This window comes from Peromyscus californicus, unplaced genomic scaffold, assembly GCF_007827085.1.
Source record: "Peromyscus californicus insignis strain IS unplaced genomic scaffold, ASM782708v3 Scaffold_7__1_contigs__length_154581171, whole genome shotgun sequence".
NCBI lineage: Eukaryota > Metazoa > Chordata > Mammalia > Rodentia > Cricetidae > Peromyscus > Peromyscus californicus.
This window is the reverse complement of record NW_026294595.1, coordinates 103,068,933-103,213,111: the sequence shown is the minus strand read 5'-3', so window position 1 is coordinate 103,213,111 and position 144,179 is coordinate 103,068,933. Positions and strand designations below refer to the sequence as shown.

Below are 144,179 nucleotides of genomic sequence, written 5' to 3'. Positions count from 1 at the left end.
GTCATTCTAGGTTGGCGACGCTGTTTGGGGAGGCTTAGAGTGGTGTAGCCTTGCTGGAGGAAGTATGCCACTGGGGGTGGGTTTTGAGAGTAAAATGGTTCACCTCCTTCTAGTACGCTTTCTCTGCTTTGTGTTTGTGGGTCAAGATGTAAGCTCTTGGCACCTTGCTCCAGCCTGTGTCTGCCTGCCCCCTTCACCCCTGTGTCTGCCTGCCCCCTTCACCATGCCACGATGAACTCTAAACCTCTGGAACCATAAACCAAAATAACTCTTCTATAACTTGCCTTGGCCATGTAACTTTATTGCAGAAACAGAAAAATAACTAATATAATCCCCTTGGCCAGATAATACTTAAAGTACATTTTGTAATCAGAAGCTGGCCAGCTATTCCCTCCTCCAAAAAAAAAAATCACAAAAGATAGAAAATTGGAAATACAGAGGGTTAGAACGGTTACTTGGGGAAGCCCAAGAGGTCCACGTAAGAAAGGATGAAGAGCCGGGCAGTGGTGGCGCACGCCTTTAATCCCAGCACTCGGGAGGCAGAGCCAGGCGGATCTCTGTGAGTTCGAGGCCAGCCTGGGCTACCAAGTGAGTTCCAGGAAAAGGCGCAAAGCTACACAGAGAAACCCTGTCTCGAAAAACCAAAAAAAAAAAAAAAACAAAAACAAAAAAGAAAGGATGAAGAAACACAAAAGCAGAAGGCTAAATTTATGCTCGCAACTGTAGGAGAACACGTTCTGGGAAAGAACGAATCTCAATTCCACAGGCCCAAGATCTTTCCACCAGGTCACCCAGAAAAGGACAAGCGAAAACAAGCCCATAAACAGGGGGGTGACAGAGCTACAGGTGTGGAACGGCAGGTCATTTCAAAAGGGGATTCCTTGAATGGAAAGAGGAAGAAGAGCTGTAAAGAGACTTTCTTTACTGCTTTCAAAGAGGAACAGGGATTCAGGGCTCTTTTCTACTGATGGGACCTACCAAGAGCCTCTAGTGAACCTAAAGAAATCAGAGATATAATTATATCTAATTATAATTGTTTGTAATTGGAAATGACTGTGGTGGTATTGTCTTCCCCAAAATATTGTGTACCTTAATAAACTTATCTGGGGTCAGAGAACAGAAAAGCCACAAGATACTTAGGCTAGAAAATGTTAGCACACGCCTTTAATCCTAGCATTCCAGAGACAGAAATCCCTCTGGATCTCTGTGAGTTCAAGGACGCATTGGAAACAACCAGGCATGGTGACTCATGCCTTTAATCCCAGAAAGCAGCCTTTAATCCCAGAAAGCAGCCTTTAATCCCAGGGAGTGGTGGTAGAAAGCAGAAAGGTTTATAAGGCGTGAGGACCAGAAACTAGAAGCATTTGGCTGGTTAAGCTTTCAGGCTTCTAGCAGCACAGTTCAGCTGAGACCCATTCTGGATGAGGACTTAGAGGCCTCCAGTCTGAGGAGACAAGACCAGCTGAGGATCCGGCAAGGTGAGATAGCTGTGGCTTGTTCTATCTCTCTGACCTTCCAGTGTTCACCCCATTACCTGGCTCAGGTTTGATTTTATTAATAAGACTCTTTAACAATCATGCTACAAATGACCTCTTGGTTAACTCTGGTACAAACAGGTCTTCTCTTTGTATACAACCCTCTGGACACAAATTATCTCCAGAGCGACTACTCATCTCAAGATTCAAAGAAGAACCCAGCCCTCATTTTTAAGAAGCCAAATGGTGAGTCCAGGAAAAAATGACTAGAAGAGCTCCCTATGTGTACCCAAGGCTGGGATTAACCCAATAGGGTGAAGCTTCGTGCCCAGGCTAGGCTAAGAGGCAGAGCCAAGTCTCCCTAAACCTCTTCACTTCACAGGTGAAAAGGACGTTTTCTCAAGATTTGAGATAAGAAGGGAAATAGAATAGGCCTAAAGTGCCCTCCAATCCATATCACTCTAAAAAACTCAAGAGACACAGTAAGGACAAGTCAGTATTCCATCTCCTTCAAAGGGAGGTCAGGACTAAAATCTGTCATTGAAGGACTGATAAAAGCTGGTAGCATTGAGCCCTGTATGTTCCCTTGTGACACCCCAATCTTGCTAATTAAAAGGCTGATGGATCCTATCTTAGTTACTTTTCCATTGCTGTAACAAAATACCATGATCAAAGAATGCATTTAACTGGGCTTAGGGTTTCAGGGGGTTAGAGTCCATGACGGTGGAGTAGAAGAACAGCTGAGAGCTCACATCTGGATCCACAGCCATTAGGCAAAGAAAGTGCACTAGGAATGGCAGGAGTCTTTTGAAAACTCAAAGTCCACCCCCAGTGTCACACCTCCTCCAACAAGGCCACACCTCTTAATCCTTCCCAAACAGTTCCACCAACTAGGAACCAATAAGCCTATGGGGGCCATTCTCATTCAAACCATCACAGAGCCTATAGGTTGGTCCAAGACCTTGTAGGACAGTAAATCCAACGGTGCAGAGCAGACACCTATAGTACTCAACCCTACATTCTCATCACAAGATTCTACATCACCATGGCAGGTTCAGTGTTGCAGACCTACAAGATACATTGGGGGCCTTGTCCCCCAGCCAAGAACAGTGAAGATCTTGTTGCCTTAGACTGGGAAGATCCTCAGACAGGTAGAAAGAACTATCATAGGTAGAAAGGTCTCCCCCAGGGACTTACCGACTCCCTCAGTCTATTTGGACAAATTCTGGAACAACCTTTCTGGTTTGGTGTGATTACTAACCTAATGAGGTGATGCACCTGGTTTGGTGTGATTACTAACCGAATGAGGCGATGCACCCTTTTGCAGAAGTAAAAGCTGCCCTGTGTGTTCTTTGTTCTGCAGGGGTGGTGTCCTTGAGCCCCACATTTTATTTCCAACACTTTGAAGCCTCTGTATTCATCTTTGCCTCTTTGGTGGTACTGGGGCTCAGAAAACAGTATTCCAAAGTATGTGGCTTTGGGCTTGAAGCTGAGAGGACTTGAAGAGGAGATACTATCAAGAAGGCGTCTTTATCTAACTAAAGAGATCTACAATCAGAGGACACACCTTCCCCATTCTCTTCATTGACTTTCATCAACCAAAGAGTGAAATCATTTCATAGGAAAGGGCACGGAATCAGACCTCTTAACTAGAGCCCAGAGGAAGTTTGTTCCAGGCCATTCATTGTCTGTTCTCCCCATTCACTTATTCATTTATTCATTTATTCTCTCCCCTAAAAACCTGAAAACCCTGCCGCCTTTTCTCTCTCCAAGAGGATAGGTACACATCACTCATATGCATACTCATCAGGCCTGTGTTTATGAATATGGATATATACATATATATTTTTGAGACAGGGTCTCATGTAGCCCAGGCTAGCCTCAAACTCTCTACATAGCCTAGGATGATCTTGAACTTTTGATTCTCCTGTCTCCATTTTCTTGAGTGCTGGAATTATGTCAGGTTTTATGTGGTGCCTGGGATTGAATCTGGGGCCTCATGCATCCTAGGCAAGCACTTTATCATCTGAGCCACTGTAGAGACCCCCAGAGGTTTCCTAGTGAGAACTTACTCAGGGTCCGAGAATCTGAGCTTGCTTTACCCAGCAGGACTGCATAAGGGGATGATTCAACTACGGGTGTGGTTACCAGGTGTTTGGAAGGGTCTACACTTGGCTGTTCAGTGTGCTTTGATCTAACAAGGGGGAGGTCTTTTGCCTCGCCCCTTGGCATGTTATAAAAAGCCTTTTTGAATAAACAGAAAAGGCTATTGGGTATTGACCCAGGTTCTCCCGAAGCTATCCTGTGTTTCTGTCTGTCTCCTCTTCGCTATCTTTCTATCTAATATTTTCTGACCCCTCTCTCCTCCTCATACGAACCCCTGAAAAGGTGGGAGCTGGTCTCCCATAAGCCGTGTCCCCAGCCACTCATATACTCTTTTGGTTGCTAATATATCTGTTGGCAGTTTGTTTTAGTGGACCCAGTCACCTGATCTTTAGGGGAAAGACTGAACTTCCTGACAATGGGCAAAGACTCTGCAGCTCTATTTATTGAGCACCATGAGACTGAGGGGCCAGGGGTTTTGACCAAGGAACTACTTTGTTCCTTTTAGATGTATGTATGTCCCTTTCTCAGAAGACAAAACTCAAAAGTGGAAGAAACAGGTATTACCTTTCTTTTATGTAATTTATTCCTTAACATCAAGCTCTTCTAGTTGAAAGGTACCACAAGTTTGTTATAAAATTTTTCACATATGTTGAAGCAATCTCACATAAAACAGAAACTACTTAGCAATTCCAATCCTGCAAGATAACCTCTTACTACAGTATGGGGCCATTCTAGCTTCCAGGTTTAGATGAGCCAGGCTGTTGTAATGGAACAAGCTGCTAGGTGAGTTGGGGAAGACCCCCATCTCTGGGACCACTCCTAAGTCAGCACTCTGCCTGTACTTTCTCCATTCTCCAGATGGCCTAGAAGACAACTGATCTCCATGTGTGACTGCCCAGAAGTGGCCTGAATGAGTTGACTGCCAGCACCTACTTAGATAACCTCTTGACATCAAGACTTCCTCTGATAGTCCAGTCGGAGAGAGTAAGGCACTTGCCCACAAAGCAGAGCAGCAGGACACACACATACACACACACACACACACACACACACACACACACACACACACACACACACACACTGCAGCCTTAGCTGAGTTGCTGTGCACTGCTTCCTCCCAGGGAAAATGGGGATGGCAAAACTGGTGTCCCCAGGGCGGCCATTAGGAACAAAGGAATTACATATTACCATGTGTGGCTCACAGTAAACAGTGAATGTTAGCGATTATTTCTATTACTTTCTCCTTTTATGATGAGCTATTAAAACCCTGCTGTTGTCTAACGCTTGAGAAGTCCTGACTTTCAAGGGTCGGTACCGCGAGCCAGGCCTCTCTTTGTGGCTGGTGAGACGTGGACTGTACTACTTTGGGGTGCAGCAGTGGTGCCGTCCACATGTGTAAACGGTGCCCTATCGTTGAGCAATGCACAGCCCTCAGTATGGATAAAGGGAGTGGGCTTGCAAAACAGAAACAGCCTGAGATTCTGGACCCAAGGGTCAAGATAACAGTACAACACATTTTTGTTTTCTTTTTGGACAGGGACTCATGTAACTCAGGCTGGCCTCAAATTTGACTTGTTGCTGAGGATGACCCCGAACTTCTGACCCTCCCGAGTGCTAGGATTACAGGTGTGGGCACCACACTCAGTTTATGTGGTGCTGTAGAATCTGGCACGCTAGGCAAGCACTCAACCAACCAAATCCAATCCCCAGCCTTCAAAATGCGCCGTAAGCTGCCAGTTTTCCACTCCCCCGGCTATTTTGGCATCCTATAGAATGCCCCTTTGTGCCCTCTTTAATTTGCTACAGAAGTAGAATCCTGTCAGAATTATTTCTGGTGGCCTGAGGGTGGGAGGATGAGATCAGACAAAAAGAATGGGTTCCATAACCAGCCTTTAAAACTGTCATTAACATGTCCCTGTCAACTTCAAGAAAACAGAGGCAAACGTGGGCCTGTTGGATGACTTCTGTTTTGAAGATAACTGTTGAAAAATGAATGCTCAGTTGAGAGCTATAGTAAAAACTGACCTCAGCGACTTCATGTGAATTTAGTCCTCCCTATACGGCACATGTAGAAAGGGGTCTGCCTCTGGCTATGACTTGGGTGAATGCATATGCAGTCACACCCTACCTGCTTCTTCCAAAGGTGTTCTGTTGTGTGGACTGGATAAGCAGGCCATAGGAAATGGGACTTTTCATCTGCAGTACATGCTACTAAGCAGCCTTGGGTACATGGCCTCTGGCTAGCTCAGTTCCAAGATTGGCTGCCCAGCCCCTCCCCTCCAGCAGTCACAGTGGCTGAACAGTCCCACCTAGTCCCAGCATTAGCTAGGGGAGCCCCTCTGCCAGTGCCTTTGTGTTTCCAATCACCACTTAGCCCTTGATTAGAATCCAAATGATGGCTTCCTAAAGTCAGAGATTTTGTCAACCATCATCTTTCCCGAGTGCTCGATTCAGGGACAGACCTGTGGGATAGGATGAGCCATAGTTAATGGTCCCATTGCTAAACTGGTTAGGTATGACATCCACTTTCCATGTGGGTTTGCTTTTTTTTCTGAACACGTTTGCTGCGGCTTCTTCAGAGGCCATAGGTGGCATCCTCAGAGTCCTGCATGATGTGTGATCTAGAGCTGATACACCGTGAACATCTAAGGAACATGGGCGTGAGATTGCACAGCATTCTAAAGAGTGGCCAGGGAAGAGAGGCAGGCCAGGCATCAACACTGCCTTGGCTGTGGGGACAGCAATGGGACTGTTGCCATGCCTCTGGAAGAAGCTTCTGACACCCACACAGCTGCAATGGCTTAGACACTCGGACCTTGTGAAGATTGACTTGGAGTTGTGATACAGCAAACAATCTACATTCTGTATGATAAACTAATGCAACTCACAATGAAGACCAAGAACATTTGGTGAGAACAATGTGCGAGGCCTGGTGGGCAGTAATGCCCAATGGTTAGTCAGCAGTTCTGTACTCAGAGAGCTGAAAATCACCTAGTCTGCCACTGCCTTGACATTCAGGATGGACTCTGACCGCTCTGAAGCCCAGAGGAAAAGAGGACCATGGAGGCAAGAGTTGGGAAGCACTCTCCGTCTACTGCCCGAGATGATAGTCACGGATTTTCTTCTGAACTCTGTCCTGGTGGCCCTCTGAAGTAGCAATTTCTGATGTGTTGGGGAGACAAGCTCTAAGAATAGTCATTGAGATCCACTAGGGACAGCGCACAGGGGATGGCCACACCATGGCCAAGTACCTGACAGTCATGAATCACAGGGAAAGCATGCTTTGGGCTCTTGGTTCTCAGGGATCTTCATCTCTCCAGGGCTGGCCTCTACAAGACGTTCCTAACAGGAACGTCATTTTGATTGTCTTGAAGCATGGTGACCATAGTCTAAGGTGGAAAAAGGAAGCTGATATTGAAGGCCCCAGGACAGTGGGTAGGGGGGCAGCCAGCATACTTCCTGGATCTGAAGTCCCTCCAGGTTGTGGGCTGAGCAGGACAACAGCCCTGTAGGGTAGAGGGTTCTGGTGAGTCACCATCAATCTGGTTCACGACCCAGGCAACCCTGGGGTCTGGGAAAGGCACTCCTGGGCCAGATAGTGGAGTAACTGCTTGAAGTACAGGCTGCTCCTTCTACTCTTTCTCAGCTGCATGCTCTATAATTTAGTCCCACCGTCAGGAGGCCCAAAGGCCGTTTCAGGAGTGGTGACTCATCCTCAAGCCCCTAGGTGTTCTTGGCTTTCCACTCCATAGATGTGCAAGGTTCAGATGTAGCATGACTGGGCCATAGGATGCTTTACCTCAGCATGCTCTGCTTTCCTTCCATCCCCGTGGCCTCCCTGTGGTATGATCTGCTGTCCTGCTCTTCCCAGGAAAGCCTCCTCCTGGAGCACACCTGTGCTTAGAAGAAAGGTCTGCATATCCGGGACTCCTGCCTTCCTCGGGAGAAGGGGCCAGAAACTAGATCACCAAGCTCTCATTCCCTGTGCACCACCAACTTGTGGACCTGGGCGGATTCTGTGGTTTTTGTTAAAAGGCAAAGGCAAAATTTTTCCACATTGTATAGTTTGACTTTATGCAAATGCAAAGGATTTTGGATTAAAACACAAGAATAACAATACGGGGCTGCTGACGTAGTTCAGGAGGTAGAGTGCTAGCAACTGGTAGCACATGTCTGTAGTCCCAGCACTCAAGTGGAGGGGGAGGCAGGAGATCAGAAGTTCAAGGTCATCCTTGGCTAGACCGTGAGAGTCCGAGGCCAGCCTTGAGATACATGAGACGCTGTCTCAAAAAAATAAGGGAGTAGGAAAAAATATAACCTTCTATCAGAGATCACTGGACCTGACCAGTCCTAAACTGTATACAGTAATCATTAACTTCAACAGAGAGACTGCCCTCAGATCACCCGAAAAGAGGCCATTTGAGAAATGAAAGACTCTGGTGCTGCGCTTGTATATTACGGGTACAGCCGCTGACCCAGAGTCAGTGCTGGAGTGAAGGGGAATGAGGCTTAAGAGTTTGAAGAGAGCCCGGCGGCGGTGGTGGCACACCCCTTTAATCCCAGCACTCGGGAGGCAGAGGCAGGTGGATCTCTGTGAGTTCGAGGCCAGCCTGGTCTACAGAGTGAGTGCCAGGACAGGAGCAAAGCTACACAGAGAAACCCTGTCTCGAAAAACAAACAAACAAACAAAAAATGAAGAGAGGGGAGTAGGTGGCCAGGGATCAGATGTGCTTGCAAGAGGTTGCAGCTGTGGTACGTGGTACAACAGGAGGCAAAAACGCCCCTGTGATAGAGACAGTCCAGAGCTCCCCACAGAGTGGGAGAGTGTAAATGAGACACGATGGTTGGCGGGGCCAGATTTTTCATAGGGACTCAGTCGACGGAGCGTGTCAGATGACAAACGGGCCACTACCTTAACACTTAAACAACACTGTGTGGCATTCATTGACAGGTGACCTAGTGCAACCACAGGTCGGCCTTCTGGGGTCATGGTGGGATGAAGAGTAGGTCTGGAAGGACAGACAGGGACCCCAGTCCACCAGACAAGCTACCTATCCTCTGTGTCCTGGCTTGGAGGGTCTGTGGGCCCCAAAGCTCTGCCTAAAGTGTCAAGAACTTACTGGGGTGACATCCCACTGCCCTTACCCCACACATTCCTTTGGGCTAAAGGGGACAGGAAAAAAGATAAACATGTTCCACCCTTTGACCCAAAGGTCGTTAGGTGACCCCTCATGATGTCTCCAGCCTGCCTCTTACTTTTTGATAGGAGTATTTGACTCCTTCTCAGGAGAAGTCCTTTGCAATACCAGCTTCCCAAGCAGACCCAAACTCCTAGGTTCTCTCTGTAGAATACCAATGCAACTGGAAAGAACATTCTAGAATCTTACTGTAACCTTTCGACATCCTCCCCAACCTTCCTACCATGTTTTCAACACTGGCAGAACACCGGCGTCTTCCAAGGGAGGTTTTAAAAGTTTTGTGCCTAAGGTACAGTTTGGGCAACAAGATTTTGAAAAATCTCGTCTGCTGATTCTTCTGATGAACTCACTGCCTCGGAGCAGCCATGAAGGGGAGCTAGTCCATCCGTCTTCAGGTGGCAGGAGGGGGTACTGGGGGTAAACACTGCAGTATCTGGAGTGAACAGACAAGCACTGAAGGCCGGGCTTTCCACAACACCAACATCTGATCTGCCTTGTTTCGGAGATGCAACTAGTCATGCCTGGACTCGAGTCGCTAACCATATGGAAGCAATTGTGCTGACAAGGCGGCTTCAGCTCCTCACAATGAAATGTGAACACGCAGTGTTTATTTAACCAAGAGTTTTCTGTCCTTTCTCCTCTGGCGGCCTGCCAACTGCCCCAGAAAGACTTCGAAGCAATTCTTTCTGGCCACAGGCATGAAGCCTGGTTCTCTCTCACCAAGGAAGGTCTGGAGTTGATTCCCTCAAAAGACTAGAGGTGAGTTCCCAAAACCTGGGACCTGGGAGAGACTCTCTGTCCCCAAGTCCCTATGCCATACTCCAGACCACAGAAACCTGAATTCCTCTTTAAAACAAAACAAAACAACAACAAAACAAAAAACCTTTTTAAGGAAAATAAGTATTTCCTTATAAAATGTGACAATTCTGGAAGACTGAAACCTTTGCAAGAATAATTTGTTAAAGCGCTTTCTAAGTGACAGAGAGCAAGGCATCCACTTAATAAACACAGTTGATGAACTTTTGCCTGCTTTCTGTAGTGAGTAGAGTTAAGAACCCTGGCATTCCTGTGGTGCACAGACATACACACAAAACATCCATAAACATGAGATGATAAAAAAATTTTAATCTGTGCATTTTATTACAGCAAATTAAACCTCTCTAAAGTAAAGATTAAAAGAATTGTTCATGGGGTGGGGGATTTAGCTCAGTGGTAGAGCACTTGCCTAGCAAGCACAAGGCCCTGGGTTCGATCCTTAGCTAAAAAAAAAAAAAAAAGAATTGTTCGTGTCCACATTGGTTAAGGAAAACCTAAACACCTATTAAGAAATAACTGGGGTTGGGGGTAAAGAAATGGCTTGGCAGTTAATGCATACTGCTCTTGCAGAGGACCCAAATTTGGTTCCCAGCACCCACACCTGGGGGCTTAATAATCACCTGTGACTCCAGGGAGAGCTGATGCTTCTGGTTCACACAAGGCACCTGTACTCACATGCACATACCCATATCCAGATACATACATGTAACTGTAACGAATCTTTAAAAGAAAAAAAATATTGTTTGGCATTAATACATCAATAAATGTATGGCACATTCACATATGTACCTGTGAAGAAATGAACCATGCTGAGATGGGGTTCAGTTGGTAGAGTGCCAGCCTAGTATTCAGGAGGCCCTGGGTTCCAGCCCCAGCCAGCATTGCATAAGCCAGACATGGTAGAACTCCCTTGTGATCCCAGCACAGAGGTATGAGGATCAGAAGTTCAAGGTTATACTCAGCTGTATAACAAGTCCCAGGCCAACGTGAACTGCATAAGAAACCACCTAAAAACACGAAACAAAACCAGGCATGCATTTCAATCCATATGCCACTAATGTACTTGACATGGAGGGGTTGAAACAAGTGAATTAACGACCTGTATTGCTAACATTTGACCTCTTAGACTGGATGGTAAGGACATGGGTAAATCTTACTTCCTGTGTCCCACTTAGATAAGTGTTGGAGCCCACTAGGTTTCCGAGTGACTGTACCTAGCAGGACTGCATAAGAGGTTGACTGGACCACTGGCCTGGGTACCAGGTGACTGTAACTAGCAAGGGGAAAGTCTTTTACTCCACCCCTTGGCATTGTTATAAATAGACCTTTGAAATAAAGTTCTGGACCCGTTTGGATAAGGATCCAGGCCCACCTGAGACTATCCTGTGATTTCTCTCTGTTCCTCTCTCTATTTCTAACAAAGTCTCTTATCCCTCATTCCTCAAGAATTCCTGGGGTAAATAAGTGTGGGGGCTGGTCCGCCACAGGTAAGTCTTTAGTATAATGACTAAAGAATAGATTAGAAAAGAAAAAACACAAAAACAAAAACAAAACCCTGTGATGGTAAAAAGAAAAAGTTCAGCATATTTATTGGTCGGCCCACCTAATTAGAACCACAGCACCCCTGTGTGACATGGCTGAGAGATGAAGCTCTGCCCTTGTCACTCCTCCTGGGGGTCCTAAAGCCATGACAACAACTGGCCTGAAGGCCCACCCCACAGTTATTGCTCGGGCCTAAGCCCTGCACCTCTCCTTGGATAAGCACAACTATCTCAGTCCTAAATTCATGGCCAGTTTCTGAAACACTTCCTCCTGGGAGGTAGGAAAAGGCTCCCCAGCCTTCCCTAGGGATCAGACTTCAGACGCACTGGCTCTGTGGAGTGCAGTTAGAGAGGTGACTTAGAATGGCCAGACAGGGCCACAGAGTCCATAGGTCCTGGGCTGGCCTGGGCAGCTGGGTCTTTTTTTTTTTTTAATATATGTATTTATGTGTACATTATTCTGCCTGCATGTGTCCTTGCAGACCAGAAGAAGGTACCAGATCTTGTTCTGGATGGTTGTAAGCCACCATGTGGTTGATGGGAATTGAACTCAGGACTTCCGGAAGAGCAGTCAGAGCTCTTAACCACTGAGCCATCTGTCCAGCCCCTGCAGCTGGGTCTTGAAAAGACGTTTTAGATGGGTTTTCTTTCTAACTGGCTGTGGTAGTGTATGCCTTTAATCCTAGCACTCCAGGAGCGGGTCTCTGAGTTCAAGGCCAGCCTGGTCTACAGATCGAGATCCAGGACAGCCAGGGCTGTTACACAGAGAAATCCTGTCCCAAAGAAACAAAACGGAACAACAACAGCCCACCTCACCTCACCTCCTGCTGATAGCCTCTGCCTCAGTCGCCTTACCCTTATCCTTCAGCCAAAATACTTAGATGGCTTATATTTTACTGTATATAGCACATCTGTGTTTTTTTCCAAATATAAAATTACACCATAATACTAAATGAAGAGACTTTTAAAATGGGTGTCAGTCTCCCTCAGACCCTGAGGATTCTACTGTCCTCTCTAGAGAGCATGCCCCATCCCTATCCCTCCAGGAAGACCTAGGGTTCTTCTTGCCGCTCATGGTTTATTCAGGGAAGTCTAGTATTCTCAGAAAGATGACTTTGCATTTCTAGACTATTCTATTTCTCTAGATAGAGCTGTGTGTGTGTGTGTGGGGGGAGGGTATTTCACTGGAGGGCACAGGTAGACAGATAGGCAGCCAGGATGGCAGCTGCCAACACTCAAGAGTGGTTTGTGTTTTAAACCAAACTCCGCCCTCTGTCCCCATTTCATCCATGGCATAATGGAAACTGACTGCTGCTCACATCCAGAATCCCAGCCAGGGTTCAGAGCACTGTGTCCAGTTTCAAGAAGGAGTCCCATCTCCTTTCCCCTCTGGGCAGAAATGTGTTCTATCCAGACTCACCTCTCTGCTCACCTCTCTCCACTGACAAATGGGCATTGCACTATAACCTAGGTGTCCCTGCAAGACAAAATCTAACCCAAGCCTCGAACTCACATGTTGGTCTCCCAAACTGGTTTTTGTTGTTTTTAACTAAATCTAAATCCAATGAGCTTCCTTCTAATTTTGCTCTAAAACTTTCAAAGAACATTGATTTCATCTACCATTTCCAAGTCACATGGAGAATTGTCAAAGTGCTTACAAGCTGGTTTCATTTCCTGTGTGCCAAAGGCCAAGGGCCATTCACAGCAAAACTGGAACACCAGCCACCAGATACAAGTAGCAATGGGGAATCCATGAATATTTATCACCTCCCAGAGAGCTCCTTGGGCAGTGCGGGGACAGAAAGCAACTTCGGCTAATCTGAGTCCTGTTCTAATACTCTCCACAAAGACAGCCTGTTCTTACTTGTGAAACCCTCATCAAAGCCATAACGAGGCCAGACTGCTTGTTGGTAGCTTTGACTAGAAGCCCTGAAGGCTTAAGATAGGAAAACAACACTTTCTCCAAAACAAACAAGGCTTTCCTTTGTGTATCTAATGAGGAGAGAGTGGAGCTAAGGCAGATCCTACCATGTCCAGAGTCCCTGGATGCTGAGGTAATTAGAGCCTGCAAGGGCAAGCAGCTTCGGGGTATCCAACCCATGGCTAGTTGGCGAATGTGGCTCAGGTTAGCTTTGAGTGAAGCCCAACACAAAACTGCAAACATACTTCAAACATTGAGGGGTGTGTGTGTGTGTGTGTGTGTGTGTGTGTGTGTGTGTGTGTGTGTATGTGTGTGTGTGTGTGTGTGTGTGTGTGTGTGTGTGTGTGAGAGAGAGAGAGAGAGAGAGAGAGAGAGAGAGAGAGGTTTGATAACTCAACTGCATGTTTTCTGAGTGTGACTGAACCCCGAAGGTGTTGGATGTGTCTGCCAGAAAAGGGATCTCTATCAGAGTGTTTGCCTAATTACACACCTGGGGCCTGTGAGCTGTGCGCTGTCCCTCCAGAGGGGAACTGAATGGGATACCGACTCTGTATTGATCACATCATGCTGGGCTAGACAGCCCCTCTGAAGAGACCAACTGAGATATCTGTAAGGCTCTGAGTACAAAGAGAAACCTAGACACATCAAATGGATTGCCAGAAAAGCCCATCGCCGAGCTGACAAAATTAAATGGTCTCTCTCCAAAGCAAACCAACGGAGCATCTTGGTTTTAGATATAAAACTTCTTGCGCATGACCTTGGCCTACACAAAAGCCAGCATCTCTGCTTTTGCTCTTTTCTTACCTCTGCCCCATCTATCCCTCTGACACCTCAAGACTTCCAGAAGATCCATTTGACCATTGAGTCAAATGATGACAGATGAACAGGCAAGAAGGAAAAAAAAACACACTTTGGAGGTAACTGTAGATTTCTCGATGAGTTTGTTCAAGACACAATCATCTTTCCTTCGTCACTAAAACACTGGAGCCTGAGGAGGTGACTGGGACAAGGCTGCCTGGGACTTCAAGTACACACACATCCACTGGGTCCCACCAACAGACAGAGGCCAGGGGAAGGCGGGCAACAGGCTTCCATCTGCCCAAAATGCAGATGGAGCGGAGTGTGGGGTCTCAACAAAACCAGGGTTCTTGCTGTGGTAAAGAACTTGCCACCTATCACAAGCCAAAGTATCAAAGTATAGACCAAAAAAACCAAGCTAACAACAGCAAAATCAAGAGCTGGTGACTGAGAACACCCTTGGTTGACAAGCGTCTCATTGTTCCCTAAAAGGAGCCCACAGATAGGAATGGAATGTTCCACCCTACCAGGCTGCATCTTCAGCATTTCAGAAGCCGGCATGTGAGCAAGCACAATGAAGGGGTAACCACAGGGTAACCACTTACCTAAGGACAGGGCTTGATGGATACTCAGAGTGAGACCGGAAGAGAGGTTGGGTCTCCCTCCTATCTAGCAGAGGTCCCTGATAGTACCTGCCACGGAGTGGGAAGCAAGAAGGCAGGCACACAGGACCTATCTTCCTCCCCACTTCCCACAGTCCAAGCTACACACAGACCCTCATATTTGCACAGAATTCACAATGTTCATTTTCTTGTGGAGGCCACCAAAGGAAAGGAAAGACCTGGATTCGGTCACTTAAAAAGCTGGAACCAAAACAAAACACCAAAACAAGCCCACACCCACTTTGGCATAGAACTACATAGGAAAAGTGGAGCCAGAATTGGACCTCATTTTTATGCTTTCCTGTGAGGCACATGACAGGAAGCTGTTCCTGTGCCAAGTCAAGTCTGTACTCCACAAGGAAGACAGGAGGAGGGGTTAGTAGTGCCAGTCTATCCTGAGGAAGCCTACTCCTAGTTGGGTTTTGCTGCCAGAGCTAATGGGAAGCAAAATCCTAAAGAGTTGTAGCAAAGGACTTAGGCACCCAGAGTGACTACCCAGAGGTCACCCAGCCACTGTAAGCAGGTGACTCCATATCTGCCTTCATATCATTTTTTTTTGAAGATGGGGTCTAATATAGCCCAGGCTGGCCTCAAACTTGATATGTAGCTAAGGATGACCTTGAACTTCTGACTCTCCTGCCTACGCCTCAGACTGCTGGGATTGTAGGTATATGCCAGCACACTCGTGTGTGTGTGTGTGTGTGTGTGTGTGTGTGTGTGTGTGTGTGTGTGTAATTTTTAACTTATTATTTCAGAATTTTATACATGTGTATAATGTATTCTGATATCTACTCCTCTGCTTCCCTCCTTAACTCGTCTTAACTCCCCTCCCAACTCCATATCCTCTTTTTATTTATTTTTTACAACTTGCTGAGTCTAATTAGTGCTGCAGGTATCACATGGGTGCAGGACTATCCACTAGAGCATGGGTAACCAAGAGCCACACTCCTAAAGAAAATTGACTCCCTCTCCCCAAGCAGCTGTCACCTGCCAACAGCTCTTCAGGCAGGAGTGAGGCTTGGGAAGCCACTCTCCATACCCGGCTTATGCAATGCTTGGAATCGCACCCAGGGCATTGCTCATGCTAGATGAGTGCTCTAACAACTGAGCTACCTCTGAACCTTCTGTCCTCATAGTTCAAGTTTTTATTTAGGAAGTAATCCAGTAAGGGAAAACAAACAACTTTCCACTCACCACTTTTTATCTAGGAAAAACAATTAACCTACCCCAAATTTGAATGTAGAAGTACAGAGAACCATTGGTCATTATACTGCTATTGGTTCAGGATTTATAGTGTGCTGTTAGCTCATTTCACCTTTTCCAGCACGTCCTAGTTTGCTTTTCTGTTGCTGTGATAAAATGCTGACCAAGGGGCTGGAGAGATGGCTCCATGGTTAAGAGCACTGGCTGCTCTTCCAGAGGTCCTGAGTTCAATTCCCAGCAACCACATGGTGGCTCACAACCATCTGTAACGAGATCTGGCGCCCTCTTCTGGCCTGCAGGCATACATGCAGACAGAACACTGTATACATAATAAATAAATAAATCTTTTTTAAAAAATGCTGACCAAATTCACTTTGGGAAGGAAAGGGTTTATTTGGCTTGAGGTGAGTCAATCAGATCATCAAGGGAGGCCAAGACAGGAACTGAAGTAGAAACCACCGAGGAACGCTGTTTACTGGCTTGTTCCCTCCCCATGGCTTGCTCAGCTTCCTATAGCCCAGGCTCACCTAGCCAGGGATGGTTCCACCCACAGCAGACTGGGCCCTTCATCATCAATTAGCAATTAAGAAAACACCCCAGTAGAAATACCCACAGGCCAAGCTTCTGGAGGCAGTTCCTCAGCTGAGCTTCCCTTATTTCCGGTATGTTTAGGTTTGTGTCGAGTTGACAAAAACTAGCTCTAACTGAACAGTTCTATGACATAGTGGCCCACTGTACCAAAACTACTCTGGAGGTTCTGAGACTTAACCACCTCCCCAAGGACCATAGAGTTCAGCCCTGAGTTTCCTCCAGGTAGATGTAGTCCAACCCAGAGTCATGGGTTTTGAGTTATGATGAAACTATGGATCTTCATTCAAAGTCAAGGTACTCAGAGCAACGCCCTCCAGGTCAAGGAGCTGTTAAAATTGTGGCTTTAATTTTTTTTTTTTTCAATAAGCTTTTGGGACTGGAGAGATGGCTCAGTGGTTAGAGTATGCACTGCCCTTGCAGAGGATCCACAGCTGCATTGCCAGCACTCAGGTGGCTTCCAGCTTCCTGGAACTCCAATTGCAGGGCATCAGACACTCTCTTCTGGCCTCCGTGGGCACGAGGCATGCATAGGTGCATCTAGGCACATGCAGACAGAACACTCATAGACATGAAATAAAAATAAACAAATCTTTTTTTTTTTAAGTTGTTCAGTGCTAGGAAGGTGATACAGAGGTGACCAGGTCAGCAGCAACAAGGGCGAGATGACTGACAAGTGAGTCCAACAGGGAGGCGGGGCTCAGGGAGGCGGGGCTCAGGGAGGCGGGGCTCAGGGAGGCGGGGCTCAGGGAGGCGGGGCTCAGGGAGGTGTTACAAGAGCTGGAAATCTGCGGAAGAAGAGGAAACCATTGAGGGGTGTTTCATTTGGGGACAGTACACCTGGATGTTATGAAACATCTCATTCTGGCTGTTGTGTGGGAAGTGGCTGGAGTACATGAGTGCTTAATGTCCCAACTCATCTTCCCTACCTGGCAATCTATTATGACTCACTTAGCCCTCCTACCAGAGTTATCTAGAGACTCTTTCAAAAATTAAGACTTAAAAACATAATTTTGAGCTAGAGAGACAGCTCAGTGGTTAAGAGAACTGGCTGCTCTTCCAGAGGACCCAGGTTCAATTCCCAGCACCTACATGGTGTCTCACAACCACCTGTAACTCCGGAATTCTAGGGGATCCAATGCCCTCTTCTGCTCCCCTTGGAAACCAGGCATGCACAAGATGCACAGACACAGATGTAAGCAAAACACCCATACAGTTCAAATGAAAATTTTTTAAAAAAGCATGATTTTGTTAATTTAAAATTAATGATGTCTTGCTCACCACCTAAAAGAACTTTACAAAATTCATTCATTCATTTATTAAACACTACTTATTTCCAAAAAGCAAATGGAGGTTGTTTTAAAAAAATGGCTATAAAGCAACAGAACCACTTAGAGTTCTCTTTGGGAAACTGTTTAAAATTTGTTGGAATAACTGTTTTCAGGATCAATTTAAGAATTCAACCGTTTTAAAAGCCCAGTTTGCTCTCAGGGTTCACACTTCTCAGTTCCAGACTAAGGCATCAGATTGGCTTCACTTTTACACACTTTCAAACTTCTCCATCCTCTTTCCCTCCTGATTCTCCCTTGAAAGGTAGGAAGTGCCCTACGCTGCTGCCTGCCACCCCACCCCTTCACCCCCTACATCTGGGACTGAGCAGAGAGGAAGGATTGGAGTATCTGAAACGCTCCTTTCTCAGCAGCTCCAATTCTGTTAGGAGGAAAACTGAGAAACTTCCATTCTTCCTTGGTGTGCATTTTAAGACTCTGGTTATCTAACCAAACTTATCAGTTACAAAACTTCATCACCCTTTTTCAAAATGGAGAAAATAAAGCATGGATTTTTTAAACATTAAACAAAAACTTTTGTTCCTATTACTCTCCCTGTGCTCACCACATTCACAGCCTCCAGAACCGCACGCCCGGCCAGCACAAGGAGCAAAAATCCACACGACTTGCAGCAGATTATTAAGAAGAGACCTGGCAGAAAGGCTGAGGAATTTTTAAGGATTTGGTGATGGAAAACAGAGCCGCCTCAGTTCTTTGCTTGTTTTTTGGCTCTTGGTGTTTGTTTCAAATTATCATGTTGCCTCCAACTACAAACTGCTTATGTAATTTAGTATGCAAGAAGAGAATTGTTCAAGGAATGTTCATTTGAGCAAATGGACTTAGGTTTGTAGCTAGACTTGTAAACCGAACTTTCCGGGTATTCTTAAAAGACAAACGTTAGTCAACCAGATTAAAGATCAAAAGGGACAAAACCACATTCTGAATGGAAACTGATCCTTTTAGGGCAGGGGCAATACCTGAAATGTGCTGACTTAGCAGTGCTGCATCCAACCCTCTCACTTCTCTTTCTTTAGGTAAAGCCTGGTTTATTTATTTTTTTTTTTCTAGCCACTTCACAGAGTGCCTCAGTATCATCTGTTGGAGAAACCTGCCGTACTTGTTTGCGCTTATCAATCCATTGTGTCATATTGAAGCGCGTGTGAGAACACTTAAGCAGGTCCGAGATGAACTCAGAAGCCACCCAAACACACCGGATTCTGCTCCACAGTAATAGCGGTGAAAGGATTGTGTCGTCCCCCTCTGCTTTTTTTCCCAGGCCTCTGCACTCACAGGGTGTCCCTGCCTAGGAGGGCCAATACAACACAATGCTCACCAGAGCCCAGGGGAGAAGCCAGACCCAGTCTTGCCCAGGCGGGACACCCAGCCTCGGTCCAACGCTACACGCGAACCGCGACACCCAACTCTTGCAGCCGCTCACTGGTTCGCGGCGTGGGATTGCCTTAGAAGCCCTGATCTGTGACCCGCAGAAATCCCGCCAAAGCGCGGCCAGGCCACCAGACAGTGTTGAGGGCAGAAAGTTCCTGGCGCATGCCATACCAGACCTGAGGGCTGCATTCCACACAGGCTCTAACTTAGGTGCTCCCAAAGCGCTCCGCTGGGCTTGCTGTCCTCCTCTGTGGTGTCGAGGAGCCCTTGGTGCCCACCGGTGCCGGTTCCACTAAGACGTGCACCCCATGATCCGGCTGCGGATCCCCCAGAACCCCCGAGGGCTAGCTAGAGTTAGCATCAAGACCTTCGAGACTTCGCAGCCGGCACTCACCTCTCCAGGGCGCGGGTAGCAGCAGCAGCCCCAGCAGCAGTGAGGCCAGAACCATGGCGGAGCCACGGATCTGGAAGTTCTCTCCGGACAGATGCACGGACCCACCAACGTCCTGAACTCGCCGGTGGCCGCCCGAGCGCGCTGGCGTAGCGCCGCAGTCCCTGCTGCCCCGGCGGCAGGCGCCGAAGTGGCAGCGCCGAGCGGTGGATCGCAGGCGTCGTAAGTTAGAAGACGGAGGCGGGCCCGGAGCTCAGGCCCGGGCGGGGCCGGCAGGTTGGTGTGGGCAGGGGGCGGGAAGGAGGCAGGGCAAAGAGAAGAGAAGGAGGGAACTGGAGGAGGGGGCGGACCCAGGGCCGAGCGCTAGGGAGGATGGAGGGGCGGGGCAGACATGAATGGAGCTAGGGTCAGTCCCAACAGGTTACCCTGGCCTTGAGGGTGTGGGAAGACGAGAAGGGAGGTGCTGGAGGAGTGGGAAAAGGAGCTAGTGGAGAGCAAACAAGGGCCACTACCTTGGGCTAAAAGGACGGAGAGACCGAGAGGAAGTGGAGGGTGCTAAGAAAGAGCATGATCGGGAGGGGAAAGGGTCCCCGTCCCCCCCACCCCCACCCGCAACCTCGGAGTCTCACTTTGTAGGAGTAGGTAGGAGAGCTTGGAAACAGGAGAGGGAGAGTTCAATGGAGTGCATAGGATGCAGCCCCCAGGACTTTGAGGGGTAGTGGGTCCAGCTGCCTTGGGATGGCAGCGACCCTGCAGTCCAGGCTTTACTGGCTTGAGAGGCCCCAGCAGCAGCGCTCCAGAGGCTGTGGCCACAGTGGCAGCACATCCTGCTGAGCCGGATCGTCCTCCAGGCTACTGAATCCGAGGAGCAAGAGCGGACCCTGGCGTCAGGAGCTTGCAGCCTACACCAGAGAGGCTCGCTGGGGAGAACTAAGTCTATCCCGTAAGAAGTCTAAGAGAGAGAAGCTGGGGCATGAGTGGGGATTAAAGCGTGCCGAGCAGGGGTGGAAAGGGTGGAAGGTCCCAGACAGCAGCAGCCGGTTGTGAATTCTGTTGTGAATCACAAAGAAACGGAAGGTACTTTTTCTAGCGACCACAGTGAGTGAGACCTTGCAGTTTGTACAATGCTTTCTGAAAGGAAATGGAATGACTTGTTTTCTTTTGCGATGAGGCTGCTTTAGAGCCTAAACTACCCTAATGAATTTAGAGCACTTATTACTGAAACTACAGGCAGGCACACATGCACTGTGATACAATCAGCTCCTGGTATCTCTAGCCCTGCAGGAAGACACCAAACCAGAAAGACACGATTAAACAGACCCTTGATTGGTGATGGATGTAAAAGAGTCCAGTTTACTGCCATCCCTGGGTAGATAGTCCTGGGATGTGTAAGAAAGCAAACCAAGCAAGCCAGGAAACAGCGTTCCTCCATGGTCTCTGCTTCAGTTTTTGCCTCTAGGTTCCTGCACTGAATCTTGGCCCTGACTTCCCTTCATGATGGACTACAACTGTAAGCTGAAATAAATTTTTTTCTTCCCAAGTTGCTTTTGGTCACAATGTTGATCGCAGCAGTAGAAACCGACCTAGGACAGACAGGGCCTTGCTGTTACTCAGGCTGGATTTGAACTCCTGGCTCCAGCAAACACTCTAGCCTTCTGAGTAGCTAGAACTACATGAGCATGCCACTATGCCTTGCTTAAATCTCACCTTATTTTCTTTTAAAGACAAGGTCTCACCATGTAGCCCTAGTGGGCAAGGGACTCACTATATAAACTTCACAGAGTTCCAACTGCTCTGTCTTCCAGGTGCTAGAATTAAAGGTGTGTGCCTCTGTGTTCAGCACAAATCTGACTTTCTTTTTTCTTTTTTTCATTTATTTATTTTGTTTTATGTGTGTGGGTGTTTTGACTGCATGTTGTGTATGCCTGGTACCTGTGGAGGTTAGAAGAGGGTATTGGATCTCCTGGAATGTAGTAACAGATAGTTGTGAGCCATTAGATGTTCCCCTGCAAGAGCAACAAATGCTTTTAACCACTGAGCCAACTTCCCAGCTCCAAATCTTTGTTAATGAGACCTGCCTTATACAGTAAGTTTTACAGGTTTCCACAAATGTAGTGGAAATGAAGCATTGGCCAGTTCATTAGGTCCATGGATTTGGACAGCAGAAATAGATTATCTTTTCTGGGTGGTCTCTGTCTTCAACCTTCCAGTGGCTAGTACCTAGAATGACCTCAGAGACACAGAACCTGGGAGTCTGTGGCCTGGCTTTGCACATCAGCATTACTGGAACACAGCTGTTCATATAGATACCGACTATGATTTTGTGCTGAAGCAGTGGAGTTGAGTAGTTGTAACAGAGAGTATATGCTTCACAAAGCCATATAATCCAGCTCTTTACAATGTCTGCCAAGTCCTGGTCTAAAGGTTAGTTCATGTCATAGCTGCTGCCTGCACTGGCATGCTCTGGAGACAAGGGCTTTGGACCAAAGGATCTAGACAAGCTTAAAGAAAGTCTGGTATGGGAGCTCAGAGCTCCAGGAATGAGCAACCCAGTGAGCAGGGTAGAGGCTGCATGGCTCTGAGTGACCCAGCCACAGAGGCTAAGTGGCCTTCGTGGAGAGCAGCCACAGACCCAAAATTCTTCATGACAGATGTGTCAAAGAGCTTTGTAGCTATGTTTAAAAACCTCCATAGGCTGGAGAGATGGCTCAGTGGTTAAGAGCACTGACTGCTCTTCCAGAGGTCCTGAGTTCAATTCCCAGCAACTACATGGTAGCTCACAACCACTTGTAATGAGATCTGGTGCCCTCTTCTGGCCTGCAGGGACACATGCAGGCAGAATACTATGTATGTAATAGATAAATAAATCTTTATAAAAAATAAAAACCTCTGTAAGCATGCAAGACAAGCTCTAAAAGGCAAGATGTCCATCCTATAGTATTAATTTCATACTTACCAAATATCCAACTTGTTACCAAAATATGTGAAGAGAAATGTGAGACAAAATAGAATTAGACTCCATATTCTTATACCTATTTCTGTGTTTGTAGAATGCCCAGTGGGCAACATTTAAGCAATTTCAGCAGGGCAACAATGACCTGGAGCCCATGATTCAACGACCCTATGTAGCTTAGAGCCTTAGATCTACTGTTAATTAACTAGCCAAAGGAGAGAATATTCAGGGCCTGTAGCATTGTTTATCCAGGACCAGAGAAAATAATTTCTACTGATTGTAGAAGGCGATAACCAGTATAAAATGTAGTCATGATCTGTGTACTAAGTATGTTTAACGCGTCAGTGACATGGCTGAAGACTTTCTTTCTTTCTTTTTTTTTTTTAAGATTTATTTATTTATTATGTATACAGTGTTCAGCCTGCATGCCAGAAGAGGGCACCAGATCTCATTTTAGATTGTTGTGAGCCATCCTGTGGTTGCTGGGAATTGAACTCAGGACCTCTGGAAGAACAGCCAGTGCTCCTAATCTCTGAGCCATCTCTCCAGCCCCGCTGAAGACTTTCAGTCAAAGGCCCCAATGGGATTATGCCAGACCATTCATGAGAGTTAGTTAAGGCATCCTTCAGTGAATGACAGCCCTCCCCCTTTTGAGACAGGGTCTCCTGCATCAAATTTGCTGTATAGCTAAGGATGACCTTGAACTTCAGATCCTTCGGCCTCACTTCTCTAGTGCTAGGATTACAGATGTAGCCACTATACCTGGCTTTGTGTGCTGAGGATCAAACCCAGGGCTTTTTGCACTTATTGGGCAAGCACTCTGAGCTACATCCCTGGCCCCATGACCTTTTTCTCAACCCGAATCCTGCTCTTTGTCCTAACCACTGCCTTCTGCTCTTTTCAGCATGGTTCTGAGTGGTGACCTATAACCTACTTCTGCTTCTGTTCCACCATGCGTTCCCTCCCCCAATGCTGCACCCTCCTCAGCTAATCTCCTCCTCCACGGTGACAAGCTGATTGTCTGCACTGATGGAGATCTAGACATCAGATTGGCCCCAGGATGCTCTGCACATCACCATGTGGCATGAAATGACCTTAATCTAATTTCAGTGCTAGAGAGCCATTTGTTCATTTACATAAATGGACCAATACCTGCTCCATTTCAGGTATAAACAGATGCTGAGGAAGTGTTGCTGAGACAATGCATGGCTTCTCCAGCAAGGAGGCTTTATCTCATGGAACCTAGTGCCAGTTAGAGCCTGGACCACTCTGGCTCCATCCAGAATCCATACTATAACCCTTCAGTAACTGCTTCCAGGTTTTTCTTTGATAAATCATACCACCTACACTCACATTCCTAATGTCCTTGAGTCTGAGAGGTGGGATTTTCCTTGCTACCTTCAGATCATCCAAAGATCATCCCTCTTCTCCAAAGTTTCTGACCATAAACTTTATGTCAACAGAGTATTCCAAGGGGGATAGAAAAGGGTAACAGAAGGTGAATATGATAAAAATATATTATGTGCATATGTAATGGGTTCATAATAAACCCTTTATTGCATATAAGTAATGTATGCTAATAACATATTAGAAAATGAATTAATTAACAAGACTATAATCAGCCCTGATTGTTACATTTGTCTATAGACATCTGGGTCTCCCCCTCATCCCTAGAAAGTTTCATTCATTATAGCTACTTCCTTCACACTACCCATAAATAACTCTTGGTGGTTTCAGTACCACACTGGAGATGTAAATGACAGGTTCTTGAAGTTTGCTGGGGAACTAGGATGATGCCCATAAGAGAGTCCACTCGGAATGCCAAAAGTCATGAGGGAAGGATAACATCTTGGAGTTTCTTGGGAGGGCCAAATAGTGCCTAGAAGAGACTAGTCAATGTGCTCAACACCATGCTGAGAGTATGGTGCATGCCACCTGGGGGAGTAGGTTTCAGCTACTGTAATTCATTTGGAACTGTCTTAGTTAGGGTAACTATTGCCGTGATGAAACACTATGACCAAAGCAACTTAGGGAGGGAGGGGCTTAATCAGCTTACACTTCCACATCACTGTTCATCCTCAAAGGAAGTCAGCACAGGAACTCAAACAAGGCAGGAACCTGGACACAGGAGCTGATGCAGAGGCCATGGAGGAGTACTGCTTACTCAGCCTGCTTTCTTCTTCTTCTTCTTCTTCTTCTTCTTCTTCTTCTTCTTCTTCTTCTTCTTCTTCTTCTTCTTCTTCTCCTCCTCCTCCTCCTCCTCCTCCTCCTCCTCCTCCTCCTCCTCCTCCTCCTCCTCCTCCTTTCGAGACAGGGTTTCTCTGTGTAGTTTTGGTGCCTCTCCTGGATCTCGCTCTGTAGACCAGGCTGGCCTGGAACTCACAGAGATCCGCCTGGCTCTGCCTCCTGAGTGCTGGGATTAAAGGTGTGCGCCACCACCGCCCAGCCTACTTTCTTATAGAACCCAGGACCACCAGCCCAGGGATGGAATCACTCACATTGGGCTTGTTCTCATCAATCACTGTTAAGAAATGCTCTACAGACTTGCCTACAGTCTGATCTTCTGGAGGCATTTTCTCCATCAAGGTTTCTTCCTCACAGATGACTAGAGCTTGTGTCAAGTTGACGTAAAACTAGCCAACACAGGAGCTGAACTGAACAGTTGTTAAGTAGGTCTTAAAAACGGCTCAGTTTTCAACATCTCAATTCCAAGATGTATAGCTTCCTACAGGAAGTTATGAACCATTCATTACCTACTCAATTTCTTTTTTTTTTTTTTACGATTTATTTATTTATTATGTATACAATGTTCTGCCTGTGTGTACACCTGCAGGCCAGAAGAGGGCACCAGATCTCATTATTGAAGGTTGTGAGCCACCACGTGGTTGCTGGGAATTGAACTCAGGACCTCAGGAAGAACAGCCAGTGCTCTTAACCTCTGAGCCATCTCTCCAGCCCACCTACTTAATTTCAGCCACAAACAAATGTGTAAGAAGGACTGCTGAGATAATGCATTGCTCCTCCTGCCGGGGACCTCTATCTTATGGAGTCTAGTGCCAGTTAAGGCCTGGACCACTCTGTCTATCATCTAACCAGAACTCATACTATAGTCCTTCAGTAACTGCATCCAGGTTTTCCTTTGGTGAATCATACCACCCACACACACATTCCTGCCCGTCTGTGGGCAATAGTAACAAAAAAAAAATGTGCACCATAATCAAAGGCTATCTAAGGTAAAAGACCCAGAAAGGTGAAGTGCCTTCTATAAAGAAATGACCAGATGCATCTTTTCTTGGATCACTGGTGGATTCAAGGCGTACTTTGAACCCAGGGATCCCAATATGGAGGTTCACCTGGGATTTTTCTGTTTACTGGCTGATATGGAGGCTCATCACAGATTTTTCTGTTTACTGGCTGCACAGGCATAATCCTAAGGCAATAGCAGCCTCAACCGCAGAGTCCAGGTGTAAATCATCTCTCTCACTGTTTTCAATTAACAATGCTGACAAGTTGGTACGGAGCTCCCTGATCCTCCTCAGAACTATGATTAAAAAGCAACATTGTAAATGAATGTGCTTCATGCCCTTGGCTGGGGCTCAGTGCCATTCAGGGACTCCAGCAAACAGCTCAGGCTGATTCCAGGCCTTCTGGAAGGAATCCTCCCAGCCCGGTGGCTTCTGCAGTTGTTACAAAGTGAAATGGCACACGTAAAAGACTGCACGCAGAATAGTGAACGTGATAGTGGCATAAAGATATTTTATTTTGTAGATTATTCAAGCCCCACCCTGCAAGATAATCCATCCGATAGGCTGAAAAACTAACTAGAAGGAAAGCTATCAGCCCCATCCTATTAGAAATGATATCGTACCGTAGAAAGTTGTGCCTTTAGTGTACAGAACAACCTGTGGAAGAGAACGGTCAACATGTGTGGTTTCTTGGGAAAAGGGATGTTCGGATGTTCTGAATCCTTTTTGTTACTTATTTTAGATTTACTTAATTATTTATTTTGATTTGTGTGTGTCTTTGTAAAACAGAGTCTCATGTAGCCCAGGCCAGCCTCCAACTCCCGAGGCAGTGCTGACAATGACCTTAAATTTCTGGTCTTCCAGCTTCCACTCCCTAAATGCTTTAATGGGGTGCACCACCATGCCCAAGGTGAGAATTCTCTTAGTGTCCTAGAAAAAGTATGAGAAGTCCAAGTAGATAAGCATCACAGTTTGTTGTTGCAGAATGAGGTGGTTGTGTGTTTTCACGGAACTGAAATCAAAGTGGATATTCCAGTGTCCGGCATTTGTAATTTATTATACAACTAAGAGCGTGGCAGGGTGGACCAGAGAGATGGCTCAGCGGTTAAGGGTATGTGCTGCTCTTGAAAAGGGCTTCAGCTTGGTTCCCAGCACCCACCTCAGAACCTCCTGGGACTTCATCTCTAGGATACCTTCATCTGTCCTCCACAGGCAACTGCTCCCACTCATACAAATCCCATCCCTATACACATAATTAAAAATAAAACACCTCAAAGAAAAAAGAAAAGTATATGATTCATTGTTACTCCATTAAACACAGTTGTACAGTAGAAGGTCAAATTCCTGCAACTGTTGTGTGTAATGATTGTAGCATGTATGTATACTTCATATCATGTACTGAAAACAGGATTGGAAATACTAGCATCCAGCTTGTGTAGTGTGTGTATGTGTGTGTGTGTGTGTGTATGTGTGTGTGTGTGTCTGTGTGTGTGTGTCTGTGTGTCTGTGTGTCTGTGTGTAAGTGATACCAGAGAGTGTTTTTAAAAGTCTCAGATCAGGGGCTGGGGAGATGGCTTAGGGTGAAGTGCCTGTTGTACAAGCATGAAGACCCAAGTTTGAGCCTCAGCACCCACTTAAAAAGTCAGGTGTGGTGGTTCATCTTTGTAACCCAGCACTGGGGAGACAGGGACAGGAGGATCCCTAGAGCTCACTGGCCAGCCAACCTAGCCCCCCAGGTCCTAAAGAGAGCCTGTCTCAAAACACTGAAGAATGACACCCAAACTGACCTCTGGTCACCTACATATCTGAACTACACAAACATTTCTCAGATCATCACAGTTAACTGATGAAGCAAATACTAAAGCAGGTAAGAGGGTTTGTGGGGAGAAGGACCAGCGTCTAGTCCATGCAGCTTTGGAAATCTGAGATAGGAAGTAGGTAAGCTGCTCTCTTTACCATGATAAACAGCATGAGGGATATGAAAATATCTAGACATTAGAGTTCATGGGGCACCAAGGTGGTACTTAGAAGAATCTCATATCCCCAGAAAACTCTACTGGAAGTACATGTGTCTGGCAATGAGGAGTGGGGGAAGCTGAGATGACAGACGTGGGAAACCCCATCCCCTACATGGATGGATATGCAGAAACCCTGCAGTCTGACTTTGTAGTTTATCAGGAAACCAAACCCTGTAATTTATCAGAAAATTGCACTTGATGGTAGTAGGCAACTCCATTTAGCTTCCAGAACAAAATAGTAGTCAATTATTTTTGCCTGTAGTTCTAGGAGAAGAGATGGTATACACCCCAACACACACACGCACACCACACACACACTCCATTCTACTTGCCAAATAATTTAGGGAACACAACTTCTTCTTGTTGCAGTTTGTTGGAAGGAATGGAGATGGTGTCATAAGAGATTTCACTTGCTGCATTATATGTTGTAGTTAAGACACATGCCTGTTATAGCTTCTTGGGACTGGGTGACTTGGTGCGCTGCCAGGTGGCACACAACAAACCCTGTTTAATAACAGTTTTTGACCATCTGTTGTGGGTACTTTCTATCTCTTGAAATTTTCTATGTTTTTTGTCTTGTTTGTTTGAAAGTAGTAGCCCCAAAAGAAAGTGTGTGTGTGTGTGTGTGTGTGTGTGTGTATGTGTGTGTGTGTGTGTGTGTGTGTGTGTGTGTGTGTGCGCGCGCACTCGCGTACATGAGCTTCCACATTGTGTGAAGGAGCTGCTGCTAAGAGCTGGAGAGCTGGTTCAGCAGTTAAGCAAGCTCGCTGCTCCTTCAGAGGACCTGAGTTAGGTTCCCAGCGCCATAACAGAACTCTGACCTCCACGTGTGTGCCATACTACCTGTGTGCCCCACCTCCACATTTACACACACACACACACACACACATACACACACACACACAAATAAATAAATAAATAAATAAATAAACAAACAAACAGAAAAGACAGAGTCATCTTCCCAGGGCAGAAGGAAGCATTTTTATTTACTTAAAAAGATTTATTTATATTTATGCATGCATATAATGTATTTTGATGAATTCCACCCACATTTTCCCCTATCCCTCCCAACATTTTCCCCTCCAAAGTCAGTTTTCTTCAGGGATGCAGACCTTGAGAGGCTCTCCATGAGCCAGTAGATGGTCCTACATCTTTTTCGTCTTCTCCTTCTCCTTTTCTTTCTCCTTCTCCTTCTTCTTCTTCTTCTTCTCTCTCTCTCTTTCTCTCTCTCTCTCTTTTTTTTTTTTTTAGTTTCTTGAGACAGGGTTTCTCTGTGTAGCCACCATGGCTGTCCTGGAACTCACTTAGTAGACCAGACTGGCCTTGAACTCATGGAGGTCCCCTGCCTCTGCCTCCTAAGAGCTGGGATTAAAGGTGTGCACCACCACCACCTGGTGACGGTCCCACATCTATGTACATACAAACAGCACTAATTAGACTCAGTGAATATTAAAAAAAGAAGAAGGATATTTTTTTTTTTTTTTTTTTTTTTTTTTTTTTTTTTTGGTTTTTCGAGACAGGGTTTCTCTGTGAAGCTTTGCGCCTTTCCTGGATCTCGCTCTGTAGACCAGGCTGGCCTCGAACTCACAGAGATCCACCTGGCTCTGCCTCCCGAGTGCTGGGATTAAAGGCGTGCGCCACCACTGCCCGGCAGAAGAAGGATATTTTAAACTGGTATCGTGGAGACTGGTTTTGGAGGAATTTTGCTTGGTTTTGATAGTAACTCATTGGGAAAACAAGGCATCATTGCATCTAAGTCTTGAATCCTTCTAGAAATCAAAAGAAATTGGGGAGAGAAAACTTGACATGATGGCATAGCCTGTAACCTCAGCACTTGGCTGCTGAGGCACGAAGAGTGTGAGTTTGAGGCCAGCCTGAGCTATATAGGGAGATTCTGTTAACCCTCTCCTCACTACCTCAGCCAGTTTATTATATTCATATTAAGTTTCCAACTCTATCTGCTCCAGAATCTGTGTCTACCTTTCCCCCTGCAAGTCACTCATGTAGATACCCTGAGGTTTAATATTAAGTACTTCTTGAAATCAGTTGATCTGAGCTCTCCAAATCTGTTCATTTCTCTCCCCTGAATTATTAATAGTTACAATCTCTGTTATAGTTTATTTGCATGTCTTCTCAGACGTCTTCCAAAGTCAAGCTCCAGTCCCTCACTATATTAACTCTCTCATCAAGATAGTCAGTTCAAGAATATTGTCAACTTTATCTCTCCAAAGATGTCATTCCTGACATCTTTTGTTTCCACTTTTTGGATTGTTTTTCCTTAAATGGATTTGTTGTTGTTATTGTGTTTGAGACAGGGTCTCACATAGCCCAGGCTGGGCTAGAACTTTCTGTAGCTGAGGATGACCATGAACTCCTGAACCTCCTGTCTCACTTCCTGAGTGCTGGGATTTCAGCCTTGCAGGTGCCCATGGAGACGGTTATGAACTGCCAAACCTGGGTGCTAGGAACTGATCATGTGCTACCTTAGCTGGCTCTTGTTTTTTGTTTCTGTTAAATGCCCTCATGTCCAAGTGGCAATGGCAGTGGTAGAAGAAACCATAGTCTCAAGGGGTATGACACTGTCCTGGTTGCACAGAGCATCCTGAAGAGTGGGGTACCTACCCTTCTACTCTGAGTGACTACTGGTAGGGTTGATAGGGCCGGTAGATTGTGGTGGAACAAGAGGTAGAGGAGATGGAAAAGGGAAGCAACAAAACTCCAAGAGGCAATTTAAGTGTGCTCTTCTCTTGGTTCTTCTAGAAAGCCCTGTTGGGGATAGTAAGAACTTCATAAGATGATAGGGTTTGTGGGAAGGAATAAAGGATTGGAGCAACGCATGTGGAATGTAGTTGTTAATTTGACTGTTTTTGAATACCCAGGCAAGGGGAATCGAAGTGAAGTTCAAGCTTAGGATAGGGTGCGGGGCTGCTGCTGCTGCTGCTGGTGGTGGTGGTGGTGGGTGTATATGAAGTGTGAGAGGAGCCTGGACCCTGTAAGGAATACTTGTGATGCTGCGAGGGCCTATTTTTGAATACTCAGCTAAAAAGGCATTCCAGTCACCAAGTTCTAAGAGAAACTCCTTCGTGTTGGAGTGCAGCCTCACTCAACCAAGTAAAGGGATGAGAATGAACGAAAATATCAAGGTGTGTATCACAATAGACAGCTATAGCGAAGGCATCAAATTGCAGCTAACTGCGTTTCTGGGCAAAGAAGAGGACTTTATTTATTCTTTAGGCACTGAGAGGCTCCACCATTTTTTTTTTTTTAAATTAAACTCATAGATATCAAGCAATTAGAACCCATTTTGGGTGGGCGGGGTGTGATTTCCTGTGCTTTGCTAGCATTCCTGAGAAAACCAGCGGCCTCCCTTGCGCTCCCATTCTTCCGTTGGGAGGCACACATCTCTTTTTGAGATGAGGAGGAAACGCAACCATCCAGAAAAATTACCTAACATAACACAATTGAGAAGGCAGTTCAGGATCTTACAGACAAGGGCTAGCAAAAAAGGTGACGTCATGCGATTGTAGGCCCTCGCTCAGGCGCCTTCTTTAACTGCGCAGGCGCTAGCCCCGCCCCGCCGCCGCGCGTCCCTGCGTGGCCCTGCCCCAGCGCGAGGCAGGCCGGGAAATCGAAGATGGAGATTTCTACTTGAGTTCTCCCTCTCCGCCTTCGGTTCCCCGCTGCGGCCCATTTTTTTTTCCCCCCTGAATTAGTGAGGGACGAGGGATGAGACACTGTGGCGGCCGAGGAGCCATCGTGACGGACCTGCCGCTGCCCTCGGGCCTCCGCGGCCCCTGTGCCTCCGGGGAGCAGCCGGGGCTCTCAAGCGCCTGACGCGTCCCGAGTCACTCAGGTGCGGGCCGGGCCGGGGAGCGCATTGCTGCGACTTGGTGTCGGGGTGTCGCTGCACCCGGTGACCCCAGGGCCGAGCTCCCCGGGGCGTGCTAGGGTGAGGGAGACCATAGTCTCAGACTGGGCTTTCCGGGGTGCGCCCGACGCGCCCTGCGCCAGATTCGCGGGCCGCTACCTCTAGCGCGGTTTACTTCAAAGCACGGGAAAGCCTATTTTTTGTAGAAATACAACTCTGGGTTCCACTGTTTGCATATGTTCCTAGTAACCAGTAATGACAGTTTTATATTTGTAGCATGTCAGCTCAGTACTTTTATGTGGCTCGTCACGAGTAACACGTTTAATAATCTTGGGAGAACGGTGAAAGTATGAAGTATGAGGCTTTGGAGGCTAAAAGACATCTAACTGTGAAAATGATGCTGTAATTAGTAACCCTGGAGGTTTGTTTTAAGGTATAAGAGAGTGAAATTACATAATCGCACAAGGAAAAGTTGGATAAGATCGCCACGTTCTTTAATGTCGGCTGCTTTGTTGAGTAGAGTTTGAAAAAGCCAGCCACATTTTGGAATTTCTTACACGTTTTATAAGGCATTTTGGGTTCTGTTTCAGGTTGAGCTATTTTCAATACTGGTTTGTTTCTAGGAGGTGGAAAAGAAGCTCGCTCCCGTTTTTGGACATAATCATCTCAGGGATGGCATTTAATTCATTCACAGCAAAAAAAAAAAAAAAAAAGGCTTTATAGCTTTAGAGGGCTTTGTAGAGACTTTGAGGTGTTTGTAAAAAGCAAACAAACAAAAAGACCGATACCCAAAAGACTTCAGATAAGCTTCAATTTGACTTGAGAGCTTCAAGTCAAATTTAGTTAGGACATTGTTAATCTTGAGTGTCATTTCAGACACTAACGGTTGGTGATAGTGCTGATGTCAAATGCTTGTTTTGAGCCATGTTTGGGTATTGTGATTTAAATGTAATGCCATGACACCCATTTTTATTGTAGAGGTTTTGTCCGAGACAGAACCCACACCCACTTTACATACCTCACCACAGAATGTTAGGATGTTGTTAGCCATCCCTTCTTCACTGTGCATAGAAATATTTGTGAGGTGGACTGGCATGTTTCTGCCATAGCTCCACCCAGGTCTTTGTAGTAATAAACTGGTTTTGACTAGCAGCCTGACGAGAATGTGTTTGGATTCATACAGAAATAATGTTGATATTTGGAACCCATGTCGAACTTCTCTGAAGAAAGGGCAACGATGATTGCAGCCGGGGATTTGCAGGAATTCGTTCCTTTCGGTCGCGACCACTGCAAGAACCACCCTAATGCTTTGAACCTTCAGCTTCGTCAGCTGCAGCCAGCCTCTGAATTATGGTCCTCTGATGGTGCAGCTGGCTTGGTGGGATCTCTTCAGGAGGTTACAATCCATGAGAAACAGAAGGTTTTATAAATATGCTCGTCATATTTTTGAAATATAGCATGAATAATCTACTTGTAACTTAAAACTACCTAGATTTACGTGAGACATATGTGTATGTTGGCACTTGGCAGTCAGCGCCGCCTTCTTGGGCATACTACATAACTTGTAATGAGGGTTAAGTACTGCAGTCATGGCTCATTTTAAACTTTATTTCACTTCATATGACTAAATGTTAGAGATTAGAAATGATACTGCAACACGTTTTTCTCAAAAAGGGGGCTGATGTCACATAGAAATGGTACCTGTAACATGTTTTTCTAGAAGAGGGGGCTGATGTCACATAAGAGTATTAGAGTAGTAATACTTTTTTTTTTAGATGTGGCTTCACTAAGTAGCCCAGACTGACCCTGAACTTTTGATCCTTCTGTCTCAATCTTCTGAGTACTGACACTAGAGATATGTACCACAATGCCTGGCAAAGTAGTGCTTCTTAGTTATGGAGATAAGATGCAAAAGTGTGTCAGAAAACAACAGTGTCAGAATGCCAGAACAGACTAGTTTCTGTGTGTGTACTCCGGTCCCCTTTTTTTGTTTTTTGTTTTTGATAGGTCAAGCCAAGGTTATGGTCTTGATAGGCAAACACTGAGCTGTACCTCTCCTCTCCTGCTTTACTTAATCTTCATATATCTTTGAAATCAAATCTCTTGGAATGTCTGTAGTTAGAAACTTTCTGTCTTCCATTCATCTTGTGGGTGGGACAAGGGGAAAATGGTGAATGTATTTGCGGCTGTGAAGCAAGGATGTCTACACTGTATCAAGTCCTCCATTGAGTCACACGTGGACCTCACTGGCTCTTTTCTACTCTGCATTATATTTAATACACACTTTTAATTTCTTCTCAAGCATGTATTTTATTTTTTGATCTATATGTAAGACACACTTTTTGCTTGCCTGTGTTTTTTGGCAGAATAATACAGGGGACATAGAAGTATAAAATAAAGCACTTAGTACAGAGAATTTTTGAGTCAGTTTTAAAAAAACTGGGTGTTTTACCTTCTTGTGTGTCTATACACCATCTGTGTGTAGTTTCCACAGAGGTCAGAAGAGGGTGTCGGATCTCTTGAACTGGAGTTAGAGACAGTTGTGAGATACCTTGTTAGGTGCTGGGACTCAAACCTGGGTCCTGCGGAAGAGCAGCCAGTGCTCTTCACCACTGAAGCGTCTCTCTCCCCTCTCTTAAGTTACCTCAGGAATCCCCTGATAGAGTGTACCCACTTTGCTAATTCACCACTTTGCCCATCCGTGTACCACAGTCTTTTTAGCAGTTAGTGTGGGATTGAGTCTTAATCCACAGGCAAATCTTACTCCAGTCTATTGAAAACAAAGGAAGTGCTTGAGCATGTCCTGTGTGTTAATTTTTCAGGAAAGCTGGCAGTTAAGAAAAGGTGTGAGTGAGATTGGAGATGCGGCCGACTACGATGAGGAGCTCTATGTGGCTGGGAACATGGTTATCTGGAGCAAAGGGAGTAAAAGCCAGGCGCTGGCTGTGTACAAAGCGTTCACAGTGGACAGCACTGTCCAGCAGGTGAGTTCAGCGAGTTTATACAGTGCATTAACTGATTCATAGGAGTGTGGATCTGTTTGGAAGGAAGCTTGTGTTTTAAATCGTAACAGATGACAAAGCAGTGTGGCAGTCCTGGGAGTGTACATTATGTCATGTAGTGAAGAGACTGGCAGGAAAGTGAGATTCTCCCTTTATCCATCATGACAGGGTCTATAGCCCAGGCTGCCCTGGCACTTGAGATCCACCTGCCCCAGCCTCCTGAGTGCTGGGATGATAGGTGTGCACCACCACACCTGACACAATCTTTTATTTATATTGCTGTTGTTTTTGTCCTGAGGACTGAATTTAGGGCCTTCTTTATGCTGGACAAGCTCTTTTACACATGCACACATTGCACTTCGTATAGTAGTATGTTCACACTAGAAGTGGACCTTGAGATCTGTTATCAACACAACGCTATGTGACCTTAAAAAACACGATTACTATAATTCATTTCCAGATATTGAGTACATTAAAATTACTGGATTCGTAGTGAAAGGAAATTCAGTCTAATTTGCTACTATTGTAGTGGTTGTTGGAACCAGTTTCTAAAAATTGATTGAAGAAATTAAGCACTTACTATTTTAGGAAGATAAGCGATTTATCTGTTTGATGAAGGAAATTCTTAACTTATTGAAGAATACCAACCCATAAATGTAAAATAAAGGGTAGAAGCAGAAATCATTTTGTAGCTTCTAGTGTGCTAATCAGTTCAGGCAAGGTTGTAATGGTTATCATTGCGGAAAAGGATGATGCCATGCCAGTAAGGATGATATTACTTGCTGAATATTAGTAAACAAATGTATCTTTTCTTTGAAGTTGTTTTTGGTCTCTGGCTCAGCCAAGTGGTTGAGTTTGGTGTAACTTATAGTAGGGTAGAGGATGTTTTGTACCTTCAGCTAGCTGTGACACAGGAAAAAAACTATGTTTGCTCTGTTTTTTTTTGAGAAATATTTCATGTGAATATTTAGATCTAGCTTCCAGTTTGTAGTAAACTTGAGGCCTAAGGTGATGAAATTACAGAATAGCATGAGATGAGGATTGGGTTGGAGATTACTTAGCAGTGGCTGTGGCCAAAAAGATTGCTAGGCTGATAAAGGCACTTTCTGCTAGGCCTGACGATCTGAGTTGAATCCAAAGGACCCACATGAGGGAAAGAGAGCTGACTCCTGCAAGTTGTCCTCTGACTTCTGCAGGTGTGCTGTGGTGCACACAAAATAAATAATAAGTGTAATAATAATAAAAAAGAACAAAGGCTCAGTGTGGTGGTATATGTCCCCAGTCCCAGCACTCAGGAGGCAGAGGCAGGCAGATCTCTGTGAGTTTGAGGACAGCCTGGGCAACATAGTGAGTTCCAGGACAGCCCAGGGCTCTGTAGAGAGACCTTGTTTCAAAAAATAAAATAAAAAAAGAATGGCTGAAGGCTGATAATTATGGAAGCTGGTAGATGGGGATACATTGTGTTTCTTTGTGTATGTATTTGAAAATTTCCATAATAAAAAGATTAAAAGAAAAGAATAGGGAAATTAGTAGCTAGATGAATCCAGAATTTGGAAATGTTTACATTCTGGTCTCTTTAAAAGTGAATCAGGGAGGGAAAGGACTGTTCTGGACAGCAGGCACTAAATGACATCACCAAACTCCTTTTTTCTTCAACAGAAACTGTAGAGCTCAGACTGTCCTAAAATGGGCAGTCCCCTGCCTTAGCCTTTCTAGTGCTGTGATTACAGGGATGGGCTACCAATGCCAGGCCAAATGCAATGTTTTTGAGCCTTTTTAAATGAACTTTGTTTGAATTCTGGTTCTAAAAAATGAGGTAAAAGATTTTTTTCTTTCTTTTTTGGTTGAGGAGTTGGAAAAGTTAAAAGAAGGATTTATTGTTAGGTGATTAATTAGAGTATTATTTTTAATCTTAGTACTTGGGAGGCAGAGGCCAGCCTGGTTTACATAGTAAGTTCCAGGCTAGGCAGATCTACAGTGAGACCCTGTCTCAAAAGCAAACAAACAAAAAGAGAACATCTTTAATTTTTAAATTAAAATTATTTCGTGGCATTTTTATTATTTTTTAGGATTATGGCAGATTATAAATATACAATATAAAATGTATGCTTTAAATTATTTTCAAATGTACAGTTTAGTGGCATTAATAGAGAGGAAGATGTTTTCTAAACATTTTTTTAATATGAGCATAAAGAGTCTGAGATCAGTTGCTGAGTCACTTTTAAACTCTCAACATAATCCTTGCTTTTATAGGATGCAGGATTTACACAGGCCGAGCTGATATTTGAGCTTTAATTGCAAGACTTGTATCAACTGAGTCTTTTATTGTTTTATTTTCCTTTCTCTTAATATTTAATTACAAACATAAGTCATCTTAGACTATGTGACATTAAGTGTTCAAATCTCACTTTTTGTTACTCTTGTTTGTTTCCATGGTATGTATATGTATATATAAAAATACATCTATATTGAGCTGAGGAAATGTATTATGGTAATATCATTGTTACTGATGTCATTAGCTGGCAGATGATTATTTAGATGTAATTTTCTTAGACAAGCATTTTGTTTTGGTTTTAGGCATTGTGGTGTGACTTCATTACATCACAGGATAAATCTGAAAAGATCCACAGTAAGTTTCTTTATGAAATCTTATTTCCCATGATTCCAGATATTTATCTCACTGTGTGATATGTTTATAAGTCATAGTGATTTAACTTAAAAGTTTTGCATTATGCATTGAAGAGCTTTTGCTGTTTGGATTGAACTGTTTAGCAGGAAAATAACCCATAAATCCTGTACCTTTTCCTTTCAGAGAGCCATGAGGTAGAGAAATGCATATGTATATTACAGAGCTCATGTATGAACATGCACAGCGTAGACGGGAAGGATTATATAGCATCCTTACCATTTCAGGTAAACTCGAGTCCTCGAAAGTTTTCCGTGTGTTTTGGTAGAGCTCATGTGTAGCGGATTTTTATGTAGATCTTGGTATGTGTGAAGGGTGTTTGTACTTAGTAGTTTCAGCTCACCGTGTGCCTATTCTTTCTACAAAAATAGTGTTTTAGTGAAGTAAATTAAATTATAGTATGAGATGTTTGTCAGTTTAATAATATTTAAGAAGTCATTTTGGCTTTATTATAGTAGGTGTATGAATAATATTGGGCTTTTTTCTTGCAATGCATCATCTTTGTTTTTTTTTCTTTTTTTGATTTTTCGAGACAGGGTTTCTCTGTGTAGCTTTGCGCCTTTCCTGGAACTCGCTTTGAAGACCAGGCTGGCCTCGAACTCACAGAGATTCGCCTGGCTCTGCCTCCCGAGTGCTGGGATTAAAGGCGTGCGCCACCACCGCCCGGCACAATGCATCATCTTTTAATGCTCAGTGCTATTAAAGTTTTATTGCACTCTGGTCTTGGTACCCACACTGGCAGCAACTTCACACTGAGCACCTCTTCTGTGGGTTTGATTTTTGTCTTAGAGTTGCTTGTTAAGAATCATAAATTTTGAAGTACTGTTTGTGATCGTGTTACTTTGAAAGCTCTCAGTAAATTCAAAGAAAATGGAGTGTTCTGTCGTGTTTCCTGAAACCTTTTCTTAAATTGTTGTTCTCTTACTTCTGTTCCCCTCACTCTCTTATTGATAGGTGGCAAATGTTTGGGCCACTAAATATGGTTTGCTGTTCGAACGAAGCAGTTCTTCACATGAGGTGCCTCCAAGTGTACCTAGGTATTCATTCAATTTATTCTGCTCATAATATTATTTCTTGGACTTTTTTAGTGTTGATTCTGAAGTAAACTTGTTAACCTAAATGTTTGGGGTGCTGATGATGTCCATGTTCACAGCATGGTATTAAAACATTTTCATGCCAGTTTGAGTGCAGCTGTGACTACTTAGCAACACTTCATTGCCCTGTGCTCTCCTTAGTAACATTAAACAATAGCTTAATGACAGGATTCGGTTATTATCTCTGCCTTGTCTTCATTGTGCTACTTTGGACATATCACTTTCTTAGTTTTAGTTTCCTTATTTGTTACAGGAATGTTATTGGTTGTCTCATGGGGTATAGCAGACTCTCACAGAGGGCCCAGTGTCTGTTAAGTGCTCAGTCAGTGGTGGATACCTTTTGAGAGTGCGCCTGCCTCACCTCCCTGTAAACTGTGAGCTTACTGAGGAGGAGTGCACAGAGCACACACAGGGTGTGCAACAGCAGATGATCACTGTGCTAGAGCTGTGTGCAGCGCTTAATCTCTGCTTTCATAGAAAACCAGTGCGTTTCCTCCTCTAATTTTCTAAAAATTGCAGACTTAATTACTTGAAGTATTTTTCTCTTCTTTTTAAAAATGTACCCCTTTATGAACAAGTATAAGAGATTAAATTTCTTAGCTACCATAGTCACACTGCCACTAAGAGAGATAAGTGAATGACTGTCTTAGGCCTGAATCTCAGTTCTCCGGGTTCTGTCTTGTGATGGCTGCTATTTGCAGATTTTTCCCTTGGACAGTCATTTTCTTTCTATGTGTGAATGTATAGAATTATTACAAGAAGGTATTTTCAGAACTAAATCAGAGGATGCCACGATAGATGGTATTTGAAGAGTTTAGAAGGTTCCCTTTTGAGATCGCTGTGACAGGATGCTTGACAAGCCCTTGAGGGAGGAAGGATTTATTTTGCTCACAGTTCCAGCCCTTCATTCAGGGAAGTCAGGGCAGAACAAGTGTTAGGAGGGCTGTGTGGCAGAGGCTCTGTGCATCTTGACAGGTCAGAAAGTGAAGTGAGGCTTGGGAGCAGGGCTGGGCAGAAACTGTCAGACCCTATTTTCCCAGAGGCTCCACAGCCTCCCAAAGCAGTGCTGCAAGTTGGGGACCAAGTGTTCAAATATGAGCCTACGAGGGCTTCTCATGTTCAAGTGGTGACAGTAGATTTCTGTTGCTTGTTTAGCACCAAGGTGCACATAGTTATCTTGTTGGTGATTGTTTGTGTATTTGTTTATTGCTAGAGAACCTTTGCCTACTATGTTCAGCATGCTACACCCACTAGATGAAATAACTCCACTTGTTTGTAAATCTGGAAGTAAGTGTGCTTTTATACTCTTTTACATAAGCTCTGTTTTATTATAAAGGAAGGGAGGAAAATAAAAGAGTTTATTTTATCAGAAGATAATATAAGCATGTTATAAAAGTAACTTTTATCATGAAAGGAACTCACTGAAAGCAAGGACACAGTCATTTCAGTAAAACTAAGACATACAAATCAGTGAGGGACACTGACGTTTGAAAACTTGCCTGTAGGTGACTGCCCTTTAAAAATAGGAAAATAAATGATCCTTGGATGAACGAAAGGTGTTTTTTGTTTGTTGTTTGTTTGTTTGTTTTGAGAAAAACCCAAGTCACAAATAACTGGGTACATTTTAGTATTTCACCTTTTTTGTTCAAGTTTACTGGCGATCCACACTTTGAATGTATCTCAAGTATTGCTGTATACTTGGCTTTAAGTTTAGGCTTTACCAAACATGAATTGACACCTACAAATAATAAATTTAGATTGAAGACTGGAAGGCCATTTATCGTCTTTGGTCATTTTACTGGTGCATTCCAAATACCACTGAGGTTTCATCTCCTGCCTCATGAGTGGGATAGCCATGGGCTAAATCAAACCTCTGTCCTATTTTTGTAAAACATACCAGCTTTCTTTTTAAAGGTTGTAGCAAATGGCAAAAAAGATTGTTGATCATGTAGGATGTTAAGAATAATATATAAAACTGTAAACACAGTAAGATTCTGATTTGATAAAAATGGGGTGTGCTGGTAAGCAGGAAGATTGCTTAAGACTAGCACTTTGGGGGCAGCCTGGGCAACACAGTGACGCTTCTGTTTTTCTCTCTCTCTTAAAGGATATTATTGTTAACTTTAATTATGTTTATGTGTGTATACCCATGTGTGGGTATGTGCACATAAGTGCAGATGCCCACAGAGGCCAGAAGATAGAATTGGATCCTTGGAGCTGGAGTTACAGGCGGTTGTGAGCTGCCTGACATGGGTGCTAGAAACTGAACTTGGGTCTTCTGCAAGAGCAGCAAGCACTCTTATGGCCAAGCCATCTCCAGCTCCATTCCTCCCTCTCTTAAAAAGAAAAACCCTCTAACTTTAATGGGATGGTGGCATTATGAAACAGTTTTATTATTTATTTTCTTTGTTTGTTTTTCATTTTTTGGAGTCAGGATCCTACTGTGTATGCCTGGCTGGGCTGGAACTCTCTATGTAGACCAGGCTGGCCTCGAACTCACAGAGATCCGCCTGCCCCTGCCTCCCAAGTGCTGGGATTAAAGGTGTGTGTCACCATGCCGTTATTATTTCTTTATACAATAATTTTTATTTCTGCAGAATAATCATGTTTTTTCATTCCCCAGTATTTTAACTGGGAAGGAAATTGTTAAGGATATGGAAACTGGTCTGTGGTGCTATTAAAAAAAAAAAAAACTGAACTCATCAGGAAAAACTTTTCATTTGTAATAAGTAAAACACATATTGTTCACTGCTTCTGGGTTATTAGAAGACAGAAGAGAGCCAGTGAGCCAGTCAGTCAGACCTTTCCAACAGATGACTGTAATCTTGAAAGAAGTTGATTGTTGGCTGGATGTGGTGGTGTGTGCCTTTAATCCCAGCACTTGGGAGGCAGAGGCAGGTGGATCTCTGAGTTTGAGGCCAGCCTGGTGTACCTAGTGTGTTCCAGGCAGGACAGCCAGAGCTACATAATGAAACTGTCTCAAACAAAACAAACAAACAAACAAACAAGCAACCCCCTCCCCCAAAAATAAGAAAAAGAAGAGGAGGTTGATTGTTGAAATAGTTTTGGACCTTTTGCCTCTGGCTGATGAGTTTAATGATGAATCAGGATGAAGCTTCAACTTTTGAGTTATATGTGTGCCAAAGTGCAACTAGTCCTGTCATGTTCAGTGCATTTAGAAGAAGTTGACATGCAGTCAATTTAAAATTTATTGTCAGTTACATAATATTGAATGGGTTTTGTGCTTTAATTGGCTTGGTTCCCTTTCCTTTTAGGAACAATGAAAACTTTCTTCATAAATAATTTTTTTAAAAGAGTAAAGCCACTATTCTATACCTGGTCATTTCCATTTTGATTTTCAGGTCTTTTTGGCTCATCACGGGTGCAGTATGTTGTAGATCCTGCAGTGAAAATTGTGTTCCTTAATATCGACCCCTCCATTGTAATGACCTATGATGCTGTTCAGAATGTGCATTCTGTGTGGACTCTGCGGAGAGTAAAGCCAGAGGTGAGGGGGATTGGTAGTGCTTCTTCCTGTGAGAGAGAGTGAATCCTGAACACTTGCACAGTTTTGAGTCAATGGAGTTTCCATTCATTCTTTATTCTAAATTCTGTTTATTTTTCCCATTCATTTTGACTTAAGGAAGAGAATGCGGTTTTAAAGTTCCTGAGCAGGCAGGGACCCTTCAGAATGTAGCCACTAGCAGCTCCCTCACAGCACATCTCAGAAGCCTCTCCAAAGGCGAATCCCCCGTGGCTTCACCTTTCCAGAACTACTCCTCCATTCACAGCCAGAGTCGCTCTGCCTCGTCACCCAGTCTGCATTCTCGCTCGCCTTCCATCTCCAACATGGCGGCTCTCAGGTGGGTGCCTTTCCTTGTTTTAAACAAGATGTTCCAAGCAGCGGATACCTGCTTTTTTAGCTCTCTTATGTTTTGAAGAATTTAAGGTTTCTATTGACAGTTCTTGGATAGTTTTTAGGGGGACTAGATGTAAACCCAAAAATATGGTCACTTTAAGACTTTTAAATCTATGATGCCCCAATATTTTGTGTTTGAGTCGAATTTAGAACCTGCTTATGATGCTGTAAAGTAGCATTGTTTCTTCCATGATGTGGCAGCACTTGGATGAACATTTAATTCTACAAATAATTTGTTAGTTTTTTTTAACCTTAATTATTTATTTTTTTTTTTTGGTTTTGATTTTTTTTTTTAAATTTCAGATAGGGTTTCTTTTTGCCTGGTACTTACTCTGTAGACCAGGTTGGCCTTGAACTCCAAGAGATCCACCTGCCTCTGCCTTTTATGTGCTGGGATTAAAGGCGTGTGCCACCATTGCCTGGCTAGTTTGCATATGTCTGAAAGTACAGCAACATACTTTGAATAATTATACCATTTATTAATTATTATTATTATTTTGGCTTTTTGAGACAGGGTTTCTCTGTGTAGCTTTGGTGCCTGTCCTGGAACTCGCTCTGTAGACCAGGCTGGCCTCGAACTCACAGAGATCTGCCTGGCTCTGCCTCCCGAGTGCTGGGATTAAAGGTGTACGCCGCCCCCACCTGGTTCCATTTATTTTTTGAAGAAGGATATAGACTCATTTTCAGTTCTAAGTGAAATTTTTTTTTAATTTTAATTTTTTTTATTTATTTTTTATTTATTTATTTTTTTGAAGACAGAGTCTCTGTGTAGCCTTGGCTGTCCTGGAACTCAGTATATAGATCAGGCTGGCCTTGAACTCACAGAGGTCTGCCTGTCTGCCTCCTGAGTGCTGGGATTAAAGACATGCTCCTCTATGCCTGGCATGAGTACATTTTAACATGAGTTCTAAATAAAGCTTTAGGCTATCTAACTTGCATTAGGACAAACCATTTAAATAGCTGTTCATTTCTGAAAGTGTCTGTGTAACTGGGATTGTACCCCGAGGGCTTCCCATGTGTATTGGCACGTGTTAGGAGCCCGGTTGCTCATGGTCACGCCCTCTCTCTGGTTATTTTGCAGCCGTGCTCATTCTCCCGCCTTAGGTGTGCACTCTTTCTCAGGGGTGCAAAGATTCAACCTTTCAAGCCATAATCAGTCGCCAAAGAGACACAGTGTTTCTCATTCTCCAAGTGGAAGTTTCAACGACTCATTTTTGGCACCAGAAACAGAGCCTATTATTCCTGAGCTGTGCATTGACCACTTGTGGACTGAAACACTTCCTAATACAAGGTTTGGTGGATAATTTTATAGTCAAAGAAAAGTATTACTAACATTTTGGAAATGTTTGGTGTTATGCCTGGTGGTTTAACTATGTAATAGAGTGCTTGCCAAATATATGTGAAGTGTTTTAAAATGTCCTTCAACATTAGTTATGGTATTAACACTGTAGAGATACATATTTATACCTTAATTTTAGAAGAAATTATTGATGCTAAGTGATCATGAAAATTTTTTCATTGAATATTTCTTCAATATAGTTAGTTACCTTTGAGATTGAGGTGTTTGAAGTTTTGGGGCAAAACAATTCTGTAATGCCATAGTCAGGGTTCTCTTGCTGTGAAGAGACACTAAGGCAACATTTATAAGGGAAAACATTTAATTGGGGGGCTTGCTTATAGTTTCATATGGTGGGGAGCAGACAGGCATGTAGTTAGAATAGTAGCCGAGAGCTTACATCCTGATCCATAGGCATCCGGCAGAGCAAGAGTGAGACCCTGGGCCTGGAGTGGGCTTTTAAAACCTCACAGCTCACTCCTAGAGACACACCTCCTCCCACAAGGCCACACCTCCTAATCCTTCCCTGACAGCTCTTCAACTGGGGACTAAACATAAATTTGAGCCTAAGGGGGCCAATCTCATTTAAACCACCATATGTAGCTTCAGGAATTTGAGATTTTGTAGCAGTTTTGGGTGAATTTTGTCTTTGTGCTACATGTCAGCTCTACTTTTTGAGAAATAAATGACCCTGATCCTCTTATGATCTCATTGATAATTTGTTAATTAATTCAGCCACATGTCAGTGTGTGTGCTAATTAGCATGGCAGTTTAGTGATTGTCTAACATATAGCTAAAGATGGTGACACTGGAGCACTTACTATCCTGCAGGTAAGGCTTTGGGAAGATGGGCACAGTAGCAGCAGTGTTCCAAAGAGCAGTTCCGAGTGTCAGTGTGAATCACAGATGTTCCTACTTCGCTTTGTGAGGGGAGGGGACAGTCTAAGAATGACGAGGCTTGAGAGAGCAGTTGCTTTTTAGGCCTGCTTGCATGGGCCTAGTAAACGGAAACCGCAGAACAAGGGTAGGTGTGACAGGCAAGAGGGGTGGACTAGGATTTAAAGAATGTGAGTTTCAGGGGTCCCTGGAGGGCCTGTGGATAAATTTACAGGGGTTCTGGAGGTGGGTGATGGATGAGAGCTGCTGCAGAGAGAGAGAGAGAGAGGGAGGGAGGGAGGGAGGGAGGGAGGGAGGGAAGTCGGGTGGGAGTAGCAGCAGGGTCATCACAAACATACAGACATTTCAAGAGGAGAGTAGTGTTGGTACTTCCAGGTGCTGGTACTGTCTGGCCCTGACTATTGCCTCAGAGAGAGGTACAGTGACAAGTCTGGTCACTCACCTTAGGGTGAAGGGTAGTAGGGAAGCATGGTACAGAAGGCAAATGGGAGGTGAGGAAGCAAGCATAGGCTTATTAGCTAGTTTTTTTTGGTTTTCTGAGACAGGGTTTCTCTGTGTAACTCTATTCATAGACCAGGCTGGCCTCGAAATCACAGAGATCTGCCTGCCTCTGCCTCCCAAGTGCTGGGATTAAAGGTGTGCGCCACCACTGCCCAGCCTTTATTGCATGTTTTTTTGTTTTGTTTTGTTTTGTTTTTTTTGAGACAGGGTTTCTCTGTGTAGCTTTGCGCCTTTCCTGGAACTCACTTGGTAGCCCAGGCTGGCCTCGAACTCACAGAGATCCGCCTGGCTCTGCCTCCCGAGTGCTGGGATTAAAGGCGTGCGCCACCACCGCCCGGCTTATTGCATGTTTTAAGGAGGTGTCTGGGAGTGTTTTTTTTTTTTGATGAACTATGTAATGAAAGGTAGTAGTCTCTGTGAATTTCATCCAAATTTGTTGCTTATCTAAAAGATAAGAGTGAGTTTTTTTTACCTAACTACACAACATTTTTACTCCTGACCAAGTAACTCCTCCCCCTTGTCTTTTTCCCTCGTGTGTGTGTGTGTGTGTGTGTGTGTGTGTGTGTGTGTGTGTGTGTGTTTGCATGCATGTACAGTTACACTGGTATGAACCTGTGGAGGTCTGGGCTTGATACTAGGAGTCTTCCTTGATTTTTTACCTTCTGTACCTTATTCGATGAAGCAGGGTCTTTCAGTTGAATCCAGAGTTCACTGACATGACTAGTCCAGCTAGCCATCCTGCTCCTGGTACCCCGTCTCTGTTTTCCGAGTGCTGGGTTATACGTGGACTGCCACACTCACCTGACACTTAGTTGGGTTCTGGGAATTCGAACCCCGGTCCTGACGTTTGCATGGCAAGTGCCTTCTAGTTGTGCCACCTTCGTAGCCCTCCACTTAACTCTATATCATCCCTTTTAGGCCCTAGTCTGACCTTTAACGTGAGAGTACTTGAGTAGGGCGGTACTCAGTAGAGGAAGCGTTGCATATAGAGAGAAAAGAAATGACGGGTAAAGGAGGGAATCTGAAAGTGGAGAGATGAGTTTAGAAGTGATAGTGGAGCACATACACATGGAGTTTTTGTGTCGTGGTTAGTGCTTGATCCAGAAAGTATTTCACTTTCTCATAGAATGTTTCCAAAGATTAAGTTACGGTAGTAGATTTTTGGACTAATACTGATAGTTTATTAATGTGTCTACTTCAGAGAGAAAAATTCCCACGCCTCCAAGGTATTTATAACAACTGACCTGTGTGGACAGAAGTTCTTGTGCTTTTTAGTGGAGGCCCAGCTTCAGTTACGGTAAGTTTCTATTTCCCATTATTTTGGAAGAAATTTCGGACTGATTCCTTCTCTGCCTTTCTATTTTTCTTGTGTAGCCTTATTGGGAGGTAAATTATATATCATAAGATTAACTTGTAGTAAGTGTACAGTTATAAGAGTTTTGTTAAATTTATAGTGGTGTGTAGCCACCAGCTCCCACAGTCCAGGTTTAAACATTCCCATCACCATGGATGAACTCTCTGCCATTTGCTCCCAGCCTCAGGCTTTATTCTAGGGTGCTTTCTGCCTTGTATATTAGCCATATTTTTTTTTTAAAGATTTATTTTATTTATTATGTAAATAGTGTTCTTTCTGCAAGTTTGCCATATGCCAGAAGAGGGCGTCAGATCTCATTATAGATGGTTGTGAGCCACCCTGTGGTTGCTGGGAATTGAACTCAGGACCTCTGGAAGAGCAGACAGTACTCTTAACCTCTGAGCCATCTCTCCAGCCCCTAGCCATATTTAAAAAAAAAAAAATTTATTACTATTATTTTGTAGCCCTAGCTGGCCTGGAACTTAGAGATCTGCTTGGCCTCTGCCTCCCAAGTTCTGGAATTAAAAGCATTTGTCACCACAACACCCTGTCCTATAAAAGTGTTGTTGTTGTTGTTGTTTTTTTGTGATCACTTTTCATAGTGATTTTTAGGATCCACCCTGTTTGGGACATGTATGAGAACTTCCTCAGTGTTTATACAGTACTCATTGTATAGATGGGTCACATTTGCCTGCTTACCAATTGATGGATAGTAGCCCTGAATATCTGGAAACTCTATGCAGACCAAGCTGGCTTTGAACACATAGAGATCCGCCTGCCTCTGTCTCCGCCTCCCTCTGGGATTAAAGATGTGTGCCAACATGCCTACTGTTTTCACTTTTTGGCCACTGTGAATTAGGAACCTGTGGACAGATACCTTTGTTTGGACATATATAATTTTGCTTTTCTTGGGTAGATACCTAGCAGTGGAATTGTTGGACTGACTGGTAAATCATGTTGAACATTTTAAGAAACTGGCCAGTTGATTTCCAAATAGGCTGTACACTTTTGCCTTTCTTCCTTCAGTGTGTGAAGATTTGTGTCTCTTTATGTTGAAAGTTGTCAGCATCTTTGATTATAGCCACCCTAATGGAGTGTCAAGTGGTTTCTATTTATATTTTCCTGATTGTAGGGGACCAGCCCCCACACTTATTTACCCTAGGAACTCTTGAGGAATGACTTAGAAATAGAGAGGAGAGAAACAGAGAGAAACACAGGATAGACTCAGGTGGACCTGGATCCTTATCCACTGGCCTAGAACTTTGTTCCAAAGGTTTATTTATAACAATGCCAAGGGGTGGAGCAAATGACCTTCCCCTTGCTAGTTACAGTCACCGGTACCCCCAGGCCCGTGGTCCAGTCAACCTCTTATGCAGTCCTGCTGGGTACAGCCACTAGGAAACCTAGTGGGCTCCAACAGGTCTCTCTTCTTTATATTTTAAAAGAAAAAACTCTTGATGCAACTGCATTAAACTTAACATCATAATTCTAACAAAAACAGAGTTATACAGAATTATAGTTCCTACTCTCAACCTTACATCTACAATCCTACTCTCAACCTACAAACCTATTTTCAAAAACAATTTCTTAATAGAACTATACAAAACATAACATTATTTCACTGAAGTAACATGAAAATATTTTTTAAATTAAATATACTGAGGAATATTAACACTCTCCCTTTTCTTAAAATATAAAAAAACAACCAAATTTCTCTATTTAAACAGTTCCATTTTTACATAAACAGTTTCATAAGCAGTTCATAAGTCATCACTGTTGAAAGAGTCTATATGCATAAGTAAATTCAAGCTGTCCCATTGTAATGAAATCATTACTGTCCATTTCATTTCTTAAGTCCGAAAGTTCAAAAAGAGTTCTGGTACCATTCCTGAAAGTTCCTCTGAGTACTCGTAGACAGGGCCTGGCTTGTCAGCTGCCCTTAAGTCTGTGTATAGCTGTCAGAATCGTAATGACCCTGAAGCAAACAGTTCCAAATACAAAAGTTCCATAACCAAGACCTTTCAGTCCAAGCAAGTCTCTTTGAAACTTTCGCTTTCAGCTACCGCTGCGCTTTGCAGTCTGTAGCCTTCCTGAATCAGTCCTGGACCAGGCTAGAGAGCTTCACCTCACAGCCACATGAGCTCAAGGCTCCTTCAGCTGCCATGAGCTGAAACTGGTCTTTCCAAAGGCAACCCTGGTTTTGGGAGGAAAACCCATTACCTGCACCACTGACAGTCCAAGTGCTCAGCAAGCTGGGAATCCTTCGTAGGCTGTCCTGTTGTACGACAGATGTAGCCTCAGGGCAGCTCCATGATTATGGTCATATCCTGCTGCTGGGAGCTCGGGCTGCAGTCAGTCCCAGCGGTTCCTGCAGTCTCAGGCTGGCTTTTCAGCCTATAGTACGGTTCTCACCTCCACAGCTTCCTGTTCTTCAGTGCATCTGAGCTGCTTGTCTGGCACTGACACCATTCTCTTCTCAGTCTCTGGAAGCAGTCTGATCTCTGCTGTCTGCACTGTTCATCGCTGCTCTGCTCGCTGTTTATCTTTCTTGAGACTACAAACTGCTGGGTTCTCTCCGCTGTTTGCCTTTCTCTTGGTATAGCATCACAAAGGTTGCAAAATCTTGCTGTTCACCTTTTCTGCAGCATGGCATCTCTGCAGGGCTTTTCAAACTGCTGCGTGTTAACCTGTCTCGTGGCTTAGCTTCTTCATTTTTACAGTCTCTTTCTTTCGTTAGAAAACTTGTAGACCCTCGTGCATCTGCCATCTGCACATTGTTGATGCCTTGAGAGTTTCAACTTCCGAGACCCTCTGGCTGCTATTTTCTGAAGCTGGCAGTCTCTGGAACTGTTTCTTGTTATTGGTGGCTTTCTGGAACTGCCTAGTCCACAGTCTGCCATGGACATTGCTCTCCGCGTCTCAGGTTGGAAAAACCTACTCTAAATTACTTTTTTCACCATATCCTTAAACCTAAGGCCTCTATATTCTAAACCTACATTTCTCTGACTCACTTTATACTAAATCTATGACCTATTTAAACCTACATTCTTTAAGTAAATTTTTTTCTACACTACCTTACACTTCTAAATTTTTTTAGAAAAATTTTTTTACCTGCACTATATTGCTACACTCTACCTGCCTTGTTTTTTTATAGATAGAAAAGAAAGAGAGATCTATAGAGATAAATCTAACGCTGCAGCCTTGTGGTATTTCCTTCACCACCTACCTATACACCTGAGAATAAAATACCGTTGCCTTCATTTTTCAATTCCTTATTGGCATGCCTACACTCGCAATGTCCCCTGCAATCCTTTTGCCAAATTCTAGGGTTATTTTTTTCTTTTTTATCTTTTTCTTTGTCCCTGTTCGGGTGTAGTCTGTAGGCCACCAGCCCCCACACTTATTTACCCCAGGAACTCTTGAGCAATAAGGGATAAGAGACTTAGAAATAGAGAGGAGAGAAACAGAGAGAAATCACAGGATAGACTTGGGTGGGCCTGGATCCTTATCCAAACGGGCCCAGAACTTGACTCCAAAGGTCTTTTATAACAATACCAAGGGGTGGAGCAAAAGACCTTCCCCTTGCTAGTTACAGTCGCCTGGTACCCAGGCCTGTGGTCCAGTCAACCTTTTATGCAGTCCTGCTGGGTACAGCCACTAGGAAACCTAGTGGGCTCCAACACCTGATGCTTTTTTAAAAAGTAATTATATTCTGTATATGTGTGTTTTGTCTGCATGTATGTCTGTGCACTGTGTGTGTGCATATCTGGTGCCCACAAAGGTTCTTGGCAGAAGAACACATCGGATCCCCTGGAACTAGAGTTACAAATTGTTGTGAGCTGGTCTGTGGGCATTGGGAACCAAACCTGGTTGGCTGGAAGAGCACTCAGTGCTCCTAACGTCTGAGCCATCTCTCCAGCCCCTTCCTCATGGTTTTGATAATGGTCATTTTCTCATGTGGCTACTAGCCACATACTTGCCTTCATAGGAGAAATGGCTATTCACACGTTTTTTCTACTCATTTTCCTTTTCATTTAATAACAACTATAGCTTACAGCAAGTTGCAAAATTGTAGTGAGGTCCTTCTATATCATGAAGTCTTTTTTAATTTAAACTTTTTTATTACTGCATTACGTGTTTTGTTTTTGTGTCCATCTGTCCTATGGCATTCAAGTGGAGGTCTGAGGGCAAGTTGGGGGAATCTGTTCTCTCCTTCACTATATGGTCCTAGGGATTACACCCAGTCAGTCTGGCTTTACCTGCTGAGCCTTGTAACTCTCTGGCCCTATGTAGTTTTCTCTCAGTGGTAACATGTAACTGCAGCATGTTTTTAAAATCAGGAAACTGGTATCAGTATGACCCACACACCTTTCTCTGGTTTTACATGTATTCATTCCTGTGTGTATTTATATGAATTCATGCAGCTTTCTCCTATCTGCAGATTTGTATGACTGTCATAACAGTTAAAGATACAAAGTGCCTTTGTCACCTTGAAGGTTTTCCATTTGCTGCTCTTTTGTATCCATCCCTTGCTCAGACTTGTTTCTCTCTCTCTCTTTCTCTTTTGAGACAGAGTCTCTCTATGTAGCCCTGGCTGTCTTGGAACTTGCTCTATGGACCAGGTTGGACTTGAACTCACAGAGACCCCACCTTACTCTGTCTCCAAGTGCTGAAATTAAAGGCGTGCTCCACCACGCCCGGCTCAAATGACACTCTTAAGACTTGTTTTCTTTCTCTTTTTACTTTCATATTTAGCTGTGTAAAGTTTCAAGAGAGTAATGACAAGACCCAGCTCATCTTTGGCTCTGTCACCAATGTCCATGCAAAAGATGCAGCACCAGTGGAGGTAAATGCATATTGAAAATCATTATGCTTTATCAGGTTGTTATGGGAAATTATATTAATTTACTCATTATACAAGAAATTTTGTTTTTTGTTTTCAGAAGATAGACACCATGTTGGTTCTAGAAGGCAATGGGAACCTGGTGCTGTACACAGGAGTGGTTCGGGTACGTCAAAAGCAGTGCATTGTGCCTTGGTAGAATGCCCCCATCATTTACAGTTGGCTCTGCTTCTGCTGTGCAGTTTGACAGAAGATTCTTGTTAAGTGAAAATGAAGCTAATTGTGGAGGCCAGTCCTGATTTGGACTAGGGCTCCCTGTTAAATGCATCGATACTGTGCACCTGTCTCCATCGCATGGGAAACCTTTATTGAGAGTAGGTAGAGTATTAAAAACCAGTTTTGGAATGGAAGATGAGCAGCTTTGGGAAGCATCAACGTTGCAGTATTTCATTATATTAAACATTATATATGTTGGTTGTAGCTTCCTTTTGTAACCTTTGTCAAATTTAAAAATATATAAGCTGGGCAGGGTGGTGCATGCCTGTAATTCCAGCACTTGGGAGGCAGAGGCAGGTGGATCTCTGAATTCGAGGTCAGCCTGGTCTACAGAGTGAGTTCCATGAGAGCCAGAGCTACATAGTAAGACCCTGCCTCAAACAAACAAACAAACAAACAAACAAAAACCCCACCCCCCAAAAAACCCAAAAGTAAATAAATAATAATATATACTTAGTTTGAGGAATAATGAAGAAAGTGTATTGCCAGTATCTCTTTTTTTTCTCTGTTAAATTTTTATTTGTTTTTTCTTTCTTTTTTTTGAGGCAGGATCTCACTAAGTAGCACAGGTCTTAGGACCCTCCTCCCTTCATCTCCTGGATACCTGGCCTGCCAGCAGCTTTATTCTTTCTGTTCTCTGAATGCAACTGCCACCTGCCTCCATAGCACACTAGCCTGACTTTTCCAATAAACCACCCTTGGATTTTGTTAGCTTTTGCACTTATGTGTCACTAAAGAACAGTTTGTTTACTTTTCTTCTTTTTTGAATTTTTATATAAAGGGGGTTATAAATGTGACTCTTGAAATGTGCTTTATGAGATTTTATATACTATCTTGACTATATTAATATCCCTTTCCAGTTTTTCTACAAAAAAGGTTCCTGAATCAAAAGAATTTATACTGAGGCATTCACAGTTGGCAGGTCTAATTTGAAAAGTTGTTAAATATGTGTTGTGTTTAGTGAGTGTGAACTTCAACTTTTAGTTCATGTGCCTAAACATTAGCTTAAAATATGATCTGTTCACTACCCCTCCCCCCCATCTTTTTATTGCTCAAAGGTGGGGAAAGTTTTTATTCCTGGACTTCCGGCTCCTTCCTTGACGATGTCCAACATGATGCCTCGGCCTAGTACACCCCTTGATGGTGTTAGTACTCCCAAGCCTCTGGGTAAATTACTTGGATCAATGGATGAGGTAAGAAGTCTTGTCAACTGTTCATCATGTTTTAAAGAAGTTTGGTCAGGTATTTCCATGGTTCACTTAATTTTAGGTAATATGTACAGATGCATGTTTTCAAGTACAAGTGATGGTTACCACGTGCTGACCTCCTTTGTGCTGTGGGAAGTGTTCTCTGAAGATGTAGAGGTGAAAATGGCACATTTTTTTTTTTCTATCTAGAGATCCACAGTTTACCAGGATGTAGTAGATGTGTGGTCTGCATAAGAAGTCATAATTTAGGATAGTCTGTTAAGAGTTATAAGTGAAGAACAGATGGTGTTAATGCTCCGTTTACTGAAGGGAGTACACATTGCTGGGAGGCCTGACATTCCTGGCCTAAATCTTGAGGCTAAGAAGGGTAAATAGAAAGGGCCGTTCAGGGCAAGGGCATGAACACAGGACAGGAGAGTGCAAAAGACTCTTCCCGAGGATGTCACATGTAGCCCACACTGGCCTCAAACTTGTTGTGTAAACTCGGATAACCTTGAGCTCCTGATGCTCTGCTTTAACCTCCTCTGTGCTGGGACTACAGGTATGCACGACCATATCTAGCTAGACTTTTTTTTTTCTCCCTGGGACAGGGTTTCTCTGTGTAACAGCTCTGACTGGCCTGGAACTCACTCTGTAGCCCAGACTGGCCTCGAACTCAAAGTGTTCTGAGTGCAGTCAGAAGACGTTTGTCATGTCACGGTTTGTTTTAGGTGTGTTTTTCTTAGGGTTGAAGATAGGAAGGCCAGGTGACGTCTGTGTCGTATAAGAGAGATAGAGGATGACTTGACAGTCCTGAAGAGTAAATGATAGTGTGTCGGCTAGAAGCTTGTGTTCTCTTAGGCTACTGAGTGCCATTGGGGAATGAGGCTGAGTTCTGTGAGCAACTTAGGCTGGTACCTGTGCTCACCAGGCTAGAAAACCTGGAGATAAGTAGTCTACATTTGAAGGATGTCATAATATGGCTATGTATGTATGTTGTCAGTCAATTACTTTTTATAGTTTTCTGTGAATAGCTTGGTCTGCTGCAGATTTATCATTACTGGAGCAGAATGATTGGAATCATCAAAGCATATGCAAAAATATAGTCCCTTATCTTTGAGTCTCAAAAAGTCCTTCATCTGTGTTGCGTTGTGACTTTTTGTAGGTGGTTCTGTTGTCTCCAGTTCCAGAATTGAGGGATTCTTCAAAGCTTAATGATTCTCTCTACAATGAGGATTGCACTTTCCAGCAACTTGGAACTTACATTCATTCTGTACGAGACCCTGTTCATAACAGAGTCACTCTGGTAAGTCCTTCAAAGGGTGAGGTAACTGGCCAAGGTTCATCATGTGTGAAAAGGAACACGAACATTTTTTGTGATTTTGAAGTATTTATTATTGTGTTTATGATGTGTATATGTGGTCAGAGGACAACTTTGTGGGGTTGGTTCTCTCCTTCACCTTCATGTGGGTTGTGAGAATTGAACGCAAGTTGCAAGACTTTCAAGAGAATTGCTTTACCTGCTGAGTTACTCTGCCATTCTTTATCTCATATTTTTAAAAATGTATTATCATTTTATACTATTTCACTTTAATTGTGTTTCTATTTTCTGAGATTTCTGTATTAAACATTTACTGAACTCCATCCCTCACTGAGGGACTGGGGAGTTGATGGTTTTTGGGGTAAGGAGAGTCAGTTTTCTTTAAGGGAATGGCCCTGGGGGGATGACTTCCCTTCAGTGGATAACTCCACAATTGTGGATAACACAAATTGGACTTGATGGGTTGTTAAGAAAAAGGAGAGAGGACAGGAAGTAGGAAGTTTTGTGATAGGGAAATGACTATGTTAAAAACACATTGTATGAAATTCTCAAGTAATTAATAAAAATGTTTAACAATTTTATTTAAAACAAGCATGCTTAATCCATTAATTGCATATTCCCATGTTTTTGTCTTTTTGATGAAAGTCACCTTCTTTTTTTTTTTTCTTTCCGAGACAGGGTTTCTCTGTGTAGCTTTGCGCCTTTCCTGGATCTTGCTGTGTAGACCAGGCTGGCCTCGAACTCACAGAGATCCGCCTGCCTCTGCCTCCCGAGTGCTGGGATTAAAGGCGTGTGCCACCACTGCCCTGCGAAAGTCACCTTTTGATGATGGTGTCTTGTAGTGTTTGTATAAAAAGTGGACACTTGGTTGGACGTGGTGGTGCATGTTTTTAGTCCCAGCACTCGGGAGGAAGTGGACACTTTATTAAAACAAAATTTTTGGAAGTGTTTTGCAAAAAATGTATATTTAGTTAGAAGCATTTGTTTCTGAATGAAAAATGTAGTTAATCATTTTATTGGATTTTGCTTCAACAGGCAGATGATGGTATAAATTATCATATATATATGATATAAAAATATATATATAATTTTTTAAAAGTTTTCAAAGACTTAGAACTCTTACAGTGCTGGTTTTTCTTGTTTCCATTTTTGCACTAGGAACTGAGTAATGGCTCCATGGTTAGGATCACTATCCCTGAAGTGGCCACCTCGGAATTAGGTACGAGTGAGTCAGACTGTACTCCATGTGTTCTCAGTTTGATGTCACACAGTTGATAGAAGCAGTTTTCTGTTCTTTTTTTTAAAGACCTATTTTATGTGTGTATGTGCCTGTATGTCTGTCTGTGCATCACATGAATGCAGTGCCCATGGAGGCCAGAAGAGGACGTTGGATCATCTGCAACTAGAGTTATGGATGGTTGAGTTGCTTTATGAGTGCTAGAAATTGAACCCAGGTTCTCTACAGGAGAAGCTGGTGCTCTTCACTGCTAAACCATCTCTCCAGCCCACAGTTTCTGTTCGTAGTGATTCCTCTTATTCTTATTAAGAATTCTTACTTGTTTTCAGCTCTACATACTTGCCTCTTGGTTTTCTGAGATTCGTTGCCATTTGCTTCTAGTCTTTGCAGTGTTTGTGCTCATACAGCAGATGGGTGAGGAAGAGACTGCTGCAAAAGGTGGAGTCAGTGACAGTGATGGAGGGGAGGGAATGAGGGCGGAAACTGTTATTATCTGGAGCCATTTTTTCCCAATAGCAGACCCATGCCGTTCACAGCAGGCAGTACCCTCGGCTCTCTCAACTGTAACTACGTTCACACAAATGACTTGGCATCACTAAGAATTGTAGCTATAATATAACATTTGCCCTAACCCACTTATGGCATGGTGAGGGAAGACTTTTAGAAACTCAAAGTGCAGTTTTGGTTGATAGGAATGTTCACTCATTTAGAGCCTCTTGCTGTAGCCCCTAAGCATTCCTGTTGCTAGACACCTTTGTTGTGTGTTGTATCAGTATAGATTTAATCAGTATTTTGTGTAAATTTATTGATGTAGAAATTAGATATTTTTCCCAGAGTAAACTTTGTTGTTCAGACTAGGACAGTTTTGAGAGTGAAAAGGGAATAGTTATTTATTGGAGCAGTGGTTTAAATCAGGATTATCTTAGGTGAACTGGGCTATATGCTCACCTATTTCTAATCCAAAATTAGAGATCTGACAACTGTCCTTAGATCTCCTGTGAGCCCTGTTGAATTAATAGTTGGTTTAAAGTGATTGACATTAATGAGGAAATGTTTGTGCCGGGTTGGCTCTTTAATGACGGTTCTCTTTTCCTAGTGGCTGGCCTTGACATAGTAGCAATTTAAACCTTTCCATTTGAAAGGAGGAAAGAAGTACATACATAGGAAACATACTAAAATTGGTGTTTGCTTTTAATAGTACAAACGTGTCTGCAAGCAATTAAGTTCATCCTGCCAAAAGAAATAGCAGTTCAGATGCTCGTCAAGTGGTACAATGTCCACAGTGCTCCAGGAGGACCCAGTTACCACTCGGAGTGGAATTTATTTGTGATCTGTCTCTTGAACATGATGGGTTATAACACAGACCGCTTAGCATGGACCCGAAGTGTAAGTAAAACAGTTGTTCTCTTCATTTATCCTTTATAATTGTAGTGCTTGCATAACTACATAACATGAGAGAACCTAACACATTTAGTAATAGGCATGCCTTATTTATGATGTTGGAATAGGACTGTGGCTTATTGTATTTATATGACATGAATCAAATACTCACTAGGTTTGAGACTTTATAATGTGTTAAAGCACATTTTACTTTCTTTCCTTTTTTTAAACTAAGATCTTGCTGTCAATGTAGCTAAGGTTAGGCTCGAATTCACTTTACTGACTTTGCCTTCCAAATGCTTGGATTGTAGTCGTGTGTTACTAATACCTGATTTTGACCGTTTCTCAATTCATCTTTGTAAAGTGACTGCAAATAGTAATCTTGGTCTTGTCAGTAGGTGAATCAGAGAGGTCATAGACTTGTGCTTTGCTCATTTAAAGTTCTTTAGTCTGAGCACACTGTTAGTGGTGTAAAGCTGTGTGCCTTACTCAGGCCTCCGAGTCATTTTCTGCAGGACCTTCATAGGTGATGACAGACTCACCCACCAGCAGAGTGCCTTCAGTACGGTGTGTTCGTTCCTTTGGAGATCACTCTCCAGACAGCCATGTGTAGGATTCTGAAAAAGTCACTATAGAATAAACTTAGCTTTTTGTCCCCAAAACTCAAATGTACTCACCTATGTGTTTTGGCCTCATGCTAATAACTCCATTTAAAAATAGGATCTTCACTATGAAAGTATTTTCTCACTGAGGAAGATTTGTAAAATGGAAGAAACAAGCAATTGTCCCCTGCTCCTGTTGTGCCTTTTACGTAAAGATACTGATAGAAATTTTGTAAATCCTTAAAATTGTTTCATAGAACCCTTTTTATCATATTAAAACAAATAACTGATATTGTGCTTTATTAGAAAAGTTTTCTTATTTCGTCATGGCTAAGTGGTTGAGGTGATGGACTAGAAAACTTTTCTGATTTTGAGTAATTTGTCAATGTTTTTTTACATAAATTACTAATCACATATCTAGTTATTTCTCAAGAAATAAATTTTGTTTTTGTTTTGTTTTTTGAGATGGATTCTCTGTGTAGTTTTGGTGCCTGTCCTGGATCTCGCTCTGTAGACCAGACTGGCCTTGAACTCACAGAGATCCGCCTGGCTGTCCCTCCCGAGTGCTGGGATTAAAGATGTGCGCCACCACTGTCCGTCAAGAAATAAATCTTCTAAGAGATGGGGCTAGCTAGCATTTAGAAGTGGTGTCCAGTCAACATTCTTGCTAGTGTTGTTTAAAACTGCCCGTTACCACATTGATTATTTGTGATGTCATGACCCTCTGCTAGAGTAGAGCAGTTGTTTCTAATTTCTGTGCAAGTGGGAATGAGTTTCTTTTTTCAGGCTCCCGCTGGTCAGTCAGGAATGTATAACTCGAGGTTTTGACGAGCTGTTTGCAGCCATTTTCTTGTCTTTGTTTCCTTCTGTAGCCTGGCAAAGTCAGGTCATGTTAGTCCTCCTCTGGCGTAGAATCCTCCAGAGGCTTCTGTCTTCTTCAGGGTATCAGCCATGGACTTGCACTGTGCCCTGTCTCCCACCCTCTTGGACCTCTCTGCTCTCTGTGTTGTCTGTGCCAGCCACCCTGACCTCTCTGTCCTCAGCCCTTTGCCCTTGCTGTTTCCTTCACAGATCATGCTTGTTTTTGAAAGGCGTGCGGGGCCTGTTGCGTTGTCACCGCAGTACAGCTTCCCTGGCTGTTGTGTGCACAGCTGCTCCGTCGTTGTCTGTTTGGTTAAGTGTAGTGTCTCTTCCCTGAGTGTCCTTCCGTCCTTCACTGGAATATGCGTTCTCGTGAGGGAGCCAGTTCTCCTCATCTTGTTCACCACTCTGTCCTGTGGCGCATGCCTTAAGTGGCTGCTCAGAGAACAGTTCCTGAGTGAATGTCCTCAATACTAAGTTTATGTCGGTTTAGTGTAGGAGGAAGTGCCCTCTGTAGTTTCCTTGAGGAAAGTCTTCCAGTGAGAACAGAGCCGACTTTCAGTCTAAGTGTTTGTAGTACAGCTGTTCCCTCCTGCTGTCTCTCTGCACTTATCATATGGAGAAATTTCAAAGTTATGACTCAGTACCCTTTGGCTTGTTGTGGGTTTTGTTTTGTTTTATCTCCAACTAACCAGTAGAGCTTGTTGACAAAGAGTTTTGTACCTCTCTTACAGAGTAGTTAGTGAACTGGCTCACCTCACATTTTTATGTGGCGGGAAGGATTAACACCCACTCTTTTGTAAAGAAAGATATGGTCCATCGACTTCCATGTGCCTAGTAGCCTGTAATTGAGAAGAAAATCTCTTTAAAACAAACAAACAAACAAAAAACCAGATGAATCTTAGTATATGCCCAAGCTGGTCCTGAACTATTCTCAGCAGCTCTCTTGCCACAGCCTCTTTAGTAACTAAAACTGTGTTTATAGTACCATCTAGCTTGCAAGTTAGTTCTTAAGGCCATATTACTTTGACACATTAAACTTATGTCATCTTTTTTAGACCAAAGCTTGGGATGAAATGGTCCTCAGTGGCCAGCAGGTTCCATGGTGCTCATTTTCTCTTTGCTTTGTCCAGATTTACTTATTTTTTTCCTTTTCATTTTCTTAACATGGCAGAGAGTGCTACTGGCTCCTTGTGTGATTCTTGGTGTTCAGTCTAAGTGTTTGTAGTACAGCTGTTCCCTCCTGCTGTCTTTCTGCAAATTCTCTGATAATTTGCATCATCAGAGAAGTAGGGGAGAAAAAGAGGTCATCATTACTGTACCTACAAGCCCAGGCACTGTACTGAATGCTTTACACACTTGATTTAGCTCCATGGTGACTAAGAAGAGATTTATACCATATGTCCTGGTGAAAAAAAGAGTGTTAGTGACTTTCTTGAGTTTCTGTAGTTAGCACAATTGACACCTGAATCCTTAAGCTGGTTAGTTAAGAGTAATAAAGTCATGATTTTGTCTTCTGCTCTGTGGTTGTTTTCCAGTTAGACTTCGAAGGATCACTTTCCCCAGTCATTGCACCCAAAAAAGCGAGGCCTTCCGATACTGGATCTGATGATGTAAGCATTGTTATTCTTGCTAATGTTACTGATTTGTGGAGACTTGTACAGATGTCCCGTGTCTGATAATCCTATCAATTTGTCCGTTTTTCCAATATCTTTTTTTTTGTTTTTGTTTTACTTCTGAGTACATTATTTTAAAAGATAGAGTCTGTTATATTTACTGTCATTTATTTACTTTTGTCTTTAATCATTATACAAAAATTAGTATAAATGTATTTATTTCTACATGATTTCAGTGTAGGCTTTTGGATATTTATTATTGATCACCTGTTTGACAGCATTTACCCTTTTTTTTTTGGTTTTGTTTTGTTTGTTTGTTTGTTTTTTTCAAGACAGGGTTTCTCTTTGTATTCCTGGCTGTCCTGGAACTCACTCTGAAGACCAAGGTAGCCTTGAACTCAGAGATCCTCCTGCCTTTGTCTCCTGAGTGCTGGGATTAAAGGTGTGCGCCATCACTGCACAGAAGTATTTACCCTTTTATGTAGCATTTCTCTGGTTTACACTTAAATATCACAGATTCCATGGTGTATTCTAAAGTGGTCCAGAGCACAGAACATTTCTGGATTGTCTTTTTGTGTCGTTTGTAATTGATCCTTTCTCCCTGTCTTAAACAAGCACTGACTTGAATTCTTTGACCATATGCTAGTTGTGTCTATTGTAGAATTTGTTATAAATGAAATAGAACAGTCTGTATTCTAGTGCACATAAGGTTTCTTTCATTCAGCATAATGTATTGAAGATCATCCAAGGTGGTATAAATATCAGTTGTGTGTTCTTTTTATTACGGAGTGGTATGACTATATTGTAGTTTGCTTTGCCATCCTTCTGCTGATGGGTATATTAGGTGTTTCCAGGTGTTTTGTTTTTTAGTGAAGATGCCCATGGAGTCCATATATAGAGAGATCAGATCCCGGTAGCTGTAGTTACAAGTGGTTGTGAAGCACCCGATGTGGGTGCTGGGAACCAAACTCAGTCAGGTCCTTTGCAAAAGTAGTATGTACTCTTAGCTGCTGATCCTCTGTAGCCCTTGCAGTTATTTTTAAATGACATTTCCAAGAAGCATTATGTAAATAATTACTGTCCTTTTTATTTTCTTAGGACTGGGAATACTTACTGAATTCAGACTACCATCACAATGTCGAGTCTCATCTTCTGAACAAATCTTTATGTTTGAGTTCTTTGGAAACTGCGAAGGGGAAAGAAGATGATTTTTCTCAGAATCTCAGTCTGGATTCTTCTACTCTTCTCTTTCCTCACATCCCTGCAATTTTCTTTGTTCTTCACCTGGTCTATGAAGAGCTCAAGCTGAATACTCTAATGGGAGAAGGGATTTGTTCCCTTGTTGACTTGCTTGTTCAGTTAGCAAGGTAGGTGTTCTTAGGACACTGTAAGAGGTCCTCAGTGGACTTGCTTTCTATGCTGTGTCAGAGGAACCTCGTTAGAACAACTCCAGTCTACCCATCTCAGTTAAAGTTGGTATTTCAGCCTCTTGACTGAGATGATAGCACATTCTCTGACTTCTGTGACTCTGAGGATTCTGAAATACTTTTCTGAAATGTGGCATGTGTATTTGATGATCCATTTACCTAATGACAGATCATTACCATCACAAATACCATTTTGTAATTTGATTTTCAAACCCTGATTATGGCTTTCTGAAATACATAGCACCTGTCCCTATAGCTGTGGCTGCCTTCAAACTTTGATGCCTTATCCTTTCAAATTTTAGGATTTCCAGATGTGTGCTTCCATACCCCATATTTCCCACACTTATATTGAGTAGTAGCACCTGCCTATAAACTTAGTGCTTGGAAGACTGGTGGAAATATTGTGTCTGAGGGGAGACCATTCTGTCTGAGGAAAAAAGCAAAACAAAAAATATTAGAAGCCTCAGAGTTACTTAGGTAGTATGTCTCCGTTTGCTAGAAGAAAACATTGTGGTCTGTAGAAATTACTTGCTGAGGATCATACAGCCAGTGAACACAGGGAGGAACAAGGTTGTGCTCTTTCTCTACTTTGACCTTCATGAAACTTGTCTAGACAGAAGGTTGGGTGTCTGACACCAGATGCACATGAAAGTAGTCTAGATTTGAAAATTTCTCATAAACATGCTTTTTAAATTGAAAAGTTAACTGAAGGGGGCTGCTATAACACCTTTGTGTATGCTCTTACTGTTCTAGGGACTTAAAATTAGGGCCTTACATGGATCATTACTACAGAGATTACCCAACTCTTGTCAAAACTACTGGACAAGTGTGTACAATTGATCAAGGTGAGTCTTCTGAATAATGGCTGGGCATTTTGTTGTGTCTCTCAAGGAAGAGCAGAGGATAGATGTCTTTTCAGCCAAGCGGTTTTGAATTGGTAGCATTTGACCTCTTTGACCTCTGAGTTGACGTAAGTTAAAACTTTATCCATTCCAAAGCATAAACAGTCTCTAGTGTGTGCTGTCCATTAGTAGCCAATAGTCATGTATTTACTTGACTTCAATTACAGTAAAAGTTTAGTTCCTCAGTGCACTAGCCACATTTAAGGTGCCTAGTAACCACAGAGGGCTAGTAGTTGCCATGTTGGGCAGCACAAACGTAAACCACTTATACACTATTGCTCCAAGCTAGACTTGAATTGACGGGGTCAAAGAGCAGAGCTCAGTCTTTTGTGTCCCTCTGTTTTTTCATCTTTGTAGAGCTAAGCAAAAAAAAAAAAAAAAAAAAAAAAAAAGTTATGATTCTTTAAAAACAATTAAAAAATTACTTTTGTATGTATTTTGTGTGTGTAGGGGTACATACATGTATATGTAGTTAAGCATGTGCCATTACAGATGTGTGGAATTCAGAGGCCAACTTTCTGGAGTCAGTTTTCTCCTACATGTAGGACCCAGGGATGGAACTCAGTTTGTCGGGCTGGTGTCAGGTGCTTTTCTGTGCCATCTGGTCAACTCTTGGCTAGTTCTTTATATGGTTTGTAAATGACATTGTTAAATTTCTATTTTGAATGGAGTGAAATAGAAATAATTTAGATTTAAAAATAATCTAATCAACTATTTACCATGACAAAAATATGATTCATTTTGGATAATATTGAAAATATTCTTATAATTTGAAAGGACAAGTACTATGATCATCTTTCTTTTTGTCTTATGTATTTGTGTGTCTTTCTAAACATTTATGTAATTTTAAAGGTCAAGTGGGATTTATGCATCATCCCTCATTTTTTACTTCTGAGCCACCAAGTATTTATCAGTGGGTGAGTTCTTTTCTGAAGGGCGAAGGAATGCCACCCTATCCTTACCTCCCTGGGGTCTGCGAAAGGAGCAGGCTAGTGGTCTTGGTATGTATTCGGAGTATTGACTGTCTTACTTAGTTTTATTTTTCTTTAATTGTCATATATAGAACACATAGCACTCTGATGTATATACACAAATTATAGTACAATTACAGTGTTTCTCTTCCCCCATACAGTTCTATACATTTCAGCAGATAAATAATTTCATAAAATTACCATTTTAATCAGAATATTGAACCTTTGTAGCACCTCTCTCCAAAATTACTCTTGAAATTCGTCCAAGTTGTTACTCATGCCATGAGATCCTGGTTTCTGTTCCTGACAGAACCTACATCTGAGTTTGTCTTCTGGCCTTTGCATGTGTCCCTCTGCCATGCACATGTCCATACTCACACATAAGCACTCAACAGGAATATGCATGCATATATACACCAAACACACACCAGACAGAAATAATTTTCTGTGAGTGTGCTTAAGTCATTTGAACTGGTTTGCAACTTTTCTTGGTATTGTTTTTGAGTAAATATGTTTCTAAACACGTTAAAGGTTAAATGAGATACTTTTGGATAGCTATCACTGTTAGGTACTGTTAGAATATGACGAGGTACCTGTAAGGATAACTAAAAACATGGTGCGGGTATGGGAAGCTGAAACTCTGACTTTGAGTATGGGAATATAAGAAGGCTCCAACATTTTGTAAATTTTAACTTGTATTTATCATAACTCAAAGCAAGTTTACTATCTGGCATGAAATATGTGGCTACACAAAGACTTACATGTGAAGGCATGAGTCAGTTTTGTTATAACTGATACAAATTGGGAAAAACCTGTATGTCCATTAATTTAAAAGGGTTTTTTGAAATCATTAGTTTTATTGTGTTTGTGTGGGTCTTTTGCTTGCAAGTATACTATGTACCATGTGCAATGCAGTGTCCATGGAGGCCAGAAAAAGACATTGGCTCCCCTAGAACTGGAGTTACAGATAGTTGAGAGGCACCATGTAGGTGCTGGGAATTAAACCTGGGTCCCCTGGAAGAGCAACCAGTGCTCTTAATCACTGAGCCATCTCTTCAGCCCATGTTCATCAATTCTTGAGTAGATGTACTGTGTTGGTACCTCTCTGTAATGGATATACTCAGGCATAAAGAGGAACAAATTACTGACTGTACCATAAAGATGATGAATCTCATGCCTGTGCTATGTTGTAAAAGTAGAACTGGGAAGACTCTGATGTGTGATCCCATATACATCATGTAGGACAGATGGGCTAGGGGGCAGGAGAGCAGATGAATTATTTCTAACATTTGTTTAGAAGGGTTGCTTACAGAACACAAGGGGTGTTGGAGGTAGATGCAGCTTCTCTGTATTGAGAGTGATAGTAGTCACATGGTTTTATAACTTTTGTCCAGACTCACAGTGTACACCTAAGTGCACGAGTCTTTCTTTCCTTCATGCTTTCCTTTCTTCCTTTACTTCAGTGGGTTAATAACAGGTTCATCTTCATGTGGAGGCACATTCCTTGTAATCCTAGGGCTAGGGAGTCGTAGGCAGGAGACTCCTTAGTTCAAGGCCAGCCTCAGATTCATGGGGAGTTTGAGGCCACTCTGGGATACACGAGTCCCTATTTCATAAACAAAAGTAACTAAAAAACTGAAAATTAAAAGTAAAAAACAAACTAACAAGTAACATTCCTTTCTTTGCTCTGCAGAGTGTTGCACTCTACATCCTTGGTGATGAGAGTTGTGTTTCTGATGAAGCCTCCCAGTATTTATCCAAAGTAACCTTAAGTAAGTTGTTACAATGTTTGGCTTCCCCAAACCGAATGTTGAAATGTTCATAAGTGTTTGTCTTAGAGACACATCTTACCACTTTTTATTACTATTCAGTCTACAACCACTACTGAATTTCAGATGCCAGGTTACTTAAAATCTGACAGGCCTGGCTTCTTTTCTCAGTGTGACTGGATAGGACTATGTTAGTCTAAAGGAAATGACTGTCCATTGCAGCTTGTCACAGTATTATTACTTTATTATTTTTAAGGAGTTTTTGGTTAGTAAGTTTTTACTTGCAAATACCTTCTGCATGTTGTTTACCAGGATGTCTATCAAAATTAAGTTTCCATTTGTTGCCTTTCAGCTCCCCAAAAGCCGCAAGCAGAACAAGAAGAAAACAGGTAATTTGTTTCAGTTTGTGCTTTTTTTTTTAAAAGATTATTTATTATGTATACAGTGTTCTGTCTGCACATATTCCTGAAGGCCAGAAGAGGGCGCCAGATCTCACTACAGTTGGTTGTGAGCCACCATTGGTTGCTGGGAATTGAACTCAGGACCTTTGGAAGAGCAGGCCGTGCTCTTAACCTCTGAGCCATCTCTCCAGCCCTCAGTTTGTGCTTTTATGTTTAAAATTGGAAGCAATGTTAAGTGTTTGTGTTTAATGTTCTTTTGTTTTATTCTCGGTAGGTTTACTTTCCGGCATTCTGCTTCAGTTTCAAGTCTAGCAGAAAGATTGGTTGTCTGGATGACCAGTGTAGGTAAGAGCTGCTTTGTCATCTTGGGACTGTGTTGTCTTTGCCGAACAGGGTTCTGCTTCCCGGCTCTCACTGGACTTGGGAGGCGTGAGGAGAGAGACTCTAGTTTTCTGTAGCAGAGTAGATGGGACACCAGCCTTTTATATCTTAGGGCATTAGAAATCTTTATCTTTATTTTCATTCCCTGTAGATCAATTGAGGCTGTTTTCTGTAAATAGGTCTCAGAATGGCAAACTTTAGTTCATGTACCTCTAAATGTGAAGCCATTCTGAGACTTCCATACCAGAAATGCCCACTCTGGCATCATTTAAGGTAATTGTGTAAGCACTTCAGAGAGTGCTCTCAGATGATAAAGGCCAGAGATTTTAGGCACTGTGATGAGTGAATACTCTGCTAACAAGAAGGGAGGAAAATTAATTCTTTGTTTCTTGGTCCAAATGCCCTTGTTCCTAGGTTTAAAAGAGTAGTAAAATTATTTGTTTTAAAAAAATAGCTGGGCAAAAACAACAACAAGAACAAAAAGCAAAAAGTTCCCCCTGCCAGAAGTGGTGGTGCATTCATTTAATCCCAGTGCTCAGGAGGCAGAGACAAGCAGGTGACCCTGAGCTTGAGGCCAGCCTGATCTACATGATGAATTCCAGGCCAACTAGGGCTGCATAGTAAGACTCTGTTCCCTGCTTGCGGGGGTAAAGTTACTGAAATGAGTCTATGACAAAATTGATACTGTTCTACAAATTTAGTACTTTAGAAATTACTTCAGTGATGTCACAGGTGTTTCTTGATTGTTACCCAGAGTATGTTCTCAGTGAAGGTCTTCACAGTTCTTTTTGTGTGACTTGTTGAAAAATAACAATAGGTTCCTCACAGTGTACATATAGGATGAGTAAATGAAAAAATTAGATAAATTCTGTCTATTATATATCATTTCATATTTAATAAGTTATTCCTGCATAAGGAAATATTTTTGCTTCAATCAAAACTTTTATATCCTAAATACTGTGAAGTTTAGAACATTTCTAGAAAAGAAATAGAAATTTGAATTGGTCTGGGCATTACAAGTACTTTAAATATAAAATGTATTGAACATACAAAAGAGTGTGTGAAATGTGTATAGAGGATAGTTGTTAAACGGCGCGCTGCTTGTGGCTGGCCGCCGCATGCCGGTGGAGGAGAGTGCTGATCAGAAGAATCACAGCCATGGTTACCTTTTTAGAGCTTTACTGGGAGAGAGGGGGCGGGGGGGAGGGGAGGACAGACAGAAGGAAGGAGCAGAAAGGAAAGAGAGGGATGCACAGAGGGCCCACCCGCTTTTTAGGCTGGGATGCCGTCGTAGGCTGATGACGTAATTAAGGACCAAATCCTTATATACCAGACTTTCGCTTATTATAAAAAAAGCAGGTAGATGGGAATAGGGGCGTCGTTCCTCTCAAAAACTGCTTCCAGCTGACAGTTGGACGTCCGTTGGCTCTTGGGGGAGTCTTCCGAGGTAGACAGGCGTTGTGGGATGCTGTCTGTCATCCGTTTGCTCTGGAGACATGTATCCCTCTTCGTTGTGGCTGGGAACTTTTTGTTTGACAAGATGCCGGTGACACAGAAAAAAAACTTAGAGAGATAAAAGAATCATTATTATTTTATGTTGACATTTATCTGAGGTAGATCCGGCCTGTCCTTATGGATTTTGAAACATGTTAAGCTTTATCAGAGACAGATTATTTTAAAGCACCTGTTTACTAGTTCAGCATCTAGGAGACAGGTGATCAGTTGTTAAAAGCATCTCATAGTAATAGATGTTTACATTAAAGTCTTTTTGTAGTGCCCAGACGCTTTTGGGTCTGGGGGTGTAAATACCTTTAGCTGTTACAGTTTCTTACTTGATGATCTCTGGACTCCGATTCTGTGGTGGTCCTGTATCATTGGCTGAACAGTGAGTTAGAACAGGGAACTGGGAAGAGAAAAGCTTGTGGTGCATGAGAATTTATTTTTTTGGAATTAGGCACAAGGCAGAGATCAGGGCCCTGTCTGTATGCATGTAAGAAACACAGGCAGTGGATCTGGAGTGAAGCAAAGAGCTCTTATTTTAGGTGGAAATCTTTTTTCATTAAGTAACTCTGAAAGTGCAATTAAATCTGGTGAGGTGGTAAAGCTGTCCTCTGTACCAACAATAAAGGAGAGGTGGCATCCCCAAACTCCCAGGACTGAGTCAGCGGCTCTGGTGTCCAGAAGGAAAGAATCGGATCGCTTCCCTGCTGCGTTCTGGGTTCCCTGCCATGTCTGTAGCCAAGCGTAGGTCTGCTGGAGGTCTTAACTTGATGTACCCATGCATCTTTGTGCCTGGGGGCAGTCAGCTGACTCTTTGTCTTTCTAGGTGGCACTTTTAACAAGACTGTTGATGGCCTGGCAGGGCATTCGCTAGCCAGTGGCCTTTTACTCACTTAAATCTGGGACACAACAGCTTTTGGGAGTCAGTGAGTGCCAGCACTTGGCAATTTTGTTTTCAGGCTTTTATCTCTTTCCTGGCACACCTTAAATGCCACAGATGACTCTTTTGCCTGTGGGGTCAGGAGCCTTGCTCTCCAGATGCTTAAGTTTTAGTCAGGGAGATCTGGGGAACAAGAGGCTTTACTCCGTGTCCTGAATTTTTTTTTTTTTTTTCCCTCATGATTGGTGGCTTAAGGACAGCTTTTGGAAGATCTGCCCGTAGGCAGACTATAAACCGATCCTTTTGGAAGACTTGTCTGAGGCTATAAGCTGTTTTTTGGCTTAAGAGCCATCCTGACTACTGTAAACTTATTTGTATGGATTTTAACTGCTTCCAGACCTGTCTGTGCTTCTCAAGGCAGTTTGAGAATGAGTGGGTGGAGTTAAGGTGAATTAGGTGAGAGTCGTAGAAACCGCCCAAGCCCACCCATTTGAGCCTGCCCACTGCTGGCAGAAGTCAGATAGAAAAGGTTGCACGTGGCAGACACAGAAGTGGGGAAGGAGAAGGGTTTAGAGTTTTATCAGAAAGCTTGGGGATAAAGTAACTCTTATTTGTCAGTTTGCTGGCAGAAGTTTCCGCAACCTGTTATGTGGCCAGGTTTACGCTGTGCCTACCCCTATCCGCCAATGTAGGTGGCAAATGTATCCGCCCCTTTGTCTCATGGCTGTAGCCGAGAGAAAAATAAAAAATTAAAATAACAAACCGGGATCAGACTACAATCTTGGGCGTCCCCAAAGAGTGGAGAGAGATCCATGAATCAGCTCAAGTCACCCTTCCTCTTTGTCAAGGGAAGGTGAGGGCTCGGCTGTACTGCAGTTGGTCCACTGCTGAACCCTAGACACCATTTACCCCCTTGTTAGGAGAGAAAATGTGCCTGCCATTGCCAGTACAGCCCGAGGACAACCCCTGGGGTGTCTGTCGCAAAGAACTACAGACGCTGTCGCTCAGACTACAGCCGTGAGAACAGCGGACTTACTGTGGTGAAGAATCATGGCGATAGCAGTAGTGGTAGCTGTGTGTGGGTCCAGTGGAAGCGAGGGATGTGCCTGTGCTTGCAATCTCGCTGGATAGGGGAGGAGGCGGCAGGCGGCAGCAGTCACAGCGGGTCCTAGGTGGTGTATCCGAGTCACGACACCAATGTTGGTTAAATGGCATGCTGCTTGTGGCTGGCTGCCGTCCGCGGCGGCCATGCCAGCAGAGGAGAGTGCTGGAGGAGAGTCACGAGCCATAGTTACTTTTTTAGGGCTTTATTGGGAGAGAGGGGGTAGAGAGAGAGAGGGAGAGAGAGGACAGATGGAAGGAAGGAGTGGAAAGGAAAGAGAGGGATGCACAGAGGGCCCACCCGCTTTTTAGGCTGGGACGCCGTCACAGGCTGATGACTAATTAAGGACCAAATCTTTACAGTAGTGCTAATGTGAATTTGGCTCCTGCTCAGGTCACCCACTTTTCAAACAGAATGTGACCAGTGCAGCGAGTGCTTACCTCTCTGCTGCCACTTACCTGCTGTGTGTGACCTTTGCCTTGCTCTCCTTTATTAGTCACCTTTATATTTTGCTTAGGGATGTATGTTTGGGTGTTTTGTGTATGTACATACAAGTACCACATTCACCTGAGCTTATTGATATAGCTGTAAGTCATTTATTGAAGACAGACAGTGGGACTCGCCCCCCCCCCCCTTTTTTTTTTCTGTGACAGGGTTTCTCAATGTCATTTTCGTGCCTGGATCTCACTCTGTAGACCAGGCTGGCCTCGAACTCACAGAGATCCACCTGGTTCTGCCTCCCGGGTGCTGGGATTAAAGGCATGCGCCACCACAGCCCCCTACTCCCTTTCTAACGCCCATAATGAAACAAATTTCCTCCTTTGTATTTCTATTCTTATATCTCAGTGCACATGTGCACAGTGTTCTTTATGGCTGTGATGGACCAGAGGAGTGGATGTATCTTTTCATGCCAACTCCCAAAGTTATGGTACCAGTTTACAGCACTGTTAGTTATATTGAGAATTACTTCTGTCTCCTGGACTTGGCAGCTCTTAGTATTGGTTGACTTCAGTGTTTGTTGACGAATTAGATGGATGACTAGGGAAGTGGCAGATCTAACTGAAAAGCGTCTCTCCCCTTGTTTCACTCCAAGGATTCACTTTAAGAGATTTGGAGACTCTTCCCTTTGGAATTGCTCTGCCCATCAGGGATGCAATATATCACTGTCGGGAGCAGCCTGATTCAGACTGGTCAGAAGCTGTCTGCCTCTTGATTGGACGTCAGGATCTTTCCAAGCAGGCTTGTGAGGGAAATCTACCCAGAGGAAAATCTGTGAGTATCAACGTAGGAAGTTCAGCTTTAGCCTCAGAGAAAGTCCAAGTGGAAACTCTTCATTTCCCTTTGCACCTTTACACTTTGGTAACTCTGCATATCAGTTTGTCTTTTATGTTATAAATCAGATAAAGTTTATAATTGAGCATGGATGCTGTGGACTTAGTGAATGCCCTGTGTTGCCTGGACCTTTCTTTGCTCAGAATCAGGATAGGTATGGAGTCAGCAAGCTACCAACTACATCTGTTCAGCTGCTTGTACCCGTAGAAGCAGCTGATTACTACACAGGAAAACCAAGAGCCTGTGTATACCCTCCATTTGACTGGCTATAATAACAACTGTGTTCTCGTTCATACTTTTTGAGAGATTGGATTTCTTGAAGTTAGCCTTTTAAATGGGTATAAATATATTTACATAATCCCTGTATGACAGTACCACTGAATCCTGAGAAAGAATGCTGTCTCCACTAGGGTTAGTCTTTTAGGTGCCTTAAAGTCTCTCCTTCATTATCTTTACATCTGTTTCAGAATGGGTTTTAAGAAGCCTAGAAATGAGGAAAAATTCTTGTTCTTGTTCTTTTTTTTTTTTTCTTTTTTTAGACAGGATCTGTCTGTAGGTCAGGCCGATGGGCATAGGACTCATAGAGACCTGTGACATGCTTGAGCTAACAGTGGGAATCAGGCTTGTTCCATTAGCCTTTGAATCATCACATCATAATCAGTATGGTGTAACTGGGAGAGTTATAGTAGGTCTCTTAATTCAACAGTTGCCTGCCTTGGACTTGAGCTAGAATCAGTTTCCATGGGAGTCTAATCTCAAGTTGTATCTAAATAGCAACTCTTTTTGACTTGGTGTTTGTTCTTTTTTAAATACAAAACCATTTTCATTTTCTTGACCAAGAAAATCCAGGTGTGGTAGTATATGCTTGTAACCAGAACTTGAAAGACTGAGCCAGGAGAATCACCAGGAGTTCAAAGGTAGCTTCAACTACATAGTGAGACCCTGCCCCAAAAGACAATGCAACACAACACACACACACACACACACACACACACACAAAGATCTTCGGCATTTAGATTTCTTTTGCTCCTGGGAGCAATTCAGCACATAAACACTATAAATATTAATCTATAAATTATTTAAATGGCAGCCTAGGCAAGTTTATCTAAATTTAGTTTCTTCAGTTACTTGAGGCTAAATTTCAACTTAGTTCTGCTGTTTGCATTTGTGTTCTCTAGGTAAGTTATCCATTAGAATATACAGTCATATATTGCCTAACGATGGCATGCCTTCTGAGAAATGTGTCTGTAGGCAATTCTGATGCACAAGCATGATAGTGTGTGTAGCTGGGTCACTAGCACCATCATGTGTGTGGGCTCTTGGTGGAAGTGCTATGTGGTGCATAGTTACAGTTTTTGATTAGTTATTCCATAGGAACCAATGTAAGTTTTTATCTGGACATATATATCATTTTTTCCAGGCTAACATTGTTGCCTCCACACTAAATGTCAGGATAAGAAAATTTTAGCATTTTAATTTGGATTTACTCTTTTATTGGAGTGTAGAACTTTACTTGAGAGGAAATGGAAAGTCCATGCAGTGCATATGATGTTGTAGTCAGTTTGAAGCACTGGGGCTGGGAAGCCCTGTATGAGAGCACAGGTGAGGTCATCAGGGTTGGCTGGCAGTCGAGGGGTTAGTCTGCTTCCTTTGTAAAATGTGTGTAGAACGTGGGAAGTAAAAACCATCACAGTCCAAGTATTGTGCACCCTCAGTCAGCCTTTGATATGTGTGTCCTTCCAGGTTTTATTCCTCTGCTTCTGTTAATGCTGAAGTAGGCATTAGTCCTGCAGTAATAGTGAGTTCTCATCTTCTGTTCGGAATAACTCACTTCCCTTAAAAAAAATAGCAAATGGATTGTTTTAGTAGGTTCAACTCCCTGATTATGTACAACTCTAAATATAAACTCCTTTCTTCAGTTTAGTAAAGAATGACTCCCAAGTAGGCAATGCAGTACTTTAAAAAGGTTTGTAGGAATTAGACACTTATGTAGGCCCAGAGTGATAATGAGACTAGTAGGGTGGGGCTGGTTTGGGTGACGTAATGATCTCCCAGTGCAGATGAGCTCAGCTTGTATGACAGTGTTGAGTGACTTCAGGAAGCCTGCCAGTTATGCTTACCTCTAGCATAGAGTTATGTTCTCTTAGCCTGTTTGCCCTCTCGGTCTAGGCACGCAGCTGCCTTTGAAGTCACTACAATAAAGTCTGTCACACAGGTACTCTCCTCAGATGTGTCTTCAGGAACCGAGGCTGAGGAGGAAGATGATGGCATGAATGACTTGAATCATGAGGTTATGTCATTAATATGGAGTGAAGATTTACGGGTGCAGGATGTGCGGAGGCTGCTTCAAAGTGCACAGCCTGTCCGTGTCAATGTGGTGCAGTACCCGGAACTCAGTGACCACGAGTTCATTGAAGAAAAAGAAAACAGGTAAAAAGTTCATCTCTTGTCCAGTTTGTTACATTAGAGACTAGTTGGTTTGTTTGTTTTCCTTCACTATTTTAACTTTTCTTTTTGAAACATTGATTGTGTGTGTGTGTGTGTGTGTGTGTGTGTGTGTGTGTGTAGGTCAGAGGAATTGGTTCTTTTTTTCCACTAGGCTTCAGGAGAATCCAGCTCAGACTGTTTAGCTCAGTGGCAAGTGCCTTTTCTCACTAAGCCATCTTGCTAGCTTGGTGTTTAGTTTTAAATGTTAGCTTGTTATAATCTAGAATTACCTGGGAAGAGAATTTAAGTTGAGGAATTACTTAGATCAGGTTGATATGTGGAGACTATCTTGTTGTTCATTGAGCTAGGAAGACCAACCTTGACTGGGCAGCACCATTTCATGGGCTGGGCCCTGGACTGTCTGAGAATGAAGAAAGCTAGCTGAGCAAGAGGCAGACCACTAAGCAGCATGGGTGCATCCTCTGTCCTGCTCTTGCCTGTGGCTATGATGTGGACAGCTGTCTTAGAATCCTGCACTGTGACTTCCTTTCTATAATGAACTGTAACCTGGGCTTGTAAGTCAAATTCTTTCCTGTCAAAGATTGCTTTTGGTCAGGGTAGTTTTATCACAGCCATAGAAATGAAACTACAATACTTACCTAGTGCTTTTATTGTCCTTGTTTGTTTTTGCATTTAAGATACTTAAAAGCTAAAGCTAAAACAAAGCAACTTACTTAAAGTTAAAAATCTACCTTTTATTTTAATTTTACATCCAACCTCAGTAAACCATACATGTTTTAAAAATATTTTTGGCTTTTGAATATAAAATTATGCTCTTCCTCTTCTTGAAATAGAACAGTGTACTTCAGAGAAGGCAAATCTAAGACAATAATAGAATTTGTAAGTGAAATATACATTGGACTCATTCTTCTGTGTCTTAATTCAGGAGGGGATTTTGAGGTACTTGTTTGCTAATTTTTAGTGTGGTTTAAATTGACACCAGTTGTATTAGATACTTTTTTGTTGCTATAAAAAATACCTGACAGAAACAACTTAGGAATTTAGTTTCAGAAAGTGTGAGGCACGGTGGTGGAGTGGCTTTGTCTATGGGGACAGGAGTGTGAAGCGGCTGATTCTGTCTCTACCCTCCCCCCTTCCTCTATTCCCGCCCTCTCCTGACATCAAACTTACTCAGTTACTTAGCTGGCCTTGATTTCTCTGGTGCAGGTTGGGCTTGCATTGTGGCTCCTGATTTGAGTAGCTGGAAAATAGGTGTGTGAACCAGCCCAGATTCTTTTTCTTTTTCTTTTCTTTTATTTTCTTGTATTTTTTTTTTCAGATTCTTTTTCTTATACTGTTTCAAGAACAGTCACCACTCATGCTTAGCTACAGTCCACTGAAAACCCTAATTTCTCTCTCACTGTTTCCTCACCACATATACGCAGGTTATTGCAAGAGCCATGGCATAGAACAGCAGATGGCAATTAATACTCAAGGTGTCAGCTCACTAGAAGAATAATTCTCTGATGGGAAACCTCATTAGGCATGGCCAAGGGGCTATAGACTCTGGAATATTGTTTGTTTCTGTCTGTAATTTTCATATGTGCTATTGTAATTTTTCCCTAAGTGGTTATGGGAAATTCCCCACTGCCTGTATTGTAGTGTGTTTATCTCATGAATATATTCCATTTCTTGGGCACATTTATATCTGTGGATTGTCAGGAAGATGATCTCTCCTTAAGCTGTATAATTTTGATGAATAGAAATAATACTAAGATATGTTTGGTAACTAGGCCTATTGTACCATGAGGACTGTGAGATACTTAGGATCTGTTTTTTAATCACAGCTCAGGTTGACATAGGAAAATAGTTATATTTCCTAGCCGTCAGGAGAACTGTATACCATTAGCTGATTTAAAGCTTCAAAGTAACTTTAGATTAGACCAGGTGCCTTGCTAATGGTTTTTTTTTTTTTTTTTTTTTTTTTTTTTTTTTTTTTGAGACAGGGTTTCTCTGTGTAGCTTTGTGCCTTTTCCTGGAACTTACTTGGTAGCCCAGGCTGGCCTCGAACTCACAGAGATCCGCCTGCCTCTGCCTCCCGAGTGCTGGGATTAAAGGCGTGCGCCACCACCGCCCGGCGCTAATGGTTTTTAAGGTAAACTATTTCCAGGAAAAGCAGTCCAGCTCACAAGGACATATAGTCAGTTGTCTGATTTGTTGAACCAAAGTTAAAGACGCAAAGCAACCTAATTGCTATGCCAGTTTCTCTTGCTAGGTCTGGCTGATAACACAAGACAGTAATTAACTCTCTGCACAAATTCCTAACTTCAGTACTTCATAGCCCCAAGTTACAAGTTTCCTTTTTTATGGTCTAAAGTTAAACACAGGACAGAAAAATACATTTTAAGATTTAAAATGCTTTTAGTGTCACTATGCCTTGGAGAGTACAGAGTAAGCTTAGCTGTGCCCCTGCCCCTTGCCCTGCAGCTTGCATGCACATGTGTGTGTGTGTGTGTGTGTGTGTGTGTGTGTGTGTTATGGGATGAAATGCCTCCCAGCTGCAGCAGCCTGCACTCTCCCTGATGACACAGCTCTCACTGTAAACAATCCAAGTCTGAGAGAGCCCAACATTTTTACGATTATTAATCACAAAATACTAGTTTAAAATATGTAGGATATAATCCATGATTTCTTTATTTTTCTTAGACTCCTCAGTAGTTTAGTTTTAGAACTCCTTTAAAATCCTTTATATGATTATCTCTTTAGTTAGATAACAAAATGATTGGTTCTTTGCAGCTGCAAATAACAGCCCCACCATTTGCAAGTTGAGATTTATTACAAGTGAGTTGTTGGGATGACTGTTTCTTATCAAATGAAATGTAACCTTCAAATGTAACTTTTATATTGCCTGTAGTATTCTGTTGGGTATGGATAGCTGTAAGGACAAAGAGATAGAGAGCCAACATGAGAGAATAAAGAAAGTAACCATCAGAATTTGTGTGAACTCATTCAGTTCCTAAAAAAGCCCTCAGATAAAAGTTTTAAGTTTTGCTACACTGCGGCTTTCTCTTTGAGCCCTGTCAGCAGCCCAGAAGCTGGTCCCCAGCCTGTAATAGGTTATCACTTGAAATTGAGAATAGAGCACATAGTTAGGAGCAGGGGCTCATGTAGTAAGGCTTAATTAACATCATTCCTGAATGAACTTGGCTAAATTACTTAACCTGTTATTTTATGAATTGCTTCAGCTGTTAGACATGATTGTAACAGTTACACCTCATCAGTTGTTCTTGTACAGTCAGTTCTTTTACATAACATTTAAAATATTTCACAGTGCATAGTAAAGCTCACTGTATCCAGCCATTGTTAACAGTGTCTTTTTTCTCTTTAATCTTTTAGTGTAGTGGTTCTCAACTTTCCTAATGCTGTGACCCTTTAATATAGTTCTTCATGTTGTGGTGACTCCCAGCCATAAAGTTATTTTTGTTGTTATTTCATAACTAATTTTGCTACTGTTATGAATTGTAATGTAAATATTTGATATGCAGATAGTCTGAGGTGAATTCTGTGAAAGAGGTTATAACCCACAGGTTGAGAACCACTTGTTTTAATATATCTGAAATCAGAATGTATCTTTTGGTCAGTTGATGTTAGTCTAATTGGAGACCTTTTCTTAGTGCTTCATGGGATCATGAAGCATCCTGTTAGTGGCCTCATGCATCCAGGGGCTACAACATTAGTGCTATTACTTTAATTTTATGACTTTTGCAAATGGAATTGATTATGTATAAAGCTTTCACTAAAACATTCTGTAGGATCCAGCTTCATGGATTTGAATTTCCTGCATCCCCAGTTATAGTACTGCTATAGTCCCAAGGAATGTCAGAACAGTAGAATGTTAGAACCCTCTTTAATGAGCTAGAGAAACAGTGCATTTATGTAATTAGGGAGAAATCACCTGGATGAATATTTTTGTCTGCAGCGTGTCAATGCTGTGTCAGTCTCTGCAGGTCCTTTCTTTAGTCTCAAATGTAATGTTTAAAAGCTTTTCTTAAGTAGAAATTCCTATTTTCAAATTTTTCTGTTAGTTTTTGTCCTAGGGGCCTATCTAAAGGGAATTCAGTGCAGAAACAGGAGTGGGATATTAGTTTTTCAATGTGACCAACAGAAGCCATTTTAACTTTGAACATACCTGGTGTATTGGTCTGGTGACTATTTACTTCCTTTCTTTGTGTATAAAACATGGAGGTAGTGGCATTTTCGAGGCAGTATTGGTATAAGGAGTGTGATGTGCAATCCTAATTGGTCTTAACAATTAAAAACCCGGGGTCAGATATCCAGGCTGAAAGCTGAAAGATCAGAGAAGCAGAGGAGCCAGCCACTAGAGACTTTTTACTTTTAGGAAATCTTAGACCCAATAGGGCATCCTGTCTCTCCGAATCCTCAGACTGAATGGGGAGTGATTCTGTCTCTACAAATCCTCAGACTGAATGGGGATGGGGGGAGGATCCTGTCTCTACACGCCTTATATTCCTGTCTCCACCTTCCTAGTGCTGAGATTGAAGGCGTGAGCCTCCCATGCGCTGGGATCAAAGGTGTGCACCACCACCATTTCTCTTTTAGATCTGTTTCTCTCTTAGACTGGTTCAATCTCGAGTAGCCCAGGGTGGCCTTGAACTCTTGATCTTCCTGCTTCCTCCTCCCAAGTGCTGGGATTAAAGGTGTGTGTCATCACTGCCTGGCCTCTATGGTTAACTAGTGGCTAGCTCCGCCCTTTGATCTCCAGGCAAGCTTTATTTGTCAGAACACAGACAAACTATCACACGCAGGAGTGAGAGTAGGATCTGTGTGTACTGATGCAGCTCAACTGAGAGTAACTCCAAGAGGAACCATCTTTAGACCAGCTTAGCACCAGTCAGTGTACCCAGGAGAACTGGGTCTCTTTCAGAGCCAAGGCAGCGTGTGTTTGCTTCAGCGTCCTGATGAGGCTGAGAGTTGTGAGAGGAAGTGGTGATCCTCCCATCTCGGGGGAGTCGGGGAGGGTGCTCTGTGAGGAATTGATTGTGTGTGTTGTTCCTCTGGAGTACTTACCTCCGTTAGACTCGAGCTGTGAGCTGTCACAGCCTGTGTGTTGTTTTGTGTTTTATCATAGACTGCTCCAGTTGTGTCAGCGGACCATGGCCCTTCCAGTGGGACGAGGGATGTTCACCTTGTTTTCGTATCATCCTGTTCCAACAGAGCCCTTGCCCATTCCTAAATTGAATCTGACGGGTATGTTAAACTCTAGGCTCATTGACAAAGGACTAATATCTGCTGTGGGAAGTCTTTCTGTACACTGTAAATATGTGGTACTCTCATTGGTTGATAAATCAAGCTGTTTGGCCAGTGGTGAGGCAGAATAAGGTTAGGCGGTACATTTAAACTGAAGATGGAGATGAAGAAGGGTGGAGTCAGAGCAGCTTCCAGCCTGATGCCCAAGGAGCAACATGCCAGCAGACCTGTGACGCAACAGCCACGTGGCAATACATAGATTAAGAGATGGGTTGATTTAAGATGAAAGAGCTAGCTAGTAAGAAGCCTGAGCCATAGGTCAAACAGTTTGTAATTAATAGAAGCCTCTGAGTGATTATTTTATAAAAACGGCTGCTGCATGGTTAGGACCAGGCAGGACAGAGAAACTTCAGTCTACAGTTGGTGCCTAACGTGGGGTAAGAGTTCCCACCTCAAACCTGAGAGCCTTACCAAGAGCAGCTTCCTAGTTCATGTCGCTCATTACAGGCTGTGGTTCAGAGATGCTAATACGGCGGGCTTGAGTGGCAACATGACTGACTCCCGCGGTCTCTCACTGGCCACGATACAAAGAAGCCTCTCCCAGCTGCTCCCTGCAGGTTGAGAGCAGTACATCTGAGGACACCCTCCTGTGTGGGAATGTCCACTGGTGGTTTCTCAGTGCTGGCCAGTTCCACAAGCTGTTGTGGCCAGTGTGAGTGCCGGGAAGGCTGGCAGTGGTGCTCTTTTGAATTATTCTGGTTAAAACCGAAGCAGTGCTTCTGTGCTCTCATTGATTTTACGCATTAATAGTGCTGTAGTGGCTGTTGGAGCTCACAAACACTTGTGTCAAGCCACTTAGGGGAAGGGTCCTTTGGCTCATGTTTATGGGGATCCAGTCCATTGTTGCAGGGGAAGCATGAGGGCAGGAACAATCAAGAAACACACAGGAGGGGGCTATAAACCTCAAGAGCAGCCTTCAGGGGCTCAGTTCCTTCAGTAGTAGTCACACACCCCAGATACCACAGTCTTCTAGAATGGCGCCACCAGCTGGGAACCAAAAAGTAGATAGAATATAGCTTATTTCTAATTTTGCATTTTATTGTGATTATTTTAAGATAGAAAACGTTCAGAGAATTATTGTTGATAAAGGTAAAACAATTTAGGACTGGGTGAGGTGGCACAAGCCTTTAATCCCAGCACTTGGGAGATGGAGTTCCAGACCGTCTGGGGTTACATAGTAAGATCCTGTTTTGTTTTGTTTTGTTTTAATGTGAGACTTGAATTTTAAATAATCTTTTTTGTGGTTGTTGTTGTTTTTCGAGACAAGGTGTCTGTGTGCAGCTTTGCTCCTTTCTTGGAACTCACCCTGTAGCCCAGGTGGGTCTCGAACTCACCCAGATCAGCCTGCCTCTGCCTCCCAAGTGCTGGGATTAAAGGCGTGCGCCACCACTGCCCGGCTTTAAATAATCTTAAAGTCTAATATGTACAATATTTAGATTCTCTTCAGACACTCATTCTTCTATGTATAGACATGCTACACATCATTATTCATCTACTCAGAATTTGTTTTCAGTGATGTTTTAGATATCTTTAAATGGTATTTTCGAAGTCTAAGGATTTTGGTAGCTTTGTACAATAATCAGTATTTATTTTAAATATTCATCACATTGCCATCTTGGCACAATGGACATCACATCAGTCTTATAAATGTCTATTGATGAATTGAGCTAACATAAGCCATTCGTAATATAAAGATGATTTGGTCATGTCTGTGTATACAATATGTACCAAAACCCAAAGGAATTAGAAAAATTCAAACTGAACTTACAAACATTTAATTTATATCACTTGTGGGCCATTACAGTAGAGAAAGTTCCTTTCTAGTTTGCTAGGTAACTTCTCTGTACACAGACATTTTCTTTTTTGACACAGTGTCTTGCTATGTAGCTCAGACTGACCTCAAAATTTCTATTCTCCTGCTTTGGCCTCTTAAATGCCAGGATTATAAGCATGTGCCACTATACTCAGTTGAATTTAGCATTTTAAAAGAAACTGTTGTATATGTGTGTGCACGTGCATGTGTGTGCACGCGTGGTTGCCTATGGGGTGAAAGAACAGTGGTGGATCCCCTGGAGCTGTAGTTGCAGGTGGTTGTGTCACCTGATGTGGATGCTGGGAACCAAACTCTGGGTCTTCTTAGAGCACAGGAAGTGGTCCTAACAGTGCAACCATCTCTCCAGCTCCACATTTGGCATTTTTAGTATCTTTCATAATTTTTTTATTTTATAATTTATATGTTAGCTACTTAAAGATATCTATGTGCTGAGGCATAGACATATGAATTAGAGATAGGACAGATCTTTGAAGGTCTTTGCCTCTTAAAATTTGCTTTGCTTTAATATCTAGACAACAATATAGGAGTGAATGTTTGAAATGAACACCAGTGTCCTCTGTCACCTGTTGGAATTTGTTATTCATGGAGTTAAACTGTGACACTGACTTACCTTTAGTTTCATTCTACCTTTCTGCAGTTGCAAATATGCAGAGCAGCGAGAGCCCTGACCAGGTGGTTGGAAGTTAAATTGGTGTCAGTTATTTTATTGCGTGTTAGTAAAATGGACCCTGAGGTATTTTAAACTGTACAGTTTGTTTGTTGTTTTGAAGACAGCTGTGCAACTCTAAACCCTGAATGGCCTAGAACTCTATATAGACCAGATTGGGTTCCAGTTCACAGAGATCCACCTGCCTTTGCCTCTGGGGTTCTGGGTTTACAGGCTTGTGCCACCATGCCCAGGCGGTGTGTGTGTGTGTGTGTGTGTAAAATATTTATTTTATGCATACATACATACACACACACACACACACACACACACACACACACCTGAGTGTATGTGTACCATGTGTGGGAAGGGGTCCAAAGAGGTCAGAAGAGGCATTGGATTCCAGTGAACAGAATTACAGAGGGTTTTGAGCTGCCACATGGGTGCTGGGAACTTAACCTAGGTCCTCTGCAAGAGAAGCAAGTGCTCTTAACTGTTGAGCCATCTCTCCAGCCCCCAATAGGGGTTTTGAATGCAGTAAAGGCAACCTTACTTCAAAGGCCTGGGTTTTAATTTTGTAAATTCTCTTAATTCACTTCTTTGTCTGCCTAGGGCGAGCCCCTCCAAGAAACACAACTGTAGATCTCAATAGTGGGAACATCGATGTGCCTCCCAATATGACAAGCTGGGCCAGCTTCCATAATGGTGTGGCTGCTGGCCTGAAGATAGCCCCTGCCTCCCAGATAGACTCAGCTTGGATTGTTTACAACAAGCCGAAGCATGCCGAGTTAGCCAATGAGTACGCTGGCTTTCTCATGGCCCTGGGTCTGAACGGGCACCTTACCAAGCTGGCTACTCTCAATATCCATGACTACTTAACTAAGGTGAGAACCTGTCATCCATATGCCTGGCATGGTGCCATGCACACTTACTGCACCACCTCCTACTTGTCTGGTTGCACTGATTCATTGCTGCACCTCTAACTACGTTCATCTCATAGCAGGAAACAGAGTCTTCCTAAAGTGTTAATGGTGTGTGACCCTTGCTCGGAACCACTCACTCACCCTCCATTGCTGTCTGCTTCGGGCCCGTGTGGTCCAGCTCCCTTCTGCACCCATGCCATTGCTCTTCCTTTGAGTGTCCACCTCCTACCACTTTTCTGGCTGATGTGTTCAGGTTCTTTAGAGCTTCCTAATAAAGAAATATTAGTCTCCTTTAAATAGTCTCATATACTCTGTATTTGTAAACAACTTTTAATTGTGGGTTTTTGTGTTTTTAATTTAGCATGTTTTCCCCCATTAGAACACTATAAGAGCTGGGAGCACATGTGTTTAGTTTGCCACTATACTCTCAATGCCTGTCATGTAAAGATTCTTATTGAAAGAGGCAGGCATTTTATCTAAAACCACCCATGGGGCTGGGGAGATAGCTCAGTTCATAAAGTGCTTGAGTGCAGACTTGAAGACTTGAGTTTGGTTCCCAGCACTCACCTAAAAAAAGCCGGCTGTGGTGGAGCATGCTTGTAATTCTGGTGCTGGGAAGGTGAAGGAAAAAGGACCTCGTGGTCTTGCTGGTAGGCATCCTACCTGAATGTGAGTCTCAGGTTCCAGTAAGAGACTATGCTTCAAAAACTAAGATGGACAGCTTCCAAGGAACAACATCCAAGGTTAATTTCTGGCTTCTGAAAATATACTTGCATGCACACACAGACACACAGACACACACACACACACACACACACACACACACACACACACACACACACACACTCACTCTCACACTATTTCAAGAAAACCATATTTGTTTTGGTAGTGTCTGAGTTTTACTTTGTCTGCCTTTGTAGGGCCATGAAATGACAAGCATTGGATTGCTACTTGGTGTTTCTGCTGCAAAACTTGGCACCATGGACATGTCCGTTACCCGGCTTCTTAGCATTCACGTTCCTGCTCTCTTACCTCCGACATCCACAGAGCTTGATGTGCCTCACAATGTCCAAGTGGCTGCGGTGGTTGGCATTGGCCTTGTTTATCAGGGCACAGCTCACAGACATACTGCCGAAGTCCTGTTGGCTGAAATAGGTATGCAGTTAATAGTGCTTAATCTTTACAGGTGTACATTTTCCACTCAAACCTACACCCATAGAAAATGATGAGAAAATTAAGGAAAACAAAGAGTAGCTTTTATGAGTACAGAATGATCAGATAATTATTTAAAAGGAAAAAAAAGCAAAACTCAACAAGTAATGTAGCCCAGGCTTCTGTTGCTGTGTAGGTGGTAAGCCTGGATTGGCAGGTCCACTGCTGAGCTTGAGTGGACACAAGTGAGTGTACCATTCATCTCACACAAGGCAATGTCTAGCAGTGACCTGCACTTAAAACTAGATTGTTTGGGTTCCTAATGTCACATTGTTTTCTTCTGTTGGACAAGAACACTTGAAAAATAATGAAATGATTGTCTCCTGTACCTTATGCACTTTGCATGCCTTTCAGTTATCTTTTAATTACTGGTAAAATGTAAAGGATTCACATCTTAATGTAAATGTTGTACAGTTTTTTACACTTGTATTGTTTAAGGAATAATGATGGGAGTCTGTATGTTCAGTGGAGGTACAATTTAAAAAGTATTTTGGTGTATGATTGGTTGAGTCCATGGGTGCAGAACCTACAGATAATGAAGCCACTGTACATACAAGTGACAAAGTTTAACTTATAAATTAAAGTAACAAATTAACAATGGTAACTGATGTTAGAGAGTAGGATGATTATAATGCTCTAGTGAAGTTGAGCATTTTTATTTCTAGAATTTGACATTTAATGTTTTCAGAACAGTGTTGACTACCAGTAGGGAAACCATGGAAAGTAAACTTTGGAGATTTCTGACCCAGAGTTTGTTAGTGAGGATGCATTGTCCTTTAGCATGATTACATCACATAGCTATTGCTTCCACACTTCTACATAATGAACTGCAATTAAATTGGCCTGCTGGCTCTGCTTTAGGCTGCAGATCTGTGGTTTGGTTGCTCCGGTTCTGCTTCACCTGTTCTAGGACCCAGGCTAGAGGGTGTATCTTCTTTGTGATGTGCATGTAGGAGACTCAGTAAACAAAGTTTCAGTTCTTTGCTGTTGTGCCAGCGAAGGACCAGGGCACATCTGGCAGGTCCACCGAAAAGCTGTTGGATGGAATGGGTGTACTATAGGACAGTGAAGATTAGGGCTGAGACTTTGATTGCCATGGTGATAGTAGACGTTATTCACAAAGTGGAAACATTCCTATACCGAAATACAGTGTCGCATAAATTATGGGTCTGAAAAAAGTACTCAGAAGGTCCCCAGCACTGCTATTTAGAGCTTGTTCCTCCAGAGCAGTGGTTCTCAACTTTCACAGGAGTTACCTAAGACCACATTTGTAACTGTAGCAAAATGACAGTTATGAAATAGCAATGAAAATAATTCTGTGGTTGGGGGTCACCACAATATGAGGCACTGTATTAAAGGGTCGTAGCATTAGGAAGGTTGAGAACCACTGAGCCACAGGGTAAGTAAATGCTGCTGTACCACAGTGCTGTCTGGTGATGTAACCAATGTCTCATAGCCACAGCACACCTCTTTCATGTTCTGAATACAAGATTTCGTCTTTGATTCATATGCATATGATATTTATATTCTGCCTTTGAAAATGCTTCATTGTCATAAGTATCTTTAATATTGTAAATGAAGTTATGAATTTTATATAGTGAAGTTTTCTAAAATACCTAATTGTTAGGACTTTTTCTTTCACTTTAAAAAATTTTTATTTTATTTTCTATGTATGAGTGTTTTGCCTGCATGTATGTCTGTGCACCATGTGTAGTGCCCATGAAGGCCAGAAGAGGATGTTCGATCTCTTGGAACTAGAGTTACGGACAGTTGTTAGCTGTTGCCATGTGGGTGCTGGGAATCAAACCTGGGTCCTCTGGAAGAGCAACAAGTGTTCTTAACCACTGAGTGCCCCCTCCCTTTTCTTTTTAAGGTGGGGTCTCAGCCCAGGCTGGCCTAGAACTGCTTCCTCCTCCATCTCCCAAATGCTGGGGTTATAGTATGTGCCATCTTGTCCAGCTACTTTCAGGAGCTGTTTCTGTCTCTTTGCTATTATGCATAAGTATTATACTGATTACCTTCATGTAATTTTTTTCTTTTGAATGTCATTTTCTCCCCTATGAAGAATAAAATTCCAGAAGTATGAACTTCTTTCTAGAGGGAGAGCTCTTTATACATACCACATTTTGTTTCCCTAAAGCAGTGGTTTCCATCTTTCCTAATGCTGTGACCCTTTAATACAGTTCCTCATGTTGTGGTGACCCTCAACCGTAAAATTATTTCATTGCTACTTCATAACTGTAATTTTGCTACTGTTATGAATCGTAATGTAAATATCTGATGTATAGGAGATATGCACTAGTTGAGAACCGAAGCATAGCGTTAGAATGGAGTGCTTTAAAAGAATGAATTTTTACCATAAGCACACATGATATATAGAATTATATATTATATAGAATCAAATGAAAATCTGAAAACACAGTTTTTCACTTAAGGGCATAAATAAGTATACGTTTTATTTATTATCAGTATTTGAACATTTTTAATCACATCTAATGAATACATTTGAAAAAAATAAAAATAAAATTCAAATACTTTTATTTTCATTTCTCTTTAGTGAAAAGTTCTTTATGAGTAATTGTCTCCTTTTTTAAGTGTTGGGGTGAGCTCCAGTGTGGAGGCAGGAGATAGTAGGCTGGAGTTGCTCTCCCACCATGGTGTCCTGGAGATTGCACTCAGATTGCAGGCTTGGCAGCACATCTGGCCAGCCCAAAGTAATTTTCTCTTTAAAAACTGTAATTCTTACTTCTTGGCAACTTTCTGGTAAAATCCAAGTTTTCATACTGTTTGAAAGTCATTGCTGATAGAAGCTTTGATAGGTATATTTCAGAACCTTTGGGAGCTTTAGATAAGCTGGTAATTTGGGCACTCTTTGGACAGTGTCTTTATCTTAAGCAATTGGGAAGTAAAGTCTCTAAAACTTTTACAAGTTGGGGTTTTTATAGGCTGACTTGACCTGTGTTTCTCTGTCCTCCATAGGGCGGCCCCCTGGTCCGGAGATGGAATATTGCACTGACAGAGAGTCCTACTCTTTAGCTGCTGGCCTGGCCCTGGGTATGGTTTGCTTGGGGGTGAGTAGTCAGTCTTCCCCCCTTTTTTTTAGCCAGGACATCTGCATATTGAAAGGAACAAGCTTAACACTTAGCCCTGAAGGCCACTCTGCTCTCCTGCCACTTAACCCAGTGCCCAACCTTTTCTTCTTTCTGGATTCTTTTTTTCAAAGTTTGCAGTGGAGAAAAATTACAGTGAAGTGAGACTTTAAGATTTCTTTTCCCTGACTTGTATGTGTTTATAGTTAAACTATGATATTTCTCTTTTATTTTTATTTTATGTGTATGAATATTTTGCTTTCATGTATGTCTATTCACCATGTATGTGCAATGCCTGCAGAGCCCAGAAGATAGCACTGGATCCGCTGGAACTAGAGTTACACATAACCACCATATGGGTGTTAGGTATTGAACCCAGGTCCTCTGGAAGAGCAGCTAGTGCTCTTTACCACTGAACCATCTCTCTAGTCCTGACATTTCTTGAAAAAAGTTCAAGAGGTAAGATGAAGAGTGGTAAATCACTCTGGAAGAAAGTAGGGCTGGAGAGATAGCTCAATGGTTAAGAATGTTTGCTGTGTATGCGTGAGAACTTGAGTTTGGATCTCAGTACACACCGAGAATGATAGCGCAGGATACCCAGCATCCTTCTGTGGCCCCTGTGCATTCTTATGTACTTGCGTACATGTGTATGTGTACATGCACATACACCACACCCAGACACATATGCTTATTCACACACATACAATGATCACACTTCTCTTTTTCTCTACACATACGTGAAAAGAAAAATAGTGAAAATATATATGATTAGAAACCTTAAGAATTTGTAGAAATTGCTAGAAATAGCCCTAATCTTCCTTTGCTGTTCTGTTTAACACTGGTTCAGAGAGTTGCTATAGCAGCTCTTGCTTTGTAACAGAATGCAGTGTCAGGTTAACCCATCTTTAACTCCGTCCAGGAGATGTCTACAAAACTACCACAAACATTTCATGTAATTACTGTTTTTACTTGGAATGTGATTGCCTTGAAAATCCACCAATGTAGTGTTCTAGTCAAGCTAAATGATATTCAAAATGTTGACATGTGAGCTAAAGAGGCAGGTGGTACTGTGTAAAAAGCATCGTACTGTGAGTTGGGACTGGAATTTTGGTCCAGACTAGTGAATCTGATTATTTGACTACATTAGTGTCTGTTGGTTAAGCAACCATATGACTGTTGAGCAGAATTGTTTGACATACAGTCCTGCCATTTAGTAGCTAGGTAGGTAACCTTGGGCTGGTTAAATTGCACCTCCCTTTCTCATTATAAATGAGATTTTTACTGATAGCTATTCAGTAGTATCCTAGTTTTGTTCTGTTGGTCAAACACTGACCAGAAACCTTAGAGGAGGACAGGTTTATTTCTGCTCACCCTTCCTTTTTGGGCAGGAGCTCAAATCAGGAACCTGAAGCAGAAACATGGAGGAGTGCTGCTTGTTGGCTTACTTTCTGGCTTGCTTACAGGCTATTCTTAGCGAGCTCTGTTTTACAACCCAGGAAACTGCCTAGGGATGGTGCCTGCCACTGTGGGCTGGGGCCTCCTTGTCAGTTGATCATCGAGGCAGTCCCTACAGGCATGTCTACAGGCCAATCTCATCTAGACAGTTCCTCACCTGAGGCCTCTCTCTCAGGTGACTCTAGGCTATGTCAGGTTAACAAGTAAAGCTAACTAGGCTGGGCGGTGGTGGCGCACGCCTTTAATCCCAGCACTCGGGAGGCAGAGCCAGCCAAGTGAGTTCCAGGAAAGGCGCAAAGCTACACAGAGAAACCCTGTCTCGAAAAACCAAAAAAAAAAAAAAAAAAAAAAAAAAAAAAAGCTAACTAGGACAAATGGAGTTGCTGACTACAGCAGAATTGAACACGATACTGAGTAAACATTCAGTAAGTTATTGTGGTTACCTGAAGAGAGTCATTGGCGCAGTGATGATACTCAGGTGTTCACAGGTCAGGTTTTTAATATGTGCTCGGTCTTTTCCTTTACTCTGAGTGTAACTCGTCTTTGACTCTATGTGTTTTATGAAATGAAAGTATGTAGATCCGAGTGTAAATTATAATTTTTGAGAATAACTTGACATTAGTTAATGTGTAAAATGTTTATTGTAATTGGAAGGAACATGAAGATTAAAATACCCTCTTCTGAAGTGTGTCCCTTTGTTTACTATGGGTGTGTGTTACTAATTTACTGCTGTAAGACTTCTTTTCATCCCAGTTACTTGATTTTTTCCAGCATGGCAGCAATTTGATCGGTATGTCTGATCTCAATGTGCCCGAGCAGCTGTATCAGTACATGGTTGGAGGTCATAGACGTTTTCAGATTGGAATGCACAGGGAGAAACATAAATCTCCAAGTTACCAAATCAAAGTAAGTCAAATCAGAGTTAGAGATCAGAATGCCACAAGCTGAGAGGGCTGAGAGGCTAGCTTCAAAGTAGTGGTTCCTGCCAACAGTTTTCAGTGTGCTGTTGGTGTGTCAGCCTGGTGAGTTCAGAGTTCTTACACGAGTAACTTCTCTCACCAGGAAGGAGATACCATAAACGTGGATGTGACTTGTCCAGGTGCTACTCTGGCTTTGGCTATGATCTACTTAAAAACCAATAACAGGTATGAGCACCCACTTGCCCCTTGCATGACATGTGGTGTCCTTTTTGGCCTCAGCAGTACAGTCTTCCCATGGATATCTCCCCTGTGCAAGAGCATCCTGATGTCTACTCTCTCAGATATCAGGAGCTGAGTAGACTTTATGTAGTGTTTGCTTTGGTAATACTGTTTATCAGGATGCTTGACTCACTGTGTTCAGGGTATTGGTCCCAGGACCCCTAAAGACACTAGAACCCACAAAAGCATGGGATTTGTGTGTAATATATGCACTTCATCTTGGTACTTAAAATCATCTGAGCTTACAATATGAGATACACTTATTCATACTGTATAAGTGGTTGTTAATACTGTATTGTTTAGAGAAATAATGATTAAAAAAAAAAAAAGACCATAAAGACCATCTGTTTAAGCTAGATTTTTTTTTTTTTCCTCCTGATACTTTCAAGTAGATTTAGAAGCCAAGGATATGAAGGGCTAGCCCAAAAAGGTGCACAGTTCCTTTCAGTAATTTGGCTTATCTTTGTGAGTACTTTTTAAGCCAGAAATACTTAGCATTATTTGGTACTTGGTTACCATTTATAAAAATGGTTTCTGCTTTGTTTAGAAGCTTTTCTAATGACTAAACCTTCTGCTTTCCCAGTTTGTCCTGAGTTACGTCCCCAGCTCACCTTCTTTTAATTTGAAAAATATTCTGAGATTCATGAAACCCTATAACATTCGAAGTTCCTGCAACTAGGAAAATTCTATGCAGAATTAATGAAGTGGTAACAGATATCATTAACTTTCTGTTTGGATAATGTTACGTCAGTGTCTTCTTGATACTGGAGATATTTCATTGAACAAGACAAAACTAAAAATACCGTCATGGAACTTATATTTTAATAGTGAGTCCTAAAAAAATGTTATGTCAACATGTGTGAAACATTAATGGAAAAGCTAGATCTTTGCTGGAGGGGAGAAATGATTTGATGTCTTTTGGGTTTTGATTACCTGCCTTTCTTGAGCAGTAATCTTCATTGATGTCCTCTGCCAACAGATCCATTGCCGACTGGCTGCGAGCTCCTGATACCATGTATTTGCTGGACTTTGTGAAGCCAGAATTTCTCTTGCTTAGGGTGCGGTGCTTTGTCATTTTCATCTTTCTTGACATGAAGGGGATGTTTTGTGATCCTCAAGTTTCGCTTACAACCCTAAATGCCTTTCCACGAAAGGGTTTTACTTTTAACTTGCCACGTTTTCCTGATTGGCAGTGTTCTTTTGAAGTTTCCCAAATAGAACTTAGGAAGGATAAGAAAGGTGACCAACCTGATCAATAATACTTGAAATGATGTTTCTTATATTTGTATTAAAAAACTTACTAAAAGGCAGCACATGACCAGGATTATTTTTTTGTTAATTTTTTTAGTTTTTTTTTAGTATTTTAAGGATGCAACAGTACTGTTAAGGTTGTAATGAGAGTAGCAGTTTAGTACTGTGTAAAATTGTTCTGCATTTCTTTAATGTTTGAACCAGTACATGGAAGCTTTTAAATTGATATATAAGCCAAGCTATGGCTCTTCCCTTTGGGGTTTTCTTTCACAACAAATTAAAGCCTTTTCCAAACCCTTGAAACTTTGATGATGATGATGAACTGAATTTTAATTTTCTTTAAGATCTAAATCTTTATATATTTAGTTGATAGTCTATGTTTTTTAAAGTAATCCTTAGTTGGGAACTAATCCTTAGTTATTTACTGCTATAATTGTTAGGAATTATGTGAGCTTTGTCTAATTAATTTTGTCTGTAATTCATTTTTAAGACACTTGCTCGGTGCCTGATTTTGTGGGATGATATTTTACCAAATTCCAAGTGGGTTGACAGCAATGTTCCTCAGGTAGGTACAAATAACAAATACTGTAACTTTAATAACATAAATTGTGATTTCTTTGCAAGATTTTCCAAAGTGCTATAGAATATTTTTTTCTTAGGAAGGCTGTAGCTAGTGTTTTCCTGCCTGGCCCACAGTCAGGACAAATCTTTGTCACCTGCTAGTCCCATAGCCGCTCAGACCCAACCAAGTAAACACAGAGAATTATATTGCTTACAAACTGTATGGCTGTGGCAGGCTTCTTGCTAACTGTTCTTAAAGCTTAAATTAATCTATTTCCATAAATCTATACCTTGTCATGAGGCTCATGGCTTACCGGCATCTTCACATGCTGCTTGTCATGGCAGCGGCTGGCAGTCTTTCCCTCCGCCTTCCTGTTCTCTCAATTCTCCTCCTTGTTAGTCCCGCCTATACCTCCTGCCTGGCCACTGGCCAATCAGTGTCTTATTTATTGACCAATCAGAGCAATTTGACATACAGACCATCCCACAGCAGAAGGCAATTATTTATCCTTACGGTTTATTGTTTTTAAAGATTTGTTTTACTGTTTTTAAGTGCGTGCATGCACACACATAGTATGATGCTTGAAGAAGCATCAGATCCTCCTGGAGCTGGAGTTACATGCAGTTTTGAGCTGCTTATAGTGGTTCTGTGAATTGAACTCAGTTCCTCTGGAAGAATAGTGCATTCTTGTAACTGCTGAGCCGTCTTTTCAGCTCATCTTTAGGGGGTATCTTTTGAAGACAGAGGAGCTTTCATTTTAAAAGTGTATTCTGAGGGCCATGGAGATGGCACAGCATTTGAAGTACTTGCATTGGAAGCAAGAAGACCAAAGTTAGAACGTCCAGCTCTTGCCCCTTCAGGCAGGTCCCACTTTGCAGGGTGGTCATGGACTGTGGTGTCCTGGTTCTGCTAGTGGTCACATTTCTTTACATGAGCCCTTAGTTCCCAGATCTATTGGAACCTTGAGGCTATCTCTGAACCTCTTCAGGCTATCCGATAGAGGGTATAGACTGGCGTGGTGGGATGGGTAGTGATGGAGTCTTCCCATTAAGCTTACTGTGAGTACTCTGCTCGTGTGGTGGTGCTTTCTGAAGTGCTAGGGTGGATGTGATGTTAGTGTCCCCAGATCCCTTGTAAATCCTGGTGGGAAAAGGTAGAGATGGGACTAGACATATTGGTGACCTCTGGGTTTGATTAAGAGATCTTTCCTCGAAGGATAAGGCAGAAGAAGAGGGTCAAGGGAGATTCCTGGCATCAACCTCAGGTCTCTGTACCCATGTACACACAGGCGCAGGCTCACATACATACACAAATAAGCTTAAATGTATACATGCTGCACACCAGATGCACATGCACATGAAAAGAAGTTAAAAAAAAAAAGAGGGAAAAAATTGTATATTGACCACAGACCTCTCTCAGCCTTTTGTCCTCAGAGGTTTTGAAATTGTATTGTTTAAAATTAAACTGGAACACTCTTGATATTTTATTCTAATTATACATTTATCTTAAGATTCTGGTTATAAAATTTGTATTTTTATTGCATACATACTAAAAAGCTGAGTATATTAGTTAAAAGCAAGCAGTCACCTTTGTAACAAGACTTCAGAAGCATTACTATAACTAGCTGTTGCCAGTGTGGGTCCTGCATTGTTTCCAATCCATACCCTGAGTAGAATACTTCTAAAACTAAAATGTGAATGGACTTTATATGAACTCCCATATTACTGATACATTCTATAGGTAACATTTTACTGTATAAGCTAGTTTAATTGCATGTCTGTTGACTTACCCATTATTTTAATACATTTTCAAGTTGTAAACAGTAATGGGACTTGTCCCTAATATATCAGTATATGTATCATTAACTAGATGTCAATTTTCAATTTTTCTACTGAGTTAAAATTTCTGAATCATGGAACACAATGAGATGTGACTAATGGTGTGCCTATGGACGCAAACCTGTGTCGAATACGCTGCAGCTCTGAACAGTATCCTTCCATACTCAAACATTCTATTTTTCCCCAGTGTGCTAGTCTTACTGATGAATGTCACCTACCGTACATATCTTTTGTGTGAGCCTTCCACTCAACATGGTGTGTGATACTACTGAGTGTGTTAATATTCCATCTTTTAGGTTTTGATGTCACGTGATCATGCCAGTTTCTTTTCTGTTGCTTGTTGGGCACCTGGGCAGCTTCAGCTTCTGGCTCTCATGGATCAGGCTTCTCTAAAGATTTGCAATAAGTAATGCACAGTTGCTGAAGTTTAGTGTTCTGTGGGCATTGGGCAGAATCACCCAGATAGGAAGGGTTGTTAGGACCTCGCTGGCCTCATACTTGGAATCCTCCTGTTTTTGCCTCCTGAGTGCTGGGCTCACAGGCACACTCTATACTCCACCTGAGGTTTGGTAATGTTTTTGTATTTCCTGTACACCTTTACTTACTTGCAGGTGATTATCTGTCTCCTTCTCTTTGATCTCTTCTGTTTTGATTTTTTTTTTTTTTTTATTTTTTGTAACTTAGAGACCATAGGATGATGACAAAAACCCAGATTCTAGAGGGCTTTTCATTGCAATTATTTACAACTCATATTCTTAGTGATGCTTTTTTAGTTGATGATCAAGTGTGGTGTTGTGACTGACCATGACTGTAGCTAACACAAAAGACTTCTGTATACACTGTGCTAATTCTAAGAGTTGGCAGTAGATTAACTTCCATCATGTTCATGTGTAGATGAATCACAGAGCTGTCAGGCAACTTGGGTGAGGCCTTAGAGTTGGCTTTGGAGCCAAGCCCAAGCTCCAGTGTACATGTTCTGTTAAAGACCCAAAGGAGACCCAGAGACATAGCTCAGTGAGTCGGTAAAGGCTCTTGCTGCCTAACCTGGTGACATGAGTTTGATCCTAGGAACCTCTGCATGTTAGGAGAGAATTGTGGTTACAAGAAGTTCTCTGACCTTTATACATGTACCATGGCATGTTTGTATGTGCCCACACACAATAAATAAAAGAAATACATACACAAATATTTTAAAAAAGTAATTCAAAGGAACTTAGACATGCCTCCTGTCAAAATGAAACAACCTATTCCTATATGAAGTTATAGATGAGTTCTAGTATATATGAACTGTATATATACAGTTGTCCCTGTATATATAAATCACTCACTTTGGATTTTATTTTCTGTAAATACAGCCATGACAGCTAGTTCATGGCATATTTGTAACTAGAACAGTGGTTTCAGACATTCTTGCTTTCTGTCTTGACAGATTATAAGAGAAAATAGTATCTCTCTGAGTGAAATTGAATTGCCTTGTTCAGAGGACTTGAATTTGGAAACCTTGTCGTAAGTAATGTAATATATTATTAACTATGTTAGGACCTGTCAGATCAGTTTACTTACATAGGAGAACCATCCGACGCCTGATTTGAGTAATTCTGAATCCCTCATATTTGTAACCATTATTTATATGATATTCACAGATTGTGTGTGTGTGTATGAGTGTAAGTGTAAGTGTAAATAAAGCTCAGGAGGTAGAGACAGGACATCAGGCATCCTTAACTATGTAAGTGAGTTCAAGGCTACCCTTGGACACATGAGAACCTGTCTCCAAAAAAAGAAAAAAAAATGGAAATTTAGTTGTATTTTCTCCTTTTTTATTCTTTCTATGACGGGGTGGGGGGAGTTTTTTAAAATTGTCCTTTGTAGTATATGAAAGAATGTTATGTCAGTAAAGGTCACATAATCTGCAAAAATCCACAGAAATCTGATGATTGGTTAAGGGCTTTCTTCAACATTCTCAGAAGGCTAAAAATTGGTTTGGAGAAGATGAATATTTATTATTTTTATCCCAAGAGGATGGGTGATAATGGATTTTACAGGGCAGTAACAACATTATGTTTCCTGTAATCTGTTTTCAGGCAAGCACACGTCTACATCATTGCAGGAGCCTGCTTGTCTCTGGGTTTTCGATTTGCTGGCTCAGAAAACTTATCGGCATTTAACTGTTTGGTGAGAACTAGCTTGGCTCGTGCTGCTGTGTTCTGACTGTTCCTTCTGGTTTACGAGTAAAGCCTTAAGATGCCACTTTTAACTTTGGATTTTTCTTTTTTTTTCCAGCATAAATTTGCAAAAGATTTTATGAATTATTTATCTGCACCCAATGCTTCTGTAGTAAGTCTATTTTTTTTCTTTCCCCTATTTGGGAATAAAGTAAACAAAGAAAATTCATAGGTAAGCCAGAAACTCATGGGTTATCAAATACCTTTGCTATTTGAATTGAACAGATTTGAAGCACTGCTCATCTTTATGTTTTGGTTTTAAGATAATAAATTAGGTGAGAATATGGTTACCCTTGAGACTATGATTAGCCTGGAAGGATGCGTGTATTTCTAATTCTGTGACAAGAGAGTAAATAAGAGAGGTATAATATTTGTAGATCGTCATACTTCATATTTTGTCATGTCACTGAATACCAAAAGTTTCCTTTATAAATAAAAATCTAGGGAGGATACAGTTGCTCTCAAGACATTTTTTTCATAACAAGGAGACTACAAGATTTCATTTCCTGGTTAACAACACAGACCTATGCAATCATTTTTATAATGTGAAAAAATTAGAAATACCAGAAATTCCTGAAGTATTTCGCTAAGTTATGGTGTATCCACATGCTCTTACACATTGGATGTAGCAAAATCATGATGTATAGGGGTTTTTGTGTGTGTGTGTGTGTATTTGTGAAAATTGTTTGTAAGTTACTAGGAGAGTTAACCTGTAGTGCTGTCTGATTGTCGTCTGTAAGTATATATGTATGTATGGGAAGACTTTCTGAGAGAGTGATGTCTACAGGAATAATGTCAGTTCTAGGTGGTCGGAGCATTGCTATTTATTTTATGATGCTATATTTTTAAACTCTCTACATTGAATTTATATTTCATAATCAGAGTATTCATTTTTATAGATTCAGTTTTAAAGTTACAAACATTTGTAATCTTCTAGTGTCAGATATTTTGGTAATTAAGAAACATAATCACAGCTAACATAGAGTCATGTTTTTGTGTCACCAGACGGGGCCCTACAACCTCGAAACCTGCCTGAGTGTGGTGCTCCTGTCTCTTGCCATGGTGATGGCTGGCTCTGGGAACCTGAAGGTGTTGCAGCTCTGTCGCTTCCTGCACATGAAGACGGGTGGAGAGATGAACTATGGTTTCCACTTGGCCCACCACATGGCCCTGGGCCTTCTCTTTTTGGGAGGAGGAAGGTAATGAATATGTTTTATTTATTTTGTTTGTTCCTTAATAAAAAGAGCTCATGAGAGAGATCTGTAAAAGTGATCTGTTTTTTTTTTTTTAGTTTTAATAGTACATTTTTCTGTTGTTGGCCTTTTTCATATGTGTTGGAATTTGTCATTTTCCATAGTAAATAACCTGATAAAACATTAATTAGAACTGCGTTGACTCTACTCCAGTTGCAGAGAGCTTGCCATCCTTTCTTTTATCTGTGACTTCACTTATTTATCTGATGTCTGTGACCTTCGCCAGCTGTTCTAACTTCTGAGTTATGTAGGTTTATTTTCACCTCTCTAGAAGTATTAAAAAAAAAAAAGGTTTAAAAGTTAGAGATTATGGGGAAGATGTGCATTTTCTTTATATGTTTTGTGACAATTGCTTCTTTTTAGTAATTAGGAATTATGAATTCTTTTTTTTTTTTTTTTTTTTGGTTTTTCGAGACAGGGTTTCTCTGTGTAGCTTTGCGCCTTTCCTGGAACTCGCTTTGGAGACCAGGCTGGCCTCGAACTCACAGAGATCCGCCTGGCTCTGCCTCCCGAGTGCTGGGATTAAAGGCGTGCGCCACCACCGCCCGGCTTGAATTATGAATTCTTAAAGGCTAGGGCTATCGCTCAGGCATCAAGTACTGACCTGTCTTGTACAGGGCTCGACCTTTGAATTTTTGCAACAACAGTAGACATTAAAGAGCCAGCAGGAATGAGTAAAGGAATGTTAACTGTTATTCTATTTTTAAACCATCCTGTTTTCTGGAAGATTTATACTTACAACAGCCTGCACTGTTATGATTAATCCCCAAGTTTCTAGTGTTAATATCTGAATATTCATCTTTGAATTTTGATTTACCAAAATGATAAAGTACTTCATTGTCCTTACTCTGCTGTTATAGGATAAACTTTGCTTATTAATCCCTGGGTTGAATTTTAACATTTGTAGAATGTTGCTTTTGTTTTGAATAATGTTCATTGTGGAAATGATGCAGGGATTAACTGTAAAGAGATGTGTCCACACCAAAGATGATACACTTTGTTTATCATGGCACCTCACCAGTATACCTTGTTACAGAACCCCACTTTTCTGATTCAAGAATGCCTTGTAGAAGAGAGCAGGGAAATTAATGTCTGTCCCCACTGAATTTGCTCTGCAGGTACTCTTTGAGCACATCCAACTCGTCCATTGCTGCTCTTCTCTGTGCTCTTTACCCACATTTCCCAGCCCACAGCACTGACAACCGGTGAGTCCTCTGCATTGCTTAGCACTGTTTCCTGAGTTCTCTAAGGGTAATCAGTTTGCTTTGCTTTCATGGACAGTTGCTTTGTTTTTGAACTTACCTTCCTGGCTAAATCTTTTAAGCATCTCTTTCAAAGTATTAAACTAGAAGAAAATTCTGGACATCTGATGCCTGATCATTCTCACATCTGTGAAATTGTTGTGAACCTGTATGTAGGCCAGATAGAGTTTTCTCTAGGTACAAATTTGCCATACAAACTTTAGTAGCCAAGGGAAGTAAAATATAAATATAAATATATATATATATATATATATATATATATATTTACTTATATATGTATTTAAGATTATTTAATTCCAAGAAAAAACTTAATCTGATTTACTGGCAATGTGAATTCCTTCTTTAACACAGTAGCTGAGCAGTTTTGTGTAAATGACATCAAAGAGACAAAAATAGAGACCTGTAAAAAATGAAACAGACAATTTAGAAGTGACAGGAAGCAGTGGCCCCAGAAGTCATAAAGTGAGCAGTACAGAGCATTTAGAGAGCTTGTAAAGCACAAAGAGTGACTAACCGTTCTTCTCCAAGAACGTGTTCAGGATAAGGACCTCTTTTGTGCATTGGGAAAGAAAACAGTTGCTCATAAATGATATTGTAGGGCTGGAGAGATGGCTCAGAGCTTAAGAGCACCAGTAGCTCTTCCAGAGGCTCTGAGTTCAATTCCTAGCAACCACATGGTGGCTCACAACCATCTATGATGAGTTCTGGTGTGCAGGCATATATGCAGGTAGAACACTGTGTACATAATAAATAAATAAACCTTAAATAATAAATAGATCTCAAATGAATGAATGAATGAATAAATAAATGACTTTGTAGGCAGTTGGCACTGTACTTAATTGATGGCACCCTCTGTTATCTGCCCAAAGAAGGGTCAACAGCATTCTTTGTCTAGTAGTGAAGGGTCAAGAGCCCTTGAAATCACTTCAGCGTCATTGCCATCTACAGTGTTGTGTATAACCAATGACAGGAAAAGGCTGCTTTGCAAAAGTAGCCTGATCTGAAATCCAAACTGCTAGGTGGAGCATAAGAACATTGTTAACTTACTACTTACAGCTCTGATATGTGGCCTCCATCCTGTCATTTAAAATGGTTTGGTGTCTTGTTAAATTCAGTTACTAGGTGATAGAGTGGAATGCCGGTCATGTGATTAGTTGAATTTCCTCCCTCCCTCCCTCCATCCGTTTCTTTGAGACAAGGTCTTATTGTATATACAGAGTTTGCATGGAACTAGCTATATGACCCTGGCTGACTTTGAACTTTTGATCTTCTACTTCAACTTCCTGCATTTTGGAATTATAGGCATGTACCATCACACCTATCTTAAGGCAATTTGATGATAAAATCAAGAAACTTTATGTAAGTCTGGGGGTGTAACATAGTGGCAGGGTGCTTACTTAGCATGTGGAGGGCCCAGGATTCAATATCTAATACTGCCCTCCCTTTTTAAATATAACTAATAGCTAGGATTTTTTTCCCTTTTCAGTTTTATGTTTGATACACTTATAGTAGTGAATAGATTTGAGTGAGACGAGGGGAGGCTATGTTTTTTTTTTTTTTTTTTTTTTTTTTTAATTTCTAGTTTTTGTGTGTGTCTTATATGTGTATGTGGAGGCCAGAGATTGACATTGGGTATTATTTTCATCTGTCACTCTCCATTTTACTTTCTGAGATAGGGTTCCTACTGAATATAGAGCTTAACTGGCTGGCCACCAAGCCCCTGGAGTCCCAGGATCCACTTGTCTTCAGTTTCCTAGCACCAGGAAGTTACAGCTGTATGCCTCTGCGCCAGGATTATGTTAGTTCTGGGATCCACCCCGCTGAGTCATCTCTTCAGCCCTGGTCTATCTTTTTTCTTTATTGTAATCTCATTTCATTACTCTTTAATGGTTTCTAAAAATTAAGCATTTGTGCTTACATTTAAAATACAAATTGTAAAGTTAAAATTTTTAAAGTGAGGATTCAAAAGCAGACCTACAAACACATTGCAACTCTCACCCATCACTGTCTTACTATGTATTTCAGTGGTGTGTGTGATTGTTTGTATGCAAGGATGTATACATAGAGAGCTTTGCTCCCTGAAGAGAACTGACTGGTGTCCTTTCTTCCCTATCAACCCTGAAGAAAACAACTGCAGCATATCTCTGAGAAAGGTGACAAGAGATGTCTTGTGTGGAGTAGCCAAGAATGGTTGAATGGAACTGTTGTTTTAAATCAGTGTTCAGGCCACTGTTAATAAATATTTTCCTGTTAAGACATGTTTTACTTTCTTTTATTAAACTTTTTACCTGTGAACTCAGACAAAGACTTCTTGGACCAAATATTACATAAGTAGTTTCTTAGAATTTCTTTGTATCCTTTGGGGCCTGCAAGATGGCTCAGTAGATAAAAGTGCTTGCCACCAAGCCTGATGGCCTGAGTTTAATCCCCTGTACCCACATGGTGGGAGGAGAGCACTAACTCTTTAAGTTGTCCTCTGACCTCTGCATACATGTAATCATATGTGCATACACACACTAAGTGTAATAAAAAATTTTTTAAACTAGAATTTCTCTGTACTTTTAGTTGAATTTTTCATCTTCATTTCAGATTCTTTATAGGAAGGTATTTATCACCCCAGCTTCTTGTAGCCTGTCAGCAAGAGTGATTGTCAGTCTCCTGATCTTGTCACTTCTCTGTTTTCTGTGCACAGGTATCATCTCCAGGCCCTTCGGCACCTCTATGTGCTAGCTGCAGAACCAAGACTCCTGGTACCTGTGGATGTGGATACAAACACACCCTGCTATGCCCTTATAGAAGTTACTTACAAGGTAACTCTTCCTGTCATCTTTATAGGCTAGATTATTTTCAAAGCATTGTAGCAGAAGGTGATGATGCTAAGTTGAACAGTCATAAAAAATGAAACCTCCCAAGTTGCTGCTCACTGCTGGGCCATTCAGGCTTGCTCTCATATTGGGGTGATTTTTGGCATCTTCAGCTGTCCCTTTGTCCTTACAGCTGATCACTGGGAAATGTTCCCGGTAACCACTGTTAAATTCTTCTGCAAAGTCAGTTGGGTTAGAATGATTCTTTTTTTTTTTTTTTTTTTTTAGATTTATTTATTATGTATACAGCATGTATGCCTGCAGGCCAGAAGAGGGTACCAGATCTCATTGCAGATGGTTGTGAGCCACCATGTGGTTGCTGGGAATTGAACTCAGGACCTCTGGAAGAGCAGTCTGTGCTCTTAACCTCTGAGCCATATCTCCAGCCCCTAGAATGATTCTTAAAGTGTGGTTTTGCTGAACATTTGAAATCCCTAAATTTTGTATTTGAGTGATCTTTCATTGGCATGCATACATAGATTACAAATCATGTAGTCAGTACCAAATCAGTAAATACTTGTTTGTCAAAATGTGCTCCACTTTGAGATGTGAAAGTGAGGTGATGATGTCATATTCCTGAAGGAAATGAATGGCTAGGCACGGATGCAGTGATACCAGTGTGATAATTGAAGGGGTATGTGGTATGGTAGAGTGCTCTTATCCTGCTGAAGAGTTTGGTCTGAGAAATGGAGCTTGTTCTCAACATGTGTATAAACCCATGCTGTGGAAGCTGCCCAGTGAAGGGCAGTCCTCCAAGATGGTGATGGTGATAAATGCTCTGTAATAGAATTTAGGCTTGAGTCTTTTGAGACCTGAGTATTAAGGCTGTAGCTGTAGATCAGCCCTAGAATGCTTGCTTGGCATGCACCAGACAGACTGTGGGCTTAGTTTAGCACTGCCAAACAAAAAGACTATCAGAGGGAGTCTTAGGGTTCCTATCGCTGTGAAATAACACCATGACCACCGCAATTGTTACCAAGGAAAACGCTTCATTGGGATGCCTTGCACTTTCAGAGGTTTAGTCCATTATCATGGCAGGACATGGCAACAGTGAGGCAGACATGGTGCTGGAGAAGGAGCTGAGAGTTCTACATCTTGATCTGTAGGCAACAGGAAGTAAACTGTTTACCACACTAGTGTAGCTTGAGCAAAGGAGACTTTCAAAGCCCACCCCCACAGTGACACACTTTCTCCAACAAGGCCACACCTCCTAATGGTGCCACTCCCTCTGGAGTCCATTTTCGTTCAAACCACCGCAAAGAGGTGGTGCTGTTCCATAGTAATGTGCAGACCATGAGCAAGGGGAAGGCACAGAGGGACATTTGACCCACGCTGGCTGTGTTTTACTTTTGTAAAGGGCACTCAGTGGTATGAACAGACCAAAGAAGAACTGATGGCTCCAACCCTTCTTCCAGAACTTCATCTCTTAAAGCAGGTAAGTTGGCGTGACTTGGGTGGTCTGTCTATGGGGTAAATTGAAACAGAATTGCATAGCAAGAAAGTCCCCTCCCCTCCTCCCCATTTAAGAAAACAGGAAAGCAGCAACAGCTGGAAGAATATTTAGGAAGGATAGAGGCGTTGTCTAAGTGGTCTTTACTAATAGTCTATGTCCTTTCAGAACACGGTTCACCTGCCTTTTTTGCAAGCAGTTGGATCTTATTAACCTATCGGTGGCTCATTGGAGCCAAGTCACTATTTCCTCTAAGAAGCATGTTCAGTTTGCCAGCTTTGAGTGACTGTTTACATTTTCCCTGCAGATGAAAGTTAAAGGGCCAAGATACTGGGAACTGCTCATAGATTTAAGCAAGGGAGAGCAGCACTTGAAGTAAGTATGCTGAATTCTTACTCATGCTTTTCTGGCAGTGCATAGACATCTACAGGGAGGTGAGACTCTGGAGTAGTGTCTGCAACTTGTTTGCCATTCTTTGATCTCATCCAAGCACATATAAAGTATGTTGAACAGTGTGGTCTATGTCTTTGAAGCAGGATTTGTTTTAAAATGTAAAAGTTTTAATTTGAAAGTCAAACTGTAATGTTCACATGTGTTCATTGAGAAACTAGAACTGACTTAGCTTTAGACAGTAACAGGGTTTTCTGCGGGTGCAGTAGGATTTGGTTTAAAGGGGACTTTTTATAACTGCCGATACTTGTTAGACATCTTCTGTTGCTCTCTTTTACTGTTGTCTTGTTACAACTAACATAAGGTTGTGGTAGACTGCTTTCAGGTAGAATAAGTTATGTGCAAGTAATTATTTTAGCATTTTAATTTATACCTTGGGAAGTGTGTAATTTATTTAAATTCATAAAAAGTTTCATAGTTGCAATTATATCATCTTATTCTCTAGTAACTAATTTCTATTTATTCTCTTAGGTTAATTAGTATTTTCTACTGCAAACCAATTACTAGATCTTTAGTATTTGCAGTGTCTCAGGCATATTTCTAGGGACGTAGGAACCAGCAGTTTGAGGTGAGATCCCTGAGAAGCTCATTGTTGAGTAGGTAAAATCCCAGAATCTCAGGACCACAGCAGAGTGGATGTGCATCCTCACTTATGTGCACGTGTTCATTTTGTGTGTGGTAAATGATCCTACCAGAGAGTGGAGCAGACTTCCTCCCCTCTAAAAGTGGCTCTGGAAAGCACTGACTTCAGCAGAGACCTACCAGTCAAACCTCCTGTAAAGTCATCTTTCTGTTTTTTTTTTTTTTTCTTTCAGGTCCATTCTTTCTAAGGATGGAGTTTTATATGTAAAGCTCAGGGCAGGCCAGCTGTCCTACAAAGAAGATCCAATGGGGTGGCAGAGTTTGTTGGCGCAGACTGTTTCTAACAGGAACTCAGAAGCCCGGTCTTTCAAGGTAGTGTAATCGTCGTCTTTTATTGCTACAGATTGTAAAACCTAATTGGCCGGGTGATGGTGGCACATACCTTTAATCCCAGCACTCGGGAGGCAGAGGCAGACGGATCTCTGTGAGTTTGAGGCCAGCCTGGGCTATAGAGTGAGTTCCAGGAAAGGTGCAAAGCTACACAGAGAAACCCTGTCTCCAAAAACAAAAACAAAAAAACAAAAACCTAATTGTTTGGCCATGGTTTCCACTGCTTTCTTTTGTGACACCCATAATAAAATGGGACATCCTGCTAATATTCTGTGTAAGACTTGTATTTAGTGCCACCTATGATGAACCTCCATACTACAAGCAGTATTTGGTTTAATTATTTTACTTCCTCAAATAGAGGAAGAATTTTGCAAGTTAGCACTCCCCCCTGCCCTTCTTTTGGCAGTGTTTCAGTGTGTTGATCAGGCTGGCACCTCCTTTCTCTGGCTCACCTTTACCCTTTATCTCTAGAGACTGAACCTGGGCTTTATACATGCGATTAAATGTTCTCCCGTTAGCTGTAACGGCAGCCTTGGCCTCACATTTGATTCCCTTGCTCTAGTCTCCTGGGTGCTGAGGTTATGGGCGTATACCACCATACTTGGCTATATTCCATTGGGGGGACCTTCCATTTTTAAAGCATTATTTGTTTCTTTAATCTTAATGAAAATGAAATGATACAATTTGAGTCTTGATTTTTTAAATTTATTATTTCATAGTACTCAGCTCCTAGTACAGTAGTGTTTAAAATGAAGAAATAGTTAAAATAAAAGTATGAGTTAAAATTCTGTGGAGGGGTCAGTATATATTCTATGTTCTAGAATTTATTTCCATCATTAGAAATGTGTTCTGTAGTCTCACATTAAACTTGGGAAATTAATCTTAGCTTTTTTGTTTTGTTTTTTTCCGGAGCTGAGGACTGAACCCAGGGCCTTGCACTTGCTAGACAAGCACTCTACCACTGAGCTAAGTCCTCAACCCCTAATCTTAGTTTTTAAGAGTTGTGGGCGGATGTTGCTGAGGATCCTCAGAGTACTTGGGACCCACATAGCAAGGATGTGTCCCTTCACAGCCAAGGGGCAGGCACAGAACTTAGCTGTTTATCCCTGAGGAAGGAGCTAACAGATTATTATAATTCAACTTACATGTGATCTGAGATCAGTCAGTTGACCTTGAGCCTAAAAGTTACCAGGTTGTAAAGCTCTGAAATTTCCAGCTTTGATGTCAGTGTGCTGTTCTTGGCAGCAAGCAAAAGATTGTCTCTGGAATATTTTGAAGGTTTTCTGTTTGTTTTTGTTCTTAAGCTTAAGTTAGCACTATTTCTTTTTTTTATTATGAAGAAATTTCTGTTCATTTTACATACCAACCACAGATGCCCCTGTCCTCCCTCCTCTCGCCCCCAGCACTATTTCTTTCTTTTTTAAAATTAGAGCCTATATGAAAAGCTAATCCAATTTATAGGGAAAATAGATAAATTACAACTTAGTTTTGACTATTGAAAGTATATAAAAATTAAAAGTTAGCTCAGTGTCCTGCCTGCTAGGAGTTTAGAAATAAAATAGGAATCTAAATTGGAAATACTCCATTTTCAGTCTTGAACATTAAATTGTATACTGAGGATTTTTCCTATTAATTTTTTTAATTGTAGTAAAATACACAAAACATGAAATTAGTGCCTGAGCTGTTTTTAGATGTGAAATACTTTTGAACGATAATAGATACAATGTTGACATGTAGCCATCACTAGAACAATTACAGATTGCAGACCTAAGCTATCCCTATTAACACTAACCCCTCTGCTAGCCCTTTTTGTCTGTGTGGTTCTAGTTCCTCGAAGGACCTCATATGTGAAGGATCATAGTGACTGTCCTTTTGAGGTGGTCTACTTGAGTGAGACTCCTCTTTTCTTACTCTTCCATAGTACTTGTGCTTCTTTAAAAAAAAAATTCATTTATTTTACATCCCAGACACAGTTTCCCCTCCCTCCTCTCCTCCTAGTCCCTTCCCCCATCACCCCTCTGTCCTCATCCCCCAATCCACTCTTCCTTTTCTGTTCAGAAAAGGGCAGGCCTCCCATGGATATCAACAAAATATGGCATATCAAGTTGCAGTAAGACTAAGGACCTCTCCTCATATTAAGTCTGGACAAGGCAACCAAGTATGAGGAATGGGTTCCCAAAAGCCAACAAAAGAGTCAGAGACAGCCCCTGTTCCCACTGTTAGGAGTCCCACAAGAGGACCAAGCTACACAACTGTCACATATATGCAGAGGGCCTAAGTCAGTCCCATGCAGGCTTCCTGGTTGTTGGTTCAGTCTCTGTGAGCCCCTAAGTACTTGTACTTATAAGCAGGCTTTTTAGTTAGACATAGGGAAGAAAGCCTTTTAAAAGCGGGTGGCTTATAAGAAAGATGTGGGAGCCCACAGAGGTTTCCTAGTGAGATCTGAGCTTGCTTTACCCAGCAGGGCTGCATAAGGGGATGGATTGACCACGTGCAACGTTACTAGGTGTTTGGAAGGGTCTGCACTTGGCTGTGCTAGGGGGAGGTCCTTTGCTCCACCCCTTGGCATTCCTTTAAAAAGCCCTTTAGGAGAGACAGAAGGGGCTGGTGGATTAGGATTTAGGCCCTCCTGAGGCTATCCTGTGTTTCTGGCTGTCTCTCTCCCCTCTAAATCTCTTATTCCTCACTCCTCAGAGTACCCTGGGGGAGTAGGTGGGGGCGGCCCCCCACAGGTAGGTCAACACTTCATATTAACTTATGCAAAAGGTTCTTGCAATTTCCTAACAGAAGAGAGTAACAGAGCTCTAGCTTGTTTTGTCTTTTGGGACAGTGTGTGAAAAGAGGGGCTAGAGATATTAGGCCTTACATTATGAGCAGAAAGAGAGGTAAAAGTTGGCTATCTCACTTCAAGTGTGGTTTGTTTTTCTTTTTTAGCCAGAAACAATTTCATCCTTCACTTCTGACCCAGCACTTCTGTCATTTGCTGAATATTTCTGCAAACCGTCTATGAACATGGGTCAAGTAAGTATTGTATGGTTTGCTGGGCCTCAGGATAAGACTTTATTAGTTCCATCAATAGACAACCATAGTCACCTGCAGTATTACTATCTACCTTTGAGACTGATGACATCCTTCACATTGTTAGATGTTTTTGCTTGGAAAATATAGATTGTCACAAAAACATTTAGTAGCTTTCTACCCTAATAGGAGAAAAAGGTTACAAAGCTAAGGTATTAGCTTTGATGGGTGATGTTTCTTGTGTCCATTCTTGAAAGAATTTGTTCTCAGTGTTTAGCACCTTTCTTGGTTTTGTAACCTTTCAGTGGTTTTGTCTCCTTTGTATATTAACTTTTCTTGCTCTTTGTCGCACAGCTGTTCTCTTCAGAATTTCACACGTCTAGTGACCTTTGTTCAGCAAATTATTTAGAAAGGGAGGAGTGTGTAGATAGCAATGGGATGACTCGGGGTGGAAGCCTGTTGTCTAAAAGTGTTTGTGGTCTTGGGGAAACTCCCAGCCGCTCTCGGATGTGGCTTCTTCCTTCTAAAGTAGGATGTTTAGATGCAGTAAATTCCCCTCTCATTTGGTGCATCCTCCCTACACAGTGCACACTGTGCTGAGGACTTTCCACACATCTCTCAGAGTTCTAACCCAGGCCACAGGTGTGTCATCATTGGGTTACAGATGAGGAGACTGCCACTCGACCGTCATACACCCAGTTCACACAGCCATCACACACCCAGTCCACACAGTTAGTAGGACCAGGGTGTGCGTTCAAGGCCGGAGAGACAGCTCTGATAAAGCTGTGCCTGCCTTGCCCCCAGCACTCCTTCCTCTCTCCCAGCCCCCGCTGCTGCTTTGGGTCTGAGAACCCTTTCCTCACCCGGTGCTGTTATCCCTGCATCTTCGCTGGTCCTTGCTGCCTTTCTGTATCCCACTCTTGCCAGCAGACTGAAGGCGTCTCTGGTGTTCTCGTAGCCTGTTTTGTTTTTTCCGTAACCCTAGATTGATCATGGTCAGATCATGTGCTGCTACTCACCATCCTTTTTTGGGTTTAGATTGCAGTTGTAACACTGCATGGACTGTGGCTTTTTATAGAGATGAACCGTTTTTCACTCTTTGCCATGGAACTTCAGAATAGGCATTGTAGCTGTTACACAGTTGTTTCTTGAGTTGATTTTGGAACATGCTTTGATGTGCTATAAGGTGCTTGTTTTTTCCACAGAAACAGGAGATTCTGGACCTCTTTTCTTCAATACTCTATGAGTGTGTTACTCAGGAGACCCCAGAGATGTTGCCTGCCTACATAGCAATGGATCAGGTATGGTTCCAAAGTTGATTGTGTTCTAGTGTGATTGATCCTGTGTTTCAAATGACCTACTTCACAGTGTGGGAAGTTCCTATGTATTCAGTTTTTAGTTTCCTGTTTGTTTTTAGACATTTTATCAGGGAACCACTCCCAGTTGACAGCTCTATGCTGTTTCCCTGGTGCTAGGAGGAGTGCTCTCTGGAAGGCTCCTTTCTCTTAGGAGTCCATGCCCCTGTCTGTCTTCTTCGGGCTTGGGGAGGAAGAGATCATTCCCTCTCTTGCTCTAGCATTCTTGGGTCATCTTTTGCCTCCTTTCTGGAAATCTGCTTCATAGGGAGGCCACAAATGAGCAGTAGCTGAGCCATATGTGCCCCAGTGATTGCTGGGATGTGATATCCCACCTCCTTGACCAAGTCTGCAGGAAGTTTCAGCACCAGGAATTGGTGATTTAGGTATATGGTATTCATTTTGATTCTCTTGATAGTTTGTAAGTACCTAACAGGGACCTGTAGAACATAATGCCTGAGAGATTTCCTAAAGCATTGACCTCATCAGGGTTGTTGTTAATACAGCTTTCTCATAGTCTCAGAGTTTTTCAGACCTAAATTTGCAGGTAAGCTAAGCCAGTAGTTTCTAACCTTGCTAAAATTTACGTGGGGAGTCTTCAAACACAGATCTTCCAATCCTGCTCCACACCTGCTTAGTTGGAGTAGGGGTGGGGGAGGGGCAGCATCCAGAACCTGTAGTTTTAAAAGTGCTCAGTAAATATGGAGAGTTTATAGGTTAGCAGTTGGGACTCTGTCTCATGCCAAAGACCTAATCTTTGATAGTCAAAATAATCTTCTGGATAGCTGAAAAGCATATAGGCAGGAGAGAGTTCCCCAAACATGAAAATCGCCATGTGTAAAGTAGTGTTCCACATTCTTGCAGAAGCCCAGGGCCCAGAACACTGCTCCTATATGGGATCCATCTGTTGTCGGTTGTAGAGAATGACTGTGGTACTGTGCTGGTGCTCTGCTTGCTGCCTCTCGGCACAGTAGCTAGGCTGTGCTTCTTGTTGCTAGTTAAATGCTCTCTTCCTTTTAAAAACTCTGGGAACCCTCACCCCTCCACCATCTGGAACAGTCTCCATGGATGAGTGTTTCCTCTGGTGGTAGTGTAGCCTTGGTACCTTTAGAGGGAATTCTTAAGATCAGTAGTTAGCCCTGCCCCACTGGGATTCCTGTCTCATTCCTGCTGTGTCATTGTACGCAGCCTCTTCCCCAGAGATGAATACACCAGTGCATTTTCATCATTCAGAGTTGCTGAGTCAAGAATGAACTTGAGCCGGGCGGTGGTGGCGCACGCCTTTAATCCCAGCACTCGGGAGGCAGAGCCAGGCGGATCTCTGTGAGTTCGAGGCCAGCCTGGTCTCCAAAGCGAGTTCCAGGAAAGGCGCAAAGCTACACAGAGAAACCCTGTCTCGAAAAACCAAAAAAAAAAAAAAAAAAAAAAAGAATGAACTTGACCTTTGTTCCTTTTACTTGGAAGTTGCCCTCATAATGAAGAAAGTGAGCCACACCAGGGAGGGCTCCTTAGTGTGGTCAAGTGAATTTCAGCACCCCATGGATCTCCATAGCCTCTTGCTGATCTTGTCAGCCATATTTGAAGCATGCCGTAGAATGCAACACTGGAAATGCCATGATTGTAATATCTTACCGTTTGGTTAAACAGACCGTTCTCTCTGTTCCTCACACAGGCTATAAGAAGTCTTAAAAAGAGAGACATGTCGGACACATCTGATCTTTGGCAGATAAAGTTGATATTAGAGTTTTTCAGTTCACGAAGCCACCAGGAGAGGCAGCAGAACCAACCTAAGCGAGGGCTCTTTATGAACTCTGAGTTCCTGCCTGTGGTGAAGTGCACTATTGATGCCACCCTGGACCAGTGGCTGCAAGGTATGGTGGCACCATGCACTTGTGCTTTTAGGATACACTCAACTGAGACTCTTCTATTCTAACAGTTCCCATTGGCAAACAAGGTAAACCTGGGCACAATCTGTGGCTTGATTGTTTCTAGTTTGATGAGTTAAAGTCTGGTTATGTCTTTAAAAAATACGTTTACCTGCTTTGGGAATGGGCTTATTGAATGAGTCAGTGAGATACTGTGGTCATGGCTCTGCCAGGAGAAGTACTGACTTCAGAAAGAAGGAAACTGTCAAGTTACTCATAACTCCAGAAGTGATGTTGTCTCACCTGAGTATCATGACTATGGGAATACAGTTGACATGGTACTTGTACCTGAAGTTGACTTTCTGCAGTCAATTCTTGGATTTTTATATTCCTTTCATTTCATTCAAATCTTTGCAGCAAATAGCTGACAGTGACCTGCTTTGAGTACATGCCAACCCTAGTCCTAGTAGTAACTGTGCTTCCTTATTTAAGCTGTCCTGCTGTGACACTGGGAAGTAAGTTTCTGACAGACAGACTGTGAAGCAATTTATGGGGAGTGATTGAAGGAAGCAGCTGTGCCAACACTGCCTGTGTATTTACCAGATGCTTCTGTGTAGCTCTCAAATGTTTGTGATAGGCATTTTAATCACCATTTTTTGTGAAAATGCTATATCATAGGTGTCAATGTTTTCTTTCCATTAAGTTTGGTATTACAACACCTGTAGATGACCTTTGTTATTGGGAAGTATGTTATTAAGTCTTGGCAAATTCTCTGATGGCAAACGTCTTAGAGTGGAAAACTTTGGCAGTGACAGCCCATTCTTAGCGCAGTACCTGGTTGGTCTTGTTGCTCTTTAGGGCAGTTGGTGAATTCAGTTTTCCAGACACCTTTATGTCTCTTATTTGTTTTCTCAAATTTTCTTTTTGCTTCAAATGTTTTATGTCTGTAGCAGAAGACTGAACTGAATTTGGTTTAAATAATGAAGCTAGCAGTAAGCTTGTATTACTAGAAGCACACAGTTAAGACAGCTTTAAGAGACTCTTTAATTGCTAGGGCTTGACCTTTTACCCTGAAGTTCCGTTTGCTATGCTGTGCGTGGTCACCTTATCTTTTTGTACTAAACAACCAGCAATTCCTTTCCTCCAGATTTTCATGATGCTCAGAGAAGGGAGTTGCTTTTAGGAACCTTGGTATGAAAATAGGGTCATTCCTGTCCCAGAAGCCAACGTGGCATTGACCATCTCCCAAGCTGACCCAAGCTTCATCTCATCCCATTCCTCAATCCACCCTTCCCTGTTGCAGAGAATGTCTTTACTGAATGGCTTGGGTCACTAGTCCTCAGTGGTCACTGCCTGAGGATAGAATTGCCTTGCTTGCCTTAGACCAGTGGTTCTCAAGGCATGGCCCCTGAGCAGCAGCAGTGCCCACATCTTGTTACAAGCATGCTTTCGTGCCTGCACTCCAGAAACTCCAGGCTGAGTCAGACTGTTTCAGAAGCACTGTGATAGGCATTGGAATTCCATCATCTCCTGCCAAGAGTAAACAGAGTCTGGTCCTGGGCTGAAGGCATTCTCCCTGAATATTACACTGCAGGAAAAGATGTGCCAGTGGGTGTTTGTTATCCTGGAATCACATGTATCTGTGTATATTTTCTCACCTTGTCAGCACTCTAAACGGGCCAATATCAGACCACCCTGGCATCTGTACCTGTGCAACACTGCCTGGTTTGTGCCAAGGGCTAAGTATGCACTTTTGAAAAAGTAATACAAATAATCATTCCCATTTTTCTCTTCTTGGTCCGTTTAACTCCTTTTGTGTCCTCTCACAGCTGGAGGTGATGTGTGTGTGCATGCCTACCTCAGTGGGCAGCCTGTTGAGAAATCTCAGCTAACCATGTTGGCCTGCTTCCTTGTCTACCACTCTGTGCCAGCACCACGACACTTGTCGCCTCTGGGACTGGAAGGTAATCCTATCTGGGCCCTCTTTTCAGTACTTGTTCCACTAGTTTCTAGTTAGGGAGAAATTCCTTTGAGTTACCCTCGCAAATGCAGTGCCCATCTGTGCTCAAGCTTTGTGTTTGTTGAGAATGCTTTCTGAAAATAGAGCAAACCTTATACTTTTACTTCTATTAAAAAAAAAAAAAGAAAAGGTGTTTTCAGAGTAGGACTATAAACTAAATGTGAATATTTTTCTGTTATAATGAATGGCATCTGTATGTGTATTTAAGATATATGGGTTGAACTCAGGGTCTTGGGCATGGCAGTCAAACACTCTACAACTGAGCTATATTTATAGAACTTACTTGACTTTTCTTATAACTTTCTGTTTCCTAGTTTTTAAGAGTTGTATGTAGTCACAGTTTCTGTTACCCTAAAACTTTAAAGCTGAAGGTACTTACTTTTGTGTATATTTACAATTTTTACATGAAGAAGTATAAAAAGTTGAGTGAGTGCCATTTGGAATATGGAAACAGGCACTGAGTTTGTTTTATTCATGTCACAATTAAATTGCTACTTGAATTGAGGGTGAAAAAATATTTTTGAGAAGGGGAAGGTTGTTTGGTTAATGTTTAATCACTTTTAGTTTAATGCCATTACTCGTTTATGTGATTTAGGAAACCTCAGAAAAATGTACTATAAACAGACTTCTAATTACGGCTATGAGGAATTGCTTGTATTTTGTGGCCTCTCCCATGGAAACAAATGCAGAAAGACAAATGCATAAAGTAGCTTGGTGTTACCCTTGCTGGCTGGACTGTTTGAGAGTTTCTTGGCTGTGATGGTACAGCCAAGAAGTACAGCCAGAAGACCTTGAGTTGTGGGAGGGAGGTGAGGATAGAGAGGCCAAGGGAGCTGGAGTTGGCAAGGTGGCTCTCAGAGAGGAGAGAGCCATTTAGAAAATGCCAGAGTGTGCCTCTGGTTTCAGAAGAGTTACTGGCCAAAAAGTTGCATGTTAAGGAGCTCCCTGGAGGGAAGAGCTTACAAATGGACAAGATAACTTGCCAGTCGTTTATATCAGCCCAAGACTAGCACCTGCCTCACAGCTTCTTAATAGAATTTAGGAGGGTATGGCCTCAGTCATGGGAAGTAAATTGCCTCTGGACTAAATAAGAGTTGTGGTTACACCTAACAAATATCAAAGGATCAACACAAGTTGTGATCTGTGATCATAACTGCATGTATGTTTTTTGTAATTTAACTGTATCCAGATCAAAGCTTAATAGCTCAAGAACACAGAAATACCCAGCACTCAAGTGGGTGAAATTCAGTATTTGGGATACAGTAAAAAACAGTCCCCAAACTGGGCATATGGTGGCCCACACCTGTAATCTAAGCTCTTGGAAGACAGGAATTCCCTGGAGGGGAAGCAGTTCAAGGTCATCCTTGGCTGTAGACTGAGTTCAGGGTTGGCCATGATCCTGTCTCAGGAAAAATAACAACAGTAATAACAGCTCCATTGACAGGCCCACAAGCTGCCATGCTCATGCAGCCCCAGGCTTGGGATTGGTTAGATGTGTGCTGCCTCAAGCTGCTTCTGCACTCCTCTTTGTTGCCACAAGTCAAATGCTGGCTTTCCCTGGCTTGTGGCTGTGCCAGATTCTTCCTTCCCTTTCCCCTATGTTTTCTTCCTTTGCTCCCCACCCTCTTCTTATTCAGATAAGAAAGTAAACACTACAGAATGAGGAAAAAAAATAATCCCAAGATGTAGAGAAACAGGAAAGTGTATATAACCTGGACTGTTGGGACTATGGGGGTGTGTGTGTGTGTGTGTGTGTGTGTGTGTGTGTGTGTGTGATGAAGCTCGAAAGACTTCTTTGGTGATGCCCCAAACTTCCCTCAGGTGCGATGGGTTGAGATCTTGGTAGTATAATAGAATCATCTGGGTAGCTTTCAAAACCTTGGATGCCCAGGCCTCACTCCCAGTGAGTTATGTGTAACCTCTGTCGGACCAAGAGTAGTAGACATTAGGTCAACTCTCAGTCTTCAGTCTGTGGTGGGTTTTTGGTTTTTTGCTTTTTGTTTTTGGTAAAAGATTGAACTCACAGATCAGAAATTAAATATTAGAATCACTTTTCAAAATCTCTTATAGTAATTGAGGCTAATTAAATTTAATATACACCAATTAGTTCCCACAGTAGTTAATTTCTAAAGTACAGAATGGGTAAGTTTCAATTCTTAGTGTTTCAGGAAATTAAAAATTCAGGGATTGCCACTGGGGGCTTCTGTCTAGAAGGAAGACTGCCTGACTCAAACATGGTGTGTTGAGCTCCTTGGGAGGGCTGTGTGACTGAGGCTGTGCAGCGACGTAACCTTCCGCATCTCTGTCTCTTCAGGGAGCACAAGCTTTGCTGAACTCCTCTTCAGGTTTAAACATTTGAAGATTCCAGTCCGAGCTTTGCTAAGACTGGCTCCTTTGCTGCTTGGAAACCCCCAGCCCATGGTTATGTGACCACATCTGGTAGGACACCGACTCAAAACTGCCTGCAGCACAGAATCATGATGGCAGCAGAGCTAAGGCAGCCAGCGTTTCTGTTTTGTGACCATGGAACTCAGATGCCTCACTGTGTTTAAAGTCTATGTTGAAAATAGTCCAGAGACACTGTTGCTGTTCACGTGTCATTATCCAATGTATAAAAGTCAGTTAAAAGTCTCTTTTGTAAATAAAGATTTTTGGTTTGTTTTCATAACTATTGATGATTGCTTTGGACTTCAGAAAGCAGAGTGACAGATGGATTTTTTGAAGCCTTTGAACTTCAGTGGTTCAGGTGAAAGGTCTGTACTCAGAAGTGCAAGATTTAAAAGCCACATCACAAAAGTGGACTTCTGCCGCTGCAGGAGAGTTCCTGTTGGTCTGTTGTGTCTCAGTTGTCTTCTCTACTACAAGAAGATTTCTAGGGAAGAATTGCCCAGCATGGAGTGCTGGACTAGGCCTCTGAAAATTATGTTGGAGCCCTGACCTCAGTGTGACTGTATATGGACCTGCAGTTCTTCGGAGGTAACTGAGATTAAAGGATACCATAAGGGGGAGTCTTATGATATGATAGAAGCAATGACCTATTCAGAAGAGGAAGAGGGACGCTTTTCTCTCTGTATCATGTGAGAATTTGCAACACAGCTCTTAAAAGCCAAGAAGATTCCCTCCTGGGGACGCAGTCAGATAGTGTCTTGGACCTCAGCATCTAGAAGTATAAGAAATAAATTTGTGATGCTTCAGCCATCTTGTCTGTGGTATTTGGTTTTAGCAGCCTGTGCAGGCTAGTGCATGATAGCTGCCCCAGATACCTGAAATATAAAATTACCCCTGTAGAGGAGTGTTAAGAAAGTCCATCTGAAGTGAAGATTTGGAGAGTCCTTTTGTATTCTGAGTTTCCGGACAGCCCATGATGCAAGGTAGTTCTCTCACCTGAAGCTCCGGCTCCATGGGGCAGGAAGAAAGCTCCTTCTGCCTCACTCCAGCCTGTACTCACAGCTTGGCGTTCAGACAAGTGGGACCATGAATGGGTAGGAACTGCAAAATGTCTATTTACTGATTCCTGTTTGTTTCTGAAAAAGCAAATAGAAGTGGCTCCATTGGGATTTGGTGATGTCCGTCTGCCTGCCTGGATCAAGGTAATTTGTGGCTGACTTTGAGGGCAAGATGTGCTTTCCTTCCCTCTTAAAGATTGCTATGAAATGGTAGGTGATGAACATCGGTTTCATCAAGATTGAACCCACTGTCCAGGCAATTGTTACTTTCACTCTCAATTGTTAATGGTTGCCATAGGAAGATTTGAGAGGCATTTAAGTGGTTTGGACACACATTAACTCATTCAGGAGGAAAAATAGTCATGAAGATGTCAACAAGAGCGAATAGTGAGCTTTAAAGAGAGAACTGAATACAGTGGAAACAGCATTGGTAGGCCTATTGGTCAGCTGGATAGGCACCAAGAAGAAATTCTAGTGCTCTTGAGTCAGCATGCTAGGATCATCAGATAAATCATTATCTTTACTAGTCTCCAAAACAAATTGTGGGAAGCAGTCTCACCATCCACAGCAGTCAGCCTCCCGGGAGCTACAATAAGGGAAGAAGAGCTAGAGAAACCTGACAGTGAAGTGTCTAGTCTCAGAGCGGCACTTGTGACTTCAAGTGAAGGCTGATTAGCCAGGACTTGTTATATTGCTTCACCTCCTGTGCACATGGAGTGGAGACAAGGCGTAGCTGCTGTGAGTACAAGTATTGTCTGCTACAGACAGACACAGTTGAACAGTGCACTCAGTTCCTTCCCCTAAGGGATACTGACATTTGCTCCTCCCTCAAGGTCTGGTGAGGGAGCAAAGGCAAATTGAAGTCAGATGCCAGGCTTCAGCTGCACTGCTTTGTCAGAGCCCTCAACATGCTGGGTTCTATTCAACCCACTGCGCCCCAGTCCCACTTCAATCTGCTGCTGCCTGCACGGATTCTAGTCCAGGAGACTAAGAAACAGCTACTCAATGTGAACTGAAAGGACTTTGCGTTGGCAGAGCTTATGAACACGTTGAAAAACAGGCGAGCATCTTTGGAATCACATGGGCCTTTGTGTCTGTTTTCTTGAGTTGTACTCATTGACTTAGTCTATTACTATCGTCATACATAGAGCATCTTGTTTAAGCTGTTGTCTTTTAGCTAAAAATGCTTCTTTGGTAAACTTTTAATACTGTAATCTTTTTCCTTTAGAATAATTTGGAAAGTACTTTTCAGACTTTTTCCTTGAAACATTCATATTAGAATTTTAAAACAGGAACTTCATAATAAATTCAGTAAGATTTATAAGTACCTGCCAGATCTTAATTTCTATTCTTTTATACTTCAGTGCTTAGCTGAACTGGTAGCTTTTCCCTATAGCTAATGGATGTCTCAAGTCTCTGCCTTGTGAGAATGTATGCTTTAAGAACTCAAGACATGCTGGATCCTGATGTCACAGTCACCTCATGGGTTGATGTAGGATGGGTCCCTAAAACAAGGACAGAGGTGGGAAGCTAGTGTTAGATGGAATTTTTCTTCTAATTGAAACATCCCTCCAGGAAGAAGGGGTAGGGGAGGCTCAAGAGACTAAAGAGACATCACATGTCTTGGAAAGTTGACGCTTAAGGATCACAAAGTGCTCCCCCAAGGTTGTAGAAATGGAACTCTGTATGTGTGTGTGCTTGGGGGAAGGGGAAGGATGGGAACAGGATAGAAAGGGACAGGTTGACTGTGACCACCAGAGCTGCCTAAAGGAGGCTTAGCCTGGGAGAGGAGGTTCTGACTAGTCAAGCAACCTGCAAGTTGTGAAGCGTTGTTGCCCATGTTGAGCTGGGCTTTGGTGATACAGCTGCTTTTGAGTTGTTCCTGCTCTTAGAACACAACACCCCTAATCTTGTAAGCGGCCCCCAATAAACTCATTGATTTGCTAAATTGGACTTTGGCAATGTCATTTCTTTGGTCTGTCATTGATTTCCCTAACTGATGATGTATGGATCGGGCTGGGGGCGGGGGAAGAGTCTTCCCCAGGAAAAGTCACACAAAGCTAGTTAGTACTGCTCAGCTATCGTTCGTACTTGGTTGTTTGTGTGCACATTTGACTTCTCAAGAATGTTTGGAGTTTGAGTGAATGACTCAGTAATAGAGTATAAGCACATACTAGGCCCGGGGTTCTATCCCCTAACCACACAGAAATATTTTCAGTATTACCTTTTCTGTCAGAAATTAAACAGGTGGTTTCATTAAACAGGAAAAGTTATGGACAGATGAGCACAGATCTGAAGCTGAGGAATCCTGAACAGACCCATTGTAAGTAGCCTGCTAAGCTGCAGCCTTCCCTACCTCCAGACAACACGAGCTAGCTCAAACCCTCTTTCCACATCCTGTACACATTTGTTCGAACCCCCGAGAGCAGGCCATGGGTTCTCTCTCCAGTGGCACCTCACTCTAAACTCTGCTCTACTGTACTAGTTCTTTAAGTCATCTGTCCACCCAGTTCGTGGTCTGCATGTGAGCTTGTAGACAAGCCAAGCATCAGACGACCAACTTGATTCTTGAATCATGTTTAAATTAAACAGTTGTGTATGTATGAATCCCCACGGTGGGGATTACTTACTTTTTGAGATTCAAGTTTATGGATTTGAGTGCTTGTTTCGATGTATGTCCATTCACTACATGCTTGTAGTGTCCCCAGAAGCCAGATGAAGGCATCATATCCCCTGGGAATGGGTTTAGAGACCGTTGGGAGCTTCTGTGTAAGTGTCAGGAATTGAACCCAGGTCCCTTGCAAGAACAGGCAGTGCTCGTAATGGCTGAGCCATCTCTTTAACTCCAAGAGGAAAACTTTTGAGCGTGTGTCTTCACCTACCTTGCTGAGGGATGGTCTCTCTTGTGCCTGCTGTGTGGCATGCTCGAGGGATCAAACTCCTATCAGGCTTGCAGGGCAAGTGCTTTTTTTTAATCTGCTGGCTCTACTGAATCACCCTTAGTGCCTGGCTTCCCTCCTGGTTCCCAAGGCCTTAGATGCTCTGAACCTTGGCTTCCTTCCTCGGTCATCCAGATGCCACTCTTGTCTTGGGGGTACTAACTGCTTTCCCTTCCCTTCCCCAACCATTGTTTTTAGTGCTTTGGAATGATCTTTCAAAGAGTGAAGAGCTAGATTTTGCTTTGTGAGTCAATCAGTTCTTTTTAATTAAAAAAAAAATACAAATAATGTAACCAAATATAACCAAACTACTACTAACTAAAACAACAGAACCAAAACAATATAATTCAAATGACATAACCAGTAATGCTGTGTGGTATTTACTTTCTCATTTAAAACTTTTACTTGATCTGTTTTCTTTTCTCTTTTCAAACCTATTGGATGCTTTGTGCTTGGGATGGCTCCACTTTTCCAATCCCTCTTTCCTATTCCTTGTCTCCCAACTTTTTTGTTTCTAGTGTTGGTGGTGCCCACACCTTTACCTTCTAGGCTTCCCCTCCCCCTCCTCCTGGGCCCTAATGGCTGCGTGTTAATTATTAGGGCATGCAATTGCATATAATCTCACCCCTCCTGTTGACTTTGATTTGAGCCTCACATCTCTATAGTATAAGGCCCAGTACCTCAGGGCTTTATCTCAGATTTTCCCACAGCCTCCATGTGGGGTAAGCAAGCCTTCTTTGGATAAGCTGGTAGACTGCAGGAAGGGCTTTGAAGACAGCTTCCCCATGAAACTTAGAAAGTATCTTTTCATCCCCTGACCTAAGTCTCCAGCCCCCAGCCTGAGCTGTTCCTCTCCCCATCTCAGGTGTCTCTCTAGTGTCCTCCTTGTCATTTCTTAGTGGTGGAATTGACTTCAACCTCCATGTTCTTCCTCAGTAGGAAAACTCCCAAGATTTCTACCATAACCTTCCTATCCTTGGTCTTTGGGGCTCTTGCCTCCTTTGAGGGACCTTTCCCTGGGACACCAAGGGGTCAGGGACCTTTGTAGGTTGGTACTCATTTGGAGGCAGAGGACAGTGATTCCTTGGCTGAAGACTGCTTGCTCTCACTGGGCTTTGCGTCTTACATCCTGAGGCAGGATGGAGGTGGGTGGCTGCCATTGTACAGATACCTGAATCCCAGGGATAAGATGATGGTCCTGGAAGGGGATGACATGGGTAGGACCAACTATACAAAGGGGAAGTGCAAAGCAAACTCTTAAACACTGCATAGAACCTACATGGAAGAAAACAGCTGGGGATATTAGTGGTCACTCAGCTGTCTATGAAAGACAAAGCTCTAGAGGCCCTGAATTTGGAATTTAAAGATTAACAGCATTTGGAATTTATAAACGTTCCCATTGTGGTTGTTTTGAAAACCTGTGGATTGAATCTTTGGCTACCTAGCTGACTGATGAAGACAAGATTCCTGCTTTTCCTCTCTCCATTTTCTTTAGTTGTCCAGGGTCAGAATAAACTTTCCTTCATACCCTGCAGCATGGCAGGATATTTAGTGGGTTATTTTAGCACAACCGTTTGCCAGGAAGAAGAGACCCTTAAGAATTTCACTAGAGTTCTCTTCCCACTTAGAGTAAATCCAAATAGAACAGGAAATTTCAACCTAACAAAGTGTGCCTAGGAGTATGATGCCAGACAGGGTTGTTTCTGGGCTATGTCATGATTATGACTTCCTCACAGAAGTCCTTGCCCACTGGTTCCTTTTTCTTCCCAGCAATCTCACAGTTTTCAGGGACTAGTGACTCCATGACTTCTGTTGTCCATGGAAATGTGACATGATGACCTTCACAGGCCCAGCTCAGTGAACCTTGCTTCATGTGGGAGCTAAACATAAAACCTAGGAGCAGAGAGTGGAATGTCACTTCTCTCCCAAGAGCCGCACAGAGAGAGTCTCTTTGTCAGAGTAGATTACTTCAGTGTTTTTTCATCTAGGTAGATTTTAAAATGCCACATGAGCTCACACAGGAGTTGTTACCTAGATAGCATGTTTCTACTAGTTGAAAAATGAAACACACACACACACACACACACACACACACACACACACACACACACACACACACAAAACAAGCCAAAAAAGGACATGCAAATTGAAACCTTGTGTCATGGATTGTGTGGTCCTGTGATGCAATCCAGTTGGAGAATTGGGATTTAAACACTGTCTATACCTCAGCAGTGCTCATATGCCCACATGCTCCCATCTAAGAGGAAACTCCAAGATAGGGGACAGCAGATCTCCCATGTCTACACAGCCCAGAATACAGCTTCAGAGACTCAGAGGACAGAGCTAGCCCATGCATGTGGAGCCCCTGACCAGGCCCTCCACTCACCTGGCTCATGTGCAGCCCCATGCTCTACCACCCTACTGGTGGTTCCCAAGCCTGGGAAGCTAAGGGACGCTGTGGCGCACCTGGCTCCAGACCCAGTGGTGTAGGTTCTGGTTCTGGATCTGGAAGGGAGAGGAGAGGTGAGTCCAGGAAATGGGCCCATCCTATTTCGTCTTTGGGCAGGACCCTGTCTACCCACTCCCCTGGCTGAACCCCATCTACCCACTCCCCTGGCTGAACCCTGTCTACCCACTCCCCGGGCTGAACCCTGGCAGATTTCTTCACACTCCTGTCGTGTGAGCAAAGCTGGGTAATCTATGACTCTGGAAGTCCTTGTACAAGTCTTGCCATGTGTCTCTGCCCAGCAAGAATTGAAAGGTACTCCTCTTGGATATGGGGTCATCCTCTTCCATGTCACAGGCGATGTAGCTGCTATAGGGAAGGTCAAGTGCATGTCCCTAACCGTGACTCCTAGATTAAGGCAGGGCAGTTGAGGGAGGTTACAGTGTTGGAAGTACAGATGGAAGAGACCAGGTATGGGAAGCCATATCTTCAGAGTGACCTGAATCTACAGGGACCCCAGGGCATTCTCAACACTCGGCTCATGTGCACACTTGGTGCCCCTAGGAAAAGGGAAGTCCTCTTTCCAGGAGCTTACTCTGTAAGGGGCTAGTGGTGATTCCGAGGCACATCCATGACCTCAGGTCCTTTCTTCCCTCACCCCCCAGTCACTTGAACATTTCAGTTGTTCTATGTTGAGTCCTGATGGAGTGATGGAAGCTGTAAGTGTTGATATTTGGATAAACTGAGAGCTGGCCCCTAGGAGATGCTCACAGGGCCAGGAAGAAGTAGATCCTGTTATAGAGATGTCCAGGCAGCCCAAGTCGGCCAAAGTCCACCACCATGGACAGCAGATAGAAGGCTCATAAGGGGTGAAGAGTGGACATTGGACACAGCACAAAAGATCTCAGTGGGCTTCTGGGACCTTCCCCATCCCTTTGCCACGTCAGCAACTTCACACATAGACTTGCTGAGGGGTCTGGAAGCCTTGTGACTGAACGAGTTTAGGGACAGTAAAGATGAGCAGTGTGCCCTTCTTCCCTCTGCTTGAGAGCAGATCCATTGCAGAACATTTCCTCTTCTGCCCGTCTCTAGGAGACAGTCCTTAGATGCATCATCCTCCCTCCCTTGCAGGTACCTTGTCTGTCACTTTGAGGAAAATGTCAGCTGCCAAGCAGCTCTGGATCACAGGGTCCTCTGCAGAGGAAGGTGAGTGAAGAAGGCTGAATGCTTCCACCTGGGAGGTTAAAGGTCAGATGTGGGTTTTCCTCTCCACGGATTCTTTGGCAGGTAAGAGTAGCATCTAGACCCCTTTACCAGCTGTTTCTTGGGGGAAGCAGCTGCCTTCCTCCAGGAGGCCCTCAGCCCTGATATCCCAAACAGTGCTTGCTTTTCAAATCATTGACACATGCATGTTGGATAGTAGCCTGTTGAATGTTGTTGCTGTTGACTCTTCAACATGATAAATGGTGGGATTTGATGTTTCTCCGTGGTTCTTAATGCTTAGCAAAATTTCCTCAACTCAAGAACCTGGTTTTTGTCCTTATGTGTCTGTGATACCACAGTCGGTCAATTTGCCATGTTGTGACTGTGCCTGGCTCCCCTTGCATTACATGATGACTGATACTGATATCCTGGCAGAGATGGAGAGTTCATAGCCCACTGCCCACAGCATCCTTCCCTCCCTGCTTTTTTGTATCTTCTCATTGCCTGAAGTGTTGAGAGTTTTCCTCTACATAGAAGCGCTTTGCTTTAGAATTGTTTTCTGGAGACACAGATTTTATGTGAAGAAGAAGTAGATTTTATGAGAAGTAGGGATCTTTTTATCCTTTACCACCTGCCCTCAATACCATGACTAGCGGGAGCAGTAAATGGGTCTGCCTGTGAAGAGGTAACTGTAATTTGTCAGCCTATTTTGTTCTGAGAACTTCATTGATACATGAAGGGAAACTCCTTCACCTTAAAGAACTAGTGAACCCTGAATCCGTACCACCTAGGTTTATTCTGAAGCCTGGAAGAAGGTTTCTCAATTTTGAGAATTGGCTCTAGGCATTTCCCTAGCTCACAGAACACACCCAGAAGTCAGTAGAAGACTCTTTGGTCCTCAGGGTGGTAACTGGGTCTTTTCTTCTTGTTTATCCAGAGTTTTGTCCCCTCAATATGGTCCACAGTCCACATGCTCCTCTTCTGCCCCTCCTGGGGAACTTTAGCTCAGAAGCCGCCTTAATGGCAGCTTTAGAGGCAGCTATGCTGGAGCCTGCAGGCTGTTCTCCTAGAACTCTGCAGAAACAAAACTGTAAGTAAGTGCTTCCTGGCTGCCACTCTGAAATTTGGACATCACCTGATGAGGACAAGTCACTCAGCTATAACGGGGCCTTCCTTCAGAGACAAGGAAGTTTGGGGTGATAGAGTATGCATACTTTTCTTTGACATCCCCTTCCTTACTTTTCCTCTGGCTCCTGTTCCTCCTGGTTCTCTCCTTGGGGACAGCCTCTACAGAAGCATCATTAGAGCTAGGCTGAGAAGCTGCAGGGAGAGAAGACACCACATGACCCTGGGAGAGACATACTGTACCAGGCAATGTGGGCTCCTACTTTCTGAGGAATTAGCATGTGAATTCTGAGGATATGAAAGGAATGGTCTGTGGTTCCCCCCATTCTCTGCCCCCGCCCCCCCATATACACACCTACACTTACCTACAAAGGAGGCCAGGGATTGCCTTACTGTATACCTTTTTTTTTTTTTTTTTTTTTTTTTTGCCATGCATAGGCTGCTCTCTGGTGCTGCTTTCTCTGTATTATTCTGCCCACAGAATGCCCTATGGAAACAGATGAATTCGTTGGGCTTCTCTGTGTCATAGTTACAAAAGTGAACAGGGATTGACCTCCTGGCTCATCAGGACACCCCTTGCAGTGCCCTGCTAGAACTTGACATGAAGAGTTGAGGGAGGAAGAGCAGATATGGTAGGAAGAGGGGACCTGGAAACCAAGGATGAAGAGGACTAGGGACACACCTTCCATGGGCACTTTCTTCAGACCCTTCTTCACTGGTGACCCTTCTTCACTGGGTTCTGATGCCTTGGGGCCATATCTGAGGCAACCGATGTGAACATAAAAGAATCCTGTCTTCTCTTGGTTGTCTCGAAACAAGTAAGGGACTCAGCCTGATTAACTGTTATGCCCATGTCATGAGCCCTCCAGAGACCTTCAGTTCATATGCAAAAGCAAAGAGCCTTTATTGCAAGCTTGAGCTTGGGTTCTCCATCCATTCTAACACAGTAGTTGGGTCAGGAAAACATCAAGCTTAGCTGAGGCAGGGTTTTTAAGGAGTAAAGGATGGGGGATAGGGGAATTCTGGATTCCATGGGGGTTGAACTCCTGATTGGGCAGGAGTGAGGCAACAGAAGTCTTATCAAACAGGAATTGGTGCTGGTGTTGCTGCAAGGAAATTGGCAATTTATATACAGATTATGTACGCTATCCTTAATGTTCTGGAGCATCTAACACTTGTTTGTCTCAATTCTGATTGGCCACCCTCTGGGTACAGTTTGTGGCTTTTCCTGGTTATTGTAATGGTGAGGCCTAGTTCCAGTATTGTTAGTCTTCAGCCTATCATGGATGCATTAATGTTAAGTTAGGCCTCTTCACTCCCCCACCTCAATAAGTAACTAGAGAGGACATAATCATGGATCCTGTGTGTCCAGGGTTAGGGGATGATATTGAGACTGGAGGACCATGAGTTGGACTGTGTTGACTCTTTCTCTGCACAAAGGCTGTCAGCCTGTTAGTCAAGCAGGGTCCCAAGATCAGTAAGAGGATAAGGATTAGAAGTTTCTGGCTAGTGCTGAGAGTAGGGTGGTTAGCCAAGGGGACCAATTAAAAAGATCTTTATATCATCTAGACTGTTTCTGGATCTCCTGGTCTGTCTTTAATTTTTTTTTCTTTGTATAGCCATTGAGTCATGAATGGTCCCTGAGTGACTGACAGAAAAACAACATTTTTCTCCCCAAGTGTAGCATAGAACCCCCCTTGCTGCATAAAAAGGAGATCCAGGCCCCATCTGTTCTGTAAGGCTATTTCAGCTAGGGAGTTTAGAGAACTTTCTAGTTTGTCAATCGAGTCCTCAGTGTGAGCCAAGTCTGAATTTATGGCTGACTGTAAACCCTTGTAGTTTTTGTCTTGTAATATCAATGTTGAGGTCCCTATACCTGTTGCTCTTGTTAATCCAAGTCTGACCAAACTATGGCTGCCCCTATGGCCCTCTTAGATTTGGAGGAGGGGGACAGAGCTAGTTCCATCTAAGTCTCCTTATAGTATTTTATGTTGGAGAAGAGTTGGATCATCATACAGTACCCCTTTCCTGCCTTAGGACCGTAACATGAATGCATGGGGTCAACCCAGTGTTGTAGGTCCATCATCCAGAATGGGCAGTGTAATGAGTTTCATTCTGCATGGCCAAGGTTTTATTTTTGCTGGACTCTCTCAGGATGATTGACATATAAGCAACAGATTTTCCCCAAAGGGAATTTGCCTTTGACTTAGCATTTTCAGCCTGTTAAGGGGACAGGGATGATGTACTCTCTTCTGTAGCTGCTTCCAGCTAAAATTGGGATGTTGGTTTTCAGGGTCCAGGAAGGCTGAAAGGCTCGTCAAAGGCTGGGCAATGGGGCATTTATCAGGCACATCTGATTGGCTGTTCCAGGAGAAGGGACAGGGAGCAATCATATTAACTGGATTGATTTGCATGAGCTTTCAGCAAGTCCAGAGTTCAGCAGTTTGCAGTCCATAGGTGCTCCCGGGATGGTGTCTGTTAAATCTGCTGAGGTAAATATAGACTAAGGACAAAAGTTAAAATTTAGGAGCTTAAAAGAAAACCTTATATTTGGAACTTTTATTTATCTGGAGTCTGTTTGACCTGTGACAGGTAGATTTAAGCCTTATAGCCTTTTGACTCTTTGCAACAAGTGTCTATAAAACAGCTGGGACAGATTTACATCTTGGAGATATAGCAAAAGTTATGGCTTTGGGTTAGCCTGATGAAAAACATCTTTAAGTCTATAAAGAAAATTTAAAATCTTGAGCTTATGACTGAATAGTGAGTATTCAGTGCTCTATCAATTTATCTGGACTCCTTTTATTAATGTTAAAACTCTAAACCTCTGAAATCTCCGTGTAATGACATATTTATAGTCAAGCTTGCAAGTCATACAGGGTGTATACAATTAATGTCCAAGACCAATTGTCCTGTTAGGCTTTTATGGTTTTTTGATTACTAAGGGAATAGATAGAGAAACATAACCAGAAGAACCTATGATACATGTCTCTCAACATAGCTAGACCAAGCCAAATTTTATGGGTTTTTGTAATTTTGTTTGCATTATATTTTTAACATCATTAGAAAGTGTGTTTTACCAGAGACAGGAACAGTTATTATTGGGAAGAGCCATTGTAAGTAAGGTATGTTCTTTTAGTGAAAAGTTACGTCTGAAACCTGTGTATTCTTTAATACGAAGCTTGTGAACAAGGCAAACCTGTTTGCCTTTTTTTTTTTTTAATTTTTTATTTTTTTTTTTGGTTTTTCGAGACAGGGTTTCTCTGTGTAGCTTTGCGCCTTTCCTGGAACTCACTTGGTAGCCCAGGCTGGCCTCGAACTCACAGAGATCCGCCTGGCTCTGCCTCCCGAGTGCTGGGATTAAAGGCGTGAGCCACCACCGCCCGGCCTGTTTGCCTTTTTAAAATAAGAGACCTAGTAGCTTTAACTAATTAATGAACTGACTAATGAACAAACAAGATAGCGGCAGCCTTGAGGGAAGGAGCTGATGGCCTGCTGTTGTCCAGCTGACAAAGCTACAGTTAGCTTAGCGGTCAGTGTCGGAGATCTGAGAAGGATTAACCAAATGACAGAGGCTGGTTTATAGTCCTTACCAAGACAGCTATCTGAGGCTCCCATGGACTCTGTGGCAATGAGGGCAGAGGTATCAGGAGAGCAGTCTTGGCCCCCAGGCCCAGAGGATGAGAGGCTTTCCTGTGGAGGAGGAACACAGGGAGATCGGCCTCACCTTGTCTGGGCAAAGTGGGCATCAACTCTGCAGTGTCCTGCTTGTCCACAATTTGGCAGAAGGCCATGCATTGGGGCAGTCTCGCCCAGTGGTCAGCTGGTTAGCATTGCCATGGTCCAGGTGGAGTTGCCCGTTGCTGTACCCATTGTCTTCTTGGAGACCTTGGGAGTCATTGCTAGGATCTGAGAGTGTCTGTCATATAAGTTTAAATATCTTAAATACCATCTTTAGCAAATCTCTGACAGTTTGAGGACTTGAGCCAAACAACACCTGTTTGTTTTTAGTTATTTGGTTTAGGCTTTATCTTGAAAACATATAAGAGGCTAGATAAATTTTTCCTGTAGTTGAGTATATTAGTCCTTAACATGACTTATAAGTATAGTTCTGAACATCTTAATGCTTAATCATCTTTAACAGTTTATAATAAAAATAACAATATTTGAATTGAAGCTCTTTTTAGTATTAAGATAAAACTTTTAATTTATAAACATAGTCTATAAACAGATTCGGAATTTTCCTGATTCTTATATAGTATACTGTTATGCCCAGGTCGCAAGTCCCCCCAACAAAAACCACCAAGGAGCCAACTTCCAATGCAAAAACAAAAGGTTTCTTTATTCAAGCCAAGCCTGGGTAGGGACTTTATCTGACACTCCCCGTTACAGTGAGTGAAGGAAGAAGCCCTGAGCACTCATTACAAGGGGTTTATATAGGAAAAGTTAACATGCAGTGGGTTGCATATCATTGGACGAGGGAGCTGGGGGTGAGGTAGTTCTTTGAAGTTACTGGCTGAACTATAAGTGTGAAATTACTAATGGCTGACAGGATACAAGGTATCTACAGAGACATACATTTTTTTACTTCCTATATCCTGTTTCGCTGAGTCCAGGATATATACATTTAGGTTTATTGTTCCAGTCCTATTTTCACATGAGTTCAATCTCTGGTCAGCTCTAAATTTCCAGGTCAACCTCTGGGTTCATTTATAGATCAGCAGATACCTTCAGATGGGGGCCAACTCTCAAGAGGGCTACTGATTTTTCCCCTTCAGTACCATTATAGAAATATAATAGTTTCTTGTATTATTCAGTTTGCCAAAATAGCCATAGCTTAATAATGTTAGCAAAAATAAAGAGGTTAGATATATATATCTTTAAACCAGTTTTTGTAAAGTTGGATAAATCTTGAGAGACATTCTTTAAGCCAGTGGTTTTTAACTTTTTGTGGGCCATTGTTATGCAAATCTCTGACATGCAGGTGACCCTAGGCTATTCCTATAAAAAGGTCTTTTGACACCCCCCCCCACCCCGAGTCTTGAGGTTGAAAACTGTTCTAAGTTGTTAGGGAACCAGCCCCAACCTGTCGAAGGGTTCTTGAATGGAAGAGTAAGGAATTGAGAAATAATAGGAAGAAATATAGATTTAGACTAAGAAAAAGACAGAGATGCAGGATAGCTTTGGGATGGCCCTGGGTCAATACCCAGTCACTTCGAGTTTATTGCTAATGGGCTTTTTATACACTAGCAAGGGGAGAGGCAAAAGACCTCTCCCTTTCAAGATCAAAGCACAATGTACAACCAAGTGTAGACCTTCAAAACACCTAGTAATCACGCCCCAGGCAAAGCACCTTGTAATTAGGCCTTGAAGTATAAGACACCTGGTAACCATGCCTTTGCACCCTATTATGCAACCTTGGAGAGCAACATAAACTCTGACGCTCTGACCTTGAGTCAAACCACAAGTTGGAATCTTTGTGGGCTCCCACACCAAGTTCTTTGCCAGATTATTAAAGATCATTGTCTTATTGCATTATAAGACTGAAATATCCCAGTTTTGGTGCCTAGCAGTTGTGGTCCTAACTTTAGTTGGCCAGTGACTACACTGGGTATTTGGGATTCTAGTGTAGTATTGAGCCTTCCTCAGGGTGAGCTTTTAAACATAAAAACCATGTTTGGGGATTGACATATTTCAGTTGACAAAAATAGTTAGTCAGAAGCAGAACTAAAGGGGTTAAAAAGCAAAGTTAGCATATTTGAATATTTGCCCAGAACTATAGACATTGATGGATTAGATCTTTGTTTTAAGACTACCTATGTAGCCTTCTGATTATTAACCCTGTGTTAAAGTTTTGAGTTAACCTTTTTGTTATAAATATTATAGATTTTTAATTATGTTCAATAAATTTATAAATCAATAATTTCTTAGCTTCTCTGCTCTTGTTCTTTCTGTCTGCCAATTTTTGACCTCAGACATAGAGACTTTAAAAGCAAGTCTGGGTCTGAAAAAAGGTGGGCCATAACCAAAATTTCAGAGCCAGCCTTTAATAAAGTAGAACTGCATAAAATAATTTTAATTTTATTCATATCTAATTGACATTTGAATCCCTATTATATTAGTTAAAATGGCCAGAATGCTGGAGAGAGAAATTCTGAGCCCAGGAGGCTGGCTGCAATAGTAACAACTGAGCTGTAACCAAGACACATAGAACATAGTAAACTCGTATATTTAAGTCCTGTCAGAAACAAACATGCAATGGCCATATTCATGCATTCAAATATTAAAATAAACAGACAATTTTTTTAATTTCCTCTAGCTGTAATTTCAAGGAGGGTTGTCTCAATATCTGTTGGATCCAATTCTTTGGGCACCAGAGAAAGCTGCCCATAAGCCCAAGTACTACATTCTGCAACCATATGCTGTTACTGAATTATTTCAGGTTGTGGCTCTGGGCAGCCGTGATACGGTTTAATGAGCTGTGGGTGCAGCGCTCCCATAGCAGAGACAGCTTGTCAGTTTTTGTGAAAGAGCCGCCTTTTTTTGAGTATGAAACATAGAGCAACAATTAAGCAATTAAATAAAACTACAGACAAACTGACAGACCTGGACAGACTGCTGCTCCAAGGACAACCAATAGAGTGGGAGAGGAAATGGGAAGAGAACCAAATATCCTGTCAGTGGGACCCAGACATCCCACTGCTCTATCAACCTGGCCTGGGAGGCAGATGAGGCATTGACCTGCTCCATTTCCAACCTAGGCCGGTTGCAGGTTCCTCCTGGCCACCGGAGGAAAAGCTGGTTCTTCCTCAGTTCCCCCTTGAAGGACTGGTGCTGATGATTTGGGGTGTGGCTTTTCAGTTTCCTCTTTGAGGGCCAAGATAGTTTTTCTTGGCGGTCCTGTGGAAATAAAGGGTTTTAGGCAAGAAGAGGGGTATAGGGCTAGATCCTGACATGTGACAAAGTAAGGAATCTGGTCCAGAAGGCTGGGAGTCCCAAAGATGACATCTTTAGCATGAGCCACCAAGTAGGGTTTGAAACTTCCTTCTCCTGGCCAGCCTATATCAAAGAAAGGCCATTCTAATGGACAGAATATGGTTAATTTTTCTTTTTTAGTTTCAAACCCATCTTTTTGTGCTCTGGTCTTAAACTCCTGAAAATGGTCAAGAATCAGAATCAAGGGAGTGGGAGTACTTGGCTTTTGTCCTATAATGCCAGTCTTGAGTGTCAGACATAGAACAAACAGTCCAAAAGCAAACAAACCATAAAACAAGCTGATTCCTCCTGGTCACTGGAGGAAAAGCTGATTCCTCCTGGTCACTGGAGGAAAAGCTGATTCCTCCTGGTCACTGGAGGAAAAGCTGATTCCTCCTGGCCGTTGGAGGAAAAGCTGATTCCTCCTGGTCACTGGAGGAAAAGCTGATTCCTCCTGGTCACTGGAGGAAAAGCTGATTCCTCCTGGTCACTGGAGGAAAAGCTGATTCCTCCTGGCCATTGAAGGAAAAGCTGATTCCTCCTGGTCACTGGAGGAAAAGCTGATTCCTCCTGGTCACTGGAGGAAAAGCTGATTCCTCCTGGCCATTGAAGGAAAAGCTGATTCCTCCTGGTCACTGGAGGAAAAGCTGATTCCTCCTGGCCGTTGGAGGAAAAGCTGATTCCTCCTGGTCACTGGAGGAAAAGCTGATTCCTCCTGGCCATTGAAGGAAAAGCTGATTCCTCCTGGTCACTGGAGGAAAAGCTGATTCCTCCTGGCCGTTGGAGGAAAAGCTGATTCCTCCTGGTCACTGGAGGAAAAGCTGATTCCTCCTGGCCGTTGGAGGAAAAACTGAAACCGAGAGGATGGCTTGTTGTCGATTGGCGGGTGCGACCCACCTAGTAGATTCAGAGAAACCAGAGGGATGCAGTTCTGTACAGAAGGGTCCTGGGATGTCTCTTGGTTCCCCGGCCTCCGATCCTCTTGTGTGTCTATTTAGACCTTTGCAAGGACTTCAGAAATGGGCCCGGTCAAAGTATAATGCAAGACAGAGACAAAGTGAAACCAAGCGAGACAAATAGACATTCATTGGCCAGTCAAAGCCTCCACAGGTTGAGGTTCTGGTGAGTCTGGGGGATCCCACATGAGCACCCAAATGTTATGCCTGTGTCATAAGCCCCCCAGAGACCATCATATGCAAAAGCAAAGAGCCTTTATTGCAAGGTTGAGCTTGGGCTCTCTGTCCATTCTAACACAGCGGCTGGATCAGGGAGAACACTGAGCTCAGCTGAGGCAGGGTTTTTAAGGAGTAAAGGATGAGAGGTAAGGGAATTCTGGATTCAGTGGGGGTTGAACTCCTGATTGGGCAGGAGTGAGGCAACAGAAGTCTTGTCAAACAGGGATTGGTACTGGCGTTGCTACAAGGAAATTGGCAACCTATATACAAGTGATGTAAGCTATCCTTAATGTTCTGGAGCATCTAGCACTTGTTTGTCTCAATTCTGATTGGTCCCCCTCTGGGTACAGTTTGAGGCTTTTCCTGGTTATTATAATGGTGAGGACTAGTCCCAGCATTGTTAGTCTGCAGCCTGTCATGGCTGCATTAATGCTAAGTTAGGCCTCTTCACTAACCAGGCTATTTCTTTTTGTTTAACCTGCTTCATAGAGAAATAGTAATTCAAGTTGCAATAATAATCATAATTTCCCTCCCTCCTTCCCCTCTCCCTTCCTTCTTTCCTGTTTGAAGTGTTGGGAATCTAATCTAGTGACCCATGCATGCTAGGGAAGTGCTCTACCACTGAGCTATACATCAGCAGTTCTTAATCCCTTGTTAAACTTTAGATGTTACTTTATGCAGTAAGAAGGCCTCACTTACACTTTATAATCTGTCAGGTAAGAATTATAGTTCACCTGATTTACAGAAGGGAAAATGATTACACCATCATATAAAACTTGCTAGGGTATGTCCTTTGACTTTGGCCAGGCCAGGGGTTGCCTTACCATACACCATTCTTTGCCGTGCATAGGCTGCTCTCTAGTGCCTCTTTTCAGGATTATTGTCAGATTTAGGGCTGAGTGACAATAAGAAGGATGGCTGCAGAGTGTCACTTATGCTTCCAAATGGGGTCAGGCCACCTGCCTCATGTACTTGTTCTCTTTATCAGCATCTCTTTTTATGTTATCTCTATGAACTAGTGCACATTCACATGTAATTAAGTCTCCCTCCAAAGTATGACCATGATGACACAACCACCTTCCACGTGACTCCCTCCCAAGGGCAGTCATGAGTAGACAAGTTTCTCTTCATTTTCCTCTTCCACTTTATTCTCTTTCTTGTTCACATCCTGCTCTCTGTTTTCCCCAATCCAAAACCTGTCTCTATCCCCACAGTATCACCAGTTGTCCATCTGGAGACCCCCAAGGATCCCTGACACACCTCCAAGACTCTGCATCTGACATTCAGTCTAGCATAACACTGGATGACAGTCACCCTGTGTGAGCAGCTGCTCCCCTCAGTATACAAACTGATGCAAACTTGGGTGACTGTGTAGTCAGCCAGCTGTTTCATTTCTATAGTTTTGGAAGTTGTTTGCTCTGTACTTCCTGTTTACTCAGGTAATAGTATATTGTGTCTTTGATGGGGTTGAAGACTAGATAGTTATAGTTTTCCTTGTTACCACATTCAGAAAAGAAACTTACATAAGGGACATAACGTTTATAAGGTTGAGGAACATAAAAACTTAAGTTATTTATCTAAGAAGATGTTTTTAGGTCTAAAAAGTTATTTTTGGGTGGTAATACAAGTTATGATAGAAAATAGTTTAGGTAAAAAATTTGGACTCAAAAGATAGAATAGATAATGGAGTAATTTCTCCAAATTTGCCAAATACTGAGGGACTGGATATTGTAAATGTAATTCTTCCCCAGTAATTGTAATTATTGTACATAGTTTTACTAGGTTAGAGTTAAAACCTTTCTTTTTTTATTTAGACAAAAAGGGGAAATATTTTGATCTCACTGTGACATTCCAGACTGTCAATAGTTTACCTTGAATCAGGGGGTAGAGCCAGTGACCAGCCAACCAGAATTAGTCATAGAGAAGCCAACAACTTGGTAGAGAAGATACATAGGAAGGAAAGGGTGGGGACTATGGTTTGAGCTTCCTTTTGGTTCTGGAATGAAGAAAGAGACACAGCTCTTGCAGAGTCTTGGCCAAAAAGCAAGGTCATCTGGTTGCTTCTTGGCTTCTCTGAACTAGCAGGTTTTCACCCCTACATCTGACTTCTGAGTCTTTGTTGGTAAATAGAATGATAGAGATTTGATTTAAACCTATATATTGTGTCCTCATTAGAGCCAGGCTGCGGGACCAGTACACCTACCTGTCAGGCCGAGGTTGAGTAGCTGGCTGGGCATTGAATGCAGGGCTGTGTGGCCGCAGATGATAATTAAAGTATCAGTAGACTCATGTGCAGCCACTAAGTCTACAGAAAAACATCAGTGTGGACTTACACCTGGGCCATCTATTTCATGGCCCTACGTGTTGAAATCAGGCATAGTAATCACCTCTCACATCCTTATTTTCAATAAGATGAGTTTTAGATGAATTTGTGTGGATGAATGTGTTTTAATGCCTAGCCACCCTCCTGATTCCCAGGAACTCAGATGCAGAGAATCTTCCGTCAGTGTGTCCTTACCATCTCTAGGGGACTTCTGACCTGGTCTTCTTTCCTTTGCAATCCAGATGTGCATCCTACTCATCTTGGGGTGCCCACCTGCCAGCCCTTCTTCCTCAAACCTTGCTTTTAACACTTCGGAATTACTTTGGTATCTCAAGTAGCAATGAGCTGAATTTTGCTTTATGAGACAGAGTCCTAACAAATAATTCATTTTTATTAATACAAATAATGTATAACATAATATGAGCCATATAATGTTAGAACCAAATGATTCAACCAAAATAATATACCAAGACAGTATTACTGAAATGTGATAATAAAATTTTATAAAGAAAATAGTATAACTTTAGTATGTAATGTAATTTAGTATGTCATGGAATAATGTAATTTAAATAATATAACCAAAATCTTACAATCAAAATAACCTAACAAAATAATATAACCAAACCATTACAATCAAGTAATACAAACAAAATAATATAAGCAATTATTACAACCAAAAGGCATAAAAATAATATTAACAAAATTATGTATCCTAAATACTATAATAAAAATAATATAACAAAATATTATGACTCAAATAATGTAGCAATAACAATTTCATAGGAATGAATGTACTAGAAATACCATAAGCAAGCTGATGAATCAAAATAATGTTACCATAATATAACACCAAATAAAACCAAAACAATATAACCAAATTTAACCAAAATTTTATAATGAAACAAATATAGCCAAAATATTATAACAAAATATAATAAAAATGTTATATCCAATTATAACAAAAATCAGAGTGGAAACAGTGTAACAAAACAATGTAGCAAAATAATATGAATATTGTCAGCTGTGTGCTGAATTTATATGCTCTTCCTCTCTCTTGGTTTAAATCCTGTCTGCCTTGTAGTTGTCAAGTCTGTAAGTATCACTGTGACCCCTGGGATCTGCCCTATTTGTCCTCTGTGCGTCCATCTTTCCTGAGCCTCAGCTTTCACCATGTTGTTCCCAGTGTTGGGGTTACCCATAGACCCTCATCCCCTCAACTCCTCTTCCCTACTCATTTCTGCTCCTTGGCTCTCTCCTTTGCAAGCTGGGTTGTTTCCCTGTGGTAACAGCCTGCATTTCATGGGACCCACTTTCTCCTATCCAACTTTGATAATGGCCTCAGGTGTCCACACCATTATACTCAGTGTCTCAGAGCTTCCCATCAGTCCCTGGGGGAGATTTCTCCATCATCTTCTGGAATGAGATATCATTGGAGAAGCCAGCAGACTATTTGAGAGTGTCTCTGACAACAGAGTCCAAAGACATTGGTTGCCCAGTAGGCAGGGCTGACCTCATCCTCTGACTTGAGTTACTCCTTCTTTCCGGTCCCCGGCTACACCCCAGAGCCTGCACTGGCTTCTTCCTCCTCCTCTGGTCCAGGACTCCTGAACTTTGTGTGACATTGCAGCTATCTGTCCTCAGTTGCTGGAGAGGATGGTTTTTTGGACCCCTCCAAGCTGCTGTGGGATCCAATGAAGGTTTGTCAAGGTAGAGACCTTTGGAGGCTGCCATCCCTGAAGCCCGAGGTTCATTGGCTACAGTGCCTTCTGGGTTCACACTGCTGAGGCACTTGCTCAACCTGGATCCTTCATCCTGAATCCATATGGAGAGCCCAGGACTGGATGTTGGATTCTGCGAGTCCTAGTATAACAGGGGAACGCTCGGGTCTATGGGTGAGGTGAGGAGATGGCAGGGGTGGGCAGGAGCTGGACACGGAGAGAAGAAAGTGTTGTTAGGATAAAAGACAAACTCCTGCCCATTACACACAAAGTTCATAGTGGAAAAAACGGTGGAAGATCATCGTCACGTCTCACTGCTCCAAGTGACAAATCTGAAGTAGCTGTGATGACTGCTGCTGCTTTTGGAATCTCGAGATCCCTTGTGTGTATGTATGTGGTGAGTTTTACTATTCTAGAAATGTCCACAGGATGACGTAAACTTTCTGCCAAACTGGGTTTATCTTGTAACCCAGGATCCTGACTTCATCATTCTCCCTTAACTCTTCACCCGATGGGACAGATGGGGCTCTGTCACACCCTGCAGTGTGGCAGGGTATTTAGTAGGTTATTTTAGCACAACCGTATGCCAGGAAGAAGAGACCCTTAAGCATTTCACTAGAGTTCTCTTCCCATTTAGAGTAAATCCAAATAGAAAAGGAAATTTTAACCAAACAAAGTGCACCTCGGGGTATGATACTAGACAGTGATGTTTCTGGGCTATGTCATTCATGATTGTGACTTCCTCACAGAAGTCCTTGCCCACTGGTTCCTTTTTCTTCCCAGCAATCTCACAGTTTTCAGGGACTAGTGCCATGACTTCTGTTGTCCATGGAAATGTGACCTGATGATGTACTTCACTGGCCCAGCTCCGTGAACCTCACTTCATGTGGGATCTAAACATAAAACCTAGGAGCAGAGAGTGGAATGTCTCTTCTCTCCCAAGAGCTGCCCAGGGAGAGTCTCTTTTTCAGAGTAGATTACTCCAGTGTTTTTCATCTAGGTAGATTTTAAAATGCCACCTGAGCTCACACAGGGGTTGTTGCCTAGACAATGTGAGTTTAAATTTTTTTTTGAGAGTTTAAAAAACAAACCCAACAAAAAAGGACATGCAAACTGAAACCTTGTGTCATGGATTGTATGGTCCTGTGATGCAATCCAGTTGGAGAATTGGGATTTAAACACTGTCTGTGCCTCAGCAGTGCTCTTATGCCCACATGCTTCCATCCAAGAGGAAACTCCAAGATAGGGGACAGCAGATCTCCCATGTCTACACAGCCCAGAATACAGCTTCAGAGACTCAGAGGACAGAGCTAGCCCATGCATGTGGAGCCCCTGACCAGGCCCTCCACTCACCTGACTCATGTGCAGCCCCATGCTCCACGACCCTGCTGATGGTGTCCCAAGCCTGGGAAGCTAAGGGGCGCTGTGACGCACCCGGCTCCAGACCCAGTGGTGTGGGTTCTGGTTCTGGATCTGGAAGGGAGAGGAGAGGTGAGTCCAGGAAATGGGCCCACCCTTATTCTTCTGGGCAGGACCCTGTCTACCCACTTCCCTGGCTGAGCCCCATCTACCCACTCCCCTGGCTGAGCCCCATCTACCCACTTCCCTGGCTGAGCCCCATCTACCCACTCCCCTGGCTAAGCTCTGTCTACCCACTCCCCTGGCTGAACCCCGTCTACCCACTCCCCTGGCTGAACCCTGTCAGACCTCTTCACACTCCTGTCGTGTGACCCAGGCTCGATAATCTATGACTTGGAGGAACTCCTTCTGTAGCCTTTGGAAGTCCTTGTACAAGTCTTGCCATGTGTCTCTGCCCAGCAAGAATTGAAAGATGCTCCTCTTGGATATGGGGTCATCCTCTTCCATGTCACAGGCGATGTAGCTGCCAGAGGGAAGGAGAAGTGCACGTCCCTAACTGTGACAGCCAGATGCAGGTGGGAGCATGTAGCTCCAGAGATAAAGTGGGGAAGCAGGCTGTGTAGGGTGACCTTGGTCTAGAGCATCCCCAGGGCATCCTTGATACAAAGCCCGCAGGACCCCTTCACTTCTCAGCCCAGGAAAAGGAAACTTCCCTCTCTTCCTTCTTAACTGCTCTCATGATGTCAGGACCCTCTTCTCTCCCCTCCTGGTCCCTTGAAAGTGTCAGATATTCTGTGACTGAGGGTCACCACTCAGTCCCAATGGAGCGATGGAAGCTTTAGGAATGGGATTTGGACAGACTGGTCCCCAGGAGATGCTCACAGGGCCAGGAAGAAGTGGATCCTGTTGTAGAGATGTCCAGGCAGCCCAAGTCGGCCAAAGTACTCCACCACCATGGACAGCAGGTACTGTACGGAAAGAAGGCTGGTGAGGGAAGGCAGGCAATAGACAAGAGGGCAAGAAATCTCAGTGGGGCCTGGACCTTCTGCATCTGATCATTATACTCCAATGATACACAGAATGGGGGCTGGAATACATTTGCTCTGTGGATGTGAGCTGATTATAAAACCTGGAAGGAATTTGGGGGATATACTATGGGTGGGCAGCATGTCTCTCCTGGTTCTGTTCTTGAGGGCAGCCCTGGGCTATCCTGGGCTCCCAGACCATCTTTTTATGCCCATCCCCCGAGGGTTGTGACTGTAGGTTATATCTGAGGTTATAGGTACCTTGTCGGTCACCCTGAAGAAAATGTCAGCTGCCAAGAAGTTCTGGACCACAGGATCCTCTGCAAAGAGAGCAAGCGTGAGATGAACTTGGAGTTCCCATCTGGTGGGTCAAGTGTGTGATTGCTTTGTGAAGCTTCACGGGTGAAGCTTTGTGAGCAGTGTGTGGCCTCCAGACTTCTCCCCTGAGCTGAGATGAAGAAGGACATAGTTTGTCCCTGTCACCGACACACCCATGCTATGTTTGCGTGTTGAACTTTGCTGTTGTTGATTCCTGGGCTTGGTCCGTGATGACCTTTGATACTTTTCTTCCCCAAAGGGATTTAACATAGCTCTCACTGTTAAATCGAACTTCAGTCAAAACCTTAGTTGTGGCCTTAGAGCTGTATGACCCCACAATCTGTCCATTTACTGTATCGAGACTATGCCAACATCCCTACTCTGATGACTGAATCCTTGGACAGAGATGGAGTGTGCATAGCTCCATGCTTACAGCCTCCCTTCATCCTTTCTTCCCTGGGTCTCCTCTCCCTCTGAGGTAGTGACCAGCTTCCCCTGCTTCCCAGGAGTTCATCTGTCTTTGAGGTCCTTCCTGGAGGCACCATTTTCTAGTTAAGACTTGTGCTTGTGGGGTTCTGTACATTCTTCAAAAGCTGCCCAGGCAGACAGGTCTTGCCCAGCATGTGTCCTGTGCAATCTCCCTGACCCTCAGAAGGGCACTGTCTGATAGTGTTCAAATGGTTAAAGCATTCTGTTCCTCTGCCCTCCAATATGGCATCCTACAATCACTTGTAGGCCCTGAACACTGGAATCAGGGCTGAGGAGACGGAGGAACTGAACGTATATGGTCTGTTTAATTCACTGAAAACAGAGTAAATCATTGTCTGTGACTGATACATGTTATATTGGGTGGTTTGCCTGGGTGTTGTTCCCAACCTGCCGCATTTGGTCCCAGATCTATGGGCTGATATCACCTCAGAGAGACCTTTGGTGCCTCACTGGTTTCATAGACCTCTAGTGTCTCTTCCTGTCCTACCCCTAGGTGCCATGACCTTCTGAACCTCTCCTGTGGAGCTATGGAGAGCTGATAGCATCTCCATTTTGTAAATCTTTGGTTCTTTTTGTTTTTGGGTCTTCCTGCTAGTGCATCCCCAAATCAGGGATCAGTGGCATTTGCTGATCCCCCTTTTCTACCATCTTAGTGGTGGGGTTGGTCTGTGAGTAGAGAAGCACCATTACTTCCACATACATGTATGAGCCTGATTTCTTCTCTCCAAGGACTTGTCAAGAGAGGAGACACCTCCACATAACCAGGTGGCCCAGGATCACTGTGGGGAAATTTGAACCACTGCTCCCTATACCTAATTCTCAATTTTGAAAATTGGCCCTAAGTGTCCAGTCCTCAGTTCAGAGAACCCACCCAGAAGTCGGTAGAAGGCTTCAAGGTCCTCAGGTCGGTAACTGAGTCTTCTCTTCTTGTTTATTATGAGTTTTGTCCCCTCGATCCGGTCCACAGTCCATATGCTCCTCTTTGTCCTCCTCCTGGAGATCTTCAGCTCTGAGGCAGCTTCAGGGGTAGCTTCAGAGGTGGCTGGGCCTGAGGCCCGCAGACTGCTCTCCTGGGTAGCTGTGGGAACAAAAGCTTCTCAGTCCTCATGGATGTGGCCACAAGGGGACTCTGGCAACTTCCTGACCATTACTCAGGAATTTATCACTTCATGTAGACAGAGGAACAAGTAGTCACTCGGGTGCAACTGGGTCTTCATATAGGGACAAGAATGTCCAGGGATGATGGACACATACCTGCTTTGACATCCACCAGTGTCTTTGTCTTCTGGCCTCTCTTCCTTTTGGTTGGCTGCTCAGGGACATCCCCAGCAGAGGCATTGCTGGAGGCAAGAATGACGCAGGCTCCTGGATCTGCAGGAAGAGAAGACCTCACATGACCACAAGAGGGACAACCTGGACATGGCTGTGTTCTCCCCTTCTGATAATTCCGTGTGACATCTGAAGAAATCTGGGAGGAATGAGCTTCACTCATCCACAAAGGAGACTAGAAATTGAGTTACTATGTACTGTTCTTTGCCAAGCACCAGCTGATCTCTGGTGCCTTTACCCTTGGATCATTCTGCCTGCAGGATACCACCATGGAGACAAATGAACTTGTACATCTTCTATCTGATAGAGCTACAAAAGTGAGCAAGGAAGTGATTTCCTGGCTCACCAGGACAGCCCTTTCCGTGGTCCTGTAGAAGCTGATTTAGGACAGTTTGGGAAGAGGGAGGGACTAGGCATAGTGGCCATACTGTTTCATTCACACTGGGACATGAATGTCAAGGGGCGTGCATACACATACCAGTGATGATTTTCTCCGGTTTCCTTTTTCTCGGTGCCCTCTGCCTCTTGGATCTCTGCTCAGGGACATCCCCTGCAGAAGCATCACTGGAAGCCCAAACACTGCTGGCCTGTGGAGCTGCAGGAGGAGAGACCCCGACTTGAGCACAAGAGGGACATGCTTGGCCAGTGCTGGGTCTTCCCTTCTCACACACATTGAGGAATCTACATGTAACGTCTGAAGATATCCAAGGAATGTCCCTAATCTCCACATGCTTATCTACAAAGGTGGCTTAGAATTGACCTCCCATGTACCTTTTTTTGCCAAGCAAACACTATCGTCTGGCATTTCATTCCCTGAATCATTCTGCTTGCAGGGCACCTTTGGAGAGACAGTTGACATCTCTGATCTTCTTTCTGTGGTAGGTATAAATATAAAGAAGAAGTGACCTCCTGACTCACCAGGGCACCCCTGCCATGCCCCTGTAGAAGTTGACTCAGAGTAGTTGGGGAAGGTGGGACTAGAGGCAGTGGCCTTGCTGTGTCAGCCTTCACTCGTCTAGGGACCAGGGGAAAGCACCAAGGGTCATACACACCTGCCTTGGCTTTCACCAGTACTTTTTTCTTTTGACCTTTCGTTGGGTTCTGAAGCCTTGGTCTTGTGTCTGAAGGAACTGGTGCAGACATTATGGAAGCCTGTCTTCTTCGGTTTGCAGACCGAAGAAGGGCTCAGACTGATTCCAGTCCCAGGCTGTTGCCCTGCAAACTTCTTTTCCTAAAACAAAATAGTCATAAAAGTTACAATAGTGGTTCCATAATTCATGGCAACTGGAAAATATTTCTTTTGTGGGGATGGGACTTAAACTTGGGGCTTCAGGCATTCTGGGGAAGTGCTCTACTATGGAGCTATACCCTGTCATTCTTGATTTGTTATGAAATTAGAATTTAATCAGAGCATAAAGGAGACCCCACGTAGTCTTGTAATCTGTGAGTAAGGACTATAATTCATCTGCTTTACATGTGAGAAGGTGATTTCTGGACTTGCCAAGGGTGTGTCCTTTGGCTGTGGGCAGGCCACTGTGGGTGTGCCACTGGGAAGAAGAGGTCCTGGGCATCAGTCACGCTTCCCGTAGGGTCAGCTAGATGACGTCACACACCTGTGTGCTCTGTCGTCACCTCTTTCCATATCTCTATGACCCTCTGTAAATCACAGGCAGGTAACTCTCCCTAAACATACAGCTGTGTGGCCCACGTCGTCTTCCTCATGGCTCCCTCTCAAGGACTGTCACTGGGTGACAAGACTCCTCTTCAACAGCCTCCCTGTCTTCACTTTTCTTCCCTTTGTTTCCACTACTTCCTGTGTTCTGTTTCCCTTCTCTAAAACCTGTTTCCATTCCCATCATATCACCAGTTGTCCTTCTGGGGACTCCCAGGGGATCTCGGACACCTCCAAGACTCTCTGAAGGAACGTAGTTGAGCCCTGACATTCAGTCTAGCATGGCATTGGGTGACACTCACCCGTGTGAGCAGCTGCTCCGCTCTCTCAAGATCTAGGCCCTGAAGGCTTTCTCCGAGCTTACCCAGAACTCAGCCTCACAGCTCTGAGGAGAGCACTGGTGGTAGCTAAGTGAACTCCAACATTCTGAAGGCACTGATGACATCACACCATTCCACCAGAACTTACTCTCTGGTCTATTAAAGAAACACAGGCCATGGGCATCCAGGAAAAGGGCTGTTGTCTTCTGCATACCCAAGTGATGTTCTCTTGACCCAAGTGATGTTCTCTTGACCCATTTAAACTTCACCTTGTGCCTGACCAAGTCCTTCAGGATTGCAACAGAAAGTATGTTCCTGACAGTAAATTAGAAGACACACGATTAAGCATTGACCCCTCATCTGTAGTACAAAGCTAGTCATCCTGTGCATTTTGTTGTCTTACTTGTCTTTAGCTACTATCATGCTACAATCAAATCATCTTTACAATTTTACGTTGATACCAAGATTGGTATGCAGTTGTCAGAACTCATACCTAGAGATCGTCCATGCCCTCTCCAAATTCTCCCTCATATTAATGACTTTCAGGATCAGTTCAATATCAGGGAGATGGAGATTGGTCCCCAACCTTCCATGGCTTATCCATATTCACATGCATGTACTTATGTGTCTTTATTTAGTTCTGTGCATTTGTATTTACCATATGTGCGTTTGTGATCTCTATCATGATGTACACATCTATGACAAGGAGCCATCATGGTTCTCTCTTAAAGGATTCTATTTCCCTGATATCCCTGGCAACCATTAATTTCATCTGTGTATAAAGTGAGGACATGACTGCTCCAGTGTATGGCTGAGGGGAAGGTGTTTATTGTAGATATGAAGGAGTGTACAGCCAGAGGCATCTGGAAGAGTTCAGAGCAGGGAGAGAAAGAAGTAGATTAAACATGGCCAGCAGATTGCACTGGGCTGTGAGAGTAGAGGGAGAGGTAGGGAGTGAGAGAGAGAGAGGAGGAGAACAGTAGAGAGGAGAGGAGAGGAGGGGAGAAGAGCGGAGGGGAGGGGAGGGGAGAGGGAGGGAAGGAGAGGGGAAGAGAGGAGAGAATGGGGAGAGTAAAAGAGGAGAAGAAGAGAGGGGAAGGGGGGAGAAGAGGAGAAGAGGGAGGGGAGGAGGGGAGGAGAGGAGAGGGGAGGAAGACTAAAGAGGACCAAGAGAGTGAATGGCTGAGATGACAAGGTTATATAGGAGGGGGATGGGAAGTCCATGAGCTGGAGGAGTTTAGGGGTGGGGTGAGAAGAGCCACAGGTACTGAGTGCACCTGGAGGCCAGCCTGGGCTTTGGTGTGCTAACAGGTGCCTCAGATAGTCATTTGTCCTGAGTTTCTTTTGGACCTGACAGTCTGAAACTCTATAATTTTGTGTCCCCTCCCCCATCGGAATATTATGTAACTGGAGGAATTTATAGTCCAGGAATGACATTTTTCCTCAGCAGCATTCATGGTCCATCTAAGCAATTAGAAGAATCAATAGTTAATTCCTCTTTAGTACACCAAGGTCATATGGGTACGTGCAGGGGTTAGTCACCCTTCTGGCAATGAAACAAAATCTTTGAGGCAGTCTGGTGAAAAGGAGGGTAGGTGGTCAGGCCAAACGGCTCAGCTGGTCAAGGTGCTTGCTGCCAAGCCCCCGATGACCTTCCCCTTGTCAACAAGCTTGATGACTGAGTTAAGTCCTTGGACAGCAGTTGATGGAAGCGGGGAACCAACACACACACACACACACACACACACACACACACACACACACACACACACCAGAGAAAAGAGGATAGGCATCTTCAGAGGAAGATGTAGCTTAGTGGTAGAGTGCTTGCCTAGTGTACAGAGAGTCCTGAGTTCAATCCCCTACACTGCAAAATGAAAAAATGCAAAAAGTTCATTTCCGATCAGTTTTGGAGACTTCAGTCCATGGTTGCTTGGCTGTGTTGTCATGGTGATGCAATCCATCACTGCAGGAACTGTGAGGTAGACCATGATGCTTGCCTCATAATGGCTGGAAAGTAAGAGAGGAAGAACCCACAGCCCCCTTCAAAGATCCCCAGAACCAGCTACTTCAGGGACCTAGCACCTCCAAGTAGGCCTCACCTCTTCAATGTCCCACCACACCCAGATCGCTGGAGAAAGGCTCTACCACGTGGCATTCTGGGATCCTGGTTCAGGCCATAGCAGTGCAGATTTCTTTTGCAAACCTCACTGTTCTCTGCTCTAGACAGCTGCCATTTTGCTCTCACATCAGAAGTGGATGAGCAACGTGGCTCACTGCATGGGCAGGGTCTCATGGTACTATTACTTTATACTTTACAAGTATTATGTTGTTATTTTAATTGACATTTTCTAATAGTAAATGATAATTTTTCCATATACTTACCTATGTGTCCTTTTGGGAGAAATTATCTAACCATGTCTTTTTCTAATTCAGTTGTTTCCTTTTTAATGTAGAATTTTATGACTGCATGCGTGTGTGCATGCGTGCGTGCGTGCGTGCGTGCGTGCGTGTGTGTGTGTGTGTGTGTGTGTGTGTGTGTGTGTGTGTAGGCTAGAGGTAGGTGTCATCATCTTCCACAATTGCATCTTCACCTTATTTTTGGGGGACAGGCCCTCTCAATGATCCTGGACTCTCTGATTTGGCTGGGCAGGTAGGCCAGGGAGCCCCTGGGATCTGTCTGTCTCTCCTCTTTGAGCTGGCCACCAAGCTGGACTTTTTACATGAGTGCTAGAGAGCCAAACTCTTGACTTTGTGCTCATGCAGCACGTACCTTATCCATGGAGTCATCTCCAGTCCCCTTTGCACAGTTTCTACAACCTAGGCACAAGTCCTTCGTCAGATGTGTGATTTGTCAATCTTTCCCTTGGCCCAGAGCATGTCTGTATATTCCCGATAAGGTCTTTCACAGAGTCAAAGTTTATGGTGGTATTTTATTTGTACTGAAATGTGATTTTATTTGTATGTTAATAAATAAAGTTGCTTGGGGGTCAGACCTAATAGCAAGCCATAGCAGAAGTCTGGCAGTGGTAGCACACACCCTTAATCCTGATCACATGACAGGCAGATCTCTGTGTGTTCAAGGACACCACTAGCATGGAGACACACGCCTTTAATCTCATTACCAACCATAGAAGATCTGGAGGTCTGTATAGATGGACAGTGACGAGGAGGTCATGTGGTTGGGTTTACAACCAATGAGAAAGTCTATAAGAAGACAGACACACAGAAAGTAGCTCTCTGGCTGAGGAGGACAGCAGTGGCAATGAAGGGTAAGGTTTTTAGCTCTTAGCTATTGCTCTGACCTCTTGGGCTTTTTAACTCTGCAATCGGCTCTGTGTTTCTTATTTAAAAAGATGGTTACATCTACAAAAGTTGTTCATTTTCATGAAATGTATTTAGTTTGGTGGAGGTATATGTGTGTTTTCAAAAGTTTTGAAGACTACCACTAAGTCCACATCCCAGTACAAGTTAGTGTGCTGTCAGTGGTTTGTGAAGACGTGAGAGATGTGTGAGTTGATTTAGGTCTGCACCGTGCAATTGCTCTT

The 144,179-nt window shown here is 42.9% G+C and overlaps 3 protein-coding genes across 3 annotated transcripts in view; 1 reads left to right on the top strand and 2 right to left on the bottom strand.

Moving 5' to 3' along the window:
* Window positions 1–19,647, bottom strand: part of Mertk (MER proto-oncogene, tyrosine kinase) — a 107,114-nt gene extending 87,467 nt beyond the window's left edge. The window contains exon 1 of the mRNA XM_052723981.1: window positions 19,417–19,647. Within this exon, the coding sequence (XP_052579941.1) occupies window positions 19,417–19,471 (55 nt within the window). The 5' untranslated portion in view covers window positions 19,472–19,647. The remainder of the gene's footprint in view (window positions 1–19,416) is intronic.
* Window positions 19,648–31,234: 11,587 nt separating this feature from the next.
* Window positions 31,235–116,168, top strand: Anapc1 (anaphase promoting complex subunit 1). The gene is given in 49 exon segments (XM_052722840.1): window positions 31,235–31,482; window positions 32,681–32,917; window positions 34,320–34,481; window positions 37,077–37,128; window positions 37,312–37,412; window positions 38,140–38,222; window positions 39,493–39,566; window positions 41,642–41,787; window positions 41,923–41,941; window positions 41,944–42,142; window positions 43,280–43,489; window positions 46,134–46,229; window positions 51,042–51,132; window positions 51,230–51,295; window positions 52,464–52,598; window positions 53,758–53,898; window positions 55,072–55,132; window positions 56,349–56,536; window positions 59,532–59,606; window positions 60,708–60,976; window positions 61,790–61,881; window positions 62,791–62,939; window positions 64,603–64,681; window positions 65,031–65,067; window positions 65,354–65,424; window positions 70,036–70,214; window positions 72,490–72,704; window positions 77,851–77,969; window positions 81,122–81,393; window positions 82,353–82,587; window positions 85,624–85,715; window positions 87,960–88,094; window positions 88,251–88,333; window positions 89,367–89,445; window positions 90,129–90,203; window positions 93,468–93,544; window positions 94,120–94,210; window positions 94,319–94,372; window positions 95,266–95,459; window positions 96,632–96,718; window positions 99,468–99,585; window positions 100,997–101,074; window positions 101,397–101,464; window positions 102,355–102,493; window positions 105,446–105,532; window positions 106,735–106,830; window positions 108,557–108,755; window positions 110,579–110,713; window positions 113,084–116,168. Coding segments are annotated over 48 exon segments (5,832 nt in total). The 5' UTR covers window positions 31,235–31,482; window positions 32,681–32,704; the 3' UTR covers window positions 113,200–116,168.
* A 19,364-nt stretch (window positions 116,169–135,532) lies between these two features.
* On the bottom strand, window positions 135,533–139,782 carry LOC128100760 (speedy protein E4-like). Its single transcript, XM_052723375.1, has 9 exons — window positions 139,692–139,782; window positions 139,411–139,512; window positions 139,118–139,234; window positions 138,565–138,681; window positions 138,182–138,388; window positions 136,765–136,823; window positions 136,361–136,446; window positions 135,827–136,001; window positions 135,533–135,592 (listed from the first exon to the last, which is right to left on the bottom strand). The coding sequence occupies exons 1-9, from the start codon at window positions 139,780–139,782 to the stop codon at window positions 135,533–135,535; spliced, it is 1,014 nt and encodes a 337-aa protein (XP_052579335.1).
* Window positions 139,783–144,179: the final 4,397 nt, after the last annotated feature.

Bases quoted from the DNA above. Each gene is read 5' to 3' on its own strand.
- LOC128100760 (XM_052723375.1), bottom strand. From the start codon at position 139,782: ATGTCTGCACCAGTTCCTTCAGACACAAGACCAAGGCTTCAGAACCCA. The intron at 138,682-139,117 runs GTATGTGTATGC...CTCTTCCTGCAG, and splicing joins ACCGGAGAAAATCATCACTG to ATCCAGGAGCCTGCGTCATT. The intron at 138,389-138,564 runs GTATGTGTCCAT...TTGTTCCCACAG, and splicing joins ACTGGTGGATGTCAAAGCAG to CTACCCAGGAGAGCAGTCTG.